This window comes from Mytilus edulis, chromosome 4 (assembly GCF_963676685.1).
Source record: "Mytilus edulis chromosome 4, xbMytEdul2.2, whole genome shotgun sequence".
Taxonomy (NCBI): domain Eukaryota; kingdom Metazoa; phylum Mollusca; class Bivalvia; order Mytilida; family Mytilidae; genus Mytilus; species Mytilus edulis.
The window spans coordinates 4,743,907-4,888,085 of record NC_092347.1 but is presented as its reverse complement, the minus strand read 5'-3'; the positions used below and the strand labels follow the sequence as shown (position 1 = coordinate 4,888,085).

The window sequence follows — 144,179 nt, the reverse complement described above, 5'->3', positions numbered from 1 at the left end:
TTTATGAATACGATACCGTAGGGCATTCGGTGTTAATCGTGTCAATACATCATGACATAAGAGAATAACCATCCGAAGGGAGAATGCGCAAATGTCAAACTAAAAAGTCATCAAATCACGGAAATATTAACTAAGGGAAATAAAAATGTGACGAAAGCCAATTATCTTCAATAGGGTAATAGTTTAACTTCAAAACCTTCTTTTAAGCATGTCACTGATTTAACGCTGACTTTCCATTTATTCTCATTTGGGACAATAGGAGCAGAATTAATTTTAAACTTTTATAAGGATTTCCTATCTGGGGTTGATAAGGTGTCATACATTTGTCTGATGCCTTATCATAGGTTCTGATAAAATGTCAGACAATCTTATTTCATCATCTTCTCTGAAGCTAGTTCTTCTATCAAAAGCAATATGGCTGCACGTTTGTTTTTTCGGAAATTCTTTAACATTTTGTTTCATTCAGATAATATTCAGTTATATCAATAAGAGCCAACAGAAGCGTCTCTAATTGTAGCAAGTGAAATAAGGAAGAGGTTTTGACAGGGTTTTTTTGTCAAAGAGTAGCAAATTCAGTGACATTGATTGACTGAGGGCCAATTGGTGTTGTTTTTGCGTTTATTTATCTGTTTTCAATATTCCATATCGATATACAGGCCTGCTGGCAACAGAAGACGGCGGAATACCGGATTTTCTAATGTTGATACTGCCGCTAGTTCTAATATGGGTATGTATATAATCTTTTTTATGCATTATTTGGTGACTTTCCTATCGAGTTTATGGTTATCTAGTATTTGCTGTTCAAGTAAATCGGAATAGGCTTTATTATTATCATCAATAATAAAAAAAAAAATATATTCAGTTGAATAGGAAAAAAACTTAAAATGCAACTAACACGAATATTCAAAACTATCCCTCAGGGTACTGTCAATGAGAAAACGCTAAATCGTATGAATGTAGTGATATTGAACTTTTTGCATTATATGAAAATAATTGCCATCTATCAATTAAGTTAAGCTTTTCAATATTTTAATCGATTTATGAGTCATTTGTGGACGAAACGCGTGCCTGTCATACACAAATATGTAATGTTTACTTTGTTATTCTACATGTTTTCTTGATTATTTCCTTCTGCATTTCTGTGTACCAATGTGTATAAGTTATGACTCGAGATCTTAAGCTTTGAAATAAGACTGGTTTTTGTCAGTATCTTGTAAGTTAATCATTTTTTGTTGTATGAATGAAAGCTACAGTAGTATACCGCTGTTCGAAATTCATAAATCGGTTGACAAAAAAAAATCCGGGTTACAAACTAAAGCTCAAGAAAACACATCAAACATAAGAGGAGAACACATCAGGACCTCAACATGAAAATGTAACACACACTTGAGTCATTTTTTATAGGAGAAAAATTAACCAAAAAACAACTATTAACTTTGCCGTATTTGACAACACCTTTCAGAATTTCTTGTCCTCAATGCTATTCAACATAGTTCTTGGTTTAACCTTTTCAACTTGTTATCGTTATATGAATCTTTTGTGGACTAAAAGCGTGTTTGTCATACACCAAAATGATAACCCTGTTATATTTGATGAGTGTTTAAAAAAAAACACATACAAGTAGTGTTTACTTTGATATTCAATATATTTTTTCTTGACTATATCTTCTGCGTTTCTGTGTACCAATGAGGATAAAGTATGTAAGCCGAGGATTTAAGCTTAAAAATTAGGCTAGTTTTTATCAATATCTTGTAAATTATTCATTGTTGTTGATCAAAAACATTCACAATATTTGTAGAAAAAAGTTAAAATAAACAGCTCAGCTTCAAGAGCCTCTTGAAGCAAATTATACCTACATAAACAAGAACTGCTTCCGCTATAAAATTAAGGATGTTCAACACATATCCTTTTAATAAGATGTAAATAGTTTGTTTTGTGTTTTACTACTGTAAAATTAATCAGTAAATGAACTACTCTTAGATATCCGATCAATGGTGTAACGTATACATGGGGCTAACTGGAATGTTTTTATCATTTAAATTCATAGATAAAAGGTACTTTTTGGGCGGGACTGCAAATGAAATTAGTTATTTGTGTTTTTTGAAGGCACCACCTTTCTAGCGGAACGTGAAGCGTCTTTTCATTTTTCTAGAGGGCTAAATCTCATGTAGCGAATTCAAAGCAGGATGGGGGCATAACTTTTCCCCCAAATAATGCAAACTGATGTTCGATTCCCTCGTCCATCAAACATAGTTAATATGATTTCAATCAAAGTAATTATCATTTCATAATATCAATCGCAGACAATATTTTGTAAGAACGAGTTCAATAATATTATCATTCGGTGTAAACTTTATAATTCAATTGTGTCATCAGACAGTTGAGCAGATTATAACATAAAATCAGCAGCGGTATCTGTAGTAAAGCGCTAAGTTTTACAAATTTGGTCCCAAATAAAGATATTGGCACAATGCAATCATGTATCATTATAAATCATTATTTTCTTTTCTAAAATAGGCTTAGATACTTCTGGTCAACCAAACACCATAAATGATTGGCTGCAGCATTATAAGCAAGTGTGTGAACATGGTGAGTAAGAAATAAATATTTGAATCCATGATCAGTACAAAGACTATTTAAATGAATAATTCACCAAACAGACAATTGTGCCGTAAAATTTTGTTAATATGTGTATTTATCTTTGTTACGGAGGATACATAATCTGTATTTGATAAACTTTTTTTTGGCTAAAGGAGATGATTCAAATGTATTTTCCACTACTTCAGCTCAATACAGACTTCGATCAGGTACAGTTATACGTACGACTGGACGTTATGTAACATTGGTATTAGATATATCAGAACGACTGAGAGGCCGCAAGTTTGAAGTAATGAAAAAAGCAGCAGTGGAGTACGTAGAAGGTATAGTACTAACATTTAGATATTTGTTTTTCAAGGTCATTAGATCTTGATGTGACACAAATCATCCTTTAACTAACTTTTGCATACATTTATTGTTTGGACAATAAAATCAACCAATAGCCAAACAAGTAGATAACAGGAAAGCACTAAGTCTTTCATAACCCATGATAACTATTGTTTGTAGAAATAAACAATAATAATATGAACAATAAACTGTTATGAGAACATTGAAGTGGATAAATGTATTTATCTTACCTCCTATACATTTCCAGGAATATGATTGGTTAAAAGCGTCCGCGTGCAAACCGTGTATATTTGATATTAGGTTAGTATGGAGGCGGGATTTATCTCATACACGGTTAGTAGTGGAGTTACGTCCCTTTATATTCCATATTAGGTAAGAAGGGGGCGGGGCTTATTTCATACACGGTACTGAGAAAAAAACTTAAAAGTTCCAACAGACGAAGAAATTGATGATTAAGATTGAAATAAATTCATAAAACACATTTAAACCTTACAAGTCGTTATTGTTGACATCTGTTTTTGAAGGATCAATGAAAGTATTTTCTTAATGCTAACAATATTGAAGACTTGCTCATTTTGAGAATCACTAGTCTTAATTTCAAAAGTTAAGATAGTCGGTAAGATAAATTCGTTACATAGTGTGCTAGTGACGTAATACGGTATATATGGGGTCAGTAAATTCCATATGGGGATTCGAGCTTCGCTCTCACCCATATGGAATTTACTGACCCCATATATACCGTATTAGGTCACTAGCACACTATATAACTAATAATATCATATCAATGTCACGGACAAAAAGATTGAATTTTAGCACACAGACATACGTGTATGTTTACTTTAAAAAAAAACCATTTATAACCAAATAATTTGACAGTTAAAGCATACAAAGAGTGAATTGAAATAAAAGCATCCGGTTTTGCATGATTTTTAATTAAAACTAATAAAAAAAAAGTTTGCTTTCTAATTTATAAGCATACAGTCCAACACTATATGTTTGTGAGTTGAACTATCATTGGATAGTATTGACGGTGTATTTTGTTTGTTCCGTTATTATAAATTAATTTACATAATTTATTTTGACAACATTGAGTAATATTAACGTTTATTTATTCTAAAGGTGTAAAACATGTTTGGGTAACAACTGCGCTTGAAGAGAATATTGGGTTAGCAGTATTTGGCGGGAAAAACCAACTTATTCATGAATGTACTTCTGACCTGGACCTAATATTGAGATCTATAGGTAAAAATGTTGATCGATGAGTTCATTATGATATAAATAATTAAATTATTATGAATGAAGATCCTATCTGTGCTTGTTTTATAAACAACAAAAATATTTCACCTATTATGGTAGTACATTAGCAACTTTTTGTATTTTACTTATTTACATTTATACTGTGATAAACTACTCTTACAAACAATGTTTGGACTCAATGGTTTTAAATATCCAGTACGGACCATCATCAAACAGAGAAAGGGGAGATTTGAGATGAAATATTTTCTTCAATCGATCTAGTTTGTACACATTGCACGGCAAGAAAGGTACGAATAGAAATAAATTACCAGCCTTAATGTATAATCTTTTTTTTTTAAATTCTCCTATATGGTGAAAGAGATTCGGTATACACATATATTTTTGGTTGCTATGTAGTGTTCGAAGGCGTTCATACTCATTGTCTTTTAATTAGACAAATTCCTTTGATTTTAAAAAGCTAGGCAACTGTTTTATGCATTCTGTTTTGTGCTATTTTTACAGTTAACCTAGCTCACCTGTTACTGTTCTAGTATTTAAGGAGTTTTACGTAAACTATTTAAAAAAAATGTGTACATGATAAAAAAAAAATCATTTATCCCACAGATAAGCTTGAGCCATGTGGTGATGCACCTGCGATTGGAGGGTTGCTGATGGGTGAGGCTGGCGTAATAACAGGTATATTTAGAATAACAACAGGAATGTATGACATAACTCAAGGAAAAGTGTGTAGACATACTTTTTCAGATTCTTATTTAAGCTTTACTTCCCCATTTAACATGGTTTAAAATGCAACAGTCGCATATTTTAACATTATCTTTTGCATTGATTTTTTTCGTAAATTTAAATTTGCAATTTGAAAAAATGCTGTGACGGTTTTGCCAACTGTTTGCTAGAATTTTGAAAGTAGGAAAACTGATTGTCAATAGATTTTAATATAATATAACATAGGAAAGTTAAAATATTTTGGCAGTTTGAATATAATGAAGGTATAACTGTATTTATTAAGTAACGTTCTTTTTTATTGTAGGTCCGTTCGGAAACATTGGAGATTTTCCACTTCAAGGACATATAATTATATTTACTGATAGTGGATCGGAAGGAAACACATCCTCTTCTTCATCTCCTTTTTCACTTGCGAAAGGTGGAATTGATTTGAAATCAATGATTGATAATGCTAAAGGCAGTATTACATTGTCTCTCTCGAGTACCGGTATTAGTTTGGGATCTTCACTTGAAGGCATTGATTTATATGTAAGACTTAATTGTATGCCCCATTTGGGGCATTATGTTTTTTTGCCTGTTCTCCTTAATTTGTTGATCCAATTTCATATTCCAAGGTTACATCAAAAATAGAAAGCCAAATAAATATCATACGTTACCAACATGGCTTCTAGAAATAAGAAAAAAGCGTTTGTGTCTCTTCAAAAGATCGAAATCGAAGTCTTTTGACATATCTTGTTTAGTTGACTCGGAACGATTTGGATATACACATATAATATAGAAACTTGTATATTGTTGAAGACTGTATCTTTTCTTTTAGAAATCTTCATATTAGTTTTGTTTTTCTCTCCGTTTTATTGAAGTAAAAATAACTTCCCCTCTTTTTTTATTGAAGTTCATATTCAGATGCTATGTAGAAATAAGGCCGTTCAAAAATATACAGTTTATAACAGGAAAATTAAAATCATCCTTTTTTTAGTCTTAAACTACTATCATTGTTGATTTCTAGATTTAAGTTATTTCACAAACAGATATAAAGCTGAAATTTTATTTTTTATAACCTTTCTTTTCTTCTTTTTCTTATCTATAAAGAAATATTTCGAAAATAAAATGGGAAAAAGTTAAGATTATATTGTTTTATGATTTAATTATAAATAATTTTTGACAATCTTGTTATATTTAGAACCACGCAGGAGTAGAATCGGTTGTCCATTCCATTGTCAGATTACAAACCAAAGTCTTTTATGTTCAAATTGGAAAAAATCAGAAGAATGCGGTAAGCATCTGTCTATGGAGAAGACTTCTTAAGTCTGATTAACTTGTGTCATATCCAATTTGTACTTGAACAAATAAAATATGTTTAAACGTATCTGTCTACGATAACACGATACTAGTATCTACAACTGTGAGAAAAATAACATAAGATATTCAAACAAGACGTTAAATCATATTCGTCTGGAACATGTGTTGCAACTTAGGAATTTTTAACGAATCAAAATGTACTTGCACTTCATTTAAACATCTGGTGGTAACTTGTCTCAATGGCATGCAAACCAAATCCCCTTATTGTATATGTACATATTAAACGCACAGGTATATGGTGATCCATCAAAGATCTTTGCACATCATATAGTAGTCATGGTTTAGTGGTAGTCATGCACTTGCATTTAGCCGTGAGATACACCTTCGTGTTAAAGATATAACTGTGATCTTAAACCTTATGATGAAAAGACTACAATAAAACGCTGTTCTCTTTTGTAAGTATACAGAGGGATTTTGTAGTCCAGTGAAAAAGAAGCAAACTACGAAACATATGCGTAAATAAAATTATTGAGATATGTACAAAAATGTCAAAAATATATAACCTTTCTTCAGATTTTGGAACGTATAGTGAATGAAACGAATGGGAAAGTACTAGACACCAGAGAAATGCATCGTTTAGTACAGATGACTAAAATAATGGTACGTCTAGTATTGCAATAAGAAAGATTGAAAGAGATATGAAGCACTTCTTCACAAATATATAGCAATAAATAAAGTTAACCTTTCCAAATTTTCTTATCTATATAAGAACCACACAAAAATTTTAAATAATACTAATCGTCGTAATACTACCAATCGGTATCACAGTTTCTGCTATCGCATTGCATAATATTTCTAAGAAAAAACAGCTGCTTGACGGTATACTCTCGGTTTTTTGTTAAATACAACTCTGTTGTGACTGTGACTTTCCTTCATGTCTGTGATTACACAATACATTGTTTAGGTTGTCTACATCATTTTACAGTGTGTGATAGTGACATGAGAGGGTAGAGGGATTTGTGGACGGATGAACAGATGAGCTTGAATGATTTAAACTTTCGGAGTGTATGTCGTGTGTTTTGCACTTTGTAACGTTTGTATGATACATTCAATGTGAAATATTTTCAACAAACAATGTGTTTATTATATTTATGAACGCCCGAAATTCTATATTTACAACACTGGTGTTCCTTTTCGCCGCCTTTAGTGATCTAAACGAAGAATTACAAGCGTTCGTTGGGTAGTCACGGACATGCAGACAAAGTAACGGTCACCTCAGTATTATTTTGCAGGTTAAATATATAAAATTATCGGTTTGAATCTATTTATCAAGAGTACAAACTGATTACCTTTCCTGTGAATTTAAGATTAACATTTGATTTTAGTTCGTGTTACCCTTACTTTATTTTTTTGTAGTTTTTTTAATATTATTTTTTTCTTATCGATCATTTTGATTTAATGTTTTCTCTTCGACTAAAGAGTTTTTACTCTTCCTTTGGTGTTATTTCCTATACATTTTTAATATTCTTTCTTGGTTTTTGGTTTTTTATGTTATTGGATGCACATTTTTTTATTTTATTTCTCGCAGATGATAGCTGCCAGAATAGCTTCCAATATTATGTATTCAGCTGACCAAAGCAAAGAGTCAATAAAGCAACAAATAAAAGAAGAATCCGGTTCTGATGATCCCTATGTAAGTTAATTTTTATTGATTTCAAACAATTTTAGTGCGAAGTGTTGAAAATTGTAACACAGCAAACTTTTCGCTGCATTAATTTATTCTGGTGAACGTTTTATATACAGAAGAATAAACAACCAGATGGTCAGAGAATAATTTTTCGACTTTCCGCCCTCAATTTTACTCAAATAAAATAATCAGTTTAGATGTCAGACCATAAATTCAAAATCCATATAATATCAACCAATGTACTATATTTGCACAGCTTACCTAGGGGTGCATTTCTTTCTAACACAAACGATGCAAATTACTAAGCGCGCACATGTTCCTTACGTCGTAACTACAGTCCCCTTCCCTTTCATAAATGTGACCTACCGAATTAGACTATTTAACAGATTTGTTATCTCATAAGCAACACGACGGGTGCCACATGTGGAGCAGGATCTGCTTTCTATTCCGGAGCACCTGAGATCACCACTAGTTTTTGGTGGGGTTCGTGTTGTTTATTCTTTAGTTTTCTATGTTGTTTATGTGTACTATTGTTTGTCTGTTTATCTTTTTATTTTTGGTCATGGCGTTGTCAGTTTATTGTCGATTTATGAGTTTGACTGTCCCTCTGGTATCTTTCGTCCCTCTTTTGATCATTTGTTTCTAAAAAAACGTTTGCAAAGTTTACATAAACTTTGACAAACTATACACTCGCTAAAGATGCGTCTACAGTTCTTCGTTCTTCGTTTGTTAGTACAAACGCTACATTTGTTTCTAAGTTTAACTTGATTAAACGATATATTTTTTCTACGTTTGTAAAAAGTCTGTTTACCAACAACATGTGCATGCATTATTGAAAGTTCAAACAGGGTCAGTAAAGACTTATTAAACGTTGTATTTGTTTCTACTTTCGTAGCGTTTAGAAAACATCAACAAATACGACACAACGTTTACAAAATTTTGATAAGAAAGAAATGCAGCCTTTATATTTTACTTTAAGTTCATACTTCATAGAGACCAGGTGTATCCATAATTGCACATATATCACCTTGTACATGTATTTTCCAAATTCTGACGAAAGTCGTGTTGTGAAACGCGACTGTTAAGACGTCAACTCATTTAAAAAATTAACCCTTGGGTTTCTAAAAAGGATATTATTGAGCGCAATACTCATAAATTGTTAAAGCAAGTTCACAGAAAAGTACATTTTGGCTAAAAATAAAAGGATCTAAATATATTTTTCTTTTACCAAAAGTTTCATTCGTACAAATGTCTTTGTAAGTTGAAGTAAAATAATGAAAACAAAAGAACTGTTTTTAGTTTTGAATGTTTACTTCATACGATATTCAGAACGGTTATTTAAAATACTTAACAGTCAATGAAAGGAAAGTACATACACCAATTGCAGATCTATGAAATTTATTTTTCAATTATATTGTTTGTCATTCATTCTTGCATCGACCTAGAACGACTGCCTCGATATGGTACTTGAATTTGTGAATCCATTAAGCGTAGAGATTAGACAGGGAAACTTTACTGAATTAACATGTCGGTCTATACAACTTGGTGATAGAGTACGGCGTGGACCTGACTGGAGGTTTGGTAATCAGGATAATCATTTGGCTGGAACCGTCATTGGACAAGAATCGCATGGTGCGCAAATAATATTCATATGAGTTTTATATACTAGTAGGTAGAATTTATCATTGATATAGTTCATGACTTTAAAAATAAAAATGTAATGTTGAAAGCCATGTGATATATAAGCCTCATTACACCAGATAAGTTAACAGATGCGCATGTAAATCGATCACAACAAGGTAAATAAATCTTTCGATCATAAGTGTATGTAATAAAAGAAGATGTGATATGCTTACTAATGTGACAACTCTCAACCGGAGACATAGCATGGAATACGTGGGGACGATTGTGTTATAATCCTGATCATTATAAAAACAAACAAATATGTAAAAAGAAACACAAAAGGTGCATCTAGAGAAATCACATTAGCAAACATAATGGGAAAAAAACCAAAATATTAACCACAGCACAGTTACACAATGACATGATGTATAAAAACAGAATCACGTCATATGTAATATAGAAACAGAAAAAGACATATAGGCTTAGCACATTTTCAAAAAAGAATGATAAGAATACAAAAATATATTACAGTGAGTTGACTGTTAGTGTTGCTCTCCACCAATTGCAACTCATTCAAAATGTTGACCAAATTGCAATTTGTTTTATTAAACCAAATTGTTCAACTGGTCAGAATATTGAACAAATTGTTCAGTCAAAATGTGAAAGTGCAAGGTGATAAAATAAAATATACTTACAATCCTATAAGACTTTAACTCCACTTTAATGATGTTGTGACATAATTAGTTTATCAGTTTGTATAGTTATATTATAGTCATTTCCATGTTGAAGAGGAACTGTTTATTTTGATTTGCTATAAAATTGTCCAAACTATAAGCTTTCATATAGTTTTTCTTTCTAAAAGTATTCTATATTTATAAGAATCAGATATCCTTTTAAATAAAACATCATATATTCAGTAAAATATGTGTGAAATAACAATATGCTATTGATAAGTTTTCAGGGGAGATAACCTAAAATATTATTCTTTTGAATAAAGACTTTTTGAAGTAAGTTATTATCTCCCCCATGGAAACTTCCTACAAACATATATTGCAATTTTACACATATTTTACTGAATATGAAATGTTTTAATTCACATAATGTCTGATTCTTATAAATATAGAATACTTTTAGAAAGAAAAACTATATGAAAGCTTAGTTTGGACAATTTAATAGCAATTCAAAATAAACAGTTCCCCTTCAGCATGGAAATGAATATAATATAACTATACAAACTGATAAACTAATTTTGTCACAACATCATTAAAGTGGAGTTAAAGTCTTATAGGATTGTAAGTATGTAGCATATTAATCTATTGCAATAAAAAATCATAATATCTAATAAAATTTGTAGATTTAGCTAACAAAGTCCTTATATTTGTATAAAGTAACATTCGTTTATAGTGGAAAATTGTTTTAACGTTGAATAAGCTACAATTAAAAATTGCTTGCTGGTCCCTCTCTGTGATTACCACTATATTACGTTGGTTCATTTCCCAATCAATCTGTCACCAAGGGAAGATAAATTAATCGATTTTCCTTCATAGTCTTTTTCAAAAATGATGAACGGTTCTTTATATTGGTATGTAATCATTTTAAACGTTTCAAATTTATGAAATTATATTCGTACATCAATGTTTTTGATACACCAATAACAAAAACTGAAATATATTGAATTGATACATTTTGTAATTATTCAAAATTATATCAGAAACCTAAACTTAATTATAAAATAATGAACCTGTTAAGGGGAGAGAATACTCGCATTACTTTTTCGAATTGGCACATAATACAACGAAATGTCACTCTTGCATACAAATGGCACATCAATATAATTAATTATCTGCGAAATCGTCCACCATCTTCAATGATGAATCTAAATTATAAATATAACCAGAAGTTGTTAATCTATAGATAGTTAAGACTAATGAAAGCTAACCCAATGTAAAAATATTTCTTTGCAATTTTTTAAAACTTCCTCAGAAAAATACTCGAGCCACTTGACTTTCATAGCTCAAAATTAACGTTTTTACACAATATTTGAATAAAGTAGTTGAAGATTATTCGCTTCTCAAAGTGTAAGACGCAATAAAAATCGTATGCTTGCACCATCCTACCGAAATACGGATTTAATTAAGTCCTGAACATTTCGACATTTCTTCGTATATTTTGAACAAAACCGGTTTTAACCAAATCACAAGTACGTGTTAAGATCCGACTAAATACCTATTTTCCTATATGGTCAGGTAAGTTGCTAAAGTATGTTTTATTTTATCACCTTGCGCTTTCATGACTTGGCTGTGGTTTTCTACAGCAGTTGGTTCAAATTTCTGACCAGTTGAACAATTTGATTTTATAAAACAAATTGCAATTGGGTAAAAATTTTGAATGAGTTGCAATTGGTGGAGAGCAACACTAACAGTCAACTCACTGTAATAACACAATAACACAATGATGGAAAGTATAATATCAAATGGATATAAATTATGAGAGAATCCACAGAAAACATAATATTCATAAGGCCAGACTAAAGTATACTATAACACGGTATTGAGATGATTAACAACGTCAGTACCCATTATAAATACCCCAAGACCATCGTGTATTGTATTTGAATGATAAAGTGTAATTGTTATTTAGTAACGTAAGATTGTTTTATCTTGGTGTTGAGCCACGTCAGATAAACCAGTGATAAACAATGAACAGCATTCGAAAAACCTATCTTATTTTAAGGTATAGCCAGAGTTCAGTGGGATAATGGTGATACCAATATATACATGCAATGTGACGAAACTAGTACATACAGTCTAAGAAAGGTAGATGAACCTAGAATACTGGTGGATGAGATGATAGCTATTGGTTGTAGAGTAGTTAGAGGTGCGAACATAGTACACAAAGAAACGAAAAAATAAAATGGTCTAATTTCAGTTGATATACAAATTAAGCGTGCTTACACATTTAAATGTAAAACAAACAAAAATAATGTCAAAACTTATGTATATACTGAAAAAGAGGAGCAAAAGATACCAGAGGGACAGTCAAACTTATAGATCGAAGAAAAAATTGACAACGCCATTTATTTTTGGTGAGTTTTCGGAGTTTTCACTTACTGTTGTCATCAGTCATGTAAAAATAACAAGGTTATAACTAGAATCTTTAATTTGCCGAAGTACAGCCTATATAATGGGATTGAAGGTTAGCATGAATTCATATCAGCAGGTTAAATACTTAAAGCGTGCATTCATAATTTACAAACTGGATTCTCCCATTTTTTGATAATCCATTTCATTCGTTTCATGCATAGTGATGAAAACGTGATTAATCTTGAACTATCCATTAACGTATCTTTGTATCCTCGTGTTTCTTAACCTTCTGATATACGCAATGAAATTGAAAATGAAACAAGTTCAAGAAAAGGGTCACTTTATTTGTTATTTCGGCTAGCATTTTTAACTTATTTTTCCATTCATCCTGAACGGTTGTAGAATAAAATTATATCTTACCATCGAATATAGTTATATGTGTTTTCCTATCGTACAGTTTGATACTATGAGTAAACAGTTATCTTAAGTCACAATTTGGTATAATATAGGACATGATTGGAAGTTTGGTAATAAAGATGGTGGGGCTGGAAGTTTAGGGACTGTTTTAGACGTGAGACGAGAAGGAAAGGTTGTGGTGAGTATGTATATATATCTGACTTGTATCTTACATACTTCTATTTGTTTTTGGAATAATACATAAATCTATGTGTATAGCATTACTTTCATTTCATATAACCTTTATTCATATGTTAATCAATTGGTACTGTTCAGTGTATATGTCGTTTCGTTTAACTATCCTGTATTTACTATCATCTACAAACATTTGGTCAGATATATTGGTATATTTGTTTGAATTTGTATGTTTACATAGTTTTGGTTGGTTGATATGTTTATTTTTGTCATGGTAACCGATTTTTTCTGTAAGAGTTGCTCGCCAAATTTGGTGAAAATAACGGAATTTTAAACAATATTCATACAAGAGGAAGGTTTATTTAGATATAAAACCAGGTTAAACTTAAGACGTTGTTGGCAATTGTACGTACAAAATAGGAAATATGACAATTATTTCTAACTCGTTATGTTGTAATAAAATAGTCGAGGTTTTGATATTGCCCGTATGTATGACCTTCCATCTTTTTTCAATTTACTTTGGAGGAATATAATTCTCTTTAAATATTGATATTTTTCGGCATTATCGTATATTAACAAATCAATAATAATACTTTCCGTTGACTTCATTCAATCAGATTCAATATATTAGGTTCGCAATCTATGAAAAGGTTCATCAAATAGATTTTTTTTCATTTCAATAAGGAATTTATTCTGCCGCTTTGGTATTTCTTCCTTTCTGATAGAAAATAAAGAAAAACAAAATGGTCAAATACAAAAGAGTCAAAATGATTAAGATTAAATTTGCAAGTAAGAGCCGCATAACACTATAGACAGATGCGAAAGGGTATTTCGTGGTGAATTTGTTCAGCCTGTCTACTTCTTCAGGTGAGATGGGATTCTAAAACAACTGGGCTATATAAGATGGGACACAACGGCCGGTTTGAAATTAAAGTACAGTGAGTATCAAAATATATATGAATTAGTTCTCTTGGTAATTTCCAATCTGTTCTGCTACAAAGAAAATTAAAATTAAAACGATTCGCATTCAAGAAAAAAAGTTGTAGTGGTGTGAAAAATGTAAAGAATAGTGAAACTGATCACATATACCGTGTGTAGTGTGTTACCAACGTGTCATATAGTAATAACAACGTAAATGTATATTCTTTATTATTACAAAATGTAATGGATTTACAGCAATATCGTATCAAACTAAGATTAAAGCTTAAACCATAATTTTCCTAATTCTTTATTTTATATATGTGTAATGGCGAGGCGTTGCAAGGTGTTTGGTTTGTTATTAATATTTTTCTTCTTTGTTTCTTTTTTTTGCTCCCTATGTGTTTTCTATATTTAAATGAACTGTATTCGATAAATCTGCAGTACCTTGTAGTTAGATCAATGCAACCCGTTATGTGACATCACTTTACACTGTACCATGATTTTTCTTTGAAGTGGCGCACCTGTTGGAAGAAGTGGCAAAAGAAATTATCACAAATATAAATATAAAAGTCCACACACCTCTGACAGTGATTCGGAAAAGGAAACACCTCGATCAAAATCCCGAACAACCAGAACCAATGCCATAGAAGAACCAACGGATTACGTCATTCCGATATATTCTGATGCAACAGGTAATACTGCTTGAAAGTTAAAGTACTCACATTACGATCTTCGTTTTGTAATTACAGGTACAATTTTCTTTTATTGCCATGACTTGAATACATACAAAACTAAACCTATATTGATATTCGGTTATCCACACTTATTTGCCAGCATCCATCAGATATATGTATTGCTTCATTGCTTACGGTTCTGACTTTGAACGACTACGTGTGCTGTATTAATTCTTAATTTACTAAATGTTTCTATTATGATATTTTAGTCTGGAACAACACGGCCTATTTGGTTAAAATTAAGCTTTAATCTGTTTTTTGGTAAACGTGACTTCTCTTTAAAAAATAACAAAAATATCTAACTCCCATGTAAATTAAAATAAACAACAAATGTTATCAATCAACGGAAATATTAAAAAGCAACTACCATATTCCAGATAGGTACAATATTAAACCAGAACTGCGTGTCTTTTGTACTTCGGAAATGTTTTGTGATTAGTAGCCTTACAATGAGTCGATCGATTTTTAATAGATATTTACAGTTTGGCGTACTCTAGTGCAGTATAATAATGTTACCAAGTTATTAAATGAGGACATAGAACTGTCTCATATTTTGAAATTCCCGTCCAAAGCAATGAGCCTGTCATTTAGTTGTTGTCGTTGTTTGTCGTCTGCAAAAAGTATTTAATACCTAATTTAATAAGTCCGTCATTTGTTCATTTGACTTCTTTTTTTCTTTTTTTCCCTGTTTTTCTGTCAACTACGACACGAGCAATATTTACCTTTGTTTTATATTGTTTTTTTTTCTTTCGTTCGACACTGTCAGATCAGTTCCTACATACCGCTTCAACAAAATTATTTACAAAATCTTTTAGTGGCGAATCTATGTTTTTCAAAATCGGAAATTGTTCGGTAAATAACTTTATATTGTCCATCTTCTGGTTTTATAGTTGGCAGTATAATGAATATCTGTGAAAAAAACTTTTAAATTTGTTTTCTTATACAATGTTACTTTTTAACGTATTATTTGTAAATTAGTGAGTGCCATTTGGGAATATGAAGAAGGGTCAGCATGGAGACAGTATCCAAATGATATCAATGTAAAGATTGAAAAGGCTTATCAAAGAAAGAAGACAGGAAAAACAATCATCGAAATGGATCGAACAACGTGAGTTTGTGATAATTTTTATGCATATTTTAACTATTTTTTTCTGTTCTCTCTAATACTTTCAAATACAAAGTAGGAAATCAATGTCGCAACAAGTCTCTAAATTATTTGCAAAGAAGCGGAAGGTTCCAAAAAAGCAGAATCATAATTTATAAGTCGAAGATCGTCGAAAAGAGACCGACCATATATATCGAGGAAAAAGTCGAAACAGGTCAGACAACAGTCAATAGAACAATGCATAAAAACTTAAGACTGAAACCAAAAAACCGGGAATTTGATTCCTATATCTGAACAATTATTACCCAGCCCTGACAGGAGATCTTAATATGTGTATTTCAAATATAATAAACAAACAATTGACGGTTGCTAAATATCACTACTCTAACAATTTTGATCTGAAACGGTTATTTTGAACTTCACATTTCTTAAAAGACTGAACAATAAATTATTAAGTCATTTTCAATGTTTCCGTAAATTTTCGGACGTTTCCACTGCAGTTACTTCATATCCATCCAGGCTATGTTTTGGTTATGTAAAAGTTGTTTTGTAACTTAACACATCAACATTTTAATGAATTTTTTAAACAGGACTTTATTAATTGCCAGCGTACAGAATTGATATAATTGAAGTTACCATTGTTGATCACAAATTGACTGAAGGACAGAAGATGACTAAATAATTTATCATTCAGACTTTTTAGATGATGTTAAGCTTATAATGCCTTTATCAGACTTCAATAATTGATTTACTACTTTTAATTACATTCCAGATACCAAATACATTTTCAAAGAATGATTCAAGAGAATCCAAATAATAAAGCAGAAAAATCCATCCGCAGGAAAGGTTGGTAAATAATAGTTCGATATTGTTTAACCATAATAAACTATTGTATCAAATTATTCCTATCATTATTAAGCTTGATAAAGTCATAAATGCTATCACACTATCATTGTTTTTGTCCTCTCAAAGCAACTGCAATCATGTGTCATGTTATAATTTCAAGAACTGCAAATTGCGCATTCGAAAATCACACGTTCTAAAATATCAAGTAAGGGTTATTTACATTATAACTAGTACAATATGTCGTTGGATAACTTTAAGGGCATCACATTACTCCAAGATGAAAGAGTCCTGGTGCGTCGACAGAATAAGCTTTCCCTGATATCCATCTGTAATGTGAATTTACACTTAGTCAACATGTACGATTTGAAAGAGAAACATCTATAAAATCAAGACCAACTTCGATTCTTGTATCTGAAGATACTAGGAAACGAGCCGTTATTGTATTGAGACAGAGACGAATAAAAACATTTGTTGCAAAGTTCTGTCCCTTTAAAGGACAAATTTACAGTTAAAGGAAAGATTCTTTCTAACTATCTTGCTGTATCAAGTTTTATTTAATTAAAGGAATTCTAAAAATACATATACAAGTAACTGTCATACAATAAGTTAAATATTAACAAATATTATTTCATTCTAGATTAAGCTGGAAGATGATAAAGAGCACATGCCGACAGAGAATGGAACTTTTATTTCCATTACATTTTTTCATTTAAAAGTTGTCTTTCTTGTATAACATGTATGTAGTGAAGAAAACAGTGTCATGATGTTATTCGTTATATATTAAATCATGAAATGTAAAAGGAATAATTCTCTCTCTCTCTCTCTCTCTCTCTCTCTCTCTCTCTCTCAGAAAAATACCACTGTATGGTGAGTTGTTCACATATTTAATTTGTTAAATAATATTCAAACAAATGTCGAAACGTATTTTGTCAACTTGATACCGATAATTGTTGATATATTCTAATTTACTTAATATGATATGATCGGCTCCATATTCATGAAAAGTTGATATCCATAAAAATAAGAAAGTTAAATGCTATGAACTAAAGAAACTAGTGTAAAACAGCCGTCATATTTATGGATCAGCAATTTTTGGGGGAAAACGGTGGGTTGAACATGGTTTTATAGCTAGCAAAACCTACCACTTGTATGCCAGAATTTTGAAGTACCGTTTTATTGAAAAATTTGGGTGAGTTATATATAGATAGATAAAAGATTAATCTTTTAAATGAATGCAATATTTTTGTTATGCAATCGTTATGTAATCAATTATATGCAAAATCTTGGTCAGTTCACTTGAATGAATTTAGCTCTGATATCGCTATAACTACAACAGAAATGTTAACGTTATCTAATCAACACAGCAGGAGCTACAAGACAATAACAATCAATACAAAGGAGTAAACAAAGATTCACAAAATCAAAGGACATTTACATCAACAGTTATGAATAATAAATAAGAAACAACACGAACTCCACTAAAACCCTGGAGTGAAATCGGGTGCACCGGAAGGGTAAGCATTTCCTGCACCGTATACGGCGCCCGTCGTGTTATTTCTTTATTCAGTACGGTAATGGTGGAAGGTTATTATGACTGAGGAAGAATACCAGATTGTGTCTGAATATCAGAGTCTCTCAAATTATCGCTATCGTATTCCATTCTCTTATAAATCTATAATTAGTGTAAACATCCTTACCACATAAAAGTAGAGATTGTTTGATTAGGTGTAAATTTTGATCTATACATTCTATCCAAAATCTGAGACATCATTTTGTAGATATAGCTCCACGAACAACATATTATAAAATCAACCCTCTCGGGGCTTATTTTAATTGAGATGGGAAATTTTTTGTAAAGTTTTACACAGTTAAAATTAAATTGATTACATAATTGTTGTATAATACTAACATTGCATCAATTTGAAAGAGTAGTCTGTTAGCTATCCATAAGTACCATTATTATAAATTTTCAAGCATTATAAAGAAAGTTACAGTATTTTAAAACTGGGGAATTGGAGGTATACAATCTTTAGATTGTGCTACCTTAAAAGCAGTTAAACACGAAGTTATCTAAACTCTTAACTAAGAAAGACAATGTAAGTCAATTATTTTCATGCATCAATCGACAAACAGTATTAACTATATGTTCATGGTAACTGACTTAATTAGTTATAACAAAAATTCGGTATGATGGGTATGTGGAAGGCCAAATAAGGTAAAACATAGCTCTCGTAAGTTAAAAGTCTGAAATACAGAATTGACCAATTATATATATAGTGGTAACAGCTAGAAAAGCTGCAAATAATGACTTCTTTGTTAGTGAAATACGGGTGGTTTTTCTTACCCAAGAGTATGTGATAACTTAGATTTTATATTTCATAGTATAAATTAATACACGTAAACCCTTCTTGCAACGATATGTTTACACAAATATAACTGAGACCGGGTTCTCATTGGCCTTAACTCGCTGTTGTGTTAGTGTAATTCACACGTAAACTAAACACAGTTACGTTCCCATAAAACTCAATGTTTACATGCTGTTTAAATCATGTTCTGTCTACATGCAGTGTATAGTCAATGTAGGCTTTGTGTGGGTTAAGTGTACACAAAACAAGATATTTAGAACATGAATTTTACCATGTAATTTATTGAAGAAACGCTTTTCGAATAAAATTGTAATTTCTAACAATTATTAATCAAGTTCTTTACAAAATTATTTGTCTAAACTTGATATATGGCTTTATTATATAAAAAAAAAATTACGGTAGCTTTATTAACCTCTTATCAAGACTCAAAGCATCATAATTGCCAAACACATAATTCATTGGAAAATGTTTTTCTTCTCGAATCAACTGGACATACACAGAAATATTAACTTACTTACTTGCCCGGCCTTCTTGTGAAAACCCCTTGATTTCGTTTTTTTGGAGTCATATATTTTTCGCGCGACAGTTTTTTATTCGACGCTATCACTCAATTATTTTTTCAATATTTAACACTATAAGGTCATAGGAAAACCTGGATTTAGATTTTTTTTTATCAAATTTGGGATCAGAATATTTGTTAAATCAAAAATTCGTTCCCTAACTGCTTGAAGATGTCCGAGGAATTTGAAATCGATTTCATGTAATGAGCATTTAAATGGCATATACATGATATAGTTTACAAGTGTGAACAAATCTTATGTATAGGTAATTAAACCAATTGTAAACATGTTAACTGTACATGGCGTTTGGTGTGAACAATGCCTGAAACGACAAGAACTGTGTAAAATAGATAATTCAAATTTGCGAATACATGAATAGTAATTCAAACTGTTATAATCAGATTACAGAAAAACAAAATATTATTAAAGTTTTACATCTACGAGACTCAGAAAAGAAGTGTGCAGATTAAGCAAGCATTATAGATAAGGTCAGCAATATGTCACGTAGGTAAGGTGTCCGACTGGGATCGGGGTTTTTCGGGTTATTTGATAGTTTTTTTTATTGTGACCACTTTTGAGTGTAATTCAAATGTTCTTGTTATCCTATACAATAATAGGCAATAGGCATATAGCCGATATGTTTGTCCAGCTTTCAAAATCAAAATATCTATACTTAATCTTCTAATAATTAGAGTTCACAGAGAGAAAAAATCTGGCATATGACTCCTAGATGAGTGTTTTAAAAATGATTTACTATTGGTTTCACGGCTGATTTATAATGTAGAGGTATTAATTCAAAACAACAGTAAATTGGTTTGTTTTTGTTTTTATATGCTTTGTTTACTGCGTTTTATAGTTTATTTGAATAAAGTCATAATATATACCAGGATCGAAATTTTGTATTTGCGCCAGACGCGCGTTGTGTCTACAAAAGACTCATCAGTGACGCTCGAATAAAAACAATTCAAAAAGGCTAAATAAAGTACTAATTTACAGAGCATTGAAGACCCAATATTCCTAAACAGTTTGCCAACGGTTTCCCAAATACAGCTAAGGTAATCTATTCCTAAGGTAGAAAAGCCTAGTATTTCAAAAATTCAAAGTGTTGTAAACAGTTAATTTATAAGTATGACCATATCAATAATAATTCATGTCAACACAGAAGTGTTGACTTTTTGGATGGTCATACCCTTCGGGAACAAAAACTGCACCAGCAGTGTGGTTATTTGTTTAATATCATGTCTGACAACAGAAAAAAATAAGTGTCGATAATGTCTAATGAGCAAATACTAAGAAATCAAAACGGATATAGATACTAAATATTGAAACTAAAGTGTTACTAACTGACTATTTCTGTATTGGCCCTTGAGATCTAAAGTGTTACTAACTGATTATTTCTGTATTGGCCCTTGAGATCTAAGGTGTTACTTACCGGCTATTTCTGTATTGGCCCTTGAGATCTAAAGTGTTACTAACTGACTATTTCTGTATTGCCCTTGAGATCTAAAGTGTTACTAACTGACTAGTTCTGTATTGGCCCTTGAGATCTAAAGTGTTACTAACTGACTAGTTCTGTATTGGCCCTTGAGATCTAACGTGTTACTAGCTGACTAGTTCTGTATTGGCCCTTGAGATCTAACGTGTTACTGACTAGTTCTGTATTGGCCCTTGAGATCTAACGTGTTACTGACTAGTTCTGTATTGGCCCTTGAGATCTAACGTGTTACTAACTGACTAGTTCTGTATTGGCCCTTGAGATCTAAAGTGTTACTAACTGACTATTTCTGTATTGGTCCTTGAGATCTAAAGTGTTACTGACTGACTAGTTCTGTATTGGCCCTTGAGATTAAATATTCGAGGAAGAGGTTAACTATATTCTTTCCAAGATTTATTGAGTCAAGACCCAAAACAGTAGATCCAGAACCTATACCAGGACTAATACAGACACATCCACTTCATAAAACTGTAATTATATGTTTATCATTCAAGTGAGAACCTTATCCAAAAGGAATGCATATTATTCTATAAAATTATATAGAAAATAAAAAGTAACTTGGAAGAATTAATCAGACATTTTTGCCATTCTAACTCCTCCTGTGATCTGATGAATGATCAATGGAAACGGTGATAATAATCGAAAGTTGTCTCAGAAAAGGCAGTTAATTATCTCGGTTTCAAATCGTAACATCACACATTTGCAGATATCAATTTAACTTTTTTCAATGTCATTTTAAGTTCTAAGATATAATAAATTGTTTTCCCTTATAAATTGATTTGTTTTCTATTCTATCTTTTGTGTACACTACATTTAAATTCTGACTACATATTATAATGTAATTCTGGGGAAGTTTATCAAGTATTTATAGAAACACGGCAATATGGAAAAACCACAATAAAATGATTGTTTAAAGGAAGCATTACTTTATACTTATTATGATACTTAAACCTATTTGCCATAGTCAAGGAACAAAGATACATTTTAAATGTATTTGAATAGTTCCTGTACAGTTTATATGAATTCAGTATCAAGGAATGAAAATATAAAGATAATAAATTATCTTATTCAAAATCTACAGGAAAAAAAGGTCGTTTACATTCAGTTGTTGAAACTATGGGATTATAATTCAATTATTTAAAAGGTAGGTGATTTTATATTTTAATTTATGGATAATGATGCGATGCAATTGTGTACCCTGTCAAGAAATAAAATACATTCTTCCTACGTAAGGAAGATACGAACATTTCGGTAATATATTCAAATTCGACAAACAAGGAAAAAATACCCAAAACTAATAAAATGTTTGGCTAAAATGGGACAATATCTATAAAAATACACAAAAACATTTGAAATTATAACAAAGGAAATCAGAACAACCTTGATAATAAAATAAGGAAATAAACTCATCATAGATACCAGGATTAAATATTGTATTAACGCCAGACGCGCGTTTCGTCTACATATGACTCATTAGTGACGCTCGAATCCAAAAACGTTATTAAGGCCAAATATAGTACGAAGTTGAAGATCGTTGAGAACCAACATTCCTAAAGTTTTGCTAATACAGCCAAAGTTATCTATTCCTAAAGTAGAAAAGCCTAAGTATTTCAAAAATTTAAAAGTTTTGTGAACAGTTAATTTATAAATATGACCATTTCAATGATAATTCATGTCAACACAGAAATGCTGACTACTGGGCTGGTGATACCCTCGGGGAATTAAAACTCCTCCAGCAGTGGCATCGATCCAGTGGTTGTAAATAAACTCATCATAGATACCAGGATTAAATTTTGTATTTATGCCAGACGTGCGTTTCGTCTACCTAAGACTCATCAGTGACGCTCGAAAAACATTGTAACAGTTGTTGCAAAGACAATAGATGGGTTTTGATAGGACAAGCTAAATTTATTTGTGTTCTTATTGGTCCCGTACTGCTCTTTTTTTGTTACTCCCAATATTCGTGTCAACTCTACATTTAAAACTATTTGTTTATAATGTAAGTTAGAAAATCATTTTGTCCTGATTGAATGTTATATTGAGGCTTAGGTTTTGGCACATTAATCTCCTTTTTTTTAATTCTACGAGGGATGTCGTGAAAAAGCGTGGAATTTTTTTCCCCCAAAATTTGTTTTATGAAAATACTGGCAATCAGAAGTATTAACTTTAAGTTGAGGTATTATGTATTTACAACTTCTAGCTGTTAATCCGTTTGTTTGTTTTAGGACAACAATGTCTTACATCCTAATGCAGTAGTGGTAGCGATCAACTAGAATTAATATGGAAACAGGCAACGTTTCGGTAATACATTTATCAATTACAATATAATAGCAATGCTCCAATGTCACCCAGCTGCAGATATTCAGAGTATTTGCAATTATATTAAAAATGTCCTGTACCAAGTCAGGAATATGGCCATTGTTATATTATAGTTTGTTTCTGTGTGTGTTACATTTTAACGTTGTGTTTCTGTTGTTTCGTTTGTTTCCTCTTATATTTGAGTGTGAATTCTCATTACTATAAGACGAGGGACGGTACTTTTCTATCCCAAATTTATGTATTTAGTTTTGATGTTATACTTGTTATTCTCATCGAATATTGTCTAATGCTTAGTCCGTTTCTGTGTGTGTTACATTTTAATGTTGTGCCGTTGTTCTGTTTTATTTAATGCGTTTCCTCAGTTTTAGTTTTTTTTCTATCGATTTAAGAGTTTCGAACAGCGGTATACTTCTGTTGCCTTTATCTATATAATTGATATTTTATAATTATACGTTGAGATAAAAAGCACGCAAAAATGATAGTTGTTTTTGAAAATATGATGTTTTCAGAGAATTTATTCAACTAACTGATGAGGTACCTACTTAGCTATGTCCTTTTATTCAACTTCCTTTAATAGCGAGCTTATTCTGACTTTACTTTCAATTTACGTGGTGTCAACTTTTAACCAGTTGAACTTTAGGGTTGCATAATTTAGTTCTACGTATACAAGAGGGACGAAAGATACCAAAGGAACAGTCAAACTCATACATTGGCATAAATCTAAAACAAACTGACAACGCCATGGCTAAAAATGAAAAAGACAAACAAACAACAGCACACATGACACAACATAGAAAACTAAGGAATAAACAATACGAACCCCACCAAAAAACTAGGGGTGATCTCAGGTGCTCCGGAAGGGTAAGCAGATCCTGCTCCACATGTGGCACCCGTCGTGTTGCTTATGTGATAACAAATCCGGTAAATAGTCTAATTCGGTAGGTCACATTCATGAAAGGGAAGGGGATTGTAGTTACGACGTAAGGAACATATCCGATATCATTTGTGAAACGGTTATTCCATAACGGTCAACCAACTCGTGATGGCGACCGTAAAATTTACGAAGGGATGATTTCAACTTCACCATTTGGAACTCTTGTTTGAATAGCTTCCTTGTGAATGTTGTGAGTAGCAACCCTCTATCAAGAAAATCATGATAGGAAATGCAAGTACGGGAATATCGTATCAATTGGGAGATATATACCCCGTATGCAGGTGCTGCTGGAATGTTGCTACTTAGAAATGGAAAGTTCACAATTAGAAAGCTGAAATCATCTCTTTTGTCGTAAAGTTTTGTTTTCAACCGAACCTCATTGTCAATTTCTAGATGTAAGTCAAGATATGAGGCCGACTTAACTGTATCTGTAGTATTCTTTATCTCTAGCTCGATAGGATAGATGCGTTCCACATAGTCACCAAATTTTGAATTATTTAGTAAAAGAACATCATCTATATAGCGGAAAGTAGAGTTGAAGGATATTGCTAACTTCTTATCTTTCTTCCTAAGAAGATCCTACATGAAGTCAGCCTCATAATAATAAAGAAACAAAGCCATAGTGTCGGGATGTTTGAGATGTTAAACTTTCTTTACGTACCAATTTTTAGTCGATTTTTGAAACTTAAACATAGGTTAACTTCTGTTGACTTTATTTATCCCACTGAATGTTGTGGCTGTACAAAATCTGGCTATCTGGAACTTGTTTTGATCGTTATTTGTGTGCCTTTAGTTGTTTGTCTTTCAATTAGGATTTACATTTCCTTGTTGGTACATGTAGTTTGAATAAGACTAAGTTTTCTTTAAAGTTATTATAGATCATAGCTTCGCTAATTAAGCCTTGAAAGATCATTTTTATATATTATGTTTCCCTTCTTTTGATTTAAATAACGCTACAATTGTTTAAAAAATGCTAATAAAGATAATCCAAATCATACGATCCAATAGTAAAAGAAACTTTTTATCATACATGTTAAATCAACTTAATTGTTAACATCGGTGTTTAATTTCAGATAGACTCAATTATTGATGCAGTCCAGGAAATAAAAAGGCAACAGGCTACTGTGCGGCAACGTCTAAATTCACTTGCGTAGGTAACATAAATAACGTAAGCAAATACTAGTAAGCCACTATTATAATGAACCGGGTTTTTGTTTTTAAGGTAAGCATGCTCGACTGTATTTATAAATTTAAAATTATTACAAAATCTGTACATCCAATTATCAACACATCAAGTGCCAAGAGTTGAACAATAACTGCATATCATTCCACGAAGATATGTTCATCAAAGTAGTTGGTCATATAGGTGATGTTTAGATTGAAGTTGTCTTTGTCATGTTTTGGTCCAAAGGGCCAAGTGAGCATTTCTCATTACTTGACGTCCGTCCGTCGTCGTTAACCTTTACAAAAATCTTCTCCTCTGAAACTACTTGGCCAAATTTAACCAAACTTGGTCACAATCATCATTGGGGTATCTAGTTTTAAAAATGTGTCCGGTGACCCGGCTAACCAACCAAGATGGCCGCCATGGCGTAAAATAGAGCATAGGGTTAAAATGTAGATTTTGGCTTATAACTCTAATACCAAAGCATTTAGAGCAAATCTGACAGGAGGTAAATCTTTTTATCAAGTCAAAATGTATCTGCCCTGAAATTTTCAGATACATCAGACAACTGGTTTGTTGGATTGCTGCCCCTGAATTGGATATTTTTGCTGTTTTTGGTCATTATCTTGAAAATTAGTATAGATAGAGATAAACTGTAAACAGCAATAATGTTCAGCAAGGTAAGATCTACAAATAAGTCAGCATGACCAAAATGATCAATTGATCCCTTAAGCCTCGATCACACCTTAGCGGATGCCTAACGGATAACTTTTTTTCAATTCGTTCATGTCCGTTAGACGTCCGTTTTTATCCGTTAGACGTCCGTCCAAATCCGTTGCATGTCCGTTTAGCAGACGTTTTATCCGTCGACGTCCGTTTTGTCCGGTGGAAAATTTTGAGCATGTTCAAAACTTTGAACGGACCTCAAACGGATGAAATGTCCGTTGAACGTCCTGTAGGCGTCCGTTTTGTATGATACTCATCCGTTTCGTTTCCATTTTGTATCCGTTACTTGTCTGTTATACATCCGTTGGAGGTCTGGCAGATAAATTCACCAACGGACTTCTAACGGACGTATAACGGATAAAACGGATGATGATCGGATCTGAACCGGATAAATGACAATATTAAATATCATTTTTCAAAAATGCCATTTAGATTGTTTAAGTTTCATGCATTCTTATTATTATAATCGATTTTAGAGTAAAGGTACGTCTTCTTAATCAAGCAGCTCTTATTCAGGCGGGCGGCATTTTGAAGAACAAACCAAAAACAGTTACACAGAAACATTTTAAATATTTATGAAATTTACATGTATCATAATTGTCGCCTTTAATTTTTCCGTATATTGTTTATTCGTTTTATCCGGCACGCTCCCGTTAGGTGTCCATTTTATGCGGTACTCGTCCGTTGGATGTACGGACTCCCAACAGATAAAAATTTTGTTAACGGACAACTTTTATTTTCATCCGTTAGGCGTCCGTTCGTGCTATCCGGTAAGGTGTGACCGAGGCTCAAAGGAGTTATTGCTCTTTAAAGTCATTTTTAACAATTTTTTCCTAAATCTTTGTAATCTTTTACAAAAATCTTCTCCTCTGAAACAGGGCCAAATTTAACCAAACTTGACCACAAACATCATTTGGGTATCTTGTTTAAAGAATGTGTTCGGTGACCCGGCCAAACAACCAAGATGGCCGCCATGGCTAAAAATAGAACATAGGGGTAAAATGTAGATTTTGGCTTATTACTCTAAAACAATTGTTTATCAAGTCAAGATCTATCTACTCTGAAATTTTCAGATGAATCGGGCAACTGGTTGTTGGGTTGCTACCCCTGAATTGGTAATTTTTATTGAATATTTGTCGATTTTGGTTATCACCTTGAATATTATTATAGATAGAGATAAACTGTTAACAGCAAAAGTGTTCAGCAAAGTAAGATCTACAAATAAGTCAGCATAACCAAAATGGTCAGTTGACCCCTTAAGGGCATACGATACAGTTACAGTGGAGGTAATGACGTTGCTAACGTAAAATGTTATTTTCGCGACGTCAAACTATGACATATCGGGAAAAGATGCATTTTTCGACTGATTTTTATCTTTCAAACTGATTTAATTTGAAAACGAGTGCATGGACCCCTATTTTTTAAAACGGCAATTTGTTTTATTTTGCAAGGAGATTATGTGACCCAAATTTTATAAAACTGTAAATAGCGCAATTTTTTTAATTTTGATAAACATGCAGCAAAAAATTACGTTTTTTCCTCTATTCATGAATATTTGATAAATATGAGTTATTTCTGAATATAAATTGCATAATTTTTAATAATACTTATAAAAGACAGAAATTACCGATTATTTAACAAAAAACAATTTATGTTTATCTTTTAAAACAAAAAAGTTATGTCTTTCTTTAGAAAAAGAAAATACGGACACAAATCTGAATTTTGAGCAAATATACAAAATTTCGACCTCATTTTACTCAAAAAATAGCACATGACGGTATGTTTTTTATTACATATTTGATTTAATCGGGTAAAAAAAAGCCTATATGCAAATTTTCATCAACTTGTAAATACAGGTTCAAAACTGTATCGTATGCCCTTAAGGAGTTATTGCCCTTTATAGTAAATTTTTACAAAAATTTTCCTCTGTCACTAATGGGCCAAGTTTATTATATACACATGGAAAAAAATATTGCAACACCGAATTGAAATGCCAATTTAAAAAACACCCAATATTATTTTGTGATATGTATTATTGAAATAGAACTACTTAAACATTACTCAAATCTCACCTGAGTTTAGAAAAATATTTGTCTATGATAAGTTCTAATCTGCATATGCAGCTACTGTACCCGTAAACCAGAAAACAGATGTTTTTATCCTCATTGTTTTCACCACTTTAATTAACTAAGTTTGTAAAGTTATGTGATTGACATCATGTAATGGGTCCTCCTCGACTCTCAATTGCAGCAAAATGTCAGATAATTAGCATGAGCGAATCAGGTGTGTCACTGTGACAATTGCACGTATTGTTGGTCATCACTTTTCCAGTATAGGTCGTTTTGTGAATAAAAATTAGGCAACAAAGGGTTCTAAAGACCTAGCGAGATCAGAAAGACCCCCTTTAACATCAGCTAGGGAAAACCAAGCCTTATGCAGTTTGGTCAGAAGGAAACTCTTTGCACACAATTTACAACCCTGAAAAGAGACTGGTTGCCATACAGGAGACTTTAAACCAAAACTGTTCGAAATTTCCATATGGTGCAGAGCTCAACAAAGTTGGAAATAAGCATCTTGGAGGAAGATCCATTTGTCCAATGAAAGTCGGTTGATCTTTCTTGGCCTGATCGTAGCCAGGATTTGAACCATATCGAGCATATATGGAACTTTGTTGAGCGTAAAGTGCGATAAAGGACACCCCAGTTCAAACACTTCATGAATTAAACAATTCCCTTCATCAGGAATTATTTCGATTATCTCAGCAGCGGATTCGTCAAATGGTCGCAGGCATGAAAAGACGTTTAGAGGCAGGTATCCGTGTGAATGGAGGCTGCACCAAGTATTGATTTTTTGGGGTATAACAATCAACCATGATGTGAACAATCATCTTACGATTCAATTTGAAATGTCTGACAATGTAAAGTTCGATTACAATAAAAGTTGTGAAATGCATTTTTTGTACAAAAATTAACTCATTTTCTTATCAAAATTTTTTTTAATCAAAACATTTTTTTTCATACATTTTTTTTATTCTTTTCATACCAATGTTATCCTTAATAATGTTTCAATATTATTATACAAATATTTTATCATATTCTAATTTAAAAAGCAGTCTGATTTTCCAAGGTTTAAAAAATCAAGGTGTTGCAATACTTTTTTCCATGTGTATAGATATAGATATTTGTAAGTAGCAAGAATTTCAGTAAAGTAAGATCTACAAACACATCACCATCACAATTTTGTCATGAATCCATCTGTGTTTATTGTTTAATATGCACATAGACAGAGATGAGCGACACGTTAGGGAGAAGTAATTAAATTTAAAATAACAAACATACCAAAATATCAAGCTCCGAGAAAATAAATGGAAACGAATGGATAACCACTGTCATATTTCTGACTCAGTACAGACATTATATAATGTAGAAAATGATGCATCGCTAGCTTAACTTCTCACGTGTATGACAGTTGCATAAGATAAAATTATATTGACAACAATTTGTGAAAAAGTAAAAACAAGTATAATAGTTAAATGTCACAAATAGGGGAACATCAGTCAACCTCCTATTCTCTTCGATATGATGAATATAATTTAAAAATTTATAAAAACGTAAAAATTTCAAATCTAGAATTTAAAATGTATCCTTTATGTGATTATGGACTTTCCGAATTGATCTTCCTCTAAGTTCATTATTTTTGTGATTTATCTTTTTTTATACAGTAAAAGTTAAGTGAAAAGAGGGACGAAAGATACCAAAGGGACAGTCAAACTCATAAATCTAAAACAAACTGACAACGCCATGTCTAAAAATGAAAAAGACAAACAAACAACAGCACACACGACACAACATAGAAAACTAAAGAATAAACAACACGAACCCCACCAAAAAACTAGGGGTGATCTCAGGTGCTCCGGAAGGAAAATGAGCTTAAAATCTAAAAGGGTACTTTTTAAATTGCAGTTTTAGTGGGAATAAGCTTTAAATCTGAAAGCATATTTTATAAAATGCTAGTAAATTAAGCAGGGTTACGATTAAAATCTAAAAGGTTGCTTTATACAGTATGATAATATAACCTCAATTACTATTAAAATGAAAAAAATAGGTCAACAAAGAAAAACAAAAGCGAATATACAATAAAAGCAAAAACGCAAGCAATGAAAACAAAATACAAAAAAGCACAACAACACAACGACGGGATGTTAAAGTACCAAAGTGTTCTTCTGTGTAACCTGTTTTACCTTTTGTTCACTATTAACAAAATATGCCATATGCCATCCCAATGTAAATACTTTAAAGAGGGGCGGAAGATACCAGAAAAGGAACAGTCAAACCCATACATAGAAAATTAACTGACAACGCCAAGGTTTAATATGAAAAAGACAAACAGAAAAATAATATTACACAAGAAACAACATAGAAAACTAAAGACTGAACAACATGAACCCCACCCATCCCAGGTGCTCCAGAAGGGTGAGCAGATCCTTCTCTACATGTGGCATCCGTCGTTTTGCTCATGTTATTACAAACACGATCAATAGACTAATTCGAAGGGAAGGGGATTGTAGTTACGACATAATGAACATATTCGATATCATCTGTGAAACGATTATTCCATAACAATATACTAACTCGTTATGGAAATCACAAGGATCCTTTTTTATTTCAGTTTAGTTGAAAATTCCAAGCAAACGAACAGACGACTTGAAAGTAAGTAGCTAAGGTTAATTATATGTATACACAATTTTATACATGTGGTTGATGAAATATGTTTCTAATTATTCGTCTGTGCACTGATGTCCTTTTATATTCTGCATAGTGACATGTAACGTCAATTATCGAATTACGTGTGTAGTCTACTCTTGGGACCAGTGTATATGTATTTGCAATACGTTGCACAATCACACTCAACGTTTGAAGGATATTTCAAATGTTTAGTTTTGCAAAATTATAGCGTAGATAGTATTTGAAAATTAATATCATTAATGTGTTTATTGAATCGATGGGATATAATCATTAAAAAGGAGGGAAGAAAGATATCAGAGGGACAGTCAAACTCATAAATCGAAAATAAACTGACAACGCCTTGGCTAAAAATGAAAAGGACAAACAGACAAACAATAGTACATATGGCACAACAAAGAAAACTAAAGAACAAACAACACGAACCCCACAAAAAACTAGGGGTGATATCAGGTGCTCCGGAAGGGTAAGAAGATCCTGCTCCACATGTGGCACTCGTCAGGTTGCTTATGAGATAACAAATCCGGTAAATAGTCTAATTCGGTAGGTCACATTTAGGAAAGGGAAGGGGTTTGTAGTTACGACGTAAGGAGCATATCCAATATCATTAAAGTTTATCAGACACAAATAATACTTATATAAGTTTCTTAGATTATAATGAAAATGAGTAACACCATATGAGTAACACCATATGACAGTTTTTGTCCATTCGTTTTTGATGCGTTTTGTTATTTGATTTTGCCATGTGATTATGGACTTTCCCAATTGATCTTCCTCTAAGTTCAGTATTTTTGTGATTTTACTTTTTTTGTCCAGTAATTATCTTTAAAAGTGAAACATTTAACTATTTTACTCGATGAGGTAAATAATTGAAAAGAATTTCTTAATTTTACATTTAATGATTTCAGGAGCTACATTTTCATCTTGTGTAAAGGAAATATAAAAATCCATTTAAAAAATCTTAGCCCTCTAAACATTATAAGATAACGTTAAAACAAAGATTACTTTTTATGCATACAAGGTTTTAAGAAAAATTTAAAAACTTGGAAAAAACTATAAAAGACCAATTTTGAGGAATATGAATAGTGTGTGCACATGTATAACTGTTTGTTATAACATATTTTACAGGTCTCGAAGAACATGTACAAAACTTAGAGACACAGTGCAATAATAGTTCTGCCAAAATAATCGATATTAATCTACTAGTTCATTCTTTGAAAGAAGCATTAAACAAAATCGCATTTAAGGTAGAAAACATTCAAGGCAACAGAACAACAGATAAAAGTAATAATCATAATACAAATCAACCTACAACCACTTGTTTGAAAAACATAAGTGTACCTGCAAAGAAAGATTTGGAAATCAAATCTACAGAAGACGCTGAAAAGAGTAAGAATGGTCATTTGTATAAATCTATTCAGAATATAAATTCAGAATACACAATGGAACCCGACAGATGTAAAACATTGTTTCCATACAAAACAGATTTGTCCATAGATGTCTACAACGTGTCAATTTGTAATGGTTTTACGACAAGAACGCATAAAGATGACAGTAATCATATTACTGAAGCTGAAGAACATCGAGGTAGAACCGGCGATAATGATACATATGCTTTTAAAGATGAAGAGAATGTGTCAAACAAAACCAAAAGTAACCATACAACTGACCGCGTACAACTTTCACAAAACAACATGAATAATACTAAGCCAAATAAAATATGTACTAAAAATAGATTTGGATATAAACACAGTAGTTGGAATATTCAAAATGATAATCGTATTGGCTTTCAAAGTACTTTAGAAAGTTTTGAAGATAATGCATTTCAATCTCCCACTTGTCATGTTCCAGTGGAATGTTCGCCAGAACCAAACATTAAGCAAAATATAAAGCTGTCTTGTATCGAAACAAAACGCAGATCCATGTCACTGAAAAGGTATGGCATAAGTTAATATGTTAGATATCATAAATATTTAACCTATATGCTGATCGTCGTTGTAACTTCATTTACTAGCGCTAACGGTGCGTATGAATTGCAAGAAATCTCAATAATTTTTTGCCAAGATGTGCATCATTTTTCGAGCACCACTTTCTTACAAATTCCACTCGTGAAAAAAATAATATTGTATTGCCATGAATTTCGTTACATTTCAAATGTTTCAACGGTATTTTATAAATAAGGGCAACAGTAGTATACCGCTGTTCAAAACTCATAAATCCATGGACAAAAAACCAAATCGGGGTAACAAACTAAAACTGAGGGAAACGCATTACATATAGGAGGAGAACAACGACACAACATTAAAATGTAATACACACAGAAACGGACTAAGTAAAGTAACCATTTTTACAATATCGATTTTGTGGAATGATCAAATTGTGAAAGAATGATTTCAATTGCAGAAAAAAATATTTAAAAAGTATTATTTCGAATCCATATTCTAACAGATATATTTTTCATGTTGTTAATAAAGTAACATAGGGAAATATATCTCCTTGGCTTTAAAATCCTATTCCACAAGATTATAACTATACGTCTGTTGTTCAATCATTTTGTCTCGTAATCCTATACTGTAGTTTTGAAAATATATCTAGAAAATATGTATATATTGAGGTTTTGTAGCGATTCAACTGAACAAGAAGATGAATTTGAATTAATTAATATACCAAAAATGACTTATAGATGTACAAAAAATGACTTTGGATACAAAACCACCAGATCAGATATACACTATGATAACCGTGTGAGCTTTCATGGTACTTTAGAATGTTTTGAAGGTTGTATAGTTTCATCTTCAAATATTGATGTTCCAGTAGAATATTCACCAGTACCCAATATAGAACAATCTTCCATTCACAGTACAAAACCCAAAGTTTCGTCGTCAGAAAGGTATGTAACAAACGGTTTATCACATGTATGTACTTGGAAATAAAACAAAATTGAGGGAATCGCATGAACCCTAGAAGAACAAGACTTGTTACATCAACAGAACAAGCATCTCTTTTATGCATGCATTATCCTTAGTAAGAAGAATAAATATACCGAATTCTATTGAAAATTTAAAAAGGGGAATCAATATAAAGTTAACAATGACAAAATAAAACACTCAACAAACGGAACAACTACATAATAACTGTAATATATCTGACTTGGTATTTTCAGATAAGATATTTTCATATATCTGTTTTTGTAATACAGCAGATTCGATCTAGTTAAATGAATACGGATTAAAAAAAATACTTATGAAAGGCTTATTTCAATTAATCCAGTTGTGTTGTCATAAAATTGAGAATGGAAATGGGGAATGTGTCAAAGAGACAACAACCCGCCCAAATAAAAAACAACAGCAGAGGGTCACCAACATGTTTACTGCAAAGATGAATGTAGCAGTTTCGTGCCATTAACGAAAACCTTAAATGATCACAAAACAAGAATATTTTTTTTCTTGAAATACATTTATAAGTTTTCCTAATCGCGATTAATCAGCGATATTTTGATTTATAGATTTATTCCAACATGGAATGAAACAGACTTGCATACGGATGCCGCATTTAATGACAACGGTAAGTTCATAAAGCATTGTCATGTTTGATGACATACCTTAATTAGATAAAAGAAGATGTGGTCTGAGTGCCAATGTAACTCTCCATCCAAGTCACAATTTGTAAAAGTAAACCATTAATAAAATGAAACAGAGAAAGACAATTGGTAATGTGCCAAAGAGACAACAACTCGACGAAAGAGCAGATAACAAGAAAAGACCACAAATGGGTCTTGAACACATCGAGAAAAAAATCCTGCACCCGGAGGTGTGCTGAACCTGGCTATTTAACTAAATGTGTGCTAGTTGAGGGATAAAAGACGTCATACTAAAAAGTAAAAGAACAAAAATACTGAACTCCGAAGAAAATTCAAATCGAAAAGTCCCTAATGAAATGTCAAAATCATATGATAAAACACATCAAACTAATGGACAACAACTGTCATATTCCTTACTTGGTACAAGCATTCTCTAATGTAGAAATTGGTGTATTGAACCTGGTTATATAGCGCTAAACCTCTCATGTGTATGACACTCGTATCAAATTCCATTATATTTATGACGATGCGTGAACAAAAAAGACATTATAGGTAAAATGTCAAAATAGGGATACAGCCATTATCATCATAAAGACAACAGTAGTTTACCGCTGTTCGAAAGTCATAAATCGATTGAGACAAAAAACAAATCCGTGTTACAAAGTAAAACCGAGGAAAACACACCAACTATAAGATTGATTGTTGGTCCAACTATAAGAGGTAAACAACGAAAAAACAGAAACACTGAAGTGAACAATCTCCTAAAAATATATCAATGAACTAAGATTAAAAACTATGCAAGAGTAACAAAGGCCAGAGGCCCATGATTTGAGTGGAATGGCGACATGTTTGTGCTTTGTAAAGAATATTACCATAAAAGATTGGATGTGAAATACCTGAACGTATAAGCATGATTCCATCATAGGCTGGAAACCCATAATGTTATGATTTATTTATAAAATAAAATATCTTTTAATGTTCGATGATTTAACATAGGGATATGCAAGATGTAAATAACATTAATATACTAGAAATTATTATTGTAAGAATTGTTACTTCAAAAAGATGTCTAAAGTACATTGACATTATTGTTTTAGCATGAACCTCATAATATACTAGTAGTACATTTGCTTATCCTTATTCTTAGCCCTGCAAAAAATCTCACAATGTCGTCATTTTGACTCTCTCTATGGTAACTTTTTATCCCTCTTTTGAAAAAACAAATGATACAAATATAAATTAACGTTGAGTTATTGAAAAATTCTGTATAAAATATATGTAAATATTTGATTTGTTCTAGATGGCACGAAACAGCCTCGGACCATAAGAGACTGGTTAGAGCATCTTCAGCAGGTTCTTGAATACAGTATGTAGTGTGGTGTTTTATTCTACATACACATATATAATATAGAAAAGGAGGGTGTCTTATCGTCGAGTTGCGAGTTGCAAAAAGAAAAGTCACACTGCTAGTTAAGAAAGTCAAGATATGAGTTACAAAAATGAAGTAGCGAGTAACAAAATTGAAGTTTCGAGTTTTAACAAAGTCGAATGGCGTGTTACAAAAGTCGCGTTGTTATGAAGACCCTTTGGTGGCTTCTGGCTGTTTTCTGTGCTTTGATCGGGTTGTTGTACCTTTGAAATCCCCCATTTCCATTCTTAATTTTATATAGCGTTTTTGCGTGTTATATATACTTGGCAATTTTTCTGCGGTATGAATTGTCTCATGAAGTTAGATCCAGGAAAGCGCACCATACGCAAATTTTCAAGTATCATTTTCAATATTAAAGTATGTATTCAAAACAAAAAAATCTGAACCTCTTATACAATAATAAGCAGCAGTTTGTATGAATGTACAAAAAAAGATAGAGAGAACTAACTGTGACAAATGACAAATATACATTCATATTAAAGCAAATCGCTGTATAGTTTATTTTTATTAGATTCTAAATTGCAGTGACAAGGCTAATGATGTTTGCTTCTAGGTAGATGCAGAAAAATTTCACGTATGAGAAATCACAGAAGAGCGCGCCACATTACCCTGGTTTTAGACATTTCTGAAAGAATGAATGGACAAAAATTTGAAGCTATGAAATCTGCTGCTGTTCAGTATGTTGAAGGTTAGATTCATATTCTAATATGTATACAGAAAGAAGGAAAATTCTTCTCGTAATTTTATGTTTTGATGATGCAAATGAAAATATCGAGACTATCAATATATGACAAAGATACATGTATGTATTATATTTTACTTTTAAAAATCAATATCTTTGTTGTTTATAGGCTCAAAGCAAGCTGCCGAGATTGGAGGTGGTGATAATATCGGACTTGTTGTATTTGGTGGACAGAATCAACTTATTCAAGAAACAACACCTGATTACAATTTGATATTGGAACAAATTGGTAAAATAGTACATTGAAAAAAAAACATAAATCATAAATCATAAACATAAAACATTGTTCCGCATAAGTTGTACATATCTCTGGTGTTAGCTTTATCTTTGACCCCAAAAAAAAAGAATATCAACATTAAGTTATTTTAAGCTATGATATAAATAACACTTAGTTGAGAGGGTCATGCATAAAAGGCAACAGTAGTTTACCGCTTACAAACTAAAACCGAGGGAAACATATCAACTGTAAGTTGAAAAAAGACACAACAGAACAGTGAAATACAACAAAGCAGATTGTTACCCCATGAAAACATTGTAAATCGAGGCACAGCCAAGGTTGACATTGTCTATTTGAGACAACAATCTTCTGTATCAAGCTCTCAGTTCAATTTATTATACTGAATGTTCTGTTATTACTGTCAATTAAGTTTTTCAAATTAAAAGTAATAAACTGTGACGTCTTGCACCATAACAACCATCCATATTTAAAAAAGCGTACACTTCATCAATTATCTCCGTGAAGCGTTATAAAGTTGTTGCCATGTGATATAAAAAATTATCTCCCTCGTATTATCCAATCAAAAACTGGCATTTTGACATGAAATAATAATAAAATATTAGTTACTACGTGTACAATGGCATTATGATTATTTGTTATTATTTTCCTACACTACGTATTTAAATTTTATAGCGCAACTACAACCACAAGGAAATGCACCCATTTTAGGAGGATTAATAATGGGACTAGCTGGAGTTCTGTCAGGTAATTAAATTAAAATTTTATAAGTAGTTATACATGTAAACATCAACATGAAAATACGAAAAAACAAACATCTTTCATTTTAGACAGCTAATTCGCAAGAAAACTACAATAATGAGAAAAAAACAAAACAAAGATACTTTAGTTATCAAAGAGACCAGGGTTGATACGCCACACGAGCGATTTGTCCACAAAAAAACTTATTAAAGACGCTCAGATGAAAGTAGTTAGTAAGCAAACTTTCATAAATATATGACATAGGATAGCCACTTATGAGAGTCGTAACTTAGAACAAGTAAAAGAATATGCAATTAAACTAGTTGCAGAGATATCAACTATAAAATTGAGAAGGGAAATGGGGAATGTGTCAAAGAGACAATAACCCGACCATAGAACAAACAACAACAGAAGGTCACCAATAGGTCTTCAATGCAGCGGGAAATTCCCGCAACCGGATGCGTCATTCAGCTGGCCCCTAAACAAATATATATACTTGTTCAGTGATAATGAACGCCATACTAAACTCCAAATTATACACAAGAATATACCTTTTTTCTAATCTGCATTAGTGGACCGAAAGGCGAAAGGAAAAACGTTAACAACAATCAATACAGGAAATGCAATTAACTAACAAATACTGTTATTATATGATAGATAACAAAAACGGAATACAGAGCTCAACATAATAAAACAAAAGTATACATCATAACATAATGATTTCTTATAGAATCGTGTCATTTAACATTTGATATTGCTTATTTCCTGAATTCTCAATAAAAGCTTTCATGATTGTTGTTTCGTTTCAGTTTTTCATTTTGTCCTTATAAACTTTAGTTTTCTATCAGTGAATTTTTAGTCCATGTATATAGCCTAGTTCAACATTGTTCAATGTAGTTTTTATTTGTCTCCGTTTTTACCATATTTTATTTTTCAAATTATATAACTATGTTATTCAGTGCACAATTAATTATTATCAACCACAATAATTAAAATGAGTTTTTACAATGATAACGAGGCTTTCAAGTCGAAAAGAAATGACTATTAAGTATCAGATCGACAAGTCAAAAAACACACGACTTTCAACTTTACTAATATCTATATTGCTGGGCCAACAAAGTGGGTTTTTCTATAAACACCTTCACTTATGAAGGTTTATTTTAGTATATGAATACAATTATGTGTTGCATGTCGTATTTGGTTCAGATTCAATGAATATGTCCATCATTACGAGCTTTGGGCTTTGAAATTTTCGTGAAAATACTCCAATCCTTCAAATGGCTCATAGCTTTTTCTGCGAGCGGGGCCATTTGTGATATTTTGGCTAATCTAGTTTTGTATTGCAGTGCTATGTCCAATGATATATAAGTTTATGTTTAAATAAATAATGCGTTTTCTTCCTTTCCTTCTTTACAGGTCCAATGGGTCAAATCGGGGATAGTCAATTGCAGGGTCATATGATCATTTTCACGGATGGAACTTCTGGGCGTGTATTCCCAGATTTTGATCGAGATGTTGGTATAAGCTGTTCTTTTGTCTTTGGTAATTTCCGTGTGAGTATTGGGTGATATTGACCTGATTTATAGTGTATTACCACCACATAAATTAGTGTTGCAAATGCAAGGACCACCATTATTCTAATTGCAGAAATGTATCGGCAATATGATTTTATTATTATCGTTAACTTTCCGTATCTCACAGACGATTTAAATTCAATGTTTTTAAAGAGAGTTAAAAAAAGGGGCAGCAGATCCTTCTCCGCATAATGCATTCCTTCTAGTGTTCATGTAAGAACAAGTATGAGTTATCACAATATAGGAAAAGAGGACAGAATTTGGTTACGACAATTATAATTTATCCACTTGTTCCTTATTCTGGTTACTACAAGGCAGAGATACAGAGTCTTCAGAACAAGAATGTAAGCACCCAATCGTTTTCTTTTAACTTTGCTTTGCATTGTATTCATTATAATCTTTTACTATATAAATCAATGTACATGTATGTTGATTTCATGTATCCAATTTAGCATGGATGGACTAGATAAAACAGATACATGCAAAGCTAAATATGCTTCATACCTTTACTTTCTTTTACCCCTATGGTGAGTTAGGACTAGAACGGTTCAGATAACTGGTGAGTGTATCATTATTCTTCCCTCTTACATTATGTTTATGCATCTCTTTTTTTTAGTAAAGACTATACCAATGTTGATCAGAAATTATTTTTTCAAATGTATTATATTTTAAGGGTCGTCCAGAGACTGATAGCGTACTAGAGATGATAAGTAGCACTCAAACAAAAATATATTATGTTCCAATAGGAGATGACAAAAATAATTCGGTAAGTAAATGATTGGAGCCACAGAACTAAATAGTATGTAACAAAACATCTTAATCAGCAGCAAAGATGCTTCAAAACAAATAACACGCTGAAAAAATGACTATACCCTTATCGAAAATTAAAATGAAGGCGCTCATTTGATTCAATTCTTCGTATAATTTCTTTTTTACTTTTCCTACAAAACTAATTTCAAAATCACCGGATTAGTATGCTTCTTATTTATAAAGTCATTATGGATACCAGACTCAAAAGGGTATTCATCAGATTCGAAGTTCGTCTACCAAAAGAGTTTTCAATGATACTCGAATCAAAATATTGTAAAGGTCAAATAAGATACAAAGTTGAAGTTCATTGGAGACCAAAAACTCCGGAAGGTTTTATGATATTTTAAAGAATTGATTTTTGTTCGCATGACATTTGAATGTCTAAGAAAATCTGATCGCCGAAGTCTTCTGCGTGTTTTCAAATTTGTTTGTGCATTAGATTCTCCAGCTTGGAAGACAACTTATTTTTATGAAGGTCCGGAAGTCTTTACACTAAAAAGAATTATAACTTTGTCGTAGTTTACTATAAATTATCTTATTGTACAATTAATTTCTGTTGTTCTTTTTAATGAGACACAAAACTTTACTAATGACATCACTTGCAAAAAAAGAATCAAATGGAACACAGCCTTAATTTATATTCATAGAAAATACAAATAAACTCAAACATTTTAAAATCTGAAATATTGCCGCTCTTGTTTTTCGTACTCATTCAAAATGAATATTTCATTTTTGAAAGTACGAATAACAACATCAACGGTAACAATTTTCTTGCAACAGATGTGCTCAATAAACATCACTTTAATGATGCTAAATACCAAAATACTTGGGAATCAAAAATATTTAAAACACGAAGAGCTTATAAATTAAAATTAGTCAAAAGCCGGGCATGGAATTGGAGCGTAGAAAGATACATTCGTTATTTGAAGTAATTTCGAAGTTTGAAACAGAAAATTTAAATAATAGAATATCAGTATCAAAGAGTTTAAGCATTGGTCCTGTATGTTTTTACATCGGAATAGTCTAGAGCTAAGTTCATTTCATTTCAGAATAATAGTAACCTCATCCAAGTCGGATGCTAAATCAACTCTTCACGTGATAAATACTGGTTAACAATCACTAATGTCTTACCTGGTCTCTTGTATGTTTAAATACTAACATGTACACAGTTTTAAATTCTAGGTCAAACAAATTTTGACTTTGTTTAAAGCAATTATTTGTATTCATTAATCAGTACTTGTTTAGTTTACAGTGTTCGTACAATATTTAAGATTTTAGAAGAAGCAGTAAGGCAGACACATGGTAAAGTTATACAAACCAATGAAATGTATCGTTTAATCAGAATGACTCAAGTAATGGTAAGTCAAAATAAATACTAGTATAACATGTTTTATTCATCTTTAAAAACAAAGACGATAGGTATTGATAATCTTCATTAACGCAATGGAAAATTATATCTTAACTATTTTTATTTTGTTTAATGAACTAGTGTTTCATTCAAACACATCATCAATATAACACTAACCACAATGTATACAGGGATAATGACTGGGAAACACATACACATTGAATAGTTTTTGCTTGATAAATGAATGTCTACGGGATATGTTTAATCGTCCATTTAAGCTTAAGGCATCTGCAAAAAACAATGCGAAAGAGACATGCAGGGAGCCTTTAACACTCATAAATCGAATATAAACTGATATTGTCATGGCTAAAAATAAACAAACAATGGACAAATAATAGTACACAAAACTAAAGACTAAACAACACGAACTCAACCACAAAACTGGGGTTGATCGCATGTGCTCCGGAATGGTAAGCAGATCCTGCTACTTATGTGGCAATATTCAGCATTCGTAGATTTCAAATTTTTGTTCTTTTTTGTTGACATTTTTATTTGTTGTATTTACTTTGTATTATCTCATTGTGTTATATTTGGTCGAATATATATCATGACGACAATTATAATTCTATAGTATACAGTTCGCGAAAAGTCTGACTTTCCTTTTTGCCAAAATGAAATGATCGATTTTCCCTTTATATAAAAATAAGTAAAAGAAATTAGAAAGTTATTAACTCAGTTTATATCTATTCAGGCTGTGGCATCACATATTGCTTCAGAGATAAGGAATGTTCCAAGTAAACAGACGAGGGAAGTCATCCAATGGAAAATCAGAGAGATATTAAGTCATGACGATAAACATGTAAGCAGTACATTTTAGGAAATCGATATCCTAGCAAATTATCATATGCCTTTTATAAATAGAAATTTCTTCAGTTGTTACTGTATTTGCAGCATTCTTATTGTTATTTTGCAGCATTTTTCTTGTGATTCATGGATGTGTAATTTCTAGTCTCTGTTTTACAGCTTTTTTACCATTGCGAGATTTATAACTGAACGTTTAATAAAAAATATATATAAAAATCGTTAAATCAATAGATGGAGTGAAGTATGCGTCATTATTATATAATATATATCATTAAAATAACACACACACACACACACACACACACACACACACACACATTTTCTGTACGATCCTTTTCACAGTCGGAAAAACATGTTTTTTTTAGTGTATTAGTTTGTAAAATTTCTAATTTGCCGTATGTGGTTTAGGTCGTTGTTGAAGTCTATACGGCGACCTATAGCTACTAATAATTAGGAGTTTAGTATGACGTCCATTATCACTGTACTAGTATACATATTTTTTAAGGGGCCAGCTGAAGGACACCTACGGGTACGGGAGTTTCTCGCTACATTGAAGACCAATTGGTGGCCTTCGGCTGTTGTCTGCTCTATGGTCGGGTTGTTGTCGCTTTGACACATTCCCCATTTTCTATCTCAATTTTATAACTACTACGTCATTTTTGGTATCTGGTAGAGATTTGGATTATTGGCACTAATTCAACATCTTTTTTTATATATATTTTAAAACATGTTTGAGTATTGTTCTACTATTTAGAATTGAGTACTATGGAGTAAAAATGAAGTCGAAGCAGTACAGTTAAATCAAAGATTAAAACAAATGAACAAAAGACAAACAACAGTCCGCAATTTATTGACGACAAAACAGAAATAGTTATAATTAACAGAGAAACGAATCTAAAAAAGATAGATCAAAAGGTTTTAGATAATTTGTGCTTAAACATCAAGAAGTGTATTTGAATTTAAAAGAAAAGAAGGCAAGAATGCGATAATTTGAATACTTTTTAAAGAGATGTGCATTAAAAAGGCGATATATTCTATATCCTCGTCAATGTCATGTCCGTAACGAATAACAAGAAAGCTAGAACACGAATGACTTAATTAGCGTCTACAAAAGTCATACTGTACGATATTCATTATTATCGCTATTTTGATCCTTTTTTTTTGTGATAATTTTTCATATCATGCTGCTCGCTTGGAATGGAAAAGTATCGATAGAAACTAAGAAGGCACGTGGCGTTGCTAACGAAATTGACATGAAATGGACATCGATCGTCGTCATTAATTCAAACTGGTCTTACTAAAATTGTATAAGCACTTGAAATGTTCTTTATAGGATGACTGCTTAGATTTGGTTATGGATTTTATAAACCCTCTAAGTCATGAAAACGCAAGAGGAATGTTTTTGGAACTGAACCTGAGTACCTTAAAACTTGGTGATAGGGTTCGTCGAGGACCTGATTGGTCGTTTGGTGATCAGGATCGTAATCTTCCTGGAACAGTGGTCGGTCTAAACGAAGGTGGTATGTATTGACAAGTCTTATGTATTGTTATTTCTGAATATGGTGCGATTGAATGCTTTTATACAGCAAATATGCTTAATAAAGTGTAAACACAGACATAATGCATACTGTAAGTGCTACCCATATTTTGTTTTTTTAAGTCAGAAGATACAAAGGGACAATCAATGAATGCTTTCAATCTTGGATAAACGATGACAGCATAGTTTGAAAAAGTAAAATAACGAAAAAAAAAATAAACTCCGAGGAAAATTCAAAAAGGATAGTCCCTAATCAAATGGCAAAATCAAAAGCTCAAACACCACATAAAAAAAGGATACCAACTTTCATATTCCTAACTTGGTACTGGCATTTTCTTATGTAGGAAATGGTGGATTAAACCTGGTTTTAAAGCTAGAAAAGCATCTCTCTAAAGGTTAATTTGATTTAAACATGTTTTCATTTTGGGGTAACAAAAAGTTAAATCACAAAAATACTGAAAATTCAAAATGGAAAGTCCTTAATCAAATAACAAGATCAAAAGCTCAAAAGCTCAAACACATCAAATAAATTGTTCCAATTTTACTAATTTTTTAAGATTCTGTTTCAGATATTTATATGTATTATATTGGCAAGGTTAAAATAATTTGCATATTTTGTTTTTAAAGGTATAATTTGGGTAGAATGGGACCATGGCGATAAAAATGTATATGCGTATGATGAACAAAGACACCATTATAAAATTATGAAAGTGAATGAACCTAGAATACTTGTTGATGAGATTATCGCCGTTGGTTGTAGAGTTGTTAGAGGTAGTTGTGAAATAAATGAATATTGACATTATTATCATAACTTAAATTACTTTCCACTATATAGATGATGTTTCCTCACTAAATAATTCCAAATTTGGTGACTATGTTGAATGCATCGAACTAGAGATAAAGGATACAACAGATACAGTTAAGTCGGCCTTACATCTACAAATTGACAATGAGGGTCGGTTAAAAACAAAACTTTACGACAACAGAGATGATTTCAGCTTTCCAATTGTGAAATTTCTATTTCTAAGTAGCAACATTCCAGCAGCACTTGCATACGGGGTATATATCTTCCAATTGATACGATATTCCCGTGCTTGTATTTCCTATCATGAGTTTTCTGATAGAGGATTGCTGCTCACAAACAAGCTATTAAACCAAGAGTTTCAAATGATGAAGTTGAAAATTCTTGGTTTAATAGCTTCCTTGTGAGCAGCAAACCCTTTATTAATATATTGGATATGTTCCTTACGTCGTAACTTCATGAATGTGACCTACCAAATTAGACTAGTTACCGGATTTGTTATAACATGAGCAACACGACGGGTGCCATATGTGGAGCAGAATCTGCTTACCCTTCCATAGCACCTGAGATCACCCCTAGTTTTTGGTGGGGTTCGTATTGCTTATTCTTATGTTTTCTATGTTGTGTCATGTGTACTTTTGTTTGTCTGTATGTCTTTTTCATTTTTAGCCATGGCGTTGCCAGTTTATTTTCGATTTATGAGTTTGACTGTCCCTCTGGTATCTTTCGGCCCTTTTTCAATGAAAGAGTTATGTATTTTTTCTTCGATTTATTATGTGAAAAAAATAATTAAATCGTGCTTAGTATAGTATATAAACATGCATTTGTTTATCAATTTCCTAAACATTATAAATTCACATTTTTTAAATCAAATAATGTTTGTAATGTATAACGAATATTCTTTGACGCGACCTTACAATTAATAAATCTTTCATATTTGCGATATAAATAAAAAAAATGTTTCTTTTTAATCAAAACACATAATCCAATATTTTCAATTTATGAGTTTGACTGTCCCTCTGGTATCTTTCGTCCTTCTTTTAGATTATCTGTGCATATAAAGTGGGTTTTTTATTGTCCTTTTAAACATACAATCAAATTAGAACTAAGCTAAGCTTTATAAAATACTGACATCTTCATTTTGTTTGGATGGGTATAATGTCTATATATAAATATATTTAGATCAGTAAGTTAATATCACAAAATATCTTTCTTCTGATATCTTATTTAGTAAATATTCCAATAATATTCATGAAAAGTAAAGCTACAACTGTCAGTTACACAATAATAAGTTTGAGACAATATATTATAGGGCAAGATTGGGAGTTTGGCGATGCCGATGGTGGACCAGGTAGCATAGGGACTGTTTTAGATGTAAGAGGGAATGGAAACGTTGTGGTGAGTATAACCTGTATAACGAATATATAACAAGAAATTCAACAAAAGGCCAGTTGTGACACAACTATATGAAAGCATTTATTTCCATTGTTCTTTATATTGAACTTTTTCATTAGGACCACTGATAATTTTTTGTAAAGACGAAACACGCATCTTGTGCTTAATTACATCTTTTGTATCTTCAAGGCGTTTTTAGAGAGATCACATATGTTTCCACTCATTTTTATTGCATTAGATAATCTACGTTTTTATTTTGTATGAATGTAGGTAAGATGGGACTGTAAAAGAACATGTCTGTATAGGATGGGCAATAATGGGCGATTTGAAATCCGTTTACAGTAAGTATTTAAATTACACGGTTGTCAGTTAAAGAGTTATTATAAGCAATGAAAAGCACATACTTTGACTGACAGAAATGGACGTTGTCGATATATAATCGAAATGTTACGAAGTCTTAAAAAATATGAAACAGTGTTTTTTTTTTATAATCTGTAAATTATTTCATTGGCTGACTTCTTTACTCAACAGCAGCATATATAGTATGAGAAATATGAACCTGCATGTGTTTTGGTCCATCATTAAGAAAAGAAATCTTCGTGGTTTCTTTGCTACCAGTATTGTTTCTCATCTAATCAAAACGGTGAAACAACAACCGTTATATCATCATATGAGACAGCGAAACAATTCAATAAAACAACAACGAAGAAAAAGATATACATATCATATATATGATGATACATAAGTGACAAAAATTACACAGAGAACGTACCTTTAAAAAGGCGAGAGATGCCATGAGGCATTCAAAACTCAGAAGTCAAATAGTAACCTATAATGCAATGACAAAATTAAATAGGATGACACAAAGACAATTAAGTCTACAACAAATTACATGGAAAAAACTTAGACTGAGCAACACAAACACATATTTGTTCTTACACGACTCTCATTGTCAATTCTAAGATTTAAATCAAGATATGAGTCAGACTAATCCGTATTCTTTGGTATCCTTCATTCAAAGCACACAAGGAGATATGCGTTCAGTAATACGTGCTTATTAGATACAGAAAAAAATATAACTATTCAAAAATCCAGAATAGCAGAAATAATTGATTTGAACTTTTTAACGGATTAAAATTTTTACTGAATCACAAGTGAAACAACTTGCTTTGAATAGTTAACAATCGAAAAATGTTTGCGTTTGTTTCTGGGTTTTTCTGTCTACAGCATCGCTTTGAATATTATGTAAAAAACAAGAATGTGTCCCCAGTACACAGATGCCCCATCCGCACTATCATTTTCTATGTTCAGTGGACCGTGAAAATGGGGGACAATCTCTAATTTGGTATTAAAATTAGAAAGATCATATCATAGGGAGCATGTGTACTAAGTTTCAAGTTGATTGGACTTCAACTTCATCAAAAACAACCTCGACCAAAAACTTTAACCTGAAGCGGGACGCACGGACGGACGAACGGAAGGACGAACAAACGAACAGACGGACGCACAAACCAGAAAACATAATGCCCATAAATGGGTCACGAAAATGATTATACCATTGACTTATATATTAAATAAAGGCAACAGTAGTATACCGCTGTTCGAAACTCATAAATCGATTGAGAAAAAAAACCAATCCGAGTTACAAACTAAAACTGAGGGAAACGCATCAAATATAAAAGGCAATAACGACACAACAGAAACACAACATTAAAATGTAACACACACAAAAACGAACTATAACATACCAATGGCCATTTTCCTGACTTGGTAAAGGACATTTTAAGAAACAAATGGTGGGTTGAGCATGGTTTTGTGGCATGCCAAACTTGCCGCTTTTATGTCAATGTTAAATATAACATTAAAATGACACCATTACATGACAGGACTACAATACAAATAAATGGGCGAACATAAAGGACAGAGAAACACAGGAATAATAGCTAACAAAAGGTACCAGGTTTAAAATTTAATACGCCAGGCGTGCGTTTCGTCCACACAAGACTAACCAGTGACGCTCAGATGAAAAAAGTTCGAAAGCCAAAACAAGTACATAACACTGATACAGTATTGACCAGCAAAATAGTAATTTGACCTGATTAATTCCATTTGCATGGTACCTTTTATGCAAAGACCAATTAATTCATCTTATTTAATCATTGTACATGTGTTCCGCATATTCAGTTATTGAAATAACACTAAATGATATAAAGTTTGTTCAAATTTAATGTGAATTGCTTTTTATAAATACTTCCGAAATATAAAATACAAATAGGGGGTCACTTTCTATATTTACTTGAAACATCCCCAAAACACAAATTCAATATAATCATCTTCACTTCATTTTCAAAGAATTTGTCCGACATAAACTACAATGGAATCTGTTACAGTGTTATCTTTTAACAAGTTTTATATATTTTTTGTATATAAAATGATACAATGGTAAATAATTTCAAACAAAAAAGTATTTTTGCAACATGCACAGAAGAGATGCTCAAACTTCCAAACTGCCTCAGCATTGCATTACTTTATTACTGAGTCTAGTAGTATGACTGACAATTGTAACAGATTTTTAACTTCATTATATGGAAAGCTTTGCCTTTATGTTATAATCAAACTTAATAACAAGAATAGGTCTTTTCGAGTTTAATCATAAGTAGATATCTACAAACAATGTGTATATGTTTTGGAATCATTTAAACAAATATCTGTATCATTATATTAAAAAATATGCATCAACCTATATGTTATCCTTTCAAAGAGATGACAAATCCCAAATTTGTCGACCGACCACGGCCCGAATACCAGGACGTCAGCATGCTAGACGTCGATCAATGTCAGACGAGGAAGATGAATATGTATCTGATGTAACCACTACATCTACTAAACATGCCAGCGACTACATCATTCCCATCTATTCAGATTCAACAGGTACTCGTCTCTCTGCGCAGTGTATACTTTATGAATTCTTACTGTATTACAATTGTACATGTTTATAATGAAAAAAAATCAGCTCTATCAATATAATGATGATTCAATACGAATATCAATAAAATATCAGTCAAATTTAACCAAAAGGAAATGTTATATGTTTACATATTTTCTACATACTTAAGTCTAATGAAAACTTCAACCAATGATCTTTTAACTCAGTAAGCGCTATTTGGGAGTATCAAGAAGGTTCTGATTGGAAGAAGTATCCTGATGAAATCAATGTAAAAATTGAAAGGGCTTACCAGAGAAAACAAAGGAAAACAATCTTCGAAATGGATCGTACAACGTAAGTCAATCTAAAAATATAGTTTAATCTACTGATGGCAAAGTTATATGAAAATCTGTTAATATATCCAGTAGGTTCTATGTCGTATGTTAGCTAGCATAAATAGACTATTAGGAATTAGGAGTAAAGAAACAAATTAGGCCTGATGATAATAACATTCTCACTTTCTAAAGGCACATACAAAAATATAATAAACTTTCTTTTCTTTTTAAATTGCTTTTCAATCAGTTAAAAATCTCAGAATTTGTAATGCAAGTTTCAAATCACAATCTATCAGTATTAAACTTTCGACTACTGATCTTGCCTGTAGGACAATTACTGTTTTAACTCGGTTATAGTATATATCAGGTATCATATAAATAACTCATTTTACGTCAATGCTTTTACACATTAGGATCAAACCTATATAAACCTATATGCACTCGAGACCAGCACGGAATATCAGAAGCCTGTCTGAGTGCTTTAAATTCTATGTGTGTGTCTATCGTTGCATCTGTAAGTTAAACAAGCAACTGTAGGCAAAACAAAAACATCGTCATTATACTTACATAATATCCCTGGTTTTGTACTTGTTAGGGGTCAATTATTATAGTATCTGTTTCATACGTACTACTTTTAAATTGTCTATATTACATTTCTAGAGCCATGACTATTTTTGGGTGATTTTATCAACGTTAATGTTTTAAAATTTGGTAAATTAGGTAATAGTATAGTATTGTATTGGTTGATTTAGTTACCGTACTCATATCTTTATGAAGCTTAAAAAAGTGCACATATATGATTCAGTAAAACATATATAGATTGTGCAAAGAATTATTCAACACTAAATTCTGGATTGTTCTTTCTTATTTAGGAGATTCACATGATTTTTATTGTATTGGTTGATTTAGTTACCGTACTCATATCTTTATGAAGCTTAAAAAAGTGCACATATATGATTCAGTAAAACATATATAGATTGTGCAAAGAATTATTCAACACTAACTTCTGGATTGTTCTTTCTTATTTAGGAGATTCACATGATTTTTATTACAGGTATGAAGTACATTTTTCTGAAATGGAACAAGAAAATCCACAAAACAAAACAAAAGTAACAGTAAGAAGACGAGGTTAGTTTTTTTATAAAATATAATATCTAAATATAGGGTGTAATTTTAATAAATCAAGAAAATAACCTCTGGTCATTGACAGTTTTTATTTTCAATATTATAATAATCTAAATAAATATAATGAAGATGATTCATATGTTTGATCAGTCCATTTTAATTTTTTCAAATAACAAATGTCACAATAAACCTGCAAATATTTTGAATTCACAAATTATAAAATATCTAAATAAAACAGTATTTTTCTTTTTCAGACTGATGTTAATTAATGGAAACATTTCAGTGTTGACACAAATCTTTGGGATAAAGACAACCTAGAACGACTTCAGCTTAGAACTTTAGTGTTCGTTATGTCTTTTGCATCCATTGCATCTGTTCATTTGGCAAGCAAAATGTATTTACATGGAGATCGCATCCTTCAATTTAATAATATAGGCACTGTAGGAAAATGCTGTTCGTTGATCCTACATAGTCAGCTCGTACTGCTTATTTATCGTCTTCACCTTCTTGAACTTTCATTTGTCTATTTGGCTTTTGATACTTGTTATTATAACATCTTTTTCTAGACCATTAACTATGAGTAGTTTGTTTCGCGATCTGGAACCCTGTATATATAACAATAAAAAATGTCAAACTTTTATCTTAATGTTCAGTGGATTTACTGAAGCTGTCATTCAACGGTTCAGATTAAATAGCTGTGTAGTATAAATCGAAATAACATTTATTTCTTTTTATTTTATTTTTTGGCCAATACAGTGTGTATGTGTCGCCTGTATATCCAAATTTGATGTGTTTTCGTAAAGATTTTCTATATCCTAGGAATAGACACACCCAAAAAAGACTGATTTTGTCTTTGGGGTTTCTCTTTATATTTACTCACGGGAGAAATAGAGCAAATCGATCTTTTCGAATTGTTAAGTGTCAGCAATGCAATTAGAAGTAGGGATAATGTCTTCTCAATTTATTTCACACAAAGGAAAAAGCATTCTTTCTATACAAAAATATCACAGCTTCGAAAATGTAACACCTTTATATTGTATTTCTGAACTGGTTATTTAATCATATAACAAATGCTGAATGATTGTCCACTAATTTTACAAGATTTGTTAAATCTTGAGCACTTACCAAAACAATGAGCAAGAACTTTAACCTAACAATAACAAATGTCTACTGAAGTAAATCTGTGTTCGACCAGTTCAGATACAAATTTTTTGAATATATACAAAGTTGTTAAAAATAATCTTATCGGTATTTAATTTATACTAGTTTGAGCTTTTGGTTTTACCATTTGACAAAATTAAGGACTTTTTGTTATGAATTTACCTTGAACTTCGATATTTTTTGTTATTTTACTTTTTGATACATAAAGTTCAAACTGCCTTATCCACATCGTTGTCAATGCAATATGGTGGAACTTTATGCGACTAGCATACATGTGAGAGGTTCATTTGAGGTTTAGCTAGCTATAACACCAGGTTTAATCTACCATTTTCTACACCAAGTCAGGAATATGGCAGTTGTTATCCATTCGTTTGATGTGTTTGAGCTTCTGATTTTGCCGTTTGATTTGGGAATCCCAAATCAAACGGCAAAATCAGAAAGTTTCCGTTTTAAATTTTCATTGGAGTTTAGTATTTTTGTAATTTTACTTTTCATCCTCTTTTATCAGAAATATCTAATAATTGAAACAAGAAACAGATACTAAAATAAATAATATAGTAATTATGGTGTTTACCTTGTCTAGTGATATATCCGACTTTCTAATACCCAATACTTTGGCCATATATTTAACAAGTTCTGTATTGGCCTCTCCGTCCATTGGTGGAGCAGATATTTGAACGCCTATTCCATCGTCTTCAAAACCTGTAAAAAGCATGTGATGTCAATGTAAGTTTGATCTGGTTTTCTGAAACACATCATCTAATTTTGAATCAGGTAAGCTTGGCAAAATTTTATTAAGAAAACAGAACAAAAATGACAAGTTAAATATTATTAATGTTTACCTGTGATAGAATTGTGCTTGGCACCCGGTTTGGCTAAAATTTTGATTGATACAGAATTGTCAGGCTTCATAATAACAGGCCCTTCGTCTGTAGGTTGAGCATTTGTTTTCTGAAATGAAATGTTAAACACACATAACACAACACCTTAGAAATATTTAAACAAATGCCAAAAAATCAAATTTTAATCACAAATAGATTAATTATGATGTTTTTTTTATATTAAAGTCTCGCATTTTATTGATAAAAGTACGTCATATTATTAATATAAAATGTAGATGTGGTATAATTGCCAAAGTTTAATTTTCACGTCATTTGGTCAATGGTTGAGAGTTGTCTAATTTAATGGCATAGCAATACTTTAATTAAATATTGCATTGTAAAGATATGTATTGAAGTAGATTGCCTTAATTAGTGGACATATTCGTGTTCTAGCTGCTACATACAGGCCATTTTCGCAAAGGAGTTCTTTTGCCAAATTTCGATGTGGTGTAGCACCACTAAGAATAGAAACGGGGAGATTTGAAAAATTAATTTTAAAAGATCGAGTCTGTGATAATTGTATGAATATTTTAGAAGATGAAGCCCATGTTATTTTATCGTGTCCTCTATGACGATTTTAGAAGAAAAAAAATATTTGATGCAGTAACACATTTTAATAGTGATTTTATGTCTTTTGATGATAAACAGAAATTAGTGTTTTTATTTACAGATAATAGTATGATTCGTAGCTGTGCCAAAGCCTGCAATCTTATTTTAAATAGACGTAGAAATGTTTTATACCGTAAATAATGTTAATGTCAATATGTTTTATAATAGATGAATTCTTTATATATTTTTTGATGTTATAGTTTCTTGTAATTCTGTACAGAATGGCTCTCTTTTTATATTTATATATTTTTACATTTAATGTAATGTTGTATTATCTATACTATTAAACAAGAAGACCTCATTTTGTGTGTCGCTTCTCTTCCTTCCACAACAAATCAATCATCATGCTTCTGTGTCCTATAGGTAACATGCATAGTCGCATTTGTCATCCATTCTTATGATTATTCAGATTAAGTTATTTTGGGAGAAAAACGACAAAAAAGGAGTCCGGATACGATTCCGTCATCGGACTGACTTTTAGTCATAGATAAGACTTCCGGTTTGAAACATGCACAAATACAACCAATCGTATGATAGATAGTTCAGTTTCTTGTATATTCCTCCATTAAATGTGGAGCACTACCCAAAGGGTATAGTTTGATCAACTATTTACACCTTAAAACATAGGGAAACAATTAATTAAATTATATACAGATGACTGAATTTGGTTATAATGATCACTAAATAATAGATATCATAATTAATTCATAGGATTGTCATCATAAAGTTTTTAAAAAATATATAATAATTTATATGTGCTAGGGTGTAGGAAAGTGTTAAAAAAACAACAACTGCATATACATGTATTTACAAGAAGAAAATGATAACAAAAATGAAAAATAAATAAGCCAATCAGAGCGTTCTCCATATCATGGTGTTTAGATCGAAGGAACCACAACTATTATAGCTCCTTATAGAGGACAATTATTTTTCGCATTTATCTACATGTAAACTACGATTATACTACTTTAATATATAGAGACCCTCTGTATTCTGTCTACTGTTTTCTTTAAAATGTTTACTATTTAAGTTTAAATATACCAGTTGCATATATATTAAAATAAGTAAAACCTGTGACACAAGTACAGCCAATCGAAAGATGAATAACAAAAATGAAAAATAAATAAGCCATTCAAAGTGTTCTCCATATCATGGTGTTTAGATCGCAAGAATCACAACGATTATACATTCTTAGAGAGGGCAATTATCTTTCGCGTTTATCTACATATAAACTACGATTATACTTCTTTAATATATAGAGACTCTCTGTATTCTGTCAGGGACTTTCTATGTTAGTATAAAAAGTCTCTGATTCTGTCTACTGTTTTCTTTGAAATGCTTACTATTTAAGGGGTCATACCACTTGCATATATATTAAAATAAGTTAAACATGTTCAACTTCATCTAAAACTACCTAAATAAGCCATTCAGAGCGTTCTTCATATTATGGTGTTCAGATCGCAAGAATCACAACTATTATACATCCTTAGAGAGGACAATTATTTTTCGCGTTTATCTACATGTAAGCTACGATTATACTACTTTAATATATAGAGACTCTCTGTATTATGTCAGGGACTTTCTATATTAGTATAGAGTATAGAAAGGTCCCTGATTCTGTCTACTGTTTTCTTTGAAATGTTTTAATTTTTAAGGGGTCATACTCCTTGCATACATATTAAAATAACGGTAAAACAAGCTCAACTTCATCTGAAACTACCTCGACCAAAAATTTTAATAGAAAACATAATGCCCATAAATGGGGCATAAACATTTATTGTTGAAAGGGAAAATAGTGATTTGGCAAAAATGAAAGTAAGGTAGAGATAAGAGGGAGGCATGCCGACCTTTTTCGGGGCGTCGGGTTCGGGTTTTTTTAAGCTCGGGATTTGGGGATTGATACTTACGGGATCCGGGAATATATTTTTCGATTTCGGGATATGAATTTCTTTAAATTCTGCATCTCGGGATTTCATGGTTATAAGCCCGGGATTTCGGGATCAGGACCCCTCCGACCACCCCTCAAATTAGCTGATGTATTGACCTAGAAGCATATTTTATTAAGACTAATAATGATCTATATAAAAGCAATTACATTTATTTCATGTTTGAAACGGTGCAAATTTTTAATTTGATTTGACTTTTACCAAAAAGAAGCATTGTAGCAAAAGAGAAGAATAATTGTGGTCTGAGGCCAGACACACGAAAATAATTGAATTTAACAGAAAGGAAACAAATATCGGACTTTGGGAAAAGGGAGAGGGCTTTTGATACCTTTTATGAAATTCTCCATACATACATGTAATATCTTTTACAAAAAATCATCCTACAACAGTTCACAAGCTGTATATGCCCGCGATTCGCGGGTGTGTTCTAGTATATTATTGAGAGATGAGACTTAAATAAAATATTGAATTGAATACATCATTGTAATGAAGATTGTGTCATATTGTTGCTGCCGCATGCCTTTATTCAAATACATGCAGCATAGTATGTTTTAAATAAAGAGACTGCAATGTAACTATGATACATTGTACAACTTTTGTTTGATGATTTTGTTTTTACCTTATCAAATTTGATGTTTCATACATTTTTTAATAGGAAACTCGATAGGAAGTATAACGAGCGTAAAATTCGACTTATTCCCACTGTATGATTATGAGATTGTCTAATGTACAATGTCTACTGGTTAATAATTGTTCTGTCGATTATACAATACATGGAGAGACGTTAACGTTCCGATTTCGTGAAATAGGATTCTAGATAGTTGCTGCTTCTCTGCCAAGCACGTAGCATTTATAAAAGCCTCAGGCAAAGACTGGTAGTCTCAAAGTTAAAATTATTAGACTGTTTCCCGTTGAATTACCACGTTAAAACTCAGGATAAGCGTGTTGGTAATAGCAATGTCCATAGCAAATTAACGTGTTCTTGTTATAATATCCTACTTGTAACAAGGCATCAGACACCAATGGAGCTATATATCAGTATGGTTTACGCATAGACTTTTTACATGTCCAGTGGCGGATCCAGCCATTTTAAAAAGGGGGAGTTCCCAACCCAGAGTAAAAGGGGGGGGGGGGGGGGGGGGGTTCCAACTATATGCTCCCATTCAAATGCATTGATCGGCCAAAAAAAGGGGGGTTTCAACCCCCGGACCCCCCCCCCCCCCCTGGATCCGCCACTGATGTCCCACTCCGAACGTATCTCATTGTAGTTTCGTACAGCGATTTTAACAATCAACATTAACATTAATATGAAATAAAATGATTTACGAGTTTTGAACAGCGGTATACTACTGTTGCCTTTATTTACTACCTTTGCAAAAGCTTTTCCCTTCTTCGGCATTGTCTGTTTATCTCGGCATGCACAATGTGATGCAGTTTTGACTCGAAAGATCGCTCTGTGTAAGGATTGCATATAGGTATACATTTGTACTTTCACTTTCTCTTTCAATCAATATAGGTCAAGTAATCTGGTTCTGTTTTAACCGCCCGAGTTAACGTTATGAAATAAAATTTGAACCAGTAGAAATTGGTAAAACGAATGACCGAAAAGCAAACTAATGAAAAGTATAAAGAACTACTTGCAACTTGAGTTAAATGGATGTCTATGGGGGATGCAAAATGCAAAAAAAATACTTGTAATTGAGTTTAGTGTCATTGCATTTACTAACCCTATATTCATATGTTAGAAAGTGAGTATTCCGCGATTAACAAACTTAACTTGTATGCAGATAGCCGTATCTTAGTGAGGCCCCTCATGGGAGGGTCCTAGTAATCACATAATCACCATTTTTTTTGCCAATATAATCACATAATCATTAAATATTTGCTTATCTTTAGTAATCAAATAATCATAAACTAAAAATACAGTCCTAGGTAATCAAATAATCATGAAATATTTGGCTTAATAATCAAATAATCATTAAAAAAACGGCCAAGTAATCACATAATCAAAAACCCCATGAGGGCCCTCCTTAGTAAAAATCAAACTGTGAACAATGTTATCATCGAAAATGCTGTCTCTTTGGTAATGACCATATGCTAAAAAAAATTAAATTAAAGTTAAAATAGACATTTTTTTCAAAAATCCCTATCATTTCAATATAATTTCCGTGACCCGTATCCGATTTTATTAGTATAATATTCAAATGAGCAAAGTGGCGTTGATTTCTGGATATGTCGAAAATGCTGTCTCTTTGGTAATGACCATATGCTAAAAAAAGTTTTGGTGGATTAAAAAATCATTATTGGAAAATTGAAAACATATCTTTTAGATTTTTAGATTTAATCACAATTATTCTGTCTATTATAACATGTTTACTTTTCAGTTATATCACAACTTCTATAGCTAAGTTATAAGTTTTTTGTTGTATAATGATATTTTCGTATAACTGCAATGAAAATCTTTTATCTAAAATTGAGGATGATGTCAGGCAGACCTCTTATTAATGGTTAGTTCATGCAAATATAATATTCAATGGTAGTTTTTTCCTAAAAATCCTATTCAACATTATGTTTTCGGCTTTCTGTAGAGAAATGTTTCCTGAAATCTGTGTGCCCCTCAGTTAAATACAGTCAAGCATTATGGTAAAAAATACAATTTTGCACAAGCTTTTAAATCAACTCAATGCATTTTTTATAAAGTTTATTATTATTATTATTTTGGTTTTTTTAATCAGTGGCGGATCCTTTTTTTTTTTGCTTGGGCTTTTTTTTTCTTTTCTTTTTTTTTGTAAAATGATTTATCAGACTAGACTTCGTTAACTTTGCCATTTCCTGTGTACTCTAGTGTTTAATTTTAATGCGACAATTCTTTACTTATAAAGATATTTTTCGCTGGAATTTACTGAAAGTCATGTGATTCGCTATGGTGGAGTTGAACAGTGCGTCAAAATAAGTCACTCAGTTATTTTGGAATTTGAATTACAGTAACACATTGCTTTAAAAGGCTGAGGGTGACAACCATGTATTTTCAAAACGACACAGGATTGAGCAAAGGAACGTAGTAACTTTTATTTCACAACTCAACCAAACAGAAAGTAATACTCTATACACTCTCATGAAAAAAAAAATCCACAGCAATATTATTTATCTACAAAAACATGTTTATCCCCAAACGCTCCAGCTTATTTTAAATAACATGATACTAGTAGCTGAATAATGACTCCCAGTCAGTACCAGCTCTAGAAAGTCTTAAGGTACGAACCCTTTGTTTTGAGGAGGCAGTCTAAGGAATTTGATAGAAAAAGACTGACTCTGATTTTTGTATTTAATAAAAATTCTGGCCATATCTGGATTGAAAAACAATAATTTTGTCCACTTAATTTTTTGCTATTAGAAACGAAAATTTCAAACAGAATTATTACGCATTAAATGAACATGATGAATAAAAAATGGCGTACAATTTTGAGGCCTGGGTTTGCATGTCTGACAGAAATGTCTGTTTCGCCGAACTGATATATTGAATACTTTTTTTCAAGACCAGACTGCAACCTGCCTGCTGAAAGTGGCCTTAACGTCTCCATTTGTCGACTGTCTTTCATAAATTGGTTATCATTTCAGACACATTGGCATAGTCGTTGATTGATTTGGAACCCCTCACTTTCCTTAATTTTGATGGGTGAAACCAGAGACATATATACACATTATATATGTCTCTTGTGAAACATATTAACCATGCCCAACGCCAGGAAACGTTTAAAAAGTGTATTTCACACTAATTTTATGTTTTTTTGCCACAAAAAAGGTCCAAAAAAATTTCGCCTCGCTCCGCTCGGCCAAAAAATAAGCATCTAATCGCGTGTGAATGCAACACTGTGTACAAAAAACTGTATATATTGTGTACATACAACTGTTAATATATTCTTGATGGTGGAGGTTGATTACTACTCCTATGGAGGTTGTCACAGTCCTGAAGGACGGAAGAAGATTCAGCGGTAAGGTAAGGCATTCTTTACAAACTTCGCTCCCCCTTTCAAAATTCATGGATCCGCCCCTGGCTTTTGTTAGAATTGAGCAGCTGACAAGGCTAGCTGAGGATGGGCGCCACTCCTCAATCAAAGGCCCATTTTATAATAATTAGCGATGAACTCTTTCAGAATATTCCTAGCACTTTGATAATTTAGATGAATTTTAGCACAAGAAAATCTTTACTATTATGGAAAAAATGGTAATTTTATTGGTATTTCTTTTGATCTCAGATCTTAATACTGGTCATTTAATATAAATATATGTGTTTAATGTATGTTATTGACGGTTTTGTGTTTTTTTAAGGGGGTGTGATTCTGACTGAGGCTTAGTGGGATATTTATGTTATATTGTAATGACTAATTGTTGACTCAATCACTTCAATCATTGTATCTGATTTATATGCTCTTGGTGGGCCCTAAAATTAGAAAAATAAAATATTCCCAGTAGATCTATCCGATTATCTAAATATTCATACTTGCGGCTAGCTTAACCGCTTCCTAGACAGTTGTAATCTTTAAATTGAAATCAATTTTAAAAAAGCAACCTCAATCAGGCATGCGCCAGAATGTAATCTTCAAAACGTTGATGGTTTTCTGTAACTAAAGAAGAAGAAAAGAAGACAATGCCAGTTTATTGAAATTATCAAATTGATTGCAAAAATGAACTTCAGTGTAAGTGGGACCTGTGAGTATTATACTAGTCCCAGGAGGGTCTGAATCTAACTGTTTCCTGGTTTCAAACATTCCAATAGAGAACATATATATGTCATATAATAGATTTATTGTAGTAACCGGCAACTTAGTTTTCAAGAAGTTTCCGTCATTTTTTAACAAAATTTATACGATGACAATCAGAGCTCTTCTTTTTTTTTTTTGACTCTCTCATAATTATTTTAATCTACGTAATTTTCGAAAGCACTTTCTATTTTTTCATAATCAAAATCTTGTTTGAGATGATTAGTGCAAGATGTCCTGAAGAAATAAAACGGGTATTGTTGGTTACTATTTAGTACGTTAATTTATGGTATATTGTCAGATTTTGCATCTTTATCTTTTAAACGTTTTAAAATAACTCGTTTGGATCTCATACTACAAAATGTAAATCTACATTGAAGAAAATTGAAAATGAGAAAAATAACAAACAAAAACTCGAAAATTCGGTAATACCTTATGACAAATAACACCTAGGTTCCCTCTTAATCATTCTTTGTTGTACGAATTTTTCAGAAACGGGAAATTTCTCCAGATGACCACACACCCCTATGACATAATCATGATACATTTGTACATTCTAATGAGATGTATTTTCCTGATGTAAATTATTTTTATTCTATATTTGTACCACTTGAAAATGATAGTACATAATCAGCAGAAAAAGAAAAAAAATCCCAAAAGAAAAGAGGCATAAAAGTTGCTAGCTGTATCTGTATCTGCATCTGTATTAGGAAATCCCTCCTTCGAAGGAGCACTTATTTGAGTACCTTCTAATACATACAAACCTGAGGTTGAGCAGAGGGATAGTGATACACACAGTGGGACGAACAATAATGAAAACTATGGTAACAATACACCAATACAATATAGATCAAACTACATACCATTAATAGCTGTCATGAATGCGGAAAAAATTCATGCAAAAATACAAATAGAACTATACTTGCACTTACTTATTTGTGTTGTTGGATTGCTTTCTCATTGCCTTACAACCCTTATGGGGTGCAGGGTGTTTTGTAACCTGGTCGTTTCATAACTAGTCGATTTGTAACTAACTATAAAAAAGAAGATGTGGTATGATTGCCAATGAGACAACTATCCACAAAAGACCAAAATGACACAGACATTAACAATTATAGGTCACTGTACGGCCTTCAACAATGAGCAAAGCCCATACCGCATAGTCAGCTAAAATAGGCCCCAATAAGACAATGTAAAACAATTCAAACGAGAAAACTAACGGCCTTATTTATGTAAAAAAATGAACGAAAAACAAATATGTCAAATGTATGTAACAGATAAACAAACGACAACCACTGAATTACAGGCTCTTTCATTTTGTAACTAGCAGGGCCGTAACTACATTGAGGCAAATGAGGCAAATGCCTCATGTTGGAAATTTCAAAAAAAAACACAAAAAAAAAAGAACTGAAACAAAAGATTGTCTTCATATCAAATTGTTTTTACGGAAAGTGTCTTGCAAGAAGCACGTTCTCTTCACTCTCTGGTGTCGCCCCTGAATGTTTTTCATCATCCATGTTTCTCATTTACTTTTGGTTTTCAGAGTTGATGGTCTATTGTTTGTACTTCTGTGTCCCGGGTTTAAACGACTCAGAGAAAATACCCAATTCTTCTTAGTATAGATTGTAAAATTGGGTATTTTCTCTGAGTCGTTTAAATCACTCGAAACTAGGCGAAAGATGCACAGAAGTGATAGATATGTATTATAAGTATCATATATTTTAATCAGTAAAATAAAAATAAAAAAAAAATCTTTATCATATACCAATGCCCCTAAGGATAAATCTAGACAGCTGCCATGGTTTACATTAAAGTAAGACCACCAATTTCCCGGTATCAAATCATTTGAAAAAAAAACAATGTATTGGCATATAACCTTTTACATTGGAGGGTGAAACTTGCATTAAGTCGTGTTCAGACCCTTTCACAGAAAATAAAGGAATATGGAGTAAACGTGCGCGGAACCTAATCGCACACAGAGTCAATGCATAGAAAAAGTACAAATCAATGGTCAAAGCTTTTATTCCTGTTCTCCATCTTGATAGTTGTTGGAGGGTCTTCAATAATAAAAGAATCATTAATACCGTAAAACAAGGTCAAGATGGTCCATATTGTCAACCTAAGTAGGACTAAAACATAAAGTATAATACTGCCCTCTTAATATATATTTAAATCTAGTCATAAAAAATCACCAAAGTCAGCACAATAAAAGACAAAAACTGACAGACCGGTATTAATGATTATGAGAATTACGATTTTTGCTTTATCCTACATATTGGTCTTTTAATCTTGTCCCTAAAACCGAAAAAAAATCTTAAATTACAATAAATCTATATTTTTAATTTGAGACCAGAATATTGTCGAAAAAATAGCTAAAAATTATTTGCGTTTCAATGTAAGAAAGAGTCAGAGAAACGCTCAGAATGCACGATTTTGCGTTATTTTTCTCAGAGCTGCTGGGGGCCTTGAGCGGCCCATAGACCCATCGCCTTACAAATTTTTAGAATTATTTAACCAAGCTTTATATTTGTAATCAGTTATTTCGAATAAAAATTCTCAAATACAAAAAAGGTGGTACAATGTATTTACAGTTGTTTATTTATTACAGTAGTTGTAGATGACAGACAATTTTGTGTATTTACAGAGTGAGTTCAGTTCTAAACAGGGATACTAAACAGTTTGGTAAAAAGTATTTAGTAGATGAAGAGGATGATACATGTTGGAATTCAGATCAGGTACAAGTTTATAAAGTAGACATGAAAGAAGTTTATAATATAGTCAGATTCATGTTTACATTGGTATCATTTTAATTTTAGGCACATTAATAATGTGTACTTATTCATGTACCTCACTTCTTTATGTCTGGGTTATACTTATATTTTTTAATTTCTGATTGATCAAAATGGGCTATTATTTATTTGTACGACTCGTGCATGATCAGCAGTAAGTTCATGGGCACTTTAACTTTCAATTAGATTTGAACTTTTTGGTTCACCAACTTATTTCCTGTCTTTTTATTGAACAAAATATTTACATTAGCATCAATATCTTTTTTCAAACAGTTCCAGTTAAATACTATTCATATCAGTACACTAAGGGATTAGACATTTAACTTCAAAAAAGAGGGGGGGGTATGGTTTTCTCCTAAAATAGATATTTTGATCCCAAATTTTATGAGAAAAAAATTATTATGGTCAAGCAGATGACAAATTAATGTTTTGCATGATTCCTGATTTTCCGTATACCGCTAATAGTGCTAATTTAACATTTGGGTGATGGTGTGAAAAGAAAATAGTTAATATACTCAAAAAAGAACATACCGCCCCTTTTCTGAAGCAAAATATTCAGTCAATAAATGTTTTCTTCAATATATGGATATGAATAGTATTTTGGACAATGCTGAAAGTAAAGAAATGATGATACTGACGTGTATATATAAATAAGAATAAGACAGAATATAGGTAAATAAAAATCAAATCTAATATCAAAAGATAAAATCCCTATCAACTCACCAATGCACTATGGATCCTATAAACAAAAAGTGTTCATGTAACACACATCCAAATAAGTAGCAAATCTAGAAGAAAATCATTCAACTTATGTCTTCAATTTAGGGTGGTAAGCTGCGATTGGATCATATATTAACACGTGTTTAATCCCGATCAACACTTGCAGATCTAGAGACGAGCATGAATTTTAAAAAAAATCAAAGTATATGCCTGAATATATATAATATTAAGACAACATCCATTTTTTCATAAACATTACATTCACTAATGAAGTAGGAAATTCATTCTTTTGATACATTTATATTGTTATCCAATTTATATCAGTGGCGGATCCAGGTCCAAATCCAGAACAAAACAGGGGGGGTCCAACTTTATGTCCCCATTTAAATGCATTGATCGTCAAAAAAAGGGTTGTTCCAACCCCTGCGACCCCCACCACTGAATATTAAATTCATGTATTTGGCAACCAACACACGATTTTTACGATTTTTTTTATGGGGGGACCGAATGGCACATCCTACATTTTTTCATCAAAAATTAAGATCACAGCCTGTTTATTTTAAAATGAATTAGACCTCCCTCTCTCCGCTTTCCGTTTCATTCATAAAAATCAAACGTTATCTTACTTACCACTAAAATATTTCTTTAATATATTACTTTTTTACGATGTTGCATTTTAGAAAGTCTTAAATACGTACAACATTTATCTTTTACTTGAAATGGTTCTTTTTTTTTATAAAATTATTAGATTCCTGATTTTTTTTTCTTGAAAAAAAATCTCGGTTGAAGGGAAATGAAAAAAAAAATGTGTTTATACTATAACTTGCATTTACTGCTTTATGGCTATCTAAGTTTTTCAAATGTTTAGTTTTGCTAAAAGTTTTATTACTTTCTTGAAACGTTGTACAAGTCAGATAAAAAAAACAAAAGAAACAAAAGAAACAGGCCGGTTACAACCAGCCGAATAGTTTTTCTGCACTTGTAGTCAGGTCAAGGTCCTCTGCTATTGCCTCGGACCTTGACCTGACTACTCGTGCAGAAAAACTATCCGGCAACCGTTGTTACCGGCCTGTTTCTTTGTTACCTTTGTATTTTATCTAATGCTTAGAAAAGCTGATATGATTTCATAATTTTTTGTAACAATATTAGAAAAAAATGTAAAAGTAAGCAGTTATAGGTCACTATTCAGCCTACAACGATTGGCAAAACCTATACTGCACTTCAGTTTAACATGGCATATAAATTTGTAGTTTTTGTATTATTTGGACTTGACTATCCCAAAACGATATGTAAATTTTAAAATTTCTTAACCGCACAGCTTTGTTTTGAACCAAGTTAAGTTTAAACTGGTGAGGTAAATTGCAAGTCTAAATTATTTTTAAATAGACAATGGACAATATTTATTAGCCCTTACACATTTCAATTAAATGATTAGGGCATGCAGTATACTTATAGTTAAATAAGAAAATAAAAGAACATACATGTATATGATTTCTATAGGGATAAATTGATAAATCATGAATCATAGGAAACCATCTTGAGTAGCACTAAAACCCCTAGTTTTTGGTGGGGTTCGTGTTGTATATTCTTTAGTTTTATATGTTGTGTCATGTTTACTATTGTTTGTCTGTTTGTCCTTTTCATTTTTAGCCATGGCGTTGTCAGTTTATTTTCGATATATGAGTTGGACTGTCCCTTTGGTATCTTTCGTCCCACTTTTATGAAAATGGTCAATTTTCTGTTATCTAATTACAACAAACAATAACTTTTACAGTAATGCTTTAAAAAAAATATTCAAATGCATGATTATGTTTAAATAAATCACTTGAGATCACCCCTAGTTTTTGGTGGGGTTCCTGTTGTTTATTCTTTGGTTTTCTATGTTGTGTCATGTGTACTATTGTTTGTCTGTTTGTCTTTTTCATTTTTAGCCCTGGCGTTGTCAGTTTATTTTCGATTTATATGTTTGACTGTCCCTTTGGTATCTTTTGTCCCTCTTTTATAGAAGTTGAAGATGTATTCATTCCTTTTAAGTTCAGTAAGATCCCTAAAATCATCTGTTCTATCAAGTTTGAAAAGGTTTTGAATTGTTGGTTCATTGGAGAATAAATCTAAAATTGTACCAATAAATTATTAATTTTAAGAAACAACATTAAATAGTGACAATAATAGAACACAATAATCAAAGGATAACCGCTGTGAAATGAAGGAAAACATTCAGACAAGTTCTTTAAGGTAGTTGAGTTAGAAATAATTTAAATGAAAAAGTACTTGTTGGAATGCCTTTTTTCCTTAAGGATATATTTAAATATTAGTTTACAATTGTAATACCTTATTTTTATGTAATTTTTCAGTGATCATTTATCATGTTTATTTTTATCATGATTATAGCTCTATCTGTTAATAACATATTTATGTAATTTAATGTGTATTATACATTTATGTAATTTAACTTGTATATTCAGGGATCACCACAGTGGATAGCAGTTGAGTTTGATGAAGAAGAACTTATTACAGAAATCAGAATTAAATTTCAAGGAGGTTTTGCTGGGCGAGAATGTTGGGCAGAAAGATTAGACACATCAGAAAAAATAATAGAATTTTATCCAGATGATGTCAACTCATTACAAATATCCTTTTTGTTATATTATAAATTCTCAAGTGACAATCCATATGTCAACCCTGCCATCCCACCATGCACAATCTACCTAATGTTAAATAATTTTTCCCACAAAAGGGAGTTGCCTGCACCCCCAGCACCCCTCCCTGATCCACCTTTGCAAAATTTTAGTTTTGGGATGCTATATAGTGCACTATATGTCTTAAATTTAGCATTTAGTTAGTTTGTTGATGCCCCCTGGGATAGGAACACCCCATTTTTTTTATCTATGTCACAGCTTCAATTTATAAACTGAAATTGAAACAAATTTGGTTTCCAGATGATTTTTGTTTAGCCATGTGTCAAATAATCACTTTACTTAATTTTAGAATGCTAATTTGAAAGAGCAAGATCCCAATTGATTTAGGATCAGCAGGTCAAAGGCGAAGATAACAATAAACGTATCTATAAAGTGAAAAATTATAGAAAAGTTTTGTTTTGTGGATTGAGAAATATAAATCTTTGTCGAAATAAAGCACCTTGGGGATAAAAAGCACCCACCTCGATTTTTGGAAAGAATAGAACTTGTTCTAAATCTTTACTAAGGCACCAACCTCCCTAACAACACGACGGGTTAGCTACTGTTACTAAATGTATTCACACTGAAATATAGTTCCCTATGGTTCTCATGTATGTGCACATAATACACATATAAACTGAAAAATGGGTATATTATTGGAGCAGTTCATTCAAAAATGTATGTCATTAAGGTGTGTTGATGTGCAGGCTTTTTTTTAAACATTTTGATTAGGTAAATGGGTATTTATACAATACTAGTATGATTGACAACTGTCATTATCACTAAACAATCAGAGACAAGGTAGACCTTTAATTACAATGCCCCACCTCCTAAACTGTCAATCAAATTGACCACATTACTTATTAACCTCAGTCTTACATAATTATACAGACCCTGCACACATCTTAATATACAAATATTTTACCTCATAATTTAATACACAAATGTATATATTAGATGCTTGATATATAATGATGATAGATTTATTTATTGCCTATTACTTTTGATCTACATTACATAGTGATTCTGTAAATCATATCTGAAAGATAAATGATTAACCCTTTCCTTCATAATGACGCCTTTTGACGCCACCCCCTTTACTCCATAATGAGGCCTTTTGATGCCTGTGTAGTACCTCAGTTGAAATGCTTTGTCTCCAAAATGTCTGCATCAGACTTAAAAAAAAATTGTATCCAATATGGAAAGGAGATTCATGAGAATATCTGATTTGAATTTCATTGATGAAATATTAGTTTTCACAATGCATTAACACTTTAAACCTGATGATTATTTTTACTGAAAAAAAACTTATGCGAATCAAGTATTTAAAAATAAAATATCCATGGAGTAAAGGGTTAATGGATTAACAAGATTTAAAAAAAAGACTAAAAAACATGAAAATAAATATGAATATATAAAAGGTATTCAAGTAAGGCCTATAATTTACTTGATAAATTTCCAATAATCATCTGTAATTAATCAACAATTTAGATTAGTTCACTTTTTTTATCAGGAATTGGCTTGAAACATTTTTAAATTTTAAAACTTTGAATTATAACAAACCATTGTTTATTAGTTTATTCCCCATCAATCATTATGTCTATTTTAGTCATTAGTCATCTACAACTTTTAATCTTCAATGTCATATAACCTCTGTTTTAACTTACAAAATGCCCCAAAACAACATGTTTAGATTATTGTTGATCATGACACTTTAAAGTTCTTAGCTGTTGATCTAGATTTTATGTCTGACAAGGATAGTTGGTAACATTTAATAGAAGAATTTTTGATTTGCAATTTTTTGTATTTTTGAAACATGTTCAGAATAGGCAACATTTTTTTAATAAGATACAAACTGCAGTTTAAATAAAATTGTGCAAATTAAGAGACCCATATTTTTTAATTTGAGCTCATTTTATCCTAATACTGGAAAAGTATGTTTCCTTCTAAAGACCTGGTGTTAATGCAATTTTCAACAATAGTGCTTTATTAATGTTCATTTTTCCCCACCATACCTTAATATGAAATTATTCAAACTACTCTTCTAATCTTTCCATGAGTGATTTCCATCACTTTGATTAAATAACACCTTTAAAGAAAAATGTAAGAAGGAAAAAATAGAACAAAATTTTTATTATTTTCTGGTTTTCAATCATATGACATTTATCATGTATATTGCCAGCAGACTACAGTCTTCCCCACTAAATTCTTCCTCTCCCTCAAAAACAGTGCCCAACACTATTAGTTACATAGTGTGCTAGTGACCTAATACGGTATATATGGGGTCAGTAAATTCCATAAGGGGTGAGAGCGAAGCTCCAATCCCCATATATACCATATTACGTCACTAGCACACTACATGTATGTAACAAATTTATCTTACCGACTATCTTAACGTGTGGAATTTAGACTAGTGACCTATTTAAATAAGCAAGTCTTCGATATTGTTAGCATTAAGAAACTACTTCCATTGACCCTACAAAAACAGATGCCAACAAGAACAACTTGTTAGGTTTAAATGTGTTTTATGAATTTATTTCCATCGTAATCATCAATTTCTTCGTTTGTTGAAACCTTTAAGATTTTTTCTCAGTACCGTTTTGTTTTTATAAAGGGACGTAACACCATTACTAACCGTGTATGAAATAAGCCCCACCTCCCTTCTTACCTAATATGGTATATAAAGGGACGTAACTCCACTCTTAACCGTGTATGAAATAAGCCCCGCCTCCCTACTTACCTAATATCAAATATACACGGTTTGCACGCGGACGCTTTTAACCAATCATATTCGTAGAAATGTATAGGAGGTAAGATAAAAACTATTTCTTTATCATCTAAATTCATGAAGATAGCGTTTTTATTTATACACACAGGCCCAAAGTGCTCCTACTTTTTTTTCCAGCTTGCTGCAAAGAAGATAATACAAATGTCTTTGTCATATGTTAGCTGGTTGATTGCACACAATTAAATTTATATGGTTTTTCTATGCATCAAAGGTGTTTTGTGGAGGTATTTTATAATTTATTAAATATCTAGATAGATTTCCACATACTCTGATTTATATTATTTGAATTTGATTATAATTTTACCTTAACTACTTGCACAGCTTTAAACTAGATAAACCTCATCATGTGAAGAAAATAAAAGTGATATTCAACAATAGCACAGATTTCTTTGGTAGAATAACTATATACCAGTTTGATATTTTAGGAGAAGGATAATAAAATTGTTACATTATTTTTATGATTTTAGCTTATTTTTATTACATTAGGGTTTTATTGAAAAGCTGACCATCAAGCAATCTTAAGATTTATACTAATATGTTCAAGCTACTGTGAGCCAAGGCTCTTGGGCTAATATGTTTTGTTTTATATTTAAAAATAACAGATATTCATTAGAATAATGTGGTTTGAGTAAGGAAATCAAATGTAAATATGATCTATAAACCACTACTAATGTGTGCTTTTTCATAATTTGTCATGTGTTTATGTCTCCTTTAATTGTCTTGAGCACCATCTATAAAGTCACATAAGAAAAACTTTGACATGTTGTTTCTGCCAACTTCATCATCAATAATTGTTTAGTTTGTAATTATGTCAGTTTGAGGGGAACCATTAATGGTGAGTCATTGATAAAACTAGTGATTATGTCAATTTGCAGGGAACCACTAATGGTGAGTCATTGATAAAGTTTGTGATTATGTCAGTTTGAGGGGAACCATTAATGGCGAGTCATTTGATAAAGCTTGTCACTGTCAGTTTGTTGGGAACCATTAATGGTGAGTCATTGATAAAGTTTGTGATTATGTCAGTTAGATGGGAACCATAAATGGTGTTTCATTGATAAAGCTTGGGATTATGTCAATTTTTTTTGGGGGAGGACCATTAATGGTGAGTCAATGATAAAGTTTGTGATGAACCACTAATGGTGAGTCATTGATAATGCTTGTGAGTAGGTCAGTTTAAGGGGAACCATAAATGGTGTTTCATGGATAAAATTTGTGATTTTGTTAGTTTGGGGGGAACCATTAATGGATAGTTATTGATAAAGTTTGTGATTATGTCAGTTTGTTAGGAACCATTAATGGTGAGTCATTGATAAAGTTTGTGATTATGTCAGTTTGAGGGGAACCATTAATGGCGAGTCATTTGATAAAGCTTGTCACTGTCAGTTTGTTGGGAACCATTAATGGTGAGTCATTGATAAAGTTTGTGATTATGTCAGTTAGATGGGAACCATAAATGGTGTTTCATTGATAAAGCTTGGGATTATGTCAATTTTTTTTGGGGGAGGACCATTAATGGTGAGTCAATGATAAAGTTTGTGATGAACCACTAATGGTGAGTCATTGATAATGCTTGTGAGTAGGTCAGTTTAAGGGGAACCATAAATGGTGTTTCATGGATAAAATTTGTGATTTTGTTAGTTTGGGGGGAACCATTAATGGATAGTTATTGATAAAGTTTGTGATTATGTCAGTTTGTTAGGAACCATTAATGGTGAGTCATTGATAAAGTTTGTGATTATGTCATTTGGAAGGGGGGCATTAATGGTGAGTCAATGATAAAGTTTGTGATTGTCAGTTTGTGGGGAACCATAAATGGTGTTTCATTGATAAACTTTGTGATTATGTCAGTTTGTAGGGAACCATAAATGGTGTTTCATTGATAAACTTTGTGATTATGTCAGTTTGAGGGAAACCATAAATGGTGTTTCATTGATAAACTTTGTGATTATGTCAGTTTGAGGGGAACCATTAATGGTGAGTCATTTGATAAAGTTTGTGATTATGTCAGTTTGTTGAAAACCATAAATAGCGTTTCATTTATTAAATTTGTGAGTATGTCAGTTTGTGGGGAACCATAAATGGTGTTTCATTGATAAAGTTTGTGATTATGTCAGTTTGAGGGGAACCATTAATGGTGAGTCATTTGATAAAGTTTGTGATTATGTCAGTTTTTGGGGAATCATTAGTGATGAGTCATTGATAAAGTTTGTGATTATGTCAGTTTGAGGGGAACAATTAATGGTGAGTCATTGATAAAGTTTATGGTTATGTCAGTTTTAAGGGAAACCATTAATGGAGAGTCATTGATATAATTGTGATTATGTCAGATTGTAGGGAACCACTAATGGCGAGTCATTGATTAAGTATGGATTCTGTCAGTTTGAGGGGAACAATTGATGGTTAGTTATTGATAAAATTTGTGATTATGTCAGTGTGAGGGGAACAATTGATGGTTAGTTATTGATAACATTTGTGATTATGTCAGATTGTAGGGAACCACTAATGGCGAGTCATTGATTAAGTATGGATTCTGTCAGTTTGAGGGGAACAATTGATGGTTAGTTATTGATAACATTTGTGATTATGTCAGTTGGAGGGAACCACTAACGGTGAGTCATTGATAAAGTTCGTAATTATGTCAGTTTGTGGGAACCATAAATGGTGTTTCATTGATAAAGCTTGTGATTATGTCAGTTTGAGTTTGAGGGGAACCATTAATGGTGAGTCATTGGTAAATTGTTTGAGGGGAACCATAGATGGTGAGTCATTGATAAAGTTTGTGATTATGTCAGTTTGAGGGAAACCATAAATGGTGTTTCATTGATAAAGCCAGTTTGAGTTTGAGGGGAACCATTAATAGTTAGTCAATGATATAATTTATGATTATGTCAGTTTGAGGGAACCATTAATGGTGAATCATTGAAAAAAAGTTTGGTTATGTCTGTTTGAGGGACACCATATTGGTGAGTCATTGATATATATATAGTTTGTGTTTATGGCAGTTTGAGGGGAACCATTATTGGTGAGTTATTATTGATAAAGTGTCTGATTATGTCAGTTTGAGGGGAACCATTAATGGTGAGTTACTGATATAGTTTGTGTTAATGTCAGTGTGAGGGGAACCATTAATGATGAGTCATTGATACAGTTTGTGATTTTGTCAGTTTGGGGAGAACCATTATTGGTGAGTCATTGATAAAGTTTGTGATTATGTCAGTTTGAGGGGAACCATTAATGGTGAGTTATTGATAAATTTTGTGATAAGGTCAGTATAAAGAAAACCTCTAATGGAAAGTCATTATTTGATGTACAGATTGTATGCTTTGGCATATCTTATTTCCATAGCGATCCACCCCCTCAGTCTTGGTCAATTGACTTGAAAACTTTGCAAAGTACATAAGTTTGATACTTAGTCACGTTCAGGGGAACTACTCATAAAGGGTTTTCAGTTGAACAAGAATTAACAAATCAGATATCAGTTGAGATTATTATCCCCACTCCTCAGTAATGATCCATTACTTTGAACGTATTTCATAGTTCAAATGTTCAAGTTATTCCATTCAAATATTAACATTTGATTCATTACTAGTATATCTTAATTTCATACAGCCAAGACTCGTGTCTTTTTCAACAATTTGTTTCTATTAGGTACATATTAAGTCAAAAGTTTTGTATATTAGGAGCTCCTGAAATATGTCAATAACTCTATAATGCGAATTTACGGTATCTATAAATCACTGAGCATCCCTAGAATATTTCAGGATCTCCATCATTTCGGATTTCAGGACCTCTACAAAAATGCTAATATCCATGATATGCTTAATGTTTTAAGTTACTGTGCTCCATAATCATATATTTGATGTAATAATTATTGAAGTATTTTCTTTTCTGAATGTGCAGCAGCTAGTTATTTTTGGAGAGATGACATATGAATGGAAACAATATCCCCCTCATCGAGCAGCCGCTTATTTTTGATAATACGGTTGACTTTGTTTATATGCCCCTCTTCAGAAAAACAATATATATATAGACTGTTGGATATACTTTTCCCAGGGTAATTTTTAATAAAAAAAAAAATATGATTTCTATGTTTTTGAATCATTTGCAGTTAACCTACTTAATCGAAAAATCAGTGATAAATAAATTTATACACAATCAATTTTGTGAAATGCCTATAATAGTTTGACGATATAGCTCAAGTCGAGAATTGTAAAACTATCGAGTTATTTCTCTTTTGATAATGATTTGAAACTTTCTATCAGCAGAATATTATTAATCTACAATTTTTTGGTTTATATTTTTTCCTTTTTTTTTTTTGAATGAATGAATTGTGTCCTTTTAAATATGATTTTTTATTTGTCTTTTGGTTTATGGTTGATATTAAGACAACAGTTCACACTTCTTTATACAAAGACGACTTCATCGGAACGATTAAAACTTACTGTGTTTCCTGTCCCCCATAACATAGTACACATTGAACTGTCCAAACATCAATCGTTCCTGATTACATTTAGTTACTATGATAACATATATATATAATTCAAATACAGATTGTATTAATACGAATTTATGATGTTGCTTTTCAATATTGTATAACATGTATTTAAAACGATGCTGTATAAAAACAGATATTTACAGAAAACTACTTAATATTTGATATAAGGTGACAAAGCTCACAAAACTACTTACATTTGATATAAGGTGACAAAGCTCACAAAACTACTTACATTTGATATAAGGTGACAAAGCTCACAAAACTATAACCCACGCCATAATAAAGCAATGGTTATGTCTTTGAAATACTCCGAAAATTCTAAAACATAATTTACTAACATTAAAAAAAAAAAAAATAGGTGGTCCACAATGTCACAACAAAATATATTAATATATGCTAGGAAGTTTCAATCATTGTCAATAAATGATGATGAGAGGTTCAGCAGGAGCTGTTATGTCCGTTTATAAGTAAAAATATATTCGGAAAAATAACATATAAGCAGGTATCCAATGGTAGTATGTGGTAAAAGATCTTAAAAGTTTCATTCACATAGAAGTGGATCGGATACAAATGTGTACATTAGTTTGACTAAGACTTCGTCCTTGTCGTGTTAGATGCAGACATAATATATAAGATGCATAGGAACATCATGTTTGTAAGATTCCGTCAATGTTTCTCAAAATTCTGTCAAACTGGCCAAGTTGGACAGACCCACTGAAGCCCATAGGGGACCTACAAAAAAATAATATTATATCGTTATCTCGATATATATATATCGTTATTTCAATATAATTAGATCGTTATTTCGATATATTTATTTCGTAATAACAATATCATTTTTTTGTAGGTCCCCTATGGACTTCCGTACAGACCGGCTTTCCCGTCACTATATACCACCCACTTAAAAAATCAGGGTTTTTTTTTGTTCAAGCTTTGATTTCCTAAGTTAAGCTACGTATCAAATTTCCTATATCAAAGTCTATCTCATTAGCATAATCACCTTACAAGAAAGCGATTGCTTAAGTTCGTGTTTAATGTATCCCTTTGGGACTTTTATTTGTAGTGAAGCAGCTGGCACTGACATGCAGAATTTTAATATGGATTGCATTTAGACTTCTAATCACTTCACAGAATAACAGTGAAACTGGAATTATCCTTGTATAAATCTAACAAAAAGGGTTGATAAAACTGTTGGACTATGTGTATTGATTTTACAGGAACATTTATTTATAAATCATATGGCAAAAATGAAAGATTTATTAATTGTGATGTCGCTTGAAAAAAACTTCGTTATACATTACAAACATTATTTGATTAAAAAAAATGTGAATTTATAATGTTTCGGAAATTGATAAATTAATACATGTATATATATTCTATACTAAGTCCTCTATGCACGATTTCATTATTTTTTTCACATATTTATATCGAAGAAAAAAAACATTCGTTCATTGAAAACTTTCGCATTTTATTGCCGACTTTCAACAACCAATCAACACAGAATCATGGTGCACGTGATAAATAGCCGAGATGATAGACATGAAAAGAGCGATGCTTAATGTTGTTGATACATGCATTTTCCATGAGTTTCTTTTTGTAAATTTAATTTTGTCATTACAGTTGTTTAATAATTTGGGTGTATTAAAATATGTCTTTCAGAATTAATTAACATTATCTAAATTAGGGGTTTCCTTCACAATTGCACTGTGCAACGAACGAGAAGTCTTGAGGTTAAGCTCACGGAATATGGATAAGCTACCAGTGAATACGGGGTTGGGAAGAAATAATTCAATGGAAGTACATTTCTAAATATTTTGATGAATTAAAAGTATTGGCTTTTAAAAGAAAGTCACGTTTTTAAAATTGAAACTAAGTTATGTAAGCAATTAGAAGCATATTCAAATTGTTTTTAATTTGAATATCATATGACTTTAATAACTTTTGAGTTCCTACAATATAAAAATAAAAAGATAATGTACGACTGCCAATGAGACCTAGCTCTCTCCATAAGATACCAACACATGAAGTAGAAGTTTACAATTAAAAGTCATAGTACGACCTTCAACGGTGTGCAAAACCTTTACCGCATAGCAAGCTATAAAAGTAAAACATTTCAAACGAGAAAACTAACGGTCTGATTGATGTACTGTCTGAAATCGAATTCATATAAACTTGACGTATATCATATCAATTAAACTTCAGAAATTCGTTTTCTTTCCAAAATTAGTTCTAAAATGTCACGTCATTTATTATGATATATTGAAACAATTTAAAAATAAAAAAAGATTAGACTATTCATCCAAGCATAGTGATGTAATCTGAGTTTCTCTATTATGTTATGACAGAAGATGATTTTATGATCGATGACTTCAACTGTATACTTTTCGCCTCTCCTGATCTTTATTGACAGAACATAGAGAATTCCAAACAAGGCATTCTAATCAACTTGTTGAGTTAACAAGCGTTTTGTTCACACAAATATGTAATAGTGGTAACTATGTTTAGAACCGATACAAATATTTCCAATCCATTTAATACCATGGTAATTCAATAGCCAATGTATCAACTAAGTTCCTAATTGATCATTCTTTTGGGGAAATTTTAATCTTGGCACTAAAAGTTTACAAAACTGCATGCAAATATTGTTTTAGGCTTCCCCGTCATAAGGACTTGGCGTCTCGGCCCACTCGTGACTAATATGATTTAAAACGATTGTTTTTAATTTACAAACATGTTTGCAGATTTCGGCAGACTTAAAGATATTTTAAAAAACCAAAACAGCAGATATAAACCGGGACAGGCAACTCAAATGATTAGTGTGCTTATAAGGGGCCTACAACGGTAAACAGAATAGTGACCAGGTGACATAAGGGGCCTACACCGGTAAACCGAAAAGTGACCAGGTGAAAGGGATTTTTTTAATCACGTTTTAGTTAGAAATTGCGACTTTGTCATAGTTGATCATTGACAAAGCATGTTCATATTTTTAACAACTTCAGTCTGCCTAAATAAGAATTGTTAGTAGATAATATATTTAAAAAATGAATAGGGGAGACGAATGTGTATAAACTATATAATAGACGAATACATTGTATCACTTATTTAATAAATTTAATATAGATGGCGTCTACGGTTGCAATTTCATTTGATGAGAAAGCAGATACATCTCAACTTTCATGCCATCAGAGATCTTAACAGTGTTATTCGCCATATTCAAGAATAGTAAAAAATGAAAATCAAATAGAAAATCTAAAACCTTTTTTTATCATGATGTGACACAGAAATAAATAAGAAAGTCGTTTAAGTATCATCATGCAATGAAAATGATATTTGGGTTATTGATGTATTCCTTAATGGGACGGCCAATAACCTGTATGTATACTGTTCGCGATCCGGAGATGCATGCACTCTCAAACCTAGTTTGGCTGGGTAGATGGATGTTCGAAGACATTCGAAGGCCTTGTATACATACATCGTGTTTGATAATGGATCGCTATCTCACTGTCTCGTGACTTTGGTCCGAACCATGCTTTTTGTTGTTATCTATGACTGCTTATAGGCAACATGCTCCTGGTTTTCGTCGTGTTAATCTGACACTGAAAGTAGCCACCAGGAGTGAACATCACCTAGGGTAAAATACATCCAAATCCACGACAATAGCCAAATGGTTATCATGTCTGGCTAACTTTAATAACAACGACACAATATGTAATGCATGCTAAAATTGTTCGGTGTGAGCCAAGGCTCTGTGTTGAAGGCCGTACATTGACCTATAATGGTTTACTTTTATAAATTGTTATTTGGATGGAGAGTTGTCTCATTGACACTCATACCACATCTTCCTATATCTAAAAGTACTCAAGCATCGAATCGCACGTACTAGACCTTAAATCAAATATTGGATTGTCAATGACTTCTAAAATCCCCGTAGTAGTCAAAGTAAGATCTTAATAATCTCGAGTCTCAATAAAGTGAAGAATTATCAAACATTAACCATCAACATCAAATTGTCCAACTTTAATTCGGCGACTGCACTTCAAGAATAGAAGATTTGATTTTATGCAACGGCGTCATCAGTACAGAAAGACGCGATCATTGGCAATTCCCAGATCAAACTATACAGAAATTCAAAAAAAAGGTAAATTTAGTTTTGCTTCAAACTGTAACGGTTATTGCTTTTTTTTCGCATTAATTTACGATGCCAAGTTATTAGTTTCATTCTTTATTCGCGCCAACTTAAAAGTACATCATAACTACTACAGCTTATGAATGGTTGGCGTACATAGGATAGTGTGGCTAAGATTCGATTGGTTAGAATTAGACATAGAATTAGGAACATGTCCCGCACAGAAGAAAATATTAAATTATAGTATGTGTATTCAACATCCGATTAACAAGTATAGCTTCTTGTTGACTTGATGTAGGATATTCTGAAGCCTCCGTACCTTTTTAGAAAGATTCAACTTGCAAATTTAGATTTTTCTGTTTATTACATCATGAACTATGCCAGTAGAAAGTAGGCTAAAACTACTTGCTGAAATAATTGTTACCTCATGGAAAAGTAAAGTGCGTAAAAGTTAGTAATTCAAAGAAAGACAAACACATAAGAGAGATAAAATCTCCTTTAAAAAAGAAAAAAAAAAGGGGGGGGGGGGGGAATGACTGATCACAACTGTGCTTAAGGGAGTTTGAATCTTATTTCCGTTGATTGCACATAATATTCTATAAACAATGCTTAAATTAATGTTCTTATCAATACGTATACCCGGAAGGAAACAGAAGTTCAAGTAATCCAAATTACAGTATGAGTTTACAAGAATTCGGTTTTAATATTGTACTCTAGCATCCTTGATTTTAGTCGAATATTTATACTTAGTTTGAAGAAATATAAGTGGTACCGCTGATCAACAAGTATACCCTTGGTAACCTAATCAGTTGCGGGAGTTATTAAGAGTCAATAGTTTTTTTATTCCCCTAAAGTTGACGTATAAATTGCTACAGTTATTACCGGAATTGTTCCAGTGTTTATTCCCGGTTTGACTATTTACGTAATAATTTAATAAGGTGGTATACTCCCAGAAGAATATTAGTACCAAATCAAAACTTATTGATTCCGATTTTATATCGTTATGGAAGTCTTTTATCTTGGTGGCCTAACTGACATTGATGATAATAGTTCTGAACATTATAATGACCCACTGATTCTTTTATGTTTGTTTTAATGTACAATATAAACATTTAGGCGAACAATCAATCTCTTAACTAAATAAACAAAAAAATCTCTTAAATACGATATCAATCGTAAATCAAATGGCTCCATATATTTCCATCCATCATAACTTTTCTTCGTATGTGGAACTAATGACATCATGATTAGAATCGCATGCAAGTTTAATTTAGGATGTAAGCGACATGTAATCTAAATATTTGCTTTTTGTAAACAGTAAGGAAAATCTGTAGGATTGTTCGTCCTGAATAGACATGAAATATATTTGTCGCTGAACGTTAAGTTACTTACAATAAATCAATTATAATAATTAATCTGAGATAGCATTCAGTTCCCTCGAGAATTCACTGCTTTCAAAAGGTTCAGATCAAAGTTGAACTATAGTAATTGAAAACGTTCTCCAATTTTGGCAAGGATTTTAACCTTTGATATAAACCTTTCAAAATATTGGTCAAGCCATAATAGAAGAACTACTTAATCAATTGAACTTCGCCATATAATGATCACTTGAAAAATAGACGGGACATATTTATAACGGGACATTTAAAACTCAAAAGTCGAGAAAGAACTGATATCTCCATAGAAAAAGCAAAGATTCTCACAAAAATCTGGAGTTGACGTGTTATGGAGGGAGAGAATATGTATCCTTACTGGAGTTGACGTGTTCAGAAGGGGGAGAATATGTATCCTTACTAGAGTTGACGTGTTCAGAAGGGGAGAATATGTATCCTTACTAGAGTTGACGTGTTCAGAAGGGGGAGAATATGTATCCTTACTGGAGTTGACGTGTTCAGAAGGGGGAGAATATGTATCCTTATTGGAGTTGACGTGTTCAGAAGGGGGAGAATATGTATCCTTACTGGAGTTGACGTGTTCAGAAGGGGGAGAATATGTTTCCTTATTGGAGTTGACGTGTTCAGAAGGGGGAGAATATGTATCCTACTGGAGTTGACGTGTTCAGAAGGGGGAGAATATGTATCCTTACTGGAGTTGACGTGTTCAGAAGGGGGAGAATATGTATCCTTACTAGAGTTGACGTGTTCAGAAGGGGGAGAATATGTATCCTTATTAGAGTTGACGTGTTCAGAAGGGGGAGAATATGTATCCTTACTGGAGTTGACGTGTTCAGAAGGGGGAGAATATGTATCCTTACTGGAGTTGACGTGTTCAGAAGGGGGAGAATATGTATCCTTACTGGGGTTGACGTGTTCAGAAGGGGGAGAATATGTATCCTTACTGGAGTTGACGTGTTCAGAAGGGGGAGAATATGTATCCTTACTGGGGTTGACGTGTTCAGAAGGGGGAGAATATGTATCCTTACATAAGAGATGCTTTATTGTAAAGATTAATCCGTCATTCAACTTTTTTCTGTAGTTGTGTTACCTTAACGGGTCAACATTGTTTGCCTCTAGATATTTCTCGATCAGGAAAACTTTGATTTAAATGAAAATGTATTGATTGATTGATTAATAGTATTTAAAGCCACATTCAGGAAGTAGTAAAACTAGCTGAATTCACCTACCACTATGGTGTTCGAACACATAACCTCAGTGTTAACATGCTAATAGTCGTTTTACATGAACTAGTTCAACAACTCAGTCACCATTGAAAGAAACTTGAACACCAAATTTTAAATCAAATGATGACAAGAATTGCTAACCGGTAATAACTATGATCAGTGAATGTTTTGATAAAAACAATCAAATTGTAGCAGTAAAATGCAATGCCATTTGCCGGTTTTCAAAATTAAACGTCATTCTAATAAATGAACGAAATTTTATAAAGATATTTATCTTTCTAGCCTTAACTGTTTTAATATAAATTCTTATTTAAAGCTCGCGTGGTTTTATAGGCTAATCTCAGACTATTTATGGTTACATAAGGTTGCACACTGTATCAACAATAACTATAAAGAACTTTTTATTAGCTCTATCAAACTATCCAATTTTATTTGAACTATTAAAATAATGACTTAAGAAATACGAGAAAACTAAGGTTAAGAACCAGCCATAGATCAATAGGAACAAATATTTACTTGCATTAGAAGATGCACGTGAGTCACAGAATAACCCAAATCAAAATCTGGGAAGAAAGATGATCTATCAATATTACTGAATCATACAAAAACTGTAATTGCATAGAAAATATAGATAGTCATACTGTTTCTATGATTTGTCTGTACTCTATCATAGGGTCAAACAAATCGACCAGATTTATTCCTATACTTTAAGGTGTATCATGGACATCAAGGTCAAATAAAGCCAATACAATCATGCCTTTACTATAAGGCACAACTACAAGGATCATAGAATACCATATTAGAATTATAAACAAGTTAAGATGATAAGATATGAAAAACTGTAGAGAAAATATACAAGTAATTGAATGATTGATCGAAGTCCAGCTACAATTACTTCATTCAAATCTTTTAAAGAAAAACACGCAAAATGACTTTTTAATTATTCAATGTTACAGGGAAAAAACACTCTTTTTAATTTGAATTCAGATTTTTTCTGGTATTCAAAACATGATACTTATAAAATATATTACTCTGTAGGAATCTAGCTAAAACTATCTAACACGCAGATTGCTACCATCAAAGCAAGTCATAGAAATATATACATGTTGCTGTCTTCAGGACGTTTGATGCTGAAATTAAATGTTATTTAATTTTCATGATTGATATCTAGTTCTATTGATACTGTTTGGTCTCATAACGATGGAGGATTTGATATCGCTTGATATTGACTCGAGTTGTTTAATTTCAATATAATAATAAACGAGCCTATGGCGAGTTTATAACTATCATTGAAATAAATAATGATATTTGATATCAATTTCTAGTTTTCATAAGTTGTTAAGCGTATTTCTTCTTTAAATGCAGAAATTATCACTGTCCTGGTGTAATATAACCGATTCACTTCATATACTAGTTCGCTTGAGACAAAATTTTCAGAAACCCAGACTACTCTAAACCCAGACTACTCTAAACATCATATATTTCTATTGTTTGTAGACGCTTTATAGTTCCATGTGAAACAGGATAGTGTTTTGTATGTTATTGAAGAATCTCCATTGTTAAGGGGGAAATGATGGTGGCTGGTTAACCCCATTTCGCATTTTCGCGAAGTCGAAAACGCGAAATCGGAAAGAAATATTTCGCCTTTTCGCGTTATCGACTTCGCGATTTTGCGTTTTCGACTTCGCGTTTTCGACTTCGCAATTTCGCGTTTTCACCCTTTATAATATAAAGGGCGAAAACGCGAAATGGCCTTAACCGGCCACCATAGACATGTGCATGACCTTTGAAAGTCGTCATTGACATAAAGAGTTACTCAGTAGCCAGTGTAAATGTCGCAATTTCAAACACACATTGCAAAACCTGGCAACCAAATCGTTGGATTTTTTCGAAACACTATTTCATATCACACGCCGACCAGTGTGATTCGAGAAATATGTCTTCATGCGGAAAGTGGATAAGAAGTCACAATCATAAGCGACTGGAAAATGCATAACATTCATCAAAATTATGATAATATACTAAATGATTCCTTAAGAAAGTCTTTTTTTTTCGATGGGGGTATTCGTATATAATGTATGCGAATACAATGTCAAAATGTATGGAAATCATCCAAAATTATCCAGCTTTTCTTAACTGAATCTCGTTAGCGATGTCTGTTTCTTTTGGTGTGTTTTTGAGGGTTTTTTTTCGTTTATAGGTGAAACTGTGCAAATCTTATAAAACCATAGCCATAGAGATAAGCTTGTGGGGTTTCAAAATAAAACGAAATGGGGGAATAGTAGTGCAATTCAAGTTACACTTTTTTCCTTTTTTCCTTTTTTCTTTTTTTATCCAATAAGACTTTTGTTTGAGAGACGAGACAAGTTAAAACTCGTTAAGAGGAAATTAAAGTTTGTTATCATCATTCTCGTAAATGCTATTAACCTACTTTTAGATTATCTACTTTTCAACTGATTTTTTTAAATGAGATAAAAATGTATTTAAGAATAAGGCATAATATTGTTTGTTAGTCTAAGAAAACAAAATTAAACCATCCAAGATGAAATATGGATTTGTATACATCTAATTCTAAGTTACATAGACGTCTGGCGTAGGAATATATTACTCTGACGGGTTAAGAGGCCATTACTGTGATGGAAATAACATGTAGTTGTGATTTAAAGAAATAATACTCATACATCAGAAGTGATTATAACGTATACAATGGACTATTATAAATCTAGACAAATCTAAATAAGGCTGTTCTATCTCTGATTTATCTAGCTTGTTTTCATGACAAGTGATTGATGGAATTCTAAAAACTTTGATCATGATAGCAAAGATAGTATGGTGTCTTTCCAAATTAGAAAATATAATATAACATGTGGGTAGCATTATGAGTAGATCATCGGCATAGAGGAAATTATCTGCAGCTTAAGAACATATAAGTACCTGCCTGCAGCTAAAGAACATATAAGTACCTGCCTGCAGCTAAAGAACATATAAGTACCTGCCTGCAGCTAAAGAACATATAAGTACCTGCCTGGAGCTAAAGAACATATAAGTACCTGCCTGGAGCTAAAGAACATATAAGTACCTGTCTGGAGCTTAAGAACATATAAGTACCTGCCTGGAGCTAAAGAACATATAAGTACCTGCCTGGAGCTAAACATATAAGTACCTGCCTGCAGCTTAAGAACATATAAGTACCTGTCTGGAGCTTAAGAACATATAAGTACCTGCCTGCAGCTAAAGAACATATAAGTACCTGCCTGCAGCTAAAGAACATATAAGTACCTGCCTGGAGCTAAAGAACATATAAGTACCTGCCTGGAGCTAAAGAACATATATGTACCTGCCTGCAGCTAAAGAACATATAAGTACCTGCCTGCAGCTAAAGAACATATAAGTACCTGTCTGGAGCTTAAGAACATATAAGTACCTGCCTGCAGCTAAAGAACATATAAGTACCTGTCTGGAGCTTAAGAACATATAAGTACCTGCCTGCAGCTAAAGAACATATAAGTACCTGCCTGCAGCTAAAGAACATATAAGTACCTGCCTGCAGCTAAAGAACATATAAGTACCTGTCTGGAGCTTAAGAACATATAAGTACCTGCCTGCAGCTAAAGAACATATAAGTACCTGCCTGCAGCTAAAGATCATATAAGTACCTGCCTGCAGCTAAACAACATATAAGTACCTGCCTGCAGCTAAAGAACATATAAGTACCTGTCTGGAGCTTAAGAACATATAAGTACCTGCCTGCAGCTAAAGTACATATAAGTACCTGCCTGCAGCTAAAGAACATATAAGTACCTGCCTGCAGCTAAAGAACATATAAGTACCTGCCTGCAGCTTAAGAACATATAAGTACCTGCCTGAAGCTTAAGAACATACAAGTACCTGCCTGGAGCTTAAGAACATATAAGTACCTGCCTGGAGTTTTAGAACATATAAGTACCTGCCTGCAGCTAAAGAACATATAAGTACCTGCCTGGAGCTAAAGAACATATAAGTACCTGCCTGGAGCTTAAGAACATATAAGTACCTGCCTGGAGCTTAAGAACATATTAGTACCTGCCTGGAGCTTAAGAACATATAAGTACCTGCCTGGAGCTAAAGAACATATAAGTACCTGCCTGGAGCTAAAGAACATATAAGTACCTGCCTGGAGCTAAAGAACATATATAAGTACCTGCCTGGAGCTAAAGAACATATAAGTACCTGCCTGCAGCTAAAGAACATATAAGTACCTGCCTGATTTTAGAAGAGTTTATATTGCTCAGTTTTCAGTTTGTGTTGCACTGTCTATTTTTTCTGATTGTTTTCCCCGCTGTCCAATTAAAGTGTTTGAAACCAAACTGTTTTATTCGGAATTCCTTAGCTTTAAATTACTATGGACAAACACGATAAAATAATAAAGTTTTACTACCGATTTTATGCATTCTTTACATAGAATATCTAGTTTCTTCATTCAAATGGCGGAACATTTAAGCAACCATTTAAATTGAAGGGGGTATGTTTTTATGTCTGAGTCAGAATTTTTTTATAGTTTTTTAGTTTTTAACGATATCAATCAAATATTTTTTTCAATGTTTAACACTATAAAGGTATTGGGAAAGCTGCAAACAGAACTTTTTGGTTGTCATCTATACCACAATGTTTTTTAACTGGGATCAGAATACATTTTTTAGGAGAAAAAAAAACACATATAACTCCCACCCCTGTGAAATTTAAATAATACATTTATAAACCGAAACCAAAGATCTAGTGTGAAAAAAATGTATGATATGATCCTTTTGATACATATTCTTTCATTTTGGCATCTTCGTAATATATTGAAAAACTCTTAAGCGATCAAATTCCAGTAGAATTGGTCAAATTTTATATTTTGTATCTTTAAGTGAAACAATTAGAGATATTTTAAAATTAGTCTAACTTCTTTGCTTGCATAAGACATACATCTTTTTAATGTTTTTATTCAAAGATTGTATTTCGCTGCAATATCGCTTTAAACAGTATGTAAAAAAGTAAAATTTTAAAGTGAACATGGTTGTAAAAATGTGCAACTGAAAATTAATGTCATGATAACAATTATCCTAATTAAGTTTTAGTTTCTATTTAAAATCCTGAATCAAAGTAATCACGCAAACAAAAAAAGTATGTTAATTACTAATAATTAATAATGATTAAAATTAAGTATAATCAAAGCTTCAAAACAGTTCTTTTGTATCTGTCAATTATTACTCCAAGCTGATCTAATGAGTTGAATGAGTGAGAGTTTCAAAACTCACTTGTCAAAATACTTTGCATATATAATAATTCCGTTTTGTCTCTAGATATCATAAAGCATTTTGAAAAGAACGAAATACATTATAACTATGAACTTCTTAGCAGACAGAGTACCTTTGTTGAACTTGGATGACCTTGAAGAAGAGTCATCTTCTGGTTATGACTCTCCAGTATTTGTATCCGACTCGGAACCCAGTTTGTCAGCATCGGGCGGTGAATCAGATAACTGCAACAGCGGTTCATCTTCAGAAAATGATATTTCAAGTGAAAGTGACGATGAAGGTGATGATTTGGATAACCTTGAAGATCCTGGTGATACGATGCACGTGACCAATACAGAAACAGTAGTCAACAATATAAAGTACATTTTGTCTATGCCACAACTTTGTGATGTTACATTTGAAATTGGACCACAACGCTTCCTTGTTCATGGTTTAAAGGCAGTCATTGGGTCAAGAAGTAAAGTACTTCAAGAAATGATGATACAGCAGAATAGTCCACAGATTCAGAAAAAAACAAAGAAAAACGACAACCAAAACATACCAATACATAACTACGACATTGATGTGTTTAGACAATTCATCAACTTTGTACACACAGGAAGTGTTGTTATGGACGTGACTACAGTTGTTGGAATGACATGTGCTGCTGAAGAATTTGATGTTCCAGAGTTAAGTGATGCATGCTGGGGGTATTTGAGACGTTGCTCTACTACAGCAACCAACAGACCAATACTCCAGAACGAAACCGATAGATATTCGGGTCACCATGCTGCAAAGGAGATTAAGAGCATACTTATAAAAGAAGTGAATCCACTGAAAAGAAGAGAGACTGTTGTTTAAATCATTGCGAACAATATATTATAGTGCTAACAATGTTGATAAAAAGTGCTTTTTGTGGAATAAATATATGATAATTCTTTACAAATTAGTTTATACTTTTTTAATGAATATAAAAAATATGTTGTACTTCAGCGTTGAATATTAAAAATACGTTGTATTAAAGTCATTGTCAAACAGTTTTCGTAATCAGCTGGTCTTTAACTGTTTTATAGCCACAGACATCATAAGTATTTTGAAAAAGGACATAAAAATAGTCATCTGTGGAATTGCTTGAAATATAAAAAAAAATGTGGTATGATTGCCAATGAGACAACTCTCCATAAGAGACCAAATGGCACAGAAATACCAACTTTAAATCACTTGTAACTATAAAGAACATACCGAATAGTCAGCTTTTAAAGGACATGAAATGACAATTGATAAAAAGTATTCAAACGAGAAAAAGATTTTCAACATTAATGTTTCGCTGAGCATGTAACAGCTAGCTAGGAATCAACTAGTTTTTAAGCAAAAAATCCTTTGTAACTCGATCAGTGGAATAAAATAAGTATCATGTATGGCAAGTCATATAGGCATAACAATATAAGCACACATAATTATTAAATAAGAATAGCACGCATAATTATCAAATAAGATAGCACAAATTATTATCAAATAAGATTAGCACATATTAGTATCAAATAAGATTAGTACAAATAATTATATAAGATTAGCACAAATAATTATATAAGATTAGCACAAATAATTAATTAAGATTAGCACAAATAATTATGTAAGATTAGCACAAATAATTATATAAGATAGCACACAAGTTATTATCAAATAAGATTAGCATACATATTATCAATTTACCTCAGCACAAATTATTATCAAATAAAATTAGCACACATTATCATAAAATAAAATTAGTACACAAGATAATTTTGAAATTCCCAACAAGCAGAGAGCACTATTATTAACATATAGCAATGCATGTAGTCAATAACTATGAATCTAAAAGCAGAAGGCAAAATTAGACAAATATTTCAAAAAGAAGAGATATAATTCAGCCATGAGACAGCAGAGTTTGGTATTAACATTCACTGCATAAACTTTTATGTCCTCTACAACAGCTAGATATGTCATTTTAAAACTGGGCAAATAAGACCATATTTCTGAGGTAATTAATTCATGCACTGCTTGATTAGTTCATTACTGAAAGAATTCTGTCCATACTCTGAATTTTCTAGGTCTAGGTAGGTATTTATGTTTCGAATATGTAAAAGTATGCAAATTATTTACATACGATCTAATCTTGCAAAAGACTGGACAACGTTAGCACGAATGTCATCAAAACCGCGGGTGATCTCATGTGCTACAAAAGAGTAAGCAAATCCTGCTCCATGTATGGCACCAGTCGTGTTGCTCGTGTACGTATGGCGATAAGGTCTGCATACGGCCTTCAACGATGGGTAAATAATCAGACATAAACAGTCCCAACTGGAAAAAATGCGAAACAAAAAAATCTACAGGTATAGCCAAACTTTAACACCCAATCTTTGTATCTATCAAAGAATTTGGTAAAAGTTTTGAGTAATTAAGGGTAACAAAAAGTAAAATCACAAAAATACTGAACTCAGAGGAAAATCCAATCGGAAAGTCCATAATCACATGGCAAAATCAAATGACAAAACACATCAAAAACGAATGGACATGAACTGTCATATTCCTGACTTGATACAGGCATTTTCAAATGTAGAAAATGGTGGATTAAACCTGGTTTTAAAGCGCTAAACCTCTCACTTTGATGACAGTCTCATCAAATTCCGTTATATTTACAATGATGCGTGAACTAAACAGACATAATAAAGAAAGTAGTCAAAATATGGGTACAGCAGTCATCATCATGTAACAATTTTAAAACGAACAATTTAACAGAACACAAAAACATCTATCTACAAACACTGTAATATATATAGGGGGTTGAATCCGCGTTTCCGGAAATACTGTTCAGTCCGTATATGATTTTGTTATATACATGTATGTAATCGTAATCACATGTACTGTCTCTTTTTCGTTTTGCAAGCGCCATTAAAGGATGTAATTTTATGAGTTCCTCATATTTTGCCTCTCGTATCCCCACACAGGATTATTACATGGCGGAGGACCCGAAATATAACTTCATTCAAAGGACTTTATTTGTGTAAACCTGAACTGAAATGAACTGAAATTTTTTTCCCATAATTTTCACTGAAGTGGGAAAACCACGTGGGTGGTCAAATTTTTGTATGTGTGTCCGAATTATTAGAAATAACATTTTCATTTATTAACAATATATTAAGTGTACTTTACATTTTCCTAAGAGTTTATCGAAGGTGAATAAGCAAATTCGGAACCTCGAACCAAGGTTGAATTCCTTAGGAAATTTAGGGAAAATTCCTGTTATACTCTCTGACAGCAAGGGGATATATCTACAGGAGGTCGTTAATTCACAAAGACACCCCGAGAATAAACTTTATTTTTGGTGTAGGCGTGGTGTGGGTGTTGAAGAACAATATAGGTGGCTTAAAGACAATCTAGCAACCAAAATTCAAGAACTTGACTCTAACCACATTACACTCTACATTTGGCTCGGGACCTGTGATCTCACAGAGAAAAAGGGAAAATTCATTGATTTAAGATCGGAGGATTTCACGACCGTACGACACGTGTGTCAAACATATAAACAGATATATGACTTTTTGAAAGATTATCCTACAATTTCACTGGTATTTCTCGAAATCCCATATTATTCCATCTACTTGTGGAACGAGCGTCACGACCACGCTTCTCCAGAAAAATTTCGAACACAGGATAAAAAACTTGAACATCAAATTACAGAAGTGAATAAATATATTTCACAGATAAATACACTTTTTCATAAAAACTCTCCATTATTTGGTCTTGACTTGGAACGGAACAGAAAACATAGAGAGCGTTCCCAGGCATCATATAATTTAAATTACGCACTTTATATCGATGGAGTTCATCCTATACCAGAATTAGCCAGGTTATGGGTTATAAGAATCGCCTTGCGTCTGCCTGCTGACTGTCAATAAGTTTCTACATTTCCAGTTTTCGTGATTCAGATACGTAAGATTGATCTCATTGTCTGGTATGTTACTATTGAATAAATAATAAACTTTGTGTGTTTAAATTGTGTTTAGTATGCAGATTATGATTTTCTTCAAGTTGCCTTATGAATCCCAGTTTTCTGTACGTGAGATTCATCTCATTACAGGCGTATTATTTAACATGCACATTTAATTTTTTTATCTGTACGTGAGATTTATCTCATTACGGTGTTGGTTTTTTTTCTTCGCTGATGTCGGCGCCGAAATATAGCAATTTAAATGATATGAGCGATGGTGAGTCTACTTTAAGTTTACACTCATTAGTTGAAAAGGACGACGAATTTACCGACGATTCACTTTTAAGTTCATATTTATTGGCACCGACTAGGCCTTCTCAAAACCAAGAATTAGATCAAAGTTTGCATTTATTAGCCCCGACTAGGCCCTCTCAAACCAACACATTAGATCGTTCTATGCCAATTTTAACACCACAAATAAGTTTGGTTAACAGATTGCATCAAAATAATTTGACTTATAACACAAGTGCATGTTACACTACAAGTACGCCTAGATTAGAACATACAAGTATACCTAGAATAGTACATACAGCTGTCATGGAAAAATTAGCTCCGTGTAGGAAATTCGGGGGATATCCCCATGAAAATGGACTTGTTTTTTTGCTACACTACATAATATCATGCCTTATGAAAACCAAAGGCGAATAGCAGCGTTTCATCTCCAGTTAACGGGCCCAGCCCTCACGTGGTTTAACTCATTAACATCCAATGACAAAAGCTCCTGGGAAAAACTTATTGAACTGTTTAAGAGAAAATATGTTAATCTCGATTGGCAAAGTCCAACAATCATGCTAGAAAATGAGGTTTTTGAACACATAAAGTTGTCACCGGGTCAAGCACTCGAAGATTTTTACTGCCAGCTTGTAGAAAAAGCTCAATTATTACACAAAGCTGATCATGATATTCTCACCAAATTCATCAAGGGTCTTCCCGAAAAGTTAGCTTTCTTTGTAAGGGCAGGTAACCACAAAGACAGTAATAGTGCACTATCAGCTGCCAAAATGGGCGAAGCATACGGGTACAGGTTACATGATGAAATATCTGTTTCTGCCATCAAACAACAAATTACACCTAAAGCTGTTGTTGCCGAACAAAACCCGTCAGTCGTACATGAACTGAAATCACAAATTCAAGATTTGACAAGTGCAATACAAAAACTTTCAGCTCAATCAGAACAGCCCAGACAGCAACCTCAAAATCGCAGGCAAAATTATCAAAATTTCCGTCAGTCTGATTACCCTAAAGAACAGCGGGATTACAATTTGAACAGGCGGCCCGAAAATCGTCCATCCTTTTATTGTCACGCTTGTAAAGGGCCACAACATTTTAGGCGCGATTGTATGTGGGATGGTGAAGGTCAGGCTAACCCAAGTTCACAATGTCAGCTCTGTAGTCAGTATGGGCATTCAGCGTCACACTGTTTACGTTTTTCAAGCCAACAGGGAAACCGTCAGAACCCGGGGGACACTGGGCACGCTCCCTCGGGCGACCACCCTTAAGTGCCAGAAGGCGTAGTCGCTCTCCTAGTAGACAACACAACGTACATGTACAATCTTGTAATTATACTTGTGACAATAATGAATCTGACTCATATGATAGTACTTGTTCTGAAATAGAAGGAGAGGAGTCATCTCGCCCCAAATTTTTATATATGCCAGTTACTATAGACAATATAGAGATAGCCGCACTTATAGATAGTGGCAGTTCCATAAATGTAATATCACAACAACTTTTTAATTCGTTGCCAGAACATTACCGTAATTCTTTTAAAAGTGCAAACGAAAAGATACTTTTGGCAAATAATGCGTCAATAAATATTGTTGGTACAGCACGTATAAAGAACAAAGTTCCGACTGGCAAACATTGGTTACATGTGTACATACTATCTCAAACCTCGAATCCGTTGATTTTAGGTACCAATTATTTATTTACTAACAAGATAGTGCTTGATTTTGGTAAATTGTATATAAATACTAAGACTGTGAAGGTTCAGTGTCAAAAATGAATTTCTGTCCCTGCAAATTCAGAATTTTTTTGTAATATATATAGGGGGTTGAATCCGCGTTTCCGGAAATACTGTTCAGTCCGTATATGATTTTGTTATATACATGTATGTAATCGTAATCACATGTACTGTCTCTTTTTCGTTTTGCAAGCGCCATTAAAGGATGTAATTTTATGAGTTCCTAATATTTTGCCTCTCGTATCCCCACACAGGATTATTACAACACATTCATTGATTCGCGTGTCTGACGTCAGAAACGGCGTTTTGCATTTGCGCCGATTTTTGTTTTCATTTGCGCCGATTTTTGTTTTCATTTGCGCCGATTTTTTACAGGTAATTTACAGTTTAATTACAGGTGAATAGATATAAGAAGATGTGGTATGAGTGCAAATGAGACAACTCTCCATCCAAGTCATGTTATTTTTCATTTATCATCATAGACCTCTTCCGTCAACTAGTTGTACACTATATTCACATACTTTAAAATCAAGAAGTAAAAACCTTAGATAAAAGCACTCTGGTTTATACTAAAATGACGAATTGAAAATCTATTTACAGCATTCAAATCCATAAAAACGGAATACATTAAAATCATAAATCTGTTCTTGCTGAGTATTTATAGGCAACACATCTAATATATTCCTTTCTTGTGATTTCGTCTCTTCTATATTTGTTGTAATTGTCAATAACGAAGTCCATCTTTTCTTTGTCTGGCTTACGTACTTATGTGTATGGCCATCGATGGTTAAAGAATTGACTCCTCGGCTCGTTGCAGTGCGCAATATGTCCATCAATTTACAGCAAAGTTCAGAACAATATGAAAAATTAACTAAAACCTAAGTTTATAACCAGATTTTATCAATATACCTTCACGGTACAGTACATGTACAAGTATTCTTTTACCTGTAAATCCAATTAGGAGCAAATATAAAATCGGCGCAAATGAAAAAATGAAATCGGTGCAAATGAAAGAATGAAAATTTAAAAAACGGCGCAAATGTCATACGCCCGTCAGAAAATTTTATACGTCACATAAATTTGTCGTTCAATGTATATACAAACAATTTAAAAATTTCACATGGGCGATGGTAGCATGCAGGGTTAATAAATCAAAGTATGTAAGAATTAATTTCCGAAATAGTCCGAGATTTAAAATAGTCCAAAAATCAAAAATCGTTATATACAAAACGAATTGCCCATTCCTAAATATTTTTAGTTATTTTATTATTTTTGTTCCCTACGAAAATGATTGCAAGCGGACAGCAACTCAAATTTGACATAGTAAAAGAATAATGCAAATGATATTTGTTTTATTTTCTAATAAAAACGATTATGCATATGATTTTTTTTTAATAAAAGACTAGAGACTTCACAAAAGTTTACTTCACTTTATAATAGGAAGCTCCGTAGTATTTCTAAAATTGACAAAACTATTCAGTTTTGAATTGATTAATATGTAGACTTTTCGAATTGTTAGTAAGTTACTAAAAATCTGAGTTCTTTAAAGATGAGATTTTAATGAAATCAACAGAATAAAGAATAAGAAGTTAAAGAAAAGAATAAGAAGTTAAAGAAAAGAATAAGAAGTTAAAGAAAAGAATAAGAAGTTAAAGAAAAGAATAAGAAGTTAAAGAAAAGAATTAGAAGTTAAAGTAAATAATAGAAAAAAATAGGAGAGAATATTAACTTGTGACTTCAAATATAGAATTGAAGAAAAAAGACCACAAACCCCAACCAACCTTGAATGAAGCCGATTACGTACTTAAATCTTTTTTTATAGGTAACAACCTAATAGATATTTAAATTTTATGATATATTTAAGTCTCCCAACCCAAGTTTGTAGATTTATTGCTTGACGTAGTTCTTATTTTTTTCTTAAGGCAATACTTCAACAAAACTTAATATTTCAATGGCAGTCAAAATTTGTGACATACCTGAAGGCTAGCAGGTCAATTATCACCTATAACCTTGACCTTTGACCTCGAAAAGTTTTACTTTCTTCAAACTATACAAAAAAAAAACTGGAAGAGATACTAAGAATCTAATGAATGGAATATATTCTGCATGACATGACAATAAAATCAAATATAATTTAAGATGAGTCGCTAGGTTTTTTTCCAACCCCACCCCTGATTTTAGAAAGTCTTTAATTCTCCTTCAAAATCACATTTTTTCTCGTCTGCCATGACAAGATACATTTATCATGATATATATGGTAAATCTTCAGAAATGTCCACACACATGCCATTACAGAATGTCAAAATATCTTGTAAATGTTAATATTTCCCCTCCTAAATTAAATTATTCATATGATAAAAGTCCCCACTGCTTGTCATACGAAAATATTGAAAGATCTTCTAAATGCATTTTTGTTTGTTAAGTCAAGATGAACTGCGTCTTGTTCAGAGTTCCATGATAAATTTTGAATCCATGAAGATCAATTTTTAATTTAACACCAGTCGGTTTTTATCTACGAAACAATGGAACCAACAGTGAGTGTAATGGTCTTTGTTACAATCGTTTTAAAGACCTATTTGGAGCATTAATTTTACTTTGTTATTCAATATTATTTTACCAAAACTGATGCAATTCAAAGTAACTTAATTATATTATCCCAGTTAAAAATGGATTCTTTCGAATAACTAAATTAAAATACTTAAGTGTGATAATTTCAAAATTTGTTAGTAACTGCTGTTAATTAGTTGTAATTAATGATAATTAAAACTAACTATTGTCAATATCTCAAATCAGTAACTGTCAATTATTACTCCAAGCTGATTTGCTTGGAGTTTGAATACTCACTTGTCATAAATACCGCGCATTATATAATGAATTTAGTTTTGTTTCTGGATATCATAAAATCAATTGAAAGAGAACAAAATACATTATAACTATGAACTTCTTAGCAGACAGAGTACCTTTGTTGAACTTGGATGACTCTGAAGAAGAGTCTTCTTCTGGTTATGAATCTCCAGTATTTGTATCCGACTCGGAACCCAGTTTGTCAGCATCGGGAGCCGAATCAGATAACTGCAACAGCGGTTCATCTTCAGACACTGACAATTCAAGTGAAAGTGACGATGAAGGTGATGATTTGGATGACCTTGAAGATCCTGGTGATACAATGCACGTGACCAATACAGAAACAGTAGTCAACAATATCAAGTACATCTTGTCTATGCCACAACTTTGTGATGTTACATTCGAAATTGGACCACAACGCTTCCTTGTCCATGGTTTAAAGGCAGTCATTGCGTCAAGAAGTAAAGTACTTCAAGATATGATTCTACAACAGAATAGTCCACAGATTCAGAAAAAAACAAAGAAAAACGACAACCAAAACATACCAATACATAACTACGACATTGATGTGTTTAGACAATTCGTCAACTTTGTACACACCGGAAGTGTTGTTATGGACGTGACTACAGTTGTTGGTATAACATGTGCTGCTGAAGAATTTTATGTTCCAGAGTTAAGTGATGCATGCTGGGGGTATTTGAGACATTGTTCTAATACAACAACCAACATACCAGTACTTCAGAACGAAACCGATAGATATTCTGGTCACCTTGCTGCAAAGGAGATTAAGCGCATGCTGTTGAAAGGAGCGAGTCCAATGAAAAGAAAAGAGACGATTGTTTAAGATTTTTTCTGCGAACAATATACTAGTTCTTACTTCATGTAGATAAATAGTGCTATTTGTGAAATAAAATATATATAACAAATTATAAACTAGTTTACCTTTTTTTTTTTTTTTTAAAGAATGTACATATTTATACATACATCAACATCAAATATTCATAATATATTGCACATGTACAGCAGCGACTTTGCTGTGTTCCAGTCAAATTTTGAATTGAGCATTTTTCATAAGTCCAACTTTAAGAGTTTTAGAACCAAAGATATGATTGACCCAAAAAAGAACATTTATGAATAGTCATTTATGATAAACAATGCTTCAGGTTTCATCAAAGATTTCAACTATTAATATGGTAACTGATCTACCAAATAACTCGTATGTATCGCAACTTATACAAAAATGTGTCCCAAGTACACGGATTCCCCATCTCCTTTATCATTTTCTATGTTTAGTGGACCGTGAAAATGGGATAAAAACTCTAATTTGGCATTAAAATTAGAAAGATTATATCATAGGGTGTACTTAGTTTTAAGTTGATTGGACTTCAACTTCATAAAAAAAAACTACCTCGACCAAAAATTTTAACCTTAGAGGAACAGACGGACGAACGGACGGAAGGAAGGACAGACGAACGGACGGACGCACAGACCAGAAAACATAATGCCAATCAATGTGGCATAAACATGCTACTAGTTTACCGTCAAACATATTAAGTTTAATATTTAGTCGACATGATTGGTAACAATTCACCATATCAAACTCGCATTTAGCTTTTGAACCGAAATAAACATTTAAAGAGTTTAGAGGAAATAGAATTAAACCAAACCGAAAAACTTATATCTAAAATATATTCTACAAAACAAATTTTAATATGTTAATATGTTAAAATCATCGTCAGTATAAAGTGCGAATAAAATTCAGTTTTAAGATTTCTTCCTTTATCTTTTCAGAGATTGTCTTTATGTCTGTCCTGAACCTGCGACCTGCAAATGTTTAACTTAAATGTTTGGAGTCGGTTGTCTGTGATTCATCAATATAATGACCAGTCTGACATGCTTTTATACTACAGTCAAATATCAATTACAATCAAAGAAATGGACAACTATATTGGTTATTCTCGTTTGAAGTGACGAAGGAAATTATACATAACGGGATTACAATCGGTTATTGTCATTGAGAAAAGGATAATTATAATTGACCCAAGTTAATTACTAAGCAGCTATAGTCTGATGACCTGCGGTCACAACTTCTGTTCTAACACAATCTCTGGTCAAAATGTAATAATTTTGTTGATAATTTTATCACGAGTTCTAAGATCGGTATCTTCAAATTTAACTCGAAAGAAATTGTTTCTAATAAAGACGTATCGTATTGATTATTTCTGATGACCTTATGAACTATTTTATTAGTGCTAAATTGGAATGTCCTAATCGCTTGAATGAAATTACAACGAAGATCTTCAGAAGTGTTGCTTCAGAAAAAATATGAATAATTATAATTATTTGATTCTAGAGCTCTGAATTGTTCCCAATTTGGCACTCGATACCTACATTGTACATATATTAATGATACTGTATACTGACAATGCCATTTCAAATTGCTTTCTATTCTTTATTTGAAATTCAGCTAATTGATACTGCACTTTTACTAATTATGCATTGATTTTTAACAAAGATGTTTGTATACAGTTTTTTTTAATGAACCTTCTATATTTGACTTTAGAGTCGGAAATTGTATGACGATATAGAAAGAGTAAGTGACACTGTTTAAACGGAAATACAATTGCAAAAAAAAAAAATACTGTAAAAAATGCCAATATGGTCATTGAATCTCCTTCACTCAGTCTTTCCTTCTCACAACTCTGTTGGGTCAGTTTGCGTGCATAGAGAAAGTCCCTTTTAGTAAAGTTCGTAAAGGGTACATGAACGAGCGTAACATATAAACTGACTCACGCACAAAATGACAGAAGGATTAAGACATGTGCTCAAGTGTCCATGTAAGAACAGAAAATTGCAACAGAAAACCAGGAGTAACATCAAGAATATTTCGCTTCAACTTTTAAAACGTTTGGTTTTAGACACCATATGACAGAGAGGCGATTGATTTTCCAAAGGTACACTCAAACTTATAATTCGAGAATAAACTGAGAAAAGCATGACTAAAAAAGAAAAAGACAAACAGGCAAACAGACGAACGACAGCACACTAAACACGACATAGAACAAATAAAGACTGAGCAACATGGACTTAACCAAAAACTAGGGATGCCCTTGGATTGAATTTCGCCCATGTGAAACAACTCAGGAATGGTGAAAATGTTTTAAAAGTACGGGAAGTATTGAGTAGGACAAACATGAATCTTTAATTTGCATTGTGTTGTTTTAAAGTCCTTTATTCATTGTCAGAGTCTTAAGTGTTTACAGATGAAAGTTTAAGATTTCTAAACAACACCTACAGCAGGTGATAAGAACTGGGTGTATACGGATTTTAATCATTTTGCTACACGTGGGTGAAAACATTAGAAAATTGTCATACTCAAAATAACTCAGCATAATAGCACAACAAGACCTGCAGTCCCCAAATTTCACAGAGCTCATAACAAGTATAAGTACAAAACATGCATGTGACTGTCACTTAGCTCATAAAAAGTATCAGTACAAAACATGCATATGACAGTCACTAAGCTCATAACAAGTATTAGTACAAAACATGCATGTGACTGTCACTAAGCTCTTAACAAGTATTAGTACAAAACATGCATATGACAGTCACTAAGCTCATAACAAGTATAGGTATAAAACATGCATGTGACAGTCACTAAGCTCATAACCAGTATAAGTACAAAACATGCATATGACAGCCACTAAGCTCATAACAAGTATTAGTACAAAACATGCATATGACAGTCATTAAGCTCATAACAAGTATAAGTATAAAACATGCATGTGACAGTCACTAAGCTCATTACAAGTATTAGTACAAAACATGCATATGACAGTCACTAAGCTCATAACAAGTATAAGTATAAAACATGCATGTGACAGTCACTAAGCTCTTAACAAGTATTAGTACAAAACATGCATATGACAGCCACTAAGCTCATAACAAGTATTAGTAAAAAACATGCATATGACAGTCATTAAGCTCATAACAAGTATAAGTATTAAACATGCATGTGACAGTCACTAAGCTCATTACAAGTATTAGTACAAAACATGCATATGACAGTCACTAAGCTCTTAACAAGTAATAGTACAAAACATGCATGCGACAGTCAAGCTCATAACAAGTATTAGTACAACCCATGCATATGACAGTCACTAAGCTCATAACAAGTATAAGTATAAAACATGCATGTGACAGTCACTAAGCTCATAACAAGTATTAGTAAAAACTAGCATATGACAGTCACTAAGATCTTGACAAGTATTAGTACAAAACATGCATGTGCAGTCACTAAGCTCTTGACAAGTATTAATACAAAACATGCATATGACTGTCACTAAGCTCTTAACAAGTAAAAGTACAAAACATGCATGTGACGGTGAAGGTAAATCCAGAAAAGCGCTTCGGACGCAATGAATTATTAAACGTGTTGTTTTATATTTTTACATCACTGGGTCGATACCTCTGCTGGTGGACTATCAGTCCCCGAGGGTATCATCAGCTCAGTAGTCAGTGTTTCGGTACTGACATGATTAAACAAACTTTACTAAAATTGTCCGTTTATAAATTTTGAAATTATTATAAAACTAAGGTTTCAACTCCCTCAGGCAAAGTTGGCTTTAGATGAATTTGGCTATTTATTTTAGGTATTTTTAACATATAGCTCTTCAACGATTTTCGGTACTTATACATCTTCGGATTTCAAATGTTTGGCTTTGAGCGTTCCTGATGAAGGTAAATCCAGAAAAGCGCTTCGGACGCAATGAATTATTAAACGTGTTGTTTTATATTTTTACATCACTGGGTCGATACCTCTGCTGGTGGACTATCAGTCCCCGAGGGTATCATCAGCTCAGTAGTCAGTGTTTCGGTACTGACATGATTAAACAAACTTTACTAAAATTGTCCGTTTATAAATTTTGAAATTATTATAAAACTAAGGTTTCAACTCCCTCAGGCAAAGTTGGCTTTAGATGAATTTGGCTATTTATTTTAGGTATTTTTAACATATAGCTCTTCAACGATTTTCGGTACTTATACATCTTCGGATTTCAAATGTTTGGCTTTGAGCGTTCCTGATGAAGGTAAATCCAGAAAAGCGCTTCGGACGCAATGAATTATTAAACGTGTTGTTTTATATTTTTACTAAGCTCATATCAAGTATTAGTACAAAACATGCATGTGACAGTCACTAATCTCATAACAAGTATTAGTACAAAACATGCGTGTGACAGTCACTAAGCTCATAACAAGTATTAGTACAAACCATGCATATGACAGCCACTAAGCTCTTAACAAGTATTAGTACAAAACATGCACGTGACAGTCACTAAGCTCATAACAAGTATTAGTACAAAACATGAGTGTGACAGTCACTAAGCTCATAACAAGTATAAGTACAAAACATGCATGTGACAGTCACTAAGCTCTTAACAAGTATTAGTACAAACCATGCATATGACAGTCACTAAGATCTTAACAAGTATTAGTACAAAACATGCATGTGTAGTTTTTTAACAAGTATTAATACAAAACATGCATGTGACTGTCACTAAGCTTTTAAGAAGTATTAGTACAAAACATGCATGTGACGGTCACTAAGCTCATATCAAGTATTAGTACAAAACATGCACTTGACAGTCACTAAGATCATAGCAAGTATTAGTACAAACCATGCATATGACAGTCACTAAGCTCTTAACAAGTATTAGTACAAAACATGCATGTGACAGTCACTAAGCTCATAACAAGTATTAGTACAAAACATGCATGTGCAGTCACTAAGCTCTTAACAAGTATTAGTACAAAACATGCGTGTGACAGTCACTAAGCTCATAACAAGTATAAGTACAAAACATGCATGTGACAGTCACTAAGCTCTTAACAAGTATTAGTACAAACCATGCATATGACAGTCACTAAGCTCATAACAAGTATAAGTACAAAACATGCATGTGACAGTCACTAAGCTCATAACAAGTATTAGTACAAAACATGAGTGTGACAGTCACTAAGCTCAAGAGAATTTAAATAATTACTACAATATTATATCATAAGTTATTGCAACTGCAGTAGTAAATCTCCATAACTCGGAAAGCACATCTGTTATTGTGGTAGTAAAACCTCCCAGTTTGGTCGTCAAAATTGATTGTTTCAGGAGGAATATACGACCTCTAGAGATTGTAAACAATATTATAAATCTTAACTTTATAATGTTTTAAATAATTGACTTAAATAATTTATAATAAAAAAATATTTTATCGAAAATAGATTAATCTTCTGGTGCATTCAAAGTAAACGATTCAAGTTCTTTTTGAATGAAGCCGAATGTGTCATTAAGCTTAATGAAAACAATGAAATGTGAGATACGAGCAGTGTGAAAGCTATATGTAACCAACAATACTATTAAACAACAAAATATATAGAAGAAAACATTGAATCACCAGTGGATGACCAATTCACATGACAGGTTGACCGGACTACAGCAGTAATGTTAGCCTTTAGATTGCAGTCTTGTAATTGACTGCTCCATAGGCTTACATGCAAGCTGATCTTTGAAAATAAAAAAATAAAAAATGCTACATAGCAAAAAAAATCCATGTTCATATCATGTATGTACTAATGTGAAATTATGATTTAATCGAAAAAAAAAGTGGGTCATGCCACGAAGAATAAAAAGTTACGAACCCTGAAGTCAAAACATTTTTTTTTCTACTTTCTGTTTGCTGTTTTTACTAGGCCGCACCAATTCCAGTAAACATGATATTATCCTTCCGCTTTCCTGGATTAATATCACAGAAGAGATGAAAGATTTTTTTTTAAATCTATATACATGTATATGTTTTAATTCAGCATAAACCTATAATCAAACAGAAAAAAACTGAGTCCACAAAAAAAATCAGGAAAAAATAGACTATTTTGTTTCCCTCCACGTTTTGAAACTGGAGTTGTAATACAAGACTGGTACCTTCACTTTTCCCATCCAACGTAAAATTGCTATAAAAGATTGTTTTGCGGGATGTGTAACTATACTCAGCCACGTCCAGTCGGCATAGGAAAATTGCATTTGATGTTTCATGTAAGGGAGTATCACATTCTCCCTGATGTAGAGAGACTCTTCCAAAAACTCATTGGGGATCCGTAGGTGGCTTGTGGCTTGGTAAAACAAATCTGTCCAACCAAAAACTTTTTTAAGTGGCTATCGGACTTTGTGCCCTTCATTTTGATCAACACAATTTGAATGATACTCAGTCTCACAAAAGCGGTTAAATATTGAACATGTTGAACAGTTGATACTAGTATATCACTTAATGTTGATTTTTCCAGAGTAATACTTGTTAAAGTTATCTTCTCATATAAACAATCATACTGTCTCTACATTCAATCTTTATTTGTTGAATCAATTCCTAAATAAAACATTTGCATGCTCTCTTTTCTACAATTGTAAACCTCTTGTACTTTAAAGCATTTTATTTGTTTATTTTCCATTAAATATGTAAATTTTCACGTTATTTGTTAATTGATATTTGTTCCTCCCATCTTAATGTGAAATGTACAATTAGTAATGGATCTGAGCTTTCAAAACGTGTTACATTTCACCTTTTTTCTGCAAATCGGGAATTGCCGCTTTAAATGGCTTTTATTATAAATTAATTGACTGTTCAAATGTTGTCATGTTATAACACTTGGGTAAATAAATGACTTGCGATACCCTTTTTATTTATTAAGATTAGCAAATAAAGTGTTTCTTTTTCTAGTAATGTTTTCCGGTAAAACAGCTAGTACATGGAATCAATACGGCTATGAACAATAGCATGCTGTTCTGATAATAGAACATAATAGAATCCATAACCAAAAACAACCGATATTATTAAGTTTGATATCAAATGTTATTATTAAAGCTTTCTGTTGTAATCGATATATTTTCCAATTTTACATTTCACTTCAAGACAAATGCAACACGATTTACATAAACTCACAAAATAATAGAAGTCATTATATTTATCAGTATTGCCTCACCTGAAACGAGAATTTATAGTTTATACGATGACAGGGAAACATGAGTGTGTTAAAGGTAATGTCTGAGCTTGTTTCATTTTGTAAAGGGGTACCCAACACTTTGACTTGGATAGATTTGCCTCGTTTAATTTTCATAAAAACTTTGACAAAATATTTACTTTGACCTGTTGCAATTGACAAAAATGTAATAATTCTAAGAAGTTTGAACCTCACAATTTGCAGGAATAATATCATTGGATCTATAGCAGTTTGACACAATCTTTTTTTATCGTCGAGAAGCTTGATTTCTCTTTAACAAAAGCGGTAAAGAATGTTCAGCTGATTTTTATGAGTTGACTTGCTTGTGTATTCTGTACATGTATGTAACAGTATTATAATGTAATTTATGATTTTGACCACACTAAAGTCCATATTGGAAAAGGTCAAGGATTACCCAAATACTTTAGAAACATTTCTATCTTGGAAAGTTCCTGATAGCAGACAACAGTTGAAGAAAGTGCCTACCCCGAATTACATCGAGTCTAATTACAAGTAGTGGAATATAAAAAAAAAGTTTAAAAAAAAATAACTAGTCAGATATCATGCGCTGTATACAGACAGACATTCAGACTCTTCTGTCAAATCAATTGATAAAGTTTGACGAAGATAGGTGAAAATTTGATTATGTTCGTATATAACTGAATAAAGTCTTGGTCGGGTTTTATCTCTGACAACTATATTTTAGCACGTCCAACAAAGCTTAAAATATAGCAGTAAGAAGATGTTAGAGTGGTATTATTTGAATTTGATACGCAGAGTGTCTATACATTTGGGGCTTTTATGCAAGCATACATGTTCTGGGTGTAACCAATTTTTTAGTGGTGAATGTCCAATAAACAAGAATGTGTCCAAAGTACACGGATGCCCCACTCACACTATCCTTTACCATGTTCCATGGACCGTGAAATTGGGTAATAATCTAATTTGGCATTAAAATTAGAAAGATTATACTATAGGGAACATATGTACTAAGTTTCAAGTTGATTGGACTTCAATTTTATCAAAAACTACCTTGACCAAAAACTTTAACCTGAAACGCCCACTTTCATTTTCTATGATTAGTGGACCGTGAAATTGGGGTCAAAAGTCTAATTTGGCTTTAAAATTAAAAATATCATATCATAAGCAACAAGTTTACTAAGTTTCAAGTTGATTGGACTTCAGCTTCATCAAAAACTACCTTGACCAAAAACTTTAACCTGAAACTCCCACTTTCATTTTCTATGTTCAGTGGACGGTTAAATTGGGGTCAAAAGTCTAATTTGGCTTAAAATTAGAAAGATCATATCATAAGCAACAAGTGTACTAAGTTTCAAGTTGATTGGACTTCAGCTTCATCAGAAACTACCTTGACCAAAAACATTAACCTGAAACTCCCACTTTCATTTTCTATGTTCAGTGGACCGTGAAATTGGGGTCGAAAGTCTAATTTGGCTTTAAAATTAAAACGATCATATCATAAGCAACAATTGTACTAAGTTTCATGTTGATTGGACTTCAGCTTCATCAAAAACTACCTTGACCAAAAACTTTAACCTGAAACTCCCACTTTCATTTTCTATGTTCAGTGGACCGTGAAATTGGGGTCAAAAGTCTTATTTGGCTTTAAAATTTAAAAGATCATATCATAAGCAACAAGTGTACTAAGTTTCAAGTTGATTGGACTTCAGCTTCATCAAAAACTACCTTGACCAAAAACTTTAACCTGAACGGACGCACAGACGGACGGACGAACGGAGCCACAGACCAGAAAACATAATGCCCCTCTACTATCGTAGGTGGGGCATAAAAAGACACAATTGTTTTGAATTTCCAAATAATTGTAATTCCAATCAAAATTAAATATTAAACTTTTGTCAACATTAAAAAAGTTTTCCAATAAACATTTCCTATTCACCTTCCACTGTCGATCATATTGCAAATTAGACACTTCAAAAACTGTAGGTAAACACTCTGGGTAAGCACCAGACATGGACCTGTCATAGATCTACATACGTTTTGTATATTTCATCGATGGACATTTACTAGAATGTATTATCGTAAGTGTAACCAAAAGTTATGTTTAATATGTTGGACACTAGACAGATTGCCAAGCGTATTGATCATGTTGATTTACACTCCAAACTGTCACTATTAAAAAGAAATAAATGAAAATTTGAAAGCGGCGTGTGACACTTATTAAGCTAGTTTTACATCGTTAGATTACATCATTAAGTCAATTTAATCTTGATTTCTTTTACAATATTCCAAACAGAAAAGGACTAATAAAAACCAGTATGATAAGAGGCTCTGATGATTTTATTACATGAATCCTGACAAATCTCAACTCACAAGTATGGTATATATCAGTCTTGTTTTCTGCTTGATGATTGGCGTACTGAAGCAACACCCCCAAATAGAGATTTTCACCATCAATTTTCAATTGCTTCACTGAGTTTGTGACTTTGTCTTGTAGCACTGTTGATCACCGCTGATCAATACTAGTAAAAACCCTAGATAAACATATAAACCCGGTGTTAACCTGTCCATTACATATCAGATAGATCGTATACTCCACAAGAGAATGTAATTTATATAGTGTAGTATAGTCCTTAAAGGAGATCTCAGTCATTACTAATGAAGCAATATTTGTCAAAGGAAAGTTATTTGATTATCGTAAAGTTTTTCTAAGTATTACTTTGGGGATTTTGTCTGTGTTATGATCGTGTTATTGACTCTTAATCAGCTGATTGGAATATTTGGATGTTAAAAAGGAATACTTTTTTAGCGGAATGATCTACTACCTGAGTATCACGGTGTTAATTATTTTACCATACCTGGAGTCAGGTGAGTTTTTTTTATCTTTTTAATTTGCTATTACTCAGTTCAACGCGCAAAATGTTTCGGTATGAAAAAATCTTAGATACTAGTATTTCCTTTAATAATATAAAACGTAAATAGTTCAACGCTCACAAGGTTTCGGTATCAAAAATTCTTACTAGTATTTCCTTTTAAAATATTAAACGTAAAAGGAATTCGGTGACGCGTACTATACGATGAAATCCAAGAGATATTTTTAGTTTGAATAAAACAAACTATTGGTCTAAAAAGTAAATTAAGTTAATTCCACCTGATATTTAAAGACACTTGAATGTCAGGTTAATTATAATGTACTTAACCATTAGATTGAAAATTATAAACTAAACTTAGCATGTAATAGGTTTGGTGTTTGGAAGAACTTGTTTCTTTTTATGTAGCCTTAATTACAATTAAAGACCTTTTGATTGTGATAATATAAAAAATCATTTTTAACGACTTTGAGACAATTAAAAGTACGAATGGACTCATGTTGTATAACTATAAAGTACAAGTAACAGACTGTAAACATTTATCAGACAGCTACCCAGCAACACAAATACTATTGTAGTTATTATTCTCTCAAACAAGCGCCATCTAAAGTAAAGTACCTATAATGTATAAGATGAATGAAAACATCACAAATTAGTCCAAAAAGTATATAGTCATGAAGCACAAAATTGACAATAAGCAACAGTAACAAGGTATTGGAACATAGATACAAAAAAAACATTGTCAATATATTTAAAGGACACAAACAAAAATCAACATGACTCACAAAATTGTCACACAAACATCAACTAAGTATCGCCAAATTAACCTACACCGCATCAACATGAAGCATAAAAAATACAAAATACAAAATAAATCAATCCAATGTCAAAATAAGGACGCAAGTATTTTCAACATAAATTACAAAATATACTAAAATAAATCAGCACAACGAATCACAAACAATGGATTTCGAAATGTTTCCGTGCAACATTAACATAAATTATAGTATGGCCGGCCAAACATAACATGAATCATTAAAAAGACAACATAACAACTCATTAACATAATACAATAGATACAACAAAGCATAAACATGAATAACAAAATAGATTCAACAAGTTATCATCATGAATAACAAAGTAGATACTTCAAAGTTTCAACATGAATAATAAAAAAGATACAACAAAGCATCGACATAAATAACAAACAAAAATGCACAATTTATCAACATGAATAATAAAATATGCACAACAAATTATCAACATGAATGATAAAATATGCACAACAAATTATCAACCTGAATAATAAAATAGAAACAACAAATTATCAGCCTAAATAATACAATAGAAACAACAAAGTATCAACATGAATACTCAAATTAAAACAACAAACTAGTATCAACATGGATAAAAATATTTACAACATATTATCAACCTGAATAACAAAATATGCACAACAAATTATCAACATGAATACTTTACAACAAATTATCAAACTGAAAAATAAAATATGCACAACAAATCATCAACATAGACAATAAAAAAGATACAACAAAGCATCAACCTGAATAATAAAATAGTCACATCAAAGTGTCAATATGAATAATAAAATAGAAACAACAAAGCATCAACATAAATAACAAAATAAATACAACAAAGTTTCAGCATGAATAATAAAATTAATACAACTAAGTACCAACATGAAAAACAAAACAAGACACAACAAAGTATTTACATTAATAAGAAAACCAATAGAAAAAAGTACAAATTATTAATAACAAAAATAAGTACAACAAAGTATCAACATTAATACCAAATAAAGGCAACTGTAGTATACCGATGTCCAAAATAGACACAAAGAGTACACAAATGTATCAACATTTAAAACAGATTTGATACAACAAGTACCAACATTAATAACATAATTAGGGTCCCGCCAAAGGCGGTCCCCTATAGTGATCAGTCTGTCCGTCCGTCCGTCCGTCCGTCCGTAACACTTTGTGTCCGCTCCATATCTAGAGAACCATTATGATTTCATACTTTATACTTTACATGTTTATTAACCACCACCAGAGGGCGTGTCATGATGTATGTACAACTTCCTAGGTCAAAGGTCAAGGTAAAAAAACTTTGGTTTCAGTTGACAACCCTGTGTCCTGTGGTGAAGATCGTGTCCGCTCTATATCTTGAGAACCGTTATGATTTCAAAGTTTATACTTGACATGTATATAAACCAACACCAAAGGGTGTGTCATAATTTATGTGCAACTTCCTAGGTCAAAGGTCAAGGTCAAAAACTTTGGTTTCAGTTGACAACCCCATGTCCTATGGTAAAGATTGTGTCCGCTCTATATCTTGAGAACCTTTATCATTTCAAAGTTTATACTTGACATGTTTATAAACCAACACCAAAGGGTGTGTCATAATTTATTTACAACTTCATAGGTCAAAGGTCAAGGTCAAAAACTTTGATTTCAGTTGACAAACCCATGTCCTATGGTAAAGATACAATTTTTTAATGCACATTATTCACAGCGGGGCCCACAGAGATGGTTCCTATCTCAATGATATCTAGTTGATACAACAAGTATCACCAATAAATATACAACAAATTATCAACATGAATAACAGAATAAATACACAAAGTATCAACAAAGTATAAAATTGAATAACAAAATCGTTACAACAAATTATCAACTAATAGACCATAATGCATCAATATGAAATTTCAAAATAGAGTAATAGCCCAAAATCAGCATCAAAACGAATCATACAGAGAAGATCTAAGAAGCATCAACATGAATCACAAAAAGTATCCTCATGAATCACAAAAAGCATCAACATAAATCACAAACAGCATCAACATGGAACACAAAAAGTATCCACATGAATCACAAAAAGCATCAACATGGATCACAAAAAGCATCAACATGGATCACAAAAAGCATCAACATTAATCACAAAAAGCATCAACATGAATCACAAATAGCATCAACATGGAACACAAAAAGCATCAACATGGATCACAAAAAGCATCAACATGAATCACAAATAGCATCAACATGGAACACAAAAAGTATCCACATGAATCACAAAAAGCATCAACATGAATCACAAAGAGCATCAACATGGAACACAAAAAGTATCCACATGAATCACAAAAAGCATCAACATGGATCACAAAAAGCATCAACATTAATCACAAAAAGTATCCACATGAATCACAAAAAGTATCAACATGGACCACAAAAAGCATCAACATGAACCACAAAAGGCATCAACATGAATCGAGGAAAACATCAACATGGACCACAAATAGGTCAAAAAGTGATAAAATCAAAACTCAAAATGGAGAAAAACATTAAGATAAAAGAAAACCACTACTTTCTCTTGGGTTAGTACCTGTATAATTACTGCAGCGTGGTTCAGTTGTTTAGTTCTTTACCTTCTTCATTTATTAAATAAGATATCTTATATATTAAATAAGATATCTTATTAAAATGTTTATAAAGATATCTTATTAAATATATAAGATATCTTATTTAAAATATAAGATATCTCTATTAATTTATAAGATATCTTATTAACTATATAAGATATCTTTTATATAGTTTATAATAGAGATATCTTATTTACTTAATAAGATATCTCTATTAGTTCATAAGATATCTCTATTAATTAATAAGATATCTCTATTAGTTTATAATATATCTCTATTAATTAATAAGATATCTCTATTAGTTTCTAAGATATCTGTATTAATTAATAAGATATCTCTATTAGTTTCTAAGATATCTCTATTAATTAATAAGATATCTTATTAAGTATGTATTTAAAAGATATCTTTATAAAGAAGTAAGATATCTTATATACTTTGTAAGATATCTTATTAATTAATAGAGATATCTTATAAATTAATAGAGATATCTTATAAACTAATAGAGATATCTTATAAACTTTTAGAGATATCTTATAAACTTTTAGAGATATCTTATTAACTTTAAGAGATATCTTATTAACTTATAGAGATATCTTATTAACTTATAGAGATATCTTATAAACAAATAGAGATATCTTATAAACTTTTAGAGATATCTTATTAACTTATAGAGATATCTTATTTAATTGGTTATAAAGATATCTCTATTAGTTTATAAGATATCTCTATTAATTAATAAGATATCTCTATTAGTTTAAAAGATATCTCTATTAATTAATAATATATCTTATAAAGTATGTATTTAAAAGATATCTTTATAAAGAAGTAAGATATCTTATTAATTAATAGAGATATCTTATTAACTTATAGAGATATCTTATAAACTAATAGAGATATCTTATAAACTAATAAAGATATCTTATTTACTTTCAAATTAAATAAGATATCTTATAAAAATTAAAGATATCTTGTTAAATAAATAAGATATCTTCAAATTTGAATAAATATGAAAACGGCGTGCCATATACCAATGGTAGAGCAGAAACTACTTATCCTTTCGGAATTGTCAAGTTTACCTTTGACTTTGGTTCAGTTGAATTATTGTCCAGTTGAATTAGTCTTCTCTTTTTATCTTCGTTTGAACAGTGTTTTGTGCACTTTTATTTCTATTCGGTTATATTTCTTTTGCCATGAAGTTTGGTGTCCTTCTTCCTTCTAGGATTTTTTTTCAACCCTTGGTATTATTAATATATAAATGTTAAGAATTGTTTAATGTATACCGCAAGGTCTAATTTAACTTTAGTTTTTATCACAGCAAAACATGCTAGGAAAAAAGATTTCGGATTGTCTTACTAATGAAGAGGTTTTAACAACTTGTACGTAAATCCTTGTATTTTGTCTCTTGTTAGTCTTCACCAGAGACATAGAATTTAAGCTGATGTTGCAAGTAGCATGATAGTGTTGTTTTTCATTTGACATAATTAAACCGCTTGAGTGACATCAAATTCCTTGACATAAAACAGGCGAGTTAAATCGAAGTTCAACATGCAATAAAGTTGGTGTACCTCTACTGAAATTTCAAACTCATATTCAACAACTCTCTCAAGCGTTTTCAAGATGTTATTTTAGAAAATATAAAATTAACTTAATCTATGTCAAAACTGCTAACCAATTTCTTCAACATATATAATTGATTTATTTTTCTAAAAATCCAAATAAAGACTACATTTATAATAGCTATAAGGGACAAAATAATGCAGCAGAAGTTTTTTTTTCACATGCTTATGTCTCATAAATAACCACTCAAAACTATCTGTATGCATATTTTTCATTCTCAATTTTAGAAAAAGTTATTTTGAATTTCAACAGTAAAACATCTGAACACATTTAGTAGTTAGATTTTTACATTCGTTACATTTGAAAATAAAGCAATTCTTTACTTTAAAAAAATCGGATATTAGGTGTGGGCGCCACTATGGGGAATTTGAGAATTAGAAGTATTTCAGAAAGATCACGTCTTTAAGCTTGTCGTATGATTTTAACATTTAGATTTTCGACAAAAATGACCAAAGGGAGCAACCAATTAACCTCAGAAAGGGGGGGGGTATGGTTTTTTTTTCTTAGTCAGGAAAGATCTAGTTTTTTAACGTGACCAATCAGATTATTTTTTTTCAAAATTTAACACTATAAGGTATGGGGTTATTTAGCATTTAGAATATATTTTTTTCTGCTTGACAAGAATTTTTATCTCCGTCAAATTGGGAATCAGAATATTTATTTTAGAAAAAAACATAACCCAACCCACCTAGTTTTAAAACAATGATACAAATTAAAAAAAATCTGTTATAAATAGACAATCTTCACCATGCTGCAAGTTCCAATTTTAGTAACTATAAAGTATCAACTTCACGTAAAATATTTGTAGAATTTTCATTATCATCATTACAGTTAAATATTATTTTTCTAAATGTCAATTTAGATAATAAGAATCTTTCCCCGTGTTTACATAGAAATTGTTCGTACATTATCAATCAACCGAGTGACTAATGTTATTCCACCTTTATAGATAAGTTTTTATGTATCTCAATAATCGGAACACTAAATGTGTGTTGATGGAAAAGAAAGTTTTGTTCAAGTATCGATGATAAAGCAATAAAAGATGGAAAGCTATTTGATTCTGTTATAAGGATGTAACATCACTATCATGGTGTTTATATGACCCTTAGACTTAATTCGGGTTGTCTCTAAGACTCTTTTGCTCAGTATTACGTAGTATACTGTTCTTTTCGGTATCTTTCGCCTCTCTTTTAATAATCATGAATCGACCGTTATATAACCAAAAAAAAACCAGATATTGTATGCAAGTTTGAAGAACCAATCCTTGTATAAATGATGTGCACAAACTTTTTTTGATTGAGACAAACATTGAGAAATCTTAAATTAACGTATATTATCTATGAAGTGATAGCATTGCTGTATCTTTATGACCCCGTCGTAGCGGAGTAGGCATTAAGTTTAACCCATATCCATATGTGCGTCTGCACGTCCCAAAATTGGTTTCCGTTCTCTTAACTCTTTTTTGTTTTCCTCTCACAATGTTAGGTAACTTATACACAATGCGTATTACCACAAAACACAGGTCAAGTTTAAATATAGGTGGTGTCACTTTGATATAAGATATGACCCTTTACAAATTGAAAAAAAATGCTAGGCTTTCGTTTCTGTTCTCTAACTTAAGTTTGCCTCAACCAAATGGTATAAAACTTATACAATTCTTACTACCTCATAGCTCAGATCAAGTACAAATGTGTGTAGCGTCAGTTTTATGTCCCTTTATAACATTATATGCATCTGTTCCCCTTTTTATTTCATTTTTGCTCCGTGTCAGATGAAGGTCTCATTGTTACTTAGAAATGACGAACAACAATGATAGCGCTGTTCATTTACTTTATGTGTGTTTTTGTTGTTCATGCACTAATTTTGATATCGTTTGTTTTTCTCATATATCTTTCATGAGAATCTTTGTGCAGAGTAGCACTCTGACCAACTTAGCAGGCTAAGTATTTGATAGCTATGTCTCAGAAAAAGTAACGGTTTCTAAAATTACAGTAATATAGTCAACGCTAAAGTGGAAATATTACTCCAATATAAACATTAAGCTTTGATTTTAAGTTTACATATATTTTATCTGACGAAAACATCAGTAAATTTACATTTTTTTATATAATACTTTCCATAAAGCGTTCCATCTGAATATGTGTTAGTTTGGTCTAGTAGTTTAAAAAAACAGATTACATTTAGTGTGACTTCCTGTAGTATTCAAGACAACCCATTTGTTGACCCTTTGGGTGCCATCAATCATCATAAATACAAGATATGATTACGAGGAGTCTCCAAGGCTTCACATCTCTTCGCGGTACTAAAGTAATTGAAATTTGAAAGCTGATTTGATATATCAAACTATGAAATATCTCTTACAATCAGATATAAAAGCCAGTAATTTTTAATATAATGAAAAATTCAAATTATTTGAAGGAAAAAAACGAATAAAAGTTGCGATAAAAATCTTAAACAACAACATTGTTCTGAGTTTCAGTATCAAAAAGGAAAAAAAATATAATGAAAACTTAATTATATCGGAATTTAACCTCCATATAAATCGAGGGATGCTATCGCAAAACAAACTTTTTTATATTATAGCTATGAAAATTTATAGTGTGTCTGCTTCAAGTTAGGAACCTCGTCAGTGGCCTGCGTTTCTAGTCTCTAAACGGTTTGCCATTAAGAGAAATTGGTATTAATGGCAGATCATAGATAATCTCTGTTAAATTAATATACAACTTTTCCAACTCGGCACGTTTTGGAGTTCAACACTGATAGACAAATACCTGTATATCGTTGAAGATTGAATGTTTTATTCAATTATTTTTTTACTTTTTATTGGTGTATATTTGACACAATCCTCCCTATCCTCCTTTTATTTTATCATACACAAACATTTCAATTTATTCTTCAAAAACAAATCTCATATAGCATATGCATTGGGTACAAGTTTTGACAAAGAATAAGTTGTAACTGTCCATTTATTTCATAGGTTAAAACAATCAAGGATCTAAAGATTTTGGCATTCTAAGTAAACACATGAAAAAACAAAGTATATATATATATATATTAATATAAGGGTTAACCTTTAAAGTGAAATGATCATTTTATTTATTTTTACAGACTGATTTTTAGAATGTTAAAATTTATCCATTAATGTTGTATTGATGTGAGAATTCATTATGTTTTAAACAAATTTGAATTATCTCAACGTGACTAGAAATACACAAAAAGTAATTATAAAATAAATAAAGCAATATGCCGGTAGATTAATATGTCAATAGCATTCAAACAAGATCAACTGATAAAAGTGTTCCTTATCTTAATGGAACTGACTTCACACTGGTCTAAAAGTACAAGTATCGTCGTGATATTCGAAACTCGAAACGTCAATAAAACAACGATCTAAACCTTAAAAAGGGGGAGAAAACGAGAAAAACAATTATTTTAATGTTAAAAAAGATAAAATAATGCAATTTTAAAGTTGAGATTATCAAGATTAACTGTGTGGAAATCGGCTTTTTTTTTTTGCATTGACCTTTGATTGAGCATCTTGCTTCAACTGATAAAACTTTTTAACAAATGAGTTCATCCAGTTGAAAGCCATTTGAAATGATTCCATGACGTGCAAAGAATGAATGTATGTAGACTCAATGAATTAGTACAGCATTTATATTGTCTTTTGTTTCCAGTTAAATGCGCGGTGTGCTATGCAGACTAGATATATGATTGCAAGTCACACACACCATAGGAACATTATCTGTTTGGTACTCGTTAGTTATGTATTGTGTACAAGTTATTATTGTGCAAATTATAATACGACAAACATATTATTATATTAACTATAATTTGTTTTTTTACTTTTTACAATGACCACACAATAAACCTTATTCACAAATCCGTATAATATGTTTGCGCAATTGCAATTGGACAACAAATCCGATCGCCTTGTTAGAATATTGCAACGCTGAAAAGCCTTGCAACAACTCATCTGGGCGAACTTTGGAAGCTTGTTGGCAAAATGTCTGGTACTTGTTCTCATGGTGGCCTATATATTTCTAGATGTGGCACGCCAAATGTAAAATTTTAAATCATAGTTTAATTAACATATGAAAATATCACACTGGTGTAAACAGTTTAAGGACAAAACAGCCCTGCTTCTTTTCTGAAAGTAAAAAACAAAGAAAACCCATTTAGGTGTTTATTTATTCATGAACTTATTAAAACTTTGCTCAGTGTAACAACGTTCGCAAAAGTACTTTTAGTACTGCGTAAATGTCAAAAAAAACTGCACGATTTACCGACTACATATATATAGACAGGCCTGTACAAATGTTTTGCGGTCATTCAGTCTCAGATGGAGAATTTAGCATTAATGGCACTCGGTTTAATAATTGATGCCCAATAATGTCATATGTTCATATTTACCAGCATATATCCTTTTCTAATCTACAGTATGATGTGATCTAACGTTGTTAATTATGGTTAATCTTTGTCCAATCCATATAACCTAACCAATATTGATACGTCATCTAGTCAAGTCGTTAACTTTTCTCTATTTGTCTTCATTCCAACTTTATAAGACAAACACAGTTATACACGTGTCTCATTCTAAGATTATTCCATTACAAAACTTGAATTGGTTTTATAATTTAAAAAGAAAATATTGCAATTTTATCTTTTTGATATGATTTTCTGAAATATCATTTGTATGATTGATGTGTTTTATGACTTTAGTTGCGTTCGACTGATATCTTCTGTAATAGTATGAAATTTTTATGACAAATTACACCAAGAAAAGTTAAGCCTACTTGTTGGAGTTAACTGGTGGTTTTGTTAAAGACATATTTTGTAATTATTGAAGATCCGTCGATCAAAGTTTTTGGCTGTTCAAACCAATGTTGTAGTAGATAATTTGCCATTCAGTGTAGCAATTGACTGTGAAATTACAATAGTCCTCCATGACGTGTAACTTGATTAGTAAAATGACTTTGATTAACTTGCTTGCCAAATTCGATTCAATTTTATACAAGGGTACAAATTGACTTCGTTATATCGAATAAAAGATCCTAATTACGCACACGTTTGTTAAAAGTCTTGAATCATTCGCATCCATGTAAATTGAAAATTATAACTTGTGGTTCCCAACAAGCGAACTATTAAAAGGGGCATTTAATTGATAAAGATTTCATTTAATAGTGTTCTGTTCTCCTAGGACTGACTTGTCAATTTGTCTACTCTTAATTTCATGTAAATGTTTTCTGTGGTGGGAAAACAACTTATTACCACGGTAAAAGGTCTGGAACAGGAGTATTCCTTTTGACAAAAGGTCTGGAACAGGAGTATTGCTTCTGACAAAAGGTCTGGAAAAGGAGTATTCCTTCTGAAAACTTCTAAGATTAAGGAATAGAAATTTCAAACAATCATTTGGTCATTTTCAAAATCCCCCTTTCCACCACACACGCAAACACATCCACAACCACATACCAAGAACTTACCGAACGCTTCTTGTAATTTTGACGATGTTGCAGTAGAAGCACTGCCGTACTGATGACGTGCTGTCCTTATACCGGTAAAACACTATCAGTACATATATAATTTCACCAGTGTCGCCAACGACGAACGCAGGTTTAACAACCGCTCGACCCCATCTGTCACTACAATCCGTCCGAAAGACGTTGAGTAGACAGTTTTCTTCAAACATTTCCTGGCTTCTATGATATGGAATGGTTTTATATATAGTCTGCAGCTCGATAAAAATGAATGGAAGCATGTTAGCAACGCTTGGGGTGCAGCTACTTCCTGTTTCCGATAGTTGTTCAATCAACAATACACAGCGATGCCGGTCGAGACCTCGTTTTGACCTTGTGTATCGTATTGAGATGGATATCAAGACCTATGAGTCACATTTATGAAATCAGCTTTATGTTTATGAAAACCAAGATTGCATTTATTTATTTACTTATTTTTGTTGTGTTGTTTTTGCACAATAACAACTGTATAATCCATTTTAATCTACAGTTTTAACTTTTTGTGTCGATGTTTTGTCTACCCATTGTTGCTTTTTGGAATTTTGCTGTTTTCGTTTTGGAACAACATACCACCTGAGACCTCTCCTAGTAGGGGGTATATAGACCATAAGTTAATTGAGTAGTGAAAGAGCGTCATCTAATTCCTTATTTTATTACACGTAATTATGACAATTGCTTTTACGCAACAACTACCCAAGAGTCAATTATTAATAACCTATAATGGAAGAAAATGTCATAATCTCAATTAATTTAAATATATCAAAATTCTTGAAATTTAAGATAAAGAAATGTGCAGTGTGATTTCTACGTCAGACATCTGAGAAATGACGTCACAAGAACCGAAACGGAAACGTTTTAAAATTCATTTTCATGAAGCATAAAGACCAAGTAATATGTATTGTATTGATATTTATCTGATAACTTCTAAATAAGTGATCAATTTACATAATTTTTATATTATAAAACAAATGCAAATATTCATGAAATGTTATGTTTCAAACTTGATAACGCTTCGTTTCTCTGATAACGAAAGAAATAATTTGTCATGAAATTGATCTTTCAAGATCTCATAAAGTATTTTCCATATGTTATAATATCACATCCATAAAGAATTGGTGTAGATTAAATAAAACAAATCAATTTTCTAACGTCTTCGGTCACTTAAAAGAAATATAAGAATGTTTGATAAACTCTCACGGGAATACGAAATTCACTCACTAATGTCTTGTCGATGGGTTTCACTGTAGAAGAGTGAATGTCTTTGTACCAAATTCTGATTAAACTTTATTGGTTCACAATTTCTAGTTGTAGTCCAATATTATTGATATCACCTTCGGGGGAAAGGTGATAAACATTTAATGTATGTCATAAAATATTTTCCGATTATCTGCAGTATCCAGACAGAAGTATATCAATTAACAAAGGTGATAAACAGGAAATGAAAGACAAAGAATGTCTAAGCTACAAGTTAATCACAGAATTAATTATGATATTAATATAATTCTTCATGTTTATATTGGGGAAAATTATACCAAGGGAGTGTAACAGGTAACGCACAAAGATTAGACTTTCAGGATTTGGGAACGCGCTGCAGCATTTTTTTTTTTAGATTTGAGAGGGAAAAATATATTCATATATTTTTGCATAGAATTTAGAGTTGCTATTTTATAAATTTTAAGCAATAGCAATGCAAAAATAGTAGTTTAAAGTTTTTTATGCAGTTTCGTAAAAATAAAAAAAATAAATTGCTCATATCGACCTTTGTCTGATGTGATTGCCCTTCTGAACGCATAATATCACTTCCGTTCTCAATTGTTGGTGTGTTGATTCAAGTGGTCTTCAATTACATATATTTATTCATATGAATGCTAATCTTATATTTAGTGAAAAACGAATAATTTTATTCTGTTATGAACTTTCATTTTGTATAAAAGCAACCAATGCTATATAAAAACAACCCATGCCACAATAAAGCAATGCCAGAAAATGCTACATATGCAACACACAAGCAACACATGCAATCTAAAAGCAACACATGCAATCTAAAAGCAACCCATGCCAAATAAAAGCAGCATATGCCATAGGAAATCAACACATTCCATATAAAAGCAATATATGTTATATGAAAGCAACCCATGCGTTGTAAAAGCAACCTATGCCATATAAAAGCAACATATGCCACGTAAAAGCATCTTATGCCATAGAAAAGCAACCTATGCCATATAAAAGCACCACATGCCATAGAAAAGCAATCCGGATTATAGAATTGTCATCTCCGTTCATTTGATTAATGAATATTAATCCTACTTCGTGCAAAAGATTATGATTTAAAAAAAAAATACTTCTTCATTTGAAAAATTGTATCTTGTAAATATAAGAATTGGACGCTATATTCATATTATTTTAGAAAAATGAAGTATTCAGCACCCTTTTGAAATGGTAATACACTAGCCTCTTTATAAGAAGAACTTAGGGTATGATTGCTAATGCGAAAATTCTCCATGTCCGTGCGTACGTTTATACTTCACGAAATTGGTTTCCGTTCTCTAACTTTAATTTGCCTTAACCAAATGATATGAAACTTAAACACAACGCTTAAAAATTCACAAAGAAACTCAAGTTTTAATTTTGCTGGTGCCCCTTTTACCTTTTTAGAGTTATGCCCCTTATAAACGGAAAAAAATGCTGAATTTTACGTTTCCGTTCTCTAACTTTAGTTTGCCTCAACCAAATGCTATTATACTTATACAAAATGCTTATTACCATATAACTGAAATCAAGTACGAATTTTGGTGGCGTCTTGAGTGGTGTCCCTTTATAACATTTTATGCAAGCGGGGACATTATCTGTGTCCAATGAACATATTCCCTGTTTATTGTCCCTTTTGTCGTACATTATCACAATTCCCTGCCATGTATAAACATCAATACCAGCTGACTTTATAGATATAAACACAAAATATGTATATATGCCTTGAGCAATTGGATGTCAAGAAAATACACGCGGTGCTGTTTTACTAGAAAATAATCATTGCGGCAATTCAGCAACTCAGCATTACTACATTTTTATGTTACATGTTAAACTAAAGTTTCAATCTGAAATGTACCTGATGTATTGCTAAAACGTATATGGATAGACTAATTAATTATAAGTTAAACAATTTTGTCAATATAACTATAAACAATTGTCATACAAGTGGGAGGTTAAGTTAGATATAAAACCAGTTTTAACCCACCTTTTGCTACGGAAAATGTCAAGTCGGGAATATGACAGTTGTTTTCTAATTGTTCTGTTTGTTGTCATAGTCACTATAACGTTTGATTTTATCAGTTTTTATGAATTTTACACATTTTGGATAAACAATTTATCCCTCGTGCTCTCAAATTCTATGTTTAATTCAATGATGTTTGAAAGCATAAGATACGAAACTTAGATTTAAGCATTTATGTAAAATGAAGAGAAACAATAAACTTTGTAATGAACTTATTGCTTTTCATGAGCAAATTTAATGCCTTTTTTCATGAGCAAATTTAATCATATCCCTGTTATTTTTTTAAAAAGTGCAAATTTCAATAACGAAATAATCACAATTGTTTTTATATTGTTACTGACATCAAAATCTATATGTACGATTTGAAAAATGATTGACAACCATTTTTTAAACCTTGTTTTACTTGTAGATTCTATGTCAAGCTTAATTTAGCATGTCAATGTCAGTTTGGTTTCGACTTATGAGTTTGAATATTCTTATGTTTCGCCTCTCTTCAGTCAGGGTGAATTTCGCTGAGAGTGACCAACCAACTAGGCTGCATCTATAGCTTTGCAACACTATATATAGATGTATGCCTTCAAACGTCTTTCATGACTTCTTATACACCCATAATCTAAGCTGTTGCAGTATTTAAATTCCCATAGGAGTGCGCGTAAAATTTGCCATTCTAGATCAGATATGTATGTTTTGACATGTTGACATCTTAAGAAACTGAAAGATATAAATATTTACACCAATATGTCGTTAAATAAAATTGACTACCCTGTATTCATCATGCTTTTCGATGATATATGGTCAAATCGATGAAAGACCCCTTCCTAAATTAATCTGCATTGGCAACAATATCTTAACTTAGCTAACGCCCGCAAGGTATTATCTAAAATATAACATACACCAAATGTTGGCTCTTATCGATCATCCTTGTTCTATAACACGGCGACCAATTTATCTTTGCCCTCACACCCTCTCAAACCAAAGTTTTGAATTCGTACTTGTTATTAAAGATTAACAAATCAAGGCTACTTACGTGATATTGGAACTGATAAAAACATATGATGACTGCGATGATTCTAAAATAATCTTTAATAGTTTCGCTCGTATCCAATGATTGGAAAGCCACAATTTTCCTAAAACTTATAAAATAGTGTACGCGACATGAAAGAACCAAAATGCACCTAAAGTCAGATATGCCTAATCGAGTTGCAACTTAAAATTCATAGACAAGATGAAGTATCCTTTGAATAATAACATAAAGTGTACAAATGTTAAAGCATCAGATGCGTATTTAGACAATTAATAAATTATGCCAATATAAAAAGTACTCGCAACTTGTTAAAAGTCATGAGTCTTTTTCTAAAGCAGGAACGTATTTTTTTGTATAGAAGGGGGAAAACTATGCAACCTCCGCGTGAGAATCGGAGAAATATCTAGATAGTCAAAAGATTTTGATGAACTAAATATTTCATCATAAGTCTCTTCTTTTTAGTCACCTACCGACGAAGTCAAAGGGGACTTGCACTCCGTCCGTCTGTCTGTCTGTCTATTTGTCGGTCCATCCGTCAGTCCGGCAAATAAGTTTTTCACATTTTTTAACTTCGTGCCTAAAGACATTGATTTGATATTAGGTATATTGTTTTTCATGACAAGTTACAGATCAACTTCGAATTTTGTTCCATTCTGATAATTTTGTGCAGAATAATGGTCTTTGGACTTGAAAATTCACTTAGATAATCATTTTCCGCACTTTTTTTCGTCATGCTTGAAGATATTGATTTAAAAATTGGTACATTATTTTATCATGATAATTTGCAGATCAAGTTTGAAATTTGTTTCGGTCTGATAATTTTGTGTAGAGTAATGGTCCTTGGACTTAGAAAATTCACTTAGATAATCAGTTTTTCACACGTTTTTTCATCATCCTTGAAGATATTGACTTTATATTTGGTATATAGTTAACACCATGACAATTTATAGATTATGTTAGCATTATGTTACAGTAACATTAATTTTCAACCGGTAGGGGACTATGTATTGTCATGCAATACTCTCAGAATGCTTCTTGTTTGTGTCACCATACCAACTTTCGCCATATATTAAATTATTAAGGTTTTATTTGCTGTTGAACACGATGAATGATTGTTACGTTATATTCGTAATGTACATTTCTGTTCTCATTTTTCAAGTAAAAATATATCTATTTTTCAGTCCTAAAGCCGATCAGAAGAAAAACTTATAACAAAAGTAGATATTTCAACAGTCTCTTTACAGTTAAAAGTTTGTTACTAACGACTGCATATCTTATTTTAATTTGCTTGTGTATTACTTAACTCGCCAGTTGTTTTTTTTACTACGGTAATTTTAATCTATTTTCAAGTCTAATGCAAAACTGTTTGACATTTCCTTTGTCTTCACCATTATCTAGCACAAACCTCTAAATGATTTCGCGTCAATGTTGTTATTTACTCATTTATTTTACAAGAAAAAAATAAAGTACACATTTCGTTTATGGCAATGGGTAATGTCTTCCCTTTTTGGTTCTTAACTGAATTTTATAGAAGCAAATTCTTCCATAAGAGCAAAAAAATCCTACACTACTGAAAAAGAAACACTTTATTGACCATAACAACTTAGAATTTGAGTGTTATGTTACCGGAGCTGAGATGTTCTATTTCCGGACTAGACAACAACATCACTTGCTTTCAGGATGGGAAATATTGTCATCCTAATATAACACTAATGTAACTAAGATTGATTTCCTTTTTGTCATTTCTACTGTTTAATGACACAAATGGAGGGAAAACGTCAATTTCAATCCAAAGTTTCTAGTAGTTTTGCTGAATGTGATATGAAAACACTATACTTAAGTAAATGCAATGATTGAGTCAATCTCTAGTTTGTTTTTATTCTTTACTGTGGTCAAGTGCTCATGAATTAAACATTTACAAGAATCTTGTTAAGGCATGCAAATAGTAAGCTTAACAAAACAAAACGGAATCTGTGTTTGCTTGCAAGTGTAAATTATTTGCAGAAATAAATGCATTAGGTCTGAACTTCATTAATAAAAGTTTACAAATGATGGCGTACTTCAGGTTAAAATGTAGTTGAATTGCTTGGTTCGTTATGCAATTGATTTCATATATAACTTCTTAATTACCATAGTTGGTATAAAAAATATCTGCCTGTTTTATTTAACTTTATATGGTAATTATTGACTGACATTAATTATTGTTACTAGCACGCACTATTTCTGATACCGTATAAAGTTTTAAATGAGAAAACTGACAAAGTCTTTAGTTTTGGAAGCAAGACACACCCAAAATGGAATAATAATAATAATTTAAATCGTTGCACGACGGCCCTCGTTTTTCAAACTGAAACGAAATTCACGAAAATAGTCACTTATGGAATGTTTTTAATCTCTTCTTCTTTGAAATTATTGCCTTTCAATGAAAAAATGTTTAAGTACATGTTTTATCATCCATGCACAAGCAATTCGAGAGATGAATATATAAGAATATTTTCATATTAATTTAAATTCCTTAATCATATTTATATCAACTTTTGTACCAAAATTGAAATTGGAGCAAATTTGAATAATTGATCTTAAAACAAGCAACAAATCTGACTACAGTGATTTGGGAATTTTGTGAATTATGTACAGGTAAAATGGAGGACTAATTCCTAATTAATACAGAGACGATAGCAATATTTCTGTTTATTTAATTTTATTCCATAATTATATACCGATCAACGTTTGTACAAAATATGAAGATAGAGTGATCATTGATTCAAAACTTTGTTACCAATGAATTTGACTAATACAGTGATAGAGAATTTTGTGAATAATCTGTAAACATTAATAATTTCAAATATAATGGTAAAAATAGGGGCATAGTTCCTGATTAATACAGAGAGGACAGCAAGATTATCGTAAGGCTACTAGTATTCGAATTTGTATGATGCAGGGATTAACCCATTATAACCAGGTTGTAATTGACGCCATTCCGTCAGGACAAACTTGATTATTTATTTATACCAAAACGTGGGCTAATAAATATTATCTGTTTTAGAGAGACAGTCGGTCACATTTTGTTTATTTTCCTTAGGTTTTACAACACTTAAAAGCAATAAAATAGAAAATCTTTAACTGTTAGATACACAGAAATCGGTCAATGTTAGTTATACAGAAATCCGATCAGATTTAAGTGAAATTTAGGTAGAGTATCTGGCTTGAATAAACTAAAAACCTTGTGCAATGCCAAAAGTTTAGATTTTAAAAGTGAGTTCCGATTCATCAAATTCTAGAAACATTGGTGTTTTTGTGTTGTTTTTGTTGTTTTTTGTAGGTTATTTTATCAGGGTTTTAACTCTTTGGAACATTCCCTATTTCATTCTTTATTCTAGTAAAAAGTATTTGCGAAACTTCATACAATTTTTTTTGAAGAAAAACAATCTGTTTAAAATATACTTCTAAGTTTTTCGCATTTTTTTGGTGTAACGTCGTGTTAAAAGAACATCGTGTCGCGACTTGTACCCATGTTACTGTCGTACTGGAACTAATCCATATACTAACGTCGCCGGACCTTTTCGTCAATATAAACTTGTACATGAAACGGAGGTTACTGAAAGACTACTCGCGCAAACAGCGACAAAAACTATTTCATTGAATTTTTTACGGACGATCCAGGAGAAGATTACTAAATTTTAAAATGTACATCTCTACAACGTGGCGTAACTCATGGTAAAAAAACATTTTTAGGACACACTATTTTTCAATGACTGTGAATATCTGTTTTTACTTAGACCCAGATATAAACAGAGATTCACTCAATCAGTTTTCTATTGCTTGTAGCATTATTATATGCATGCGCATATTTACTGTACTGCAATCTGTCAATACACATAGTTTGGCATTGCAAAAGGGTTTTCTCCTACTGGTATTGGTGTCTTTTTACTGAATCCATAATATGCTGGATGTGTATTGGTTGATATATAGTCTTAGAGACATGATGGTTTTTTTTTATACGACCGCAAAAATTGAAAAAAAAAATTTGGTCGTATATTGGTATCACGTTGGCGTTGTCGTCGTCGTCGTCGTCGTCCGAAGACATTTGGTTTTCGCACTCTAACTTTAGTAAAGTAAATAGAAATCTATGAAATTCAAACACAAGGGTTATGACCATAAAAAAAAGGTTGGGATTGATTTTGGGTGTTTTGGTTCCAACTGTTTAGGAATGAGGGGCCAAAAAGGGCCCAAATAAGCATTTTTCTTGGTTTTCGAACAATAACTTTAGTATAAGTAAACAGAAATCTATGAAATTTTAACATAAGGTCAATGACCACAAAAGGAAGGTTGGGATTGATTTTGGGAGTTTTAGTCGTAACAGTTTAGGAATAAGGTGCTAAAAAGGTCCCAAATAAGCATTTTTTTTTTGTTTTTGCACTCTAACTTTAGTATAAGTTAATAGAAATCTCTGAAATTTTAACACAAGGTTTATGACCACAAAAGGAAGGTTTGGGTTGATTTTGGGAGTTTCGATCCCAACAGTTTAGGAATTAGGGGCCAAAAGGGTCCAAAATTAAACTTTGTTTGATTTCAGCAAAGAATGAATTATTTGGGTTCTTTGATATGCCAAATCTAACCGTGTATTCAGATTCTTAATTTTTAGTCCTGTTTTCAAATTGGTCTACATTAAGGTCCAAAGGGTCCAAAATTAAACTTAGCTTGATTTTAACGAAAATTGAATTCTTGGGGTTCTTTGATATGCTGAATCTAAACATGTTCATTATCACTTAACTAGTATATATTTGCTTAGGGGCCAGTTGAAGGACGCCTCCGGGTGCGGGAATTTCTCGCTACACTGAAGACCTGTTGGTGACCTTCTGCTGTTGTTTTTTTTTTATGGTCGGGTTGTTGTCTCTTTGGCACATTCTCCATTTCCATTCTCAATTTTATGTACTTAGATTTTTTATTATTGGCCCAGTTTTCAAGTTGGTCCAAAATTATTATATTAAGTATTGTGCAATAGCAAGAAATTTTCAATTGCACAGTATTGTGCAATAGCAAGAAATTTTCAATTGCACAGTATTGTGCAAAAGCAAGAAGTTTTCAATTGCACAGTATTACGCAATAGCAAGAAATCTTCAATTACACAGTATTATGCAATAGCAAGAAATTTTCAATTGCACAGTTTTGCGCAATAGCAAGAAATATTCAATTGCAAAGTATTGTCCCGTTTTCAAATTGGTCTACATTAAGGTCCAAAGGGTCAAAAATTAAACTTTGTTTGATTTTAACAAAAATTGAATATATGGGGTTCTTCAATATGCTAAATCTAACCATGTATTTAGATTTTTTTATATTTGGGCCCGGTTATCAAATTGGTCCACATTGAGGTCTAAAGGGTCTAAAATTGAACATTATTTGATTTCATCAAAAATTGAATTCTTAGGGTTCTATGATATGCTGAAGCTAACCATGTATTTAGATTTTGGATATTGGACCATAATAGGTAAATGTCCAATTTAAAAAAATTAAGTTTTTAAGTTTAAGTTCTTAGACCACATTCATTCTGTGTCAGAAACCTATGTTGTGTCAACTATTTAATCACAATCCAAATTCAGAGCTGTATCAAGCTTAAATGTTGTGTCCATACTTGCCCCAACTGTTCAGGGTTCGACCTCTGCGGTCGTATAAAGCTGCGCCCTGTGGATCATCTGATTATTAGTTGTTTTTGGCCTTCAACTACCTGTCAGTAACTGGAAGTGCTCTCAGATCTGTTTTTTCTTCTTTTTTCATTGATGTATAAATACCCTACAATTCCAGTTTGTGTTTTTGTACGAACTTTTTATCGATCTAATGAGTTAAACGGCGAGTTTAAACGTGCTTTTGTGAGCACTCACAACATGTTTAAACAAGAACAAAAATCTTTTAAAAAGGTCTTATAATGGTTTACTTTTTTTTTAATTGTTATTTGGATGGAGGGTTGTCTCATTCGCACTCACACTACATCTTCCTATATCTACTTATTTCATTCTGAAATATATCATAAAAAAACTACTTTTAGATACATAGTATGTTCCTGTCCTAAGTCATGACCCCGTAGTTCAGTGCTAAGTCATGACCCCGTAGTTCAGTCCTAAGTCATGACCCCGTAGTTCAGTGCTAAGTCATGACCCCGTAGTTCAGTGCTAAGTCATGACCCCGTAGTTCAGTCCTAAGTCATGACCCCTTAGTTCAGTCCTAAGTCATGACCCCGTAGTTCAGTCCTAAGTCATGACCCCTTAGTTCAGTCCTAAGTCATGACCCCGTAGTTCAGTGCTAAGTCATGACCCCGTAGTTCAGTCCTAAGTCATGACCCCGTAGTTCAGTCCTAAATCATGACCCCGTAGTTCAGTCCTAAGTCATGACCCCGTAGTTTAGTCCTAAGTCATGACCCCGTAGTTTAGTGGTTGTCATTGGTTCATTTCTGGTGTGTTTGTTATTTTGTAAATTGTTTTGTCACATCAAATTTAACCTTTAGTTTTCACAATTCAATTGTTTCATTTTTTAACATATCGGGGCATTTCATTGCCGACTCAACAGCATGAGTTTTTCTCGTTGTTATACGGTTTTCTATAATCACTCACATCCACTTCATTTGAATTCTGTTGTGTAGTTGTTTTAATGGCAATCATACCACATTTGCTTATTTTTATATAGATTATAAAAACATCACTATATTATTGTTGTTGTATAATTATAATGCATGTGACCGAGTTAATTGTACAATGTACAGTAATATTTTTTTTAAACCAGCCTTCTATTAAGGCAATAATGATAGGAAGCGCACGCTATGGAATGGTCAAAATATAAAATCGTTTTCAAACATCTTTATTTTCAGTTATTACAAGTACATTTCCACACCAATTTGACAAATATTCTACACACAATGTTACAGTGACAGAAGGGCAACAGGCAATCCTCCCATGCCATGTTGAATCCAAAAGAGAAATTATGGTAAGTTCTGTAAGATCATATAATAATACTAATCGTCCTCCTGTTTGCCTATAAAAAGTTGTTGTTTTTTATCATTAAAATTAAGGCTTAAACATTACAACAATGTCTTGACCAATGTTGGGTATTATATTAAAATACAACCGGACAGTAAAAAAATCATTATGTTCATATAAATAAACTCTTCATAGATACCTGGATTGAAATTTTGTATCTGCGCGAGACGTGCGTTTCGTCTAGATAAAGATAATCAGTGACGCACGATTCAAAAAAAGTTAAAAGGGCCACATAAAGTACAAAGGTGAAGAGCATCGAGGACCTTAAATTGCTAAACAAACTATAATGTTATACTAGTATTTGAATTATAATATAATAACCAAGCTATTTGAAATGATTGTAATTGCATAATGTTATGGTTTATTTAAGACACTTTGACCGGTATGCGAAATCAATCAACCTGTTGTTGCAACATCAATTTTCCAATACACACATAAATATAAACATGCATGGACATTGTTTTAAATAAGTAGCCATGGGTTTGTATGTCCTTGATCCATACTCTGGTGTTAAGTCATCGTTTTAATGTTAACTTCTTTTCTCTAATACAATAATAAAGGATGCAATTTCCATGTCGTATTAAGGCAAATCGAATAAATAGAAGTATTATGAAGAATCTTTATATATTGATAATTTTTGCCCACATGCATATGGCATATTGAACACAGATTCATGTGATCTTTTTTATATTTGACTGAATTCAATGGGGGGAATCCTTGTTTTAAGTCAATACATTATTCTATGAAGGATTAGTCGTTTTTTTATAAACTAGGAATAAATTCACAGTGAGATTTATTGTATCAATGTCTACGTTTTGAAATCTTTTGTGTTTTCTATACAGTAAGCCAATCAATCACTTATTGTTTTGGAACGTTTGTTGTTACTTGTACAACGTTTTACAAAGAGGAACAGCGTTAAAGAAAGCACCGCTGTCTTTGAAGTATAACAATCTATTGGATATTTCTATTGCTATAACGTATAATACCAATCGATCCCAGTACAATTCTATAGGCATTTCCTTTCATCTAATGTCTTATGATCTCAAATTGACAGTGATTGTTAAAAGTCAAGAAGACTCTAATCACTTCTGAGAATTGGCTGTTGGTTTTAATATGAAAGATAAACAAGGCACGGTAAAGATATTACTTATCTAAATAAATTGTCTCTCGGAAAAATATCATGTCGAATTGTCTTATCGATGAAGATGAATGATAGACCCTTATCTATCTTGAGATATATAAACATAACACTAAAAGTTTGTCAAATTTCTCTAAGAGTTTAGAAAACATGTATTTTAGAATTATTTTTCAACGACTAAGCTGATATCGCTCTTCAAGACGTCACAATGATCAAGCGTTCTTTCTGTGTGTTCTTGGTTAACATCGTCTTGTCCATTAATTTCTAATGTTTGCCGCTCGACAGCAAATAGTCAGTTTTCATTATTACACCAAGATGTCTTTAAATGAAGTCGGATACCCTGCATTTATCATACTTTTAAAAACCAAATGGCCAAACCACTTAAAGAATCCCCTCCTGAATTTAGAAAACTATCATTCTGCATTGTTAAAAATATCTTAGTGTAAATTAGATGGTGTCTTCCTCGAATGCCAACATTTTATATGTTACCTATTCCTTGAATGCCAACACAAATATTTCAATAGATATTTTTATAAGAACAGTTGGTGTTTTTATAACTATTCAAATGATTTTATAAGCATTTAAATGTAAAAATTAGTTAGGGAACTTGATAAAATTGAAACATTTAAAAAATTTTGATAAGATAATATAGCAGATTTTGGGGTTAAAATTATCATAAATTTTAAAGAATTAAAGAAGATTTTTTTTTATTATTACTTTTTATTAAACAAAACTATTTTGGGAATGGAAATGTTTATTAGCATAAGACACATTTTTTAAAAAGAAATTCTAGTTATTTATTTCAAATTTAGAATGGATATTACAGATTTATCTAAATTCATATCATATTGAATATTTTATCTGTAAACAAAACTATATTAACTTTTTAATTGAACAGATAATTAAATTTAACACTTGTAATAGACTGTTAAATGAAAATTGCTTGTTTAAAATATTCACCAATATTCACATATGAAGATTTATAGTGCTTTTTGTCAATCAGCTTATATGTTTACTTAAGTATATGCATTGTTTTCTGTGTTCTCTGTCTCAAACAAATAATATGTTATTCAAAATTCTCTTCTTTTTATGCTATGAAAAAAGTATTAGAATATTTAAAGTTTCGAGAAATGCCATCAAGTAAAATAGGAGTATATTGCACACAAAACTATAGAAATATTGAAAAAAGCATCAAAGTCTTAAGACTTGAATAAAGTGATGCAACAATTTCAAAGTTTTATTTTTAGAGAAAAGCATATTGGTTCAAGCAGTTTCAGAAAAAAATGAATTTTCAACAACTTTACAAATATGAATGAGATTTAGCTACCTGGAATATACCTTTCTGTTTAATAAGAATGATTGTTTTGATGAGCATTCACTGTTGTTGTGATAACTTCTTACACCTATTCCTCGAATGCCAACATAGTTTTACAGGTAAATTGTCGGTAGATCACAGGATGTTGGCATTCAAGGAATACATACATTCGGGCAAACGCCCTCAAGGTGTACCATTGATAAAATGCTGGCTGATTATTTTTCTTCAAAATTTGGATTTTTATGTCCAAGCCGTAGCGGAGGGGCATTGTGTTTACTCTTATTTGTCTGCACCTACGTACGTTCCAATGTTGGTTTCCGTTCTTCAACTTTAGTTTGCCTCAACCAAATGCCATGAAATTTATACACAATGCTTATTACCACAAACAAAAAACAGATCAGATTTGAATTTTGATGGCTTCACTTTAACCGTTTTAGAGTTGTTGCCCTTTATAAATAGAAAAAAATCTGAATTTTTAGTTTCAGTTCTCTAACCTCTATTTTGCCTCAACCAAAAGTTAAGAAACTTATACGCAAATGCTTATTACCACAGAAACAGATCGGATTTGAAATTTGGTGGCTTCACTTTGGGCGTTCTCGAGTTAAACTCCTTTCTAAATGAAAAAAAAATAAATTTTTAGTTTCTGTTCTCTAACTTTAGTTTGCCCCATCAGGATAATATTGGTTAACCCGTAGCATTTATTTTTTTATTCATATTTTTCGTGGGTTCTTAAATTCCAATTTGAATAATATTATATTCAAATGATGACTTGAATTTCCGCTTTGAATTAAACATTTAACCAGACTATTTATTATTATCTTTCTGTTCAGAATTATATTAGATTTATAAAGTCTCAGTCATATAACTTAAAATTAACAACTCGGATCTATGCAATCATTGAATTTCAGATTTCACAATTTTTTTCGCCTCTAGGGTTTTAAAGACATTTAAAAGAAGCTTAAATACTAATTTTTGTAACACACCAGTGAATTAAGATTTTATATGTGACATCTTCGTACATTTATGGAATCGAACAAAACATAAAGTTTGTAGAGGGAATATTTCATCATGTAAAGGCAATCACGACTGTAAAATTACCAGAGAGCTTACATTTCATGAGCACGATACAGACTTTAAGAAAGTGTGTAGCGTAGGATTATCAATAAGTTTTTCCAAAATACCAAAATAGATAATAATTATGAGAAATCAATATTCATTATGAAAATCTCACCTTTTTTCAGATTCAATAAACAGAACTGTGAAAGTAGTCTGTTTTATATAAATTATTGAATATGATACCATTACTTAAGACGAGATTTTAAAAAGCATTGATATTCATAAAAAAAAAATGGGAATCGAATTGAAGTACATCTAATGATAAATAATCTCAGATAGGTAGTTTCATTTCCTTAATATAAGTCTGTTTTGGCAATATGGAACCAGAGACGTAGGTCTCTGATGTAACTATACACAAAAAAATATAGAATTTGTTCCCTTAAGATACATTTAAATACATTTATGGGATGCTTTTATCAAAGGAAATTTTAAAAAACTCTATGTTTTGCTACATTTGTAGGAAACAAACAACCTACCCGACATTCCCTTAATAAAAGCAAATGATGTTAGAAATAAATCTAGACCAATACAACTCATACACAAAATATTCAAATATGTGTACTGCAACTAGAATATTTCCTGTTTTCTTTCTTTCCTAGAACATACATTTTTAGGGGAGGTAACTCTGAAATTGGGTATTTTCTAAAGATGAAATTTTCATATTTTGTATTTCAGCCGGAAAATGTATGATGATCCTCTCTTTTTTTATATTCTTAAAGCATTTTCAAAAAGCAATCTTCTCGTATTTTATTTTACAATTCTATCATTTAGTTTAGATTCTAATCACACTAACATGTTGTTTTTTTGTATAATCCATACAAAATGTGTCATTTTGTCACAACCTTTAGCTTGAGAAAATGTGCGGTGACCTGTCATTTTTATTATATTTTTGAACATATATCAATATATAATACGTTTTGGAAAAGTATGAACAAATTCTATCATTTTTAATTTAGACTCCCATACCACCTTAATAACTTTTTAAATGAATATAACTGCAGCATATAAACACAATAAATCAATGTCAGAAAAATATCTATCAACTCTTTGTATTTGTCTCGAAATGTTCTAAGGGCTCGATAAACATCACCATTCTCATGTTTACAGACCTTGTACACATATTTTTTCTGGCATTGAACTATATAAAAAAAGCAACATATAAATCTGCATTTTGGGAATACGAACTGCTACGCAAAAATAAAAATGATATATCATGTACTCAGAAAGTATCTTTTATGACAGTAAATGTTCTATATCAATATTGCATTCGCCATTGTTTATAACGATACAAAGTATAACATGAAGACGATGAACATGTACAGTGTAACCGTTCTTACGTGTGACTGAATTCTGTTTAAACCGAAAGAGAGAGGATATATACCGAAGGGAAAGTCGAAACAAACTGTAATGCCATAGCAAAAGATTAAAATACGACCAAAATACTAACAACAGTACACAGATCACAACGCCGAAAACTGAAGACTTAACTAAACGAACCACACAAGCACCTGGTGCAAAATATTACCGGACCCAATATTACTATACCAAAAGCCCATTTTGACAACTAATGTTTCTTCAGTGATGCTAGAGGCCAAAAAGTTAACTAAAACCGTGTATCATTACATACAAGTACAATAAATAATTCGTTAATTTAGTAGTTTAAGGTAACGCAACCACCCTTATGTGAACAATCGTAAGTATCGCAGAGGGTTTGGTAATGTTACTAGTTTTCCTTATACTTCACAAATGAGAAAAAAATAACCACTACAAAAATTATCATCACGTATTAGAAAAAAGTTGATGATGTCTTTAATTTCTTTAATTTTTCAAATGTTTGTTTCATTTAAAGCTAGAATATATACAGGTATCTCTAGGATTAGATTCACCAACGACATCAGGAATGTAAACTGTACAAGATCCAAGTATAAAATTCTATACAATTCATTTTATAATACTTAATTAATTATAATCTCTAATTTCTGCAGATAATATGGATGAATCCCAAAAAGATTATGATATCTGAACGAGAAAGTCGATATATCGACGACCCTCGTATAAGTGTAGAGCGGCCATTTGTTGGAGACTATAATTTACACATAAGGAATGTACGATACGACGATAGAGGGGAGTACACCTGTAATAGTAATAAACAACCAGTAGAATCCAGACGGATCAGACTGATTGTGAAAGGTATTGCATAACTCACTTACAATAATCAAACTGCAACAAAATATTTCAAAAAGAGAGACTTAAGATACCAAAGGGATATTCAAACCCACAAGTCGAAAATAAACTTACAAAGCCATGGCATGAAACGAAAAAAGACCAAAACACAATAAATAAACAAAATACAACATAGAACACTATAGACAGAACAACATGAGCCCAGCAAAACATTAACTGATCTCATGTGCTCCGGAAGGGTAAGCAGTTCCTGTTGGTTTCTTATTAGTATCAGAAATAAAGACAACTACAGTATTACGTAAATGTAATTTTTTGAATTTTGGCTCAATTTTCTGCGTTGACTTTGAATTGGAAAATATTTGAAAGACTCGGGAATAAAGTTAATATTGTTATCATTGAGTCAAATGATATATGTTTAATGATCTATATTCGTAAACACTTCAGTGCCTTCTAAGTTTGTAAGAGATGAACAGCGTGATGAAGTTATAACCAGAGAAGGAACAACCGTCACACTTACATGCAATGCCACTGGTATACCCACACCTAATATCACATGGTTTAGACGTTTATCAAAAGAAGAAGAACATCCCGAACGTAAGCTTAATCTTTACTTGTCCTGTTTTATTTGTTACATATTAAACATCACATGAAAAAATGTAAAAAATAAACCAATGCATGATAGATGAATAAAGGCAATAGTTATGTGGTTAACACGTTTTCAAATATCATAAATCAATTAAAAGGACATATCAAAATAACAAACAAAAACTTTTGTATCACATGACCTCAGAAATGGAGTGAGACCAAGTGATGCGGCATGGTTAGCGTCTCGTCGTCTGCTTTGTGTGATTTCCCGCGTTGAAAATCACACTCGGTCAAAATTTCAAAATTGGAAATACGTCGCAATAGGTACGATTACAGTAATGGTTTGAACTAAGACTGCGGAAACATATCGCTAGTTTATTGAGACAAATATTTTTTTTATATCAGTCAACCATTTCTAAAAATTGACCGTAATACACAAATAGTGTCGATTGATTCAAGTTGTTCTTCCAAATATCTCTCTTAGAGCAGATTTTTGGTAAGCAGCATAACCCTTCTGATGAAGTTCGTTTAACATGAACAAACACGATTGAGACATTTAAACGCCTTACGATGAAACTGAGGTTATGCTACGATTTTGTTTTCAATCAGACTTCTTAAAGACTCAATAGGAAAAAGAAGTTTCATGTACATTTGGTAAATAACACATTCAGATTTAATGATGGCGTCCTGTTACTCAAAAACTAACATTTGAGTAAGTGCTTGTATCTAAGATATCCCATACTACCTAAACTAGAAAGTTCTGTTTATGTTTTTATCTTATCCTTAATACTGATCTCTGCCTCATCGTATGGCATTTACATATCTCCATAATACATTACACTCGTCCATGTGCATAATATACGGACTTCATTAAAAGGGGTGTCCTCCTTACAAAAAAAAACGTCACAAAAGAGCTATGAAGAAGAACGATTGCAATCAACACTGAATAAGAGTCACGGTCATCATTTTGTATTGGTTAAACAATTGGATGTGTCTTTGTCTCAATTCACTAGGGACATACTTACGCGGCATTACATTCAATAACTGTCTGATCTGTAAAAAGAATAATCATAAAAATACTGACCTCCGTAGAAAATTCAAAACGGAAAGTCCTTAATCAAATAGCAAAATCAAAAGCTCAAAAACATTAAACGAATGGATAACAACTGTCGTATTCCTCACATGGTATAGGCATTTTCTTTTTGTACAATATGGTGGTTTCAACCTGGTTTTATAGCTTGCTTAACCTCTCACTTTTATGAAAGTTGCATCAAATTTCATTATATTGACAACGATGTGTGAACAAAACAATCAGACATAATAGGTAATACCCCGGTAATGTAAAATAGGGATAAAGCAGTCAACATTGTTTTATAATCTTACAAACAAATATGTAACAAAGAAGCACAAAAAGACATATAGACAAAGCACATTTGCAAAATTGAAAGACAAGAATACAAAAATTTCCAGTAACACAAAACATATTTACGGGATGTTTCAGTACAGAGCCACGTCATATGTATCAAAGAAATACAAAAAAGCATATAGACAAAGCACATTAGAGGTAATGAAAGACAACAATACAAAACTTATCTTAGAACAATAACACAGTGACGGGATGTATAAGTGCAGAGCAATGTAAAAAACGTCGTCCTGTTTACTTAAGTTATAGTCGGTTGAAAACGGTCAGATTTTAATCAGATAGAGAATTCACATTTGGAGCAGGATGTGCTTACCCTTCCGGAGCACCCCAGTTTTTCGTATCTTGCTCCTCGTGCACACAGAATTTTTATTTTCATCAGATAGAGTATTAGTTGTCACATAAATATCACAATAAATATATCTTTAAGTTGATTTTCTTTTTTCTTTTGGCCATGGTTCAGTTTTCTTGCGACGTCCCTTTGTTGTGTTTTGCTTTTTTTTTGTATTGGTCAAACAAGGAAGGAGTGATGCAAATCGAAGAACAAAATTCAGATGTCTTCTGAAAATTATTGCATATTGGCAATCACACCAAAAACGATTTTTACTTTCGTTAACCTCAAGCGTGTTCGTCAGCCCTTTCAAAACTCCCTTTCAGCCGAAACTTTGTGTGTGTGCATGACATAATTTATAAACCATTCATTCCTGTTATTTATAGTGAGTTTGTTTTTCTATCCCAGCAGCTGTAAGACATAAAACAAGATTGTTAAGAAAAAAACACAAGGTGGGGTCTGAACAAATACGACCATGATGAAAGATGAATATTTAAAGTCAACCTTATGGAAGAACAGATACAATGTTTTAAAATCATCTGTCAAATTCAAGTTGATTTTGCATCGTGTCTTATAGAAGTTCCTGATAATGCATAAATACTTCTTTGACATATATGTTCTATAATATGATAACTAATGACAAATGTTATCAATTAATCATATATCTATTGACTGACATAAAACCTGCTGTCAGTTTGTTAACCTTAACAATACTTTTTGATAGAGACATACATTTATTGCATCACAAAACTCAATTAACTTAATTATTTGTTTAACTTTTCCTTGCAGAGGTCGGTACGGTGGGAGAAGTATTAATAATTTATAATATAAGTCGACATTGTGGTGGAATGTACGAGTGCATGGCATTTAATGGAGTATATCCAGCGATTTCTAAAACAATTAAAGTCGAAGTACAATGTGAGTAGTATTTAATACAATGAAAGTAGAACGAGATTCATATACTGAATATATTATATGTCATTTTATCACAATGCAGGATTTTCTTGAAGAAATTAGTAGATGAAAAATACAAGTAATATGAAACAAACAATAGGAGAAAAGATGTGGTGTGATTGCTTATGAGACAACTTTCTACCACAAATAAAATAACAAAGAAGGTTTACAACTATTAAAGGCCAAAGTAAAACAAAAAAAGAATGAATTCATCAGAACATTACAAGGAGCAAACACAACTAACAGTAAATAACAAGGACTTATGAGTACCACCCATGCAAATTACTACGCATCTTTGTAACGAAAAGAAATTTATACTTTTAGAATATCTTTATGAACAATAAGTTTACCGGATCGTATCTAAGTTTAGTAGATCGATAAACAACATTAACGTAAAAATAAGGATGTACCATTCCATAATAAACTTATATGGAAAACTATAATACTGTATGATCGGTACAACTAAAATTAAAGATTCGTATTTGTATAACCAATGTCATTTTTGTATAATAGTTTTATGAAAAGGCCTTCCATACATATACGTCGTTATTTTCTCATTCCAGTTAAACCAGAAATAACTATAAGAAATAGACGTTTAGGACAGAATGAGAACAAAGAAACAATGTTAGAGTGTATCGTCACAGCATCCCCACAAGGAGATAATTATTGGAAAAGGGGCAAAAATGAAATCTCTAAAAATGAATATGGTTATAGAGTGGAAGTTTATCCTGAAGATGAATATACTATATCAATTTCTTTAAGAATTTTGAATGTTAAAAATGATGACTTTGGTTTATATACTTGTGAAGCCAAAAATGCTTTAGGAATGTCAAGTGATACTATGGAATTATATGGTAAGTGCTTGTTTTACTAACTATCAAAAGTGTTTGTATTGTCAAACTTAGATTAGTAGAGAGAAAACATGTAATAAATTCTACTTAAAACATACCTGTTTATTTGAATTCAAAGATCATTGAGACTTATGATAATATGACGTTGAAATCCGCTCGTGGCAAGGTGCGTTAGACTTCGATCTTTCAGGACTATGATAGTTGGAAAAACACAATATTGAAAATAGATAGGGAAAAACAACAAAACATTTAGTATATTAGTTCTAATACATGTGATAAGTTGCAATTGTCTAGAGGTTAAATTAACTCGTGCATACAGATAGTATGTTTATTTTTGGTACATTAAAGTCAGTTTTGCAAACTGGAGCGACTCGATAATTTCTACACTTTTTACTTTTCCCAGGTTGTTTGTGTCCTTATTTGCCAAAGTTTTAATTGAAATGGTGGTTGTAAATTGCAGTCATTTAAATTGAATTATTTTTATTTCTTGATTACAGAATATGTAGAACCAACAATACCGCCAACAACGACAACTGCTGTCACTACAAAACACAAAAACTATAATCATAGACCAGATAAAAATAGACATTATAACAAACAAAACAATTTAGACACAGAAGAAGACAGTTTGGAGTATGTAGATGATGTTGATTACCGAAAAGCGTTGTCTCAAAATCCACGTACACAAGTCTCAGGTATAAATCTAAAGTTTTTATAAAGGGAGACCATTTTATATTTGGAATGAGACTGATTCCAAATTTTTGAAATGGATTTTCTTGTCAAATATTAGCAAAAGTGGAAAAGATTTTTTTTGCGCAGTTTTGTCGCGCAAAATATGGCAGTCATGGAACAGGTTATGATAAAACCGAAAATAAATCAAATTGTGGTTCCTAATAGATTCTTAATTTTGTACATTATGTTCATTATGTTCATAAATATTTTTTATGGAATTACTCTTGTACGGTCATGCATTGAAAGGAAAAAATACTTTGACAAAATAGAATAATAAAGCAAAAACTAATCTCAACTAAACTTCGAACCAGTTGATCTGAACCCAAAATTCAAAGCGAGGTTCTAAACTGGTTTACGTGAACATCATGAAATCATCTTTTAAATCATATCAGAACCCAAACCAACAATGTGGTATAAGTATTAATATTGCATCAATTGCATTAGTTACCTTAGTAAATTTTACGGACGCCATCAATAGTTGGTTGACCGTTATAAAATAATCGTTTCACAGATGATATCGGATATGTTTCTTACGTCATAACTACAATACCCTTCCCTTTTGATGAATGTGACTCACCGAATTAGACTATTTACCGGATTTGCAATAGCATAAGCAATACGACGGGTGCCACATGTGGAGCAGAATCTGCTTACCCTTCCGGAGCACCTGAGATCACCCCAAGTTTTTGGTGGGGTTCGTGTTGCTCAGTCTTAAGTTTTCTATGTTGTTTCTTGTGTACTATTATTTGTCTGTTTGTCTTTTTTTTCATTTTTAGCCATGACATTTTCAGTTTATTTTCGATTATGAGATTGACTGTTCCTCTGGTATCTTTCCCACCTCTTTCAGTGATACTCGTTTAATAATTAAATTTTGATTTATTATTTTATTTCACTACATTTGAAAACCCAAATAATTCTACCTCACTCTGAAAAGCTGTTCTAATCCTCTCTATGTTATTGAAGATAAAATCAATTATATAGTGACAATCAGAATGCTATGCTATGCCATATCAGATTTGTATGCAACAAATACAAACCTAACGCGCGAATCGGCAAAGTTTATTGTAGCAGTGGTTGACCTTTAGCTTACAGTTATATCGCTCATACTAATAAGACAAACTTCTACAAAATTAGCATTCGGAGGCATTATTGATAATGTCTACTGAGACAATTGTGTAAGTAGAACCATTTGTCAAAGAAGTCAAATTATCACATTTTCTGTAATATTATGATATGGTTTTGTGACTGGAACTTTACATTATTTAATGATAGGTACATTACACAACTTTCCGACGCAAAGTTGCACATTCGCAACAATGTAATTTTCTAAGAATAATATGCTTTATTTTTTTTATGCCCCACCTACGATTTATGCCCAACCTACGATAGTAGAGGGGCATTATGTTTTCTGGTCTGTGCGTCCGTCCGTCCTTCCGTCCGTTCGTTCGTTCGTTCGTTCAGGTTAAAGTTTTTGGTCAAGGTAGTTTTTGATTAAGTTGAAGTCCAATCAATCTCAAACTTAGTAAACATGTTCCATATGATATGATCTTTCTAATTTAATTGCCAAATTAGACTTTTGACCCCAATTTCACGGTCCACTGAACATAGAAAATGATAGTGCAAGTTTCAGGTTAAAGTTTTTGGTCAAGGTAGTTTTTGAAGAAGTTGAAGTCCAATCAACTTCAAACTTAGTACACATGTTCCCTATGATATGATCTTTCTAATTCAATTGCCAAATTAGACTTTTGACCCCAATTTTACGGTCCACTGAACATAGAAAAGGATAGTGCAAGTTTCAGGTTAAAGTTTTTGGTCAAGGTAGTTTTTGATGAAGTTGAAGTCCAATCAACTTCAAACTTAGTACACATGTTCCCTATGACATGATCTTTCTAATTTAATTGCCAAATTAGACTTTTGACCCCAATTTCACGGTCCACTGAACATAGAAAATGATTATGCGAGTGGGGCATCCGTGTACTATTGACACATTCTTGTTTTATTTAATGTTTCCTTTAAAAAAAATATGAATGATTATATAATTTTTTTAAATAAAACTATGTTTAGGTTAAAGGTATCAAAAACATGTATAAGAGATAAAAATATCAATTATTCATCTAAAGACAAAAATGAAAATGGTTGATTGATTAATGAATTTCAATATCGGATATACAGTGTTGAATAATTTCCAACGAAGAACAGCACTAGAAAAAGCCATTCAGTTGATTGTCTATTTGGGATCTTATCTTCAGCTTAGAGTTAGGATGTTCGGGTAAACTATCAAACACTCAAACACAACCAATAACGTAAAAAAAGGTTACAAAAGAATCATAGTTATCATATCATTTAGATAATAAAGTTTACAATAAAACAAATCTACTGATTTTTCCTATTTATTGTATCTATGGGTGGTTAGGGGGAGGTAAAAAGCCTGTGCTAGCAATAAGTTTTAATTTCAGCAAACACAGACTATTAACGATGATTTCTATGTCTTTAAAAATACTTCATTGCGATGTCATATTCAGGTTTGATTATTGAATTTGGATGTTTTGGGATTTGCATGTCCACCCGAATATTAGAATATGTTTAAAATTTGTCCAGTAAAATGTATCACTACGCCTCGTCATTTATCTTATATATAAAAACAAATGAAAACTAGGAATTCGAATTTTTACAGAAAATTGAAAGTACAGATTAAAATAAAAAAGTAAAAACACGAAGGCACTATCAAAACCTTTGGTTGAAGAACAACAGACAAAATCATGATAAAATACATAAGGTAGCTACCATTTGATTTTAATGGGGGGGGGGGGGGGGGGGGGGGGGCTAGGATGAAATTTGAAAAAAATAGACAGGACAGGAGTTTTGAGTTAAAAAAAAAGGCAGGATGAGACACCTGCAAAAAAAAAAGTCAGGACGACAATTCAGGTAAAAAAAAAGTCAGGATAAACTAAAAAAAAAAAAAAAAGACAGGACGGAACAGAGTGAAAAATAAAAAGGCAGGACAGAGATTACAGCTAAAAAAGTGCAGGACAAAATTTTTTACCCCCCCCCCCCCCCATAAAAATCAAATGGTAGCTCCCTAACGACGAAAACAGTCACCAAATCACTGCACATAAAACTACAAATTGGGCAAATACTACCTACTTACCTTTGTATGTGTTCTACTAGTTACAAATTCTAATGATAATTGCATTCGATAAAGTTACCAACGAGGGAAAGATGTTGAAATTGTGGCAAATATAAATGACAGATATCAATGGTAACCAGTTCGCAAACACACGATGACGTTCATTATTTTTTTTGGCAAGGTAACTTCCATTGTAAATAGCAATCATGTTTCAAGGAAAACATAAGAGGGATCGCTAGCTTATGAATATTGATCATCTGTGAAATATCTACTCAATATCCAAGTTTTGTTTGAGTGTTGTTATATAAATTGGAAAGTTCACAAATAAATAATTGAATTCATCTCTTTTTTGTGAAGTTCTCAGCATACACTCATTATCATAAACCAGATGTATGTCGAGAGTCAAGATCGGCTGAGGTTATTTTTGTAAATCGATACTTGTTAGAGTGATACAAAATGAATGTGTTAGTGCCAAAGTATAACCCATGTTAGAATTTTAACCCATCCTAACGATAATTCAAATTATCAATGCCCATTTTAGAGAAAGATTTCTTAAGCCAATTTTACTTATTTATTACATAAAATAGTATGATAAAAGATCTATACAGCACAATTTTAAAATTTAATAAATATTAATAAAAACAAATGCACTTCAAAAATAAGGAATTTTCTGGCACAATAAATTCATTCATCAACAAAATTTATCATTTTTTATGTGAACCTTTAAATTTTGATTATCTCGAACGCGATTTAAAACTTTGTCGATTCGATAACGGTTATGGTACATATTTTTGACCAGATTGTACACATCCAATACCGGCTTATAGTCTGGTGGTATCACGAGGATGGGGTTCCATTCTATTAATCTTTATGTTCAACAGAGAAGATACGGTGAAACATCTTAAATATAGCAAAATCTAAGGTTTGTTATCCTCGTTCAGAGTCCCACAAGGAATATTTATCAAATAGTTATTTTCAAATGTTTGTGTTTAATTGACAAATTATGATTCAAAATTGGTGGATGCATAATTTGAGCCATTTGACAAGAACAACTTTTGTGTTTATGTATTATTGAAGCCAGATATAGATATCATTTTGTTTTGATAATCGCGTGCATTTTCTATATTGAGTGCCCAAACTTTTGCTCTTAGCTTATTGTATGAAGTTGTGACAGAAATAGTTTCCCGTCCCTGAAACAGTTTGATATGTATAGTAAAGGCAACAGTAGTATAACGCTGTTCGAAATTCATAAATCGATTGAGAAAAACACAAATCCGGTTTACAAACTAAGAGGAGAACTACGACACAACAGAAAATACGGCTTTAGTACATTGAAATGTTTTCCTTCTAAAATTTAAACTATGACAAAATGCCTTTTTATTTTGCAGGTCAGATTGGAACTGGTGAATATGGTAATACCGGAGATAAAGTTCGGCATCCCCTTGGTATTTTGACTTTGACTTTAATCTTATTGAAGTTAGTAAATTGACATGACGAAGCGTTGTTTATAAGAAATAACGAGAAAGTATTATAGAAACCGGACATGATTTTTCTTATCAAATATTTGTTCGTCAAATTTGACGATTTATTTACTGGTTCGATATTTATAAAAAGAAAATCTTGTGAAATTAATTGACAATCAGCTAAAAACATGGAATTTCAGAGGAGAACATATGATTCGTCATACAAAGAATTGTCAAACTGTAGAGGTTTGCTTTCCAGTGCTGTTGAAATAAGTTGTATACATGCTTAAGATTATCATGATCTATGATAGTACCTAAAGGTCTTTATGACATTTCTTGAAAAGTTAAATGTGAATGTTTAAGGTCCATCATGTATCAAATTATTGGATTCTGATTATTATTGGTGAAGTAATCTACGTGCCAAATGCTACAACATAACATAAGAACACTGGTCTTTAATTTTGTATTTATTATTTTACTACGTCATATACTGTCAACACGTACACGATTACTTAACAAAGTTAATAATTTTATGTTTCTGTCAAATATTTTTAAAATTGTATATATGAATAGTTAAAGGTTTCATAACGAGTGAGAACTTGGTAGCGTTTGATATCAACAAATGTTAATAAATTTATTAATTTAGTAATAAAGAATTGAATTGAATTTTATTGATTTCAACGTATTTACGAACATGCCTTGGCAAGTTTGGTAATATTACTATTTAAAGTAAATAACGAGGGTTGATATCAAACGATATCCAATTCGCACAAGTTGTTTAACTGAGAGACTCGTTTGCACATACCAGTATGACATCATATGTCCAGTTTTTGCGTAAAACTTTAATATCAAACATATTAAAACCTTTCATACGCTTCATAACATGAAAAAAATAACAAATAATTAGATTTTTGTATATTATTGAAGAAAAACACATATCTACGTTGCCATGCAGGAAATGTAAATCGTTTTGACCTTTGAAAGCCATCAATGACCTAAAGAAGACCCAATGGAAATGTTGTAAAATCGTATTATGTAGATTAATAAGTCAGTCAAATTAACTCATTTTTCATCTCACTTTTTCGAATCACACTCCGTGCAGTGCGATACAAGAAATATATTTTCGTCGCAGACATATGCATGTAACAGGTCAAAACTTGAACAGAAGAATTATTTTACCCCATTATTTCAAATATGCTATTTGATAATTGCCCAAGTCATTTAAAAAAAAGTGTTGCTGTTAATTTTGTATGTATTCCAGACTGTAAAGAAAGTAGCTATCTGTATATAGTTGATTTCTGATTTTAAGAATTTTATTTCAATGTCTTTTTCTATTTGCCTTTATGTTTTAGTGATAGTTTTTGAATGGTGCAAGTTATGTCAAGGACAAAGTTTTTCTTGTTAGATTTTATATTTTGTATTGTTGATTTTATTTTGAAATAAATTGGTGTAATGTATATATGAAATGTATATTTGATAAGAATGTTCGAAGATTTGTAAGGTATGTGTCTGACAGTTTGTATTATTCCGATGACGGTGATATAAAATATATCTAATATAGTATTCAGTTGTATAGTGGTAAACTGTCTGCAACAGACATTCATCTATAGTGGGTTGTAATATATGTAAAAAGACGTTGTTTTTGTTTTTGTGTTTTTTTCCGTAATAAATCATTCATATAAAATTTGTTATTTTTTGTGCGTCTTTGCCATTCTTTTTTCTCAGTGCACAGCAAATAATAACCTCCTAATTACATTTATATCATGACTGAACTGTAGGATAGAGGCATTATGACATGTCTGAAGATTTTTAAAATAAATACCATGACACGGACACGTCCATTTATTTTTAAGAGTGAGATATCTATCTACTGGAAATCAATCATAATAGAAAAAGGATATATATTCAGAGCGATAGGATAGTGTTCATATGAATCTCTT

At 31.9% G+C, this 144,179-nt stretch overlaps 6 protein-coding genes across 6 annotated transcripts in view; 5 read left to right on the top strand and 1 right to left on the bottom strand.

Moving 5' to 3' along the window:
* LOC139518790 (uncharacterized) overlaps positions 1–17,588 on the top strand; it is a 20,077-nt gene extending 2,489 nt beyond the window's left edge. The window contains exons 3-19 of the mRNA XM_071310350.1: positions 657–727; positions 2,518–2,589; positions 2,787–2,921; positions 4,066–4,188; positions 4,807–4,878; positions 5,231–5,454; positions 6,107–6,199; positions 6,799–6,885; positions 7,814–7,918; positions 9,358–9,544; positions 12,269–12,412; positions 13,128–13,213; positions 14,077–14,147; positions 14,644–14,822; positions 15,843–15,972; positions 16,742–16,815; positions 17,453–17,588. Of these exons, the coding sequence (XP_071166451.1) occupies positions 724–727; positions 2,518–2,589; positions 2,787–2,921; positions 4,066–4,188; positions 4,807–4,878; positions 5,231–5,454; positions 6,107–6,199; positions 6,799–6,885; positions 7,814–7,918; positions 9,358–9,544; positions 12,269–12,412; positions 13,128–13,213; positions 14,077–14,147; positions 14,644–14,822; positions 15,843–15,972; positions 16,742–16,815; positions 17,453–17,457 (1,791 nt within the window). The 5' untranslated portion in view covers positions 657–723 and the 3' untranslated portion in view covers positions 17,458–17,588. The remainder of the gene's footprint in view (positions 1–656; positions 728–2,517; positions 2,590–2,786; positions 2,922–4,065; positions 4,189–4,806; positions 4,879–5,230; positions 5,455–6,106; positions 6,200–6,798; positions 6,886–7,813; positions 7,919–9,357; positions 9,545–12,268; positions 12,413–13,127; positions 13,214–14,076; positions 14,148–14,643; positions 14,823–15,842; positions 15,973–16,741; positions 16,816–17,452) is intronic.
* Positions 17,589–31,016: 13,428 nt separating this feature from the next.
* Positions 31,017–50,957, top strand: LOC139518637 (uncharacterized). Its single transcript, XM_071310113.1, has 20 exons — positions 31,017–31,089; positions 32,251–33,058; positions 33,746–34,012; positions 34,628–34,686; positions 36,003–36,068; positions 36,685–36,819; positions 36,983–37,102; positions 37,784–37,855; positions 39,266–39,402; positions 40,097–40,189; positions 41,505–41,591; positions 42,333–42,440; positions 43,779–43,965; positions 44,610–44,753; positions 46,097–46,182; positions 46,450–46,520; positions 48,941–49,110; positions 49,333–49,459; positions 50,495–50,568; positions 50,820–50,957. The coding sequence occupies exons 1-20, from the start codon at positions 31,017–31,019 to the stop codon at positions 50,822–50,824; spliced, it is 2,889 nt and encodes a 962-aa protein (XP_071166214.1). The 3' UTR covers positions 50,825–50,957.
* On the bottom strand, positions 50,636–56,704 carry LOC139518783 (UPF0235 protein C15orf40 homolog). The gene is made up of 4 exons (XM_071310337.1): positions 56,532–56,704; positions 52,569–52,677; positions 52,301–52,428; positions 50,636–51,170 (listed from the first exon to the last, which is right to left on the bottom strand). The coding sequence occupies exons 1-4, from the start codon at positions 56,643–56,645 to the stop codon at positions 51,081–51,083; spliced, it is 441 nt and encodes a 146-aa protein (XP_071166438.1). The 5' UTR covers positions 56,646–56,704; the 3' UTR covers positions 50,636–51,080.
* A 3,521-nt stretch (positions 56,705–60,225) lies between these two features.
* On the top strand, positions 60,226–69,349 carry LOC139518781 (nuclear receptor 2C2-associated protein-like). The gene is made up of 4 exons (XM_071310334.1): positions 60,226–60,347; positions 62,567–62,657; positions 65,897–66,062; positions 69,218–69,349. The coding sequence occupies exons 1-4, from the start codon at positions 60,313–60,315 to the stop codon at positions 69,331–69,333; spliced, it is 408 nt and encodes a 135-aa protein (XP_071166435.1). The 5' UTR covers positions 60,226–60,312; the 3' UTR covers positions 69,334–69,349.
* Positions 69,350–85,507: 16,158 nt separating this feature from the next.
* Positions 85,508–86,260, top strand: LOC139518636 (serine-enriched protein-like). The gene has a single exon (XM_071310112.1). The coding sequence runs from the start codon at positions 85,508–85,510 to the stop codon at positions 86,258–86,260; it is 753 nt and encodes a 250-aa protein (XP_071166213.1).
* Positions 86,261–104,751: 18,491 nt separating this feature from the next.
* On the top strand, positions 104,752–143,925 carry LOC139518780 (limbic system-associated membrane protein-like). Its single transcript, XM_071310333.1, has 8 exons — positions 104,752–105,126; positions 126,855–126,970; positions 132,578–132,782; positions 133,221–133,370; positions 135,902–136,030; positions 136,630–136,920; positions 137,415–137,612; positions 142,165–143,925. The coding sequence occupies exons 1-8, from the start codon at positions 105,072–105,074 to the stop codon at positions 142,263–142,265; spliced, it is 1,245 nt and encodes a 414-aa protein (XP_071166434.1). The 5' UTR covers positions 104,752–105,071; the 3' UTR covers positions 142,266–143,925.
* The last annotated feature ends 254 nt before the right edge of the window (positions 143,926–144,179 follow it).

What these genes read in the sequence shown, in the direction of transcription:
- LOC139518637 (XM_071310113.1), top strand. Translation starts at nt 31,017, where the DNA reads ATGGAAATCACAAGGATCCTTTTTTATTTCAGTTTAGTTGAAAATTCC. An exon ending in TAAGTCATGACGATAAACAT is followed by an intron (nt 42,441 to 43,778) that starts GTAAGCAGTACA and finishes TGTTCTTTATAG; the next exon opens with GATGACTGCTTAGATTTGGT. An exon ending in TTCGAAATGGATCGTACAAC is followed by an intron (nt 49,460 to 50,494) that starts GTAAGTCAATCT and finishes TTTTTATTACAG; the next exon opens with GTATGAAGTACATTTTTCTG.
- LOC139518783 (XM_071310337.1), bottom strand. Translation starts at nt 56,645, where the DNA reads ATGTATACCTATATGCAATCCTTACACAGAGCGATCTTTCGAGTCAAA. An exon ending in AGGGAAAAGCTTTTGCAAAG is followed by an intron (nt 52,678 to 56,531) that starts GTAGTAAATAAA and finishes ATTTCATTTCAG; the next exon opens with AAAACAAATGCTCAACCTAC. An exon ending in CAAGCACAATTCTATCACAG is followed by an intron (nt 52,429 to 52,568) that starts GTAAACATTAAT and finishes TGCTTTTTACAG; the next exon opens with GTTTTGAAGACGATGGAATA.
- LOC139518781 (XM_071310334.1), top strand. Translation starts at nt 60,313, where the DNA reads ATGAGAAAAATAACAAACAAAAACTCGAAAATTCG. An exon ending in CATGTTGGAATTCAGATCAG is followed by an intron (nt 62,658 to 65,896) that starts GTACAAGTTTAT and finishes TTGTATATTCAG; the next exon opens with GGATCACCACAGTGGATAGC. An exon ending in TGATGTCAACTCATTACAAA is followed by an intron (nt 66,063 to 69,217) that starts TATCCTTTTTGT and finishes ACTACTTGCACA; the next exon opens with GCTTTAAACTAGATAAACCT.
- LOC139518636 (XM_071310112.1), top strand. Translation starts at nt 85,508, where the DNA reads ATGAACTTCTTAGCAGACAGAGTACCTTTGTTGAACTTGGATGACCTT.
- LOC139518780 (XM_071310333.1), top strand. Translation starts at nt 105,072, where the DNA reads ATGATCTACTACCTGAGTATCACGGTGTTAATTATTTTACCATACCTG. An exon ending in AATCCAAAAGAGAAATTATG is followed by an intron (nt 126,971 to 132,577) that starts GTAAGTTCTGTA and finishes TAATTTCTGCAG; the next exon opens with ATAATATGGATGAATCCCAA. An exon ending in GATCAGACTGATTGTGAAAG is followed by an intron (nt 132,783 to 133,220) that starts GTATTGCATAAC and finishes TAAACACTTCAG; the next exon opens with TGCCTTCTAAGTTTGTAAGA.